At 33.9% G+C, this 142,326-nt stretch overlaps 14 protein-coding genes and 1 non-coding gene across 23 annotated transcripts in view; 12 read left to right on the top strand and 3 right to left on the bottom strand.

Moving 5' to 3' along the window:
* Nucleotides 1-3,326, top strand: part of LOC18034327 — a 9,638-nt gene extending 6,312 nt beyond the window's left edge. Inside the window, exons 8-14 of the mRNA XM_024179903.1 lie at nt 1-1,068; nt 1,167-1,331; nt 1,448-1,620; nt 1,952-2,162; nt 2,249-2,486; nt 2,675-2,825; nt 2,921-3,326. The exon at nt 1-1,068 is cut by the window's left edge and continues 94 nt beyond it. Coding sequence (XP_024035671.1) covers nt 1-1,068; nt 1,167-1,331; nt 1,448-1,620; nt 1,952-2,162; nt 2,249-2,486; nt 2,675-2,825; nt 2,921-3,232 — 2,318 coding nt within the window. The 3' untranslated portion in view covers nt 3,233-3,326. The remainder of the gene's footprint in view (nt 1,069-1,166; nt 1,332-1,447; nt 1,621-1,951; nt 2,163-2,248; nt 2,487-2,674; nt 2,826-2,920) is intronic.
* Nucleotides 3,327-27,993: 24,667 nt separating this feature from the next.
* Nucleotides 27,994-31,627, top strand: LOC18034105 (UDP-D-apiose/UDP-D-xylose synthase 2). The gene is made up of 9 exons (XM_006424301.2): nt 27,994-28,449; nt 28,562-28,654; nt 28,800-28,907; nt 29,935-30,049; nt 30,140-30,273; nt 30,368-30,469; nt 30,556-30,648; nt 30,758-30,893; nt 30,986-31,627. The coding sequence occupies exons 1-9, from the start codon at nt 28,174-28,176 to the stop codon at nt 31,099-31,101; spliced, it is 1,173 nt and encodes a 390-aa protein (XP_006424364.1). The 5' UTR covers nt 27,994-28,173; the 3' UTR covers nt 31,102-31,627.
* A 2,859-nt stretch (nt 31,628-34,486) lies between these two features.
* Nucleotides 34,487-38,715, top strand: LOC18034654 (BTB/POZ domain-containing protein At3g44820). The gene is made up of 4 exons (XM_006424300.2): nt 34,487-35,332; nt 35,600-35,669; nt 36,475-37,683; nt 37,773-38,715. The coding sequence occupies exons 1-4, from the start codon at nt 35,283-35,285 to the stop codon at nt 38,340-38,342; spliced, it is 1,899 nt and encodes a 632-aa protein (XP_006424363.1). The 5' UTR covers nt 34,487-35,282; the 3' UTR covers nt 38,343-38,715.
* A 121-nt stretch (nt 38,716-38,836) lies between these two features.
* TRNAS-GCU lies at nt 38,837-38,918 on the top strand. Its single transcript has one exon. It is a non-coding gene; the product is annotated as a tRNA-Ser (tRNA).
* Nucleotides 38,847-43,050, top strand: LOC18034071 (protein RETICULATA-RELATED 1, chloroplastic). The gene is made up of 7 exons (XM_006424297.2): nt 38,847-39,636; nt 40,078-40,176; nt 40,469-40,689; nt 41,329-41,398; nt 41,663-41,742; nt 42,033-42,097; nt 42,624-43,050. Exons 1-7 carry the CDS (start codon nt 39,157-39,159, stop codon nt 42,815-42,817), a joined length of 1,209 nt encoding a protein of 402 aa, XP_006424360.1. The 5' UTR covers nt 38,847-39,156; the 3' UTR covers nt 42,818-43,050.
* A 1,894-nt stretch (nt 43,051-44,944) lies between these two features.
* Nucleotides 44,945-60,266, top strand: LOC18034316 (AP-2 complex subunit alpha-1). Of its 2 annotated transcripts, XM_006424293.2 has the most exons (27): nt 44,945-45,307; nt 47,636-47,767; nt 48,190-48,315; nt 48,736-48,798; nt 48,876-48,973; nt 49,069-49,276; nt 50,110-50,181; nt 50,263-50,355; nt 51,859-51,960; nt 52,134-52,231; nt 53,657-53,738; nt 53,877-53,965; nt 55,054-55,159; nt 55,258-55,323; nt 55,988-56,094; nt 56,171-56,275; nt 56,370-56,490; nt 56,631-56,816; nt 56,934-57,182; nt 57,695-57,775; nt 57,935-58,099; nt 58,223-58,309; nt 58,405-58,530; nt 58,897-58,977; nt 59,057-59,128; nt 59,601-59,680; nt 59,768-60,266. In XM_006424293.2, the coding sequence occupies exons 1-27, from the start codon at nt 45,176-45,178 to the stop codon at nt 59,883-59,885; spliced, it is 3,045 nt and encodes a 1,014-aa protein (XP_006424356.1). In that variant the 5' UTR covers nt 44,945-45,175; the 3' UTR covers nt 59,886-60,266. The 2 variants fall into 2 exon arrangements, with proteins under 2 accessions (XP_006424356.1, XP_024034346.1); XM_024178578.1 differs by lacking the exon at nt 48,190-48,315.
* Nucleotides 60,267-60,476: 210 nt separating this feature from the next.
* On the bottom strand, nt 60,477-70,211 carry LOC18035681 (DDT domain-containing protein PTM). 6 transcript variants are annotated; one of them, XM_024179646.1, is made up of 11 exons: nt 69,960-70,128; nt 69,008-69,762; nt 68,776-68,851; nt 67,712-68,410; nt 66,213-67,461; nt 65,014-65,302; nt 64,798-64,916; nt 64,196-64,662; nt 64,073-64,101; nt 62,140-62,616; nt 60,477-62,037 (listed from the first exon to the last, which is right to left on the bottom strand). In XM_024179646.1, the coding sequence occupies exons 2-11, from the start codon at nt 69,600-69,602 to the stop codon at nt 61,040-61,042; spliced, it is 4,998 nt and encodes a 1,665-aa protein (XP_024035414.1). In that variant the 5' UTR covers nt 69,603-69,762; nt 69,960-70,128; the 3' UTR covers nt 60,477-61,039. The 6 variants fall into 6 exon arrangements, with proteins under 6 accessions (XP_024035414.1, XP_024035412.1, XP_024035410.1 ...); XM_024179644.1 differs by lacking the exon at nt 69,960-70,128 and adding an exon at nt 70,146-70,211 and having other exon boundaries at nt 68,776-69,762; XM_024179642.1 differs by having other exon boundaries at nt 68,776-69,762.
* A 7,808-nt stretch (nt 70,212-78,019) lies between these two features.
* On the bottom strand, nt 78,020-78,688 carry LOC112096459 (zinc finger BED domain-containing protein DAYSLEEPER-like). Its single transcript, XM_024179902.1, has one exon. The coding sequence runs from the start codon at nt 78,686-78,688 to the stop codon at nt 78,020-78,022; it is 669 nt and encodes a 222-aa protein (XP_024035670.1).
* A 1,964-nt stretch (nt 78,689-80,652) lies between these two features.
* Nucleotides 80,653-89,723, top strand: LOC18034140 (DNA repair protein RAD5A). Its single transcript, XM_006424291.2, has 20 exons — nt 80,653-81,422; nt 81,662-81,795; nt 81,991-82,132; nt 82,340-82,393; nt 82,470-82,616; nt 82,705-82,856; nt 82,940-83,024; nt 83,121-83,393; nt 83,542-83,688; nt 83,787-83,942; nt 85,066-85,133; nt 85,855-85,977; nt 86,061-86,160; nt 86,260-86,372; nt 86,683-86,961; nt 87,110-87,310; nt 88,020-88,113; nt 88,200-88,271; nt 88,912-89,010; nt 89,264-89,723. The coding sequence occupies exons 1-20, from the start codon at nt 80,931-80,933 to the stop codon at nt 89,384-89,386; spliced, it is 3,054 nt and encodes a 1,017-aa protein (XP_006424354.1). The 5' UTR covers nt 80,653-80,930; the 3' UTR covers nt 89,387-89,723.
* A 487-nt stretch (nt 89,724-90,210) lies between these two features.
* On the top strand, nt 90,211-92,414 carry LOC18033898. Its single transcript, XM_006424290.2, has 3 exons — nt 90,211-90,415; nt 90,523-90,641; nt 92,087-92,414. The coding sequence occupies exons 1-3, from the start codon at nt 90,322-90,324 to the stop codon at nt 92,198-92,200; spliced, it is 327 nt and encodes a 108-aa protein (XP_006424353.1). The 5' UTR covers nt 90,211-90,321; the 3' UTR covers nt 92,201-92,414.
* A 4,111-nt stretch (nt 92,415-96,525) lies between these two features.
* On the top strand, nt 96,526-100,023 carry LOC112096458 (AT-hook motif nuclear-localized protein 11-like). Its single transcript, XM_024179901.1, has 5 exons — nt 96,526-96,772; nt 98,142-98,209; nt 98,300-98,431; nt 99,171-99,332; nt 99,697-100,023. Exons 1-5 carry the CDS (start codon nt 96,526-96,528, stop codon nt 100,021-100,023), a joined length of 936 nt encoding a protein of 311 aa, XP_024035669.1.
* A 195-nt stretch (nt 100,024-100,218) lies between these two features.
* LOC18035651 (GABA transporter 1) lies at nt 100,219-104,407 on the bottom strand. The gene is made up of 7 exons (XM_006424289.2): nt 104,231-104,407; nt 102,753-102,983; nt 101,730-101,827; nt 101,387-101,573; nt 101,162-101,292; nt 100,854-101,087; nt 100,219-100,773 (listed from the first exon to the last, which is right to left on the bottom strand). Exons 1-7 carry the CDS (start codon nt 104,352-104,354, stop codon nt 100,387-100,389), a joined length of 1,392 nt encoding a protein of 463 aa, XP_006424352.1. The 5' UTR covers nt 104,355-104,407; the 3' UTR covers nt 100,219-100,386.
* A 4,664-nt stretch (nt 104,408-109,071) lies between these two features.
* Nucleotides 109,072-111,310, top strand: LOC18035065 (GDSL esterase/lipase At5g63170). The gene is given in 6 exon segments (XM_024179900.1): nt 109,072-109,298; nt 110,024-110,106; nt 110,109-110,146; nt 110,275-110,508; nt 110,690-110,945; nt 111,117-111,310. Coding segments are annotated over 6 exon segments (1,032 nt in total).
* Nucleotides 111,311-121,205: 9,895 nt separating this feature from the next.
* LOC18035341 lies at nt 121,206-125,825 on the top strand. 3 transcript variants are annotated; one of them, XR_002903955.1, is made up of 3 exons: nt 121,206-121,292; nt 122,949-124,981; nt 125,642-125,825. XR_002903955.1 is itself a non-coding variant. In XM_006424287.2 (2 exons), exon 2 carries the CDS (start codon nt 122,959-122,961, stop codon nt 124,867-124,869), a length of 1,911 nt encoding a protein of 636 aa, XP_006424350.1. In that variant the 5' UTR covers nt 121,206-121,292; nt 122,949-122,958; the 3' UTR covers nt 124,870-125,056. The 3 variants fall into 3 exon arrangements, 1 of the variants encoding a protein (XP_006424350.1); XR_002903956.1 differs by having other exon boundaries at nt 122,942-124,981; XM_006424287.2 differs by lacking the exon at nt 125,642-125,825 and having other exon boundaries at nt 122,949-125,056.
* A 9,479-nt stretch (nt 125,826-135,304) lies between these two features.
* On the top strand, nt 135,305-140,538 carry LOC18035389 (glucomannan 4-beta-mannosyltransferase 2). The gene is made up of 9 exons (XM_006424285.2): nt 135,305-136,005; nt 136,121-136,219; nt 136,331-136,583; nt 137,991-138,101; nt 138,394-138,530; nt 138,651-138,764; nt 138,867-139,066; nt 139,168-139,383; nt 139,835-140,538. The coding sequence occupies exons 1-9, from the start codon at nt 135,676-135,678 to the stop codon at nt 139,986-139,988; spliced, it is 1,614 nt and encodes a 537-aa protein (XP_006424348.1). The 5' UTR covers nt 135,305-135,675; the 3' UTR covers nt 139,989-140,538.
* The last annotated feature ends 1,788 nt before the right edge of the window (nt 140,539-142,326 follow it).

Genomic DNA, 142,326 nt, shown 5'->3' with positions numbered 1-142,326 from the left:
TCTATTCAGAACTTCATCCCGCGAAAGCAAAACCGTGGATTAGGGTCGGTTACTTGAATCTAAGCGAAGTGTCCACCATTTCGGGCATAAATTATGATCTCTTCACTCACCTTATTTGCTCTTCTGCTGATATCAATTCCACCACTTACCAGCTATCTTTATCATTACCGTCCGATGAAAATCAAATCGCCAAATTCGCAGACACTGTGAAAAAAAAGAACCCATCAATCACTATACTTCTCTCCATTGGACAAGGAATGGATACAAACTATTCTATTTATTCTTCAATGGTGAGAAATTCTTCTCACAGAGAATCTTTCATCGACTCTTCAATAAGAATGGCTAGGCTTTATGGCTTTCAGGGCCTAGACTTTGCTTGGACAGCTCCTAACACAAGCACCGATATGTTCAATATTGGTTTACTTTTTGACGAGTGGCGAATTGCTGCTACAAAATTAGAGGCAAAAAACTCTAGTCGCCAGCAATCCCCGCTGATTTTGACCGCAAGATTTCGTTATTCACCACCAGCGAATTCATATCTTTTGAATTCGATGCAACGAAACTTGAATTGGGTTCATGCAGTTACTGCTAACTACTACAAGCCTTTGTCAACAAACTTCACTGCGCCACCTGCGGCTCTCCATGGCTCAAGTAGCGGCGGCTTTGCTAAAAGTACCGATCAGGTTTTAAAGGCATGGATACAGAGAGGGTTATCGGCAGATAAGTTGGTTATGTCTTTGCCTTTCTATGGCTATGCATGGACGCTTGTGAAACCAGAGGACAATGGTATTGGTGCAGCAGCAACAGGACCAGCTTTGCATGATAACGGCGTTGTGACTTATAAGGAAATCAAGAATCGCATCAAGACCTATGGTCCTAATGTTCAAGTTATGTACAATTCAACTTATGTGGTGAATTACTGCTCGATTGGGAAGATTTGGTTTGGCTTTGATGATGTGGAGGCTGTTAGAGCTAAGATTGCCTATACCAAAGAGAAGAGATTGCTTGGTTACTATGTGTGGCGAGTTGATTATGATGATCATAATTGGGTGCTTTCTCAGGCTGCAGGTATTTATCTATGCAATAATTGTTCTCTCTGATTAATAATGATTGTTATGGTATCTCTAGCTAGTTATTATTAATTGGTGAACTATACATATTTCCAGCACAAAAAGACAGGATTACTTCTGCTTCAGCTGAAAAAGATGAACATAGTAATAAGCGGCGTCTATCCTCGGCGCTCATTTTGACCGCAGCGGCAGCTTTGACACTCCTTCTAGGCTTTTGTGCATATAAATACAACAGGATGAAAAGGCTCAAGTTAATTGAAGGTGACAAGTTTCAGCTATCAATTATAATTAAGAATGTATTTCATTCATATACATGTAACTAAGACTGACATTTAATTAATTATCTAATATTTACTCTTGGTTGATGTTAGGAACAGAGGACTCTCCTAAAGCATCAAACACGAGAGCAAATGACGAAGCAGAAGCTGGAGACTTTAACAGAAATGTTCCTAACCTCAGAGTATATAGTTTGGCTGATATTGAGGCGGCCACCGAGAGATTTTCAGTTAGAAATAAGCTTGGGGAGGGTGGATATGGTCCTGTTTACAAGGTAATATATATGTGTGTGTGTGTACATACATAGTAATTTGTTACAATCCACAATGCTACAATTTGGATCCTATCGGAAGTTTGAATTTATACACTCGTAGTAAAATTCAGAGGCCCAAAACATAAAATTTAAAAATCTACGCCTATTAGGAAGATATCTCTACCCATATCCATATTCCGTAAGAGGAGCTTAACATTTTGCGTCCATGGGGACTTAAAGAACTTAAAATGGTGCCCTCAACTTTGGAGGGTAACATATTGTTTGACTAACATTTCCCAGCTTATCTAATTAGTGAAAGCTTTATATGAACGTGATTTTTTTTGCGTTGCAGGGTGTGTTACCCTGTGGAGAGGTGATAGCAGTGAAGAAACTCTCAAAAACATCGACACAGGGATTTGAGGAGTTCAAGAATGAGGTTATGCTTACTGCAAAACTCCAACATGTAAATCTTATCAGAGTTTTAGGTTTTTGCATTGACAATGAAGAACGGATGCTGATCTACGAGTACATGCCAAACAAAAGCTTGGATTGCTACCTTTTTGGTTTGTTCTGGAATCAAGTTAATAGTAATCGTGTATATAATTTATTTGCATATCATTTATTGTCCAAAACTATATATTTGTTGTAGATCCCATCAGAAGGTTTATTTTGGATTGGAAAAAACGTGCTCACATCATTGAAGGGATAACTCAAGGACTTTTATACCTCCAAGAATACTCAAGACTGACTATTATCCATCGAGACTTGAAAGCCAGTAATGTTTTGTTAAGTGAAGATATGAAACCTAAAATTTCAGATTTTGGTATGGCTAGGATTTTTGCAAAAGAGAGTCTTGAAGCGAATACAGAACAAGTTGTGGGAACAATGTAAGTATATTACTTCTAAATGATGTCCGTTACTCAAGCTTCTGTTTGTTATACACATATTGGGTTTCGAATAAGGAATTCAGCTCTTTAATAAAATGCATAATGGACTTTTACCACAGTTTAAAATTTACAAATTTATTAAATTGCAAAATCCCTTACTCATATATACTTGGTTATTTTGAATGCAGAGGCTATATTCCTCCTGAGTACGCCACTAAAGGTGTATACTCTACCAAATCAGACGTTTTTAGTTTCGGAGTTTTACTTCTACAAATCATAAGTGGAAAGAGGCTTTCAATGTTATGTGGCATCAATGAAAATTTAAGCATTCTAGAGCATGTAAGTTTCTTCGGCTATAGTAACCTTGAGTACACATATGCGCACTTAATTAAGAAGTATAAATTATGTAACAAGATGGTCCTTGATAATTTCAGGCATATGAGTTGTGGAAAGGTGGCAAAGGCGTGGAGTTTGTGGATTCATTCCTAGATGATAGAAATTCCCCGTGTAAATTAATGAGATGTCTGGAGATAGCTTTGTTGTGTGTCCAGGAGAATCCAAACGATAGACCTTCAATGCTGGAAGTTTCCTCAATGCTCAAGAATGAAACCACAAATATAAATACTCCCAAGAAGCCTGCTTTCTCAAAACAAGTCGATGAAATTGGGATTGAACTATTATCCACAACAAATTTGGAAAAATGCTCGGCTTATGATGTATCATTTTCGGAGGTGGTAGCTAGATGAATGTTAATGTACACTAATTATGGAGCCACTTTTACAACCCTGCACGTAGTTTTTATTTCATCATAAAAATGCACCCTCGTTTGGTGTAATTAAATGCACCCTTTGTTTTTAAAGCCTTGTGCATGCAATCCTAAAAAGCTTGTGGCAACTCGAAATCAATCTCTCTTAATCCTATATATTATGTGCTATCAATATTAATACTAAACTGTTAAACATGCAAGCGTGACAAAAAATTATAAAAAGTTCAGTACAATTCCGTTATAAAACTTATACATAATAAATTCACTTTAATTAATTAAATAAAATAAAGAATGATTGTAAATTAATAGAATTAAACAAATTCTAGCTAGGAATGATAGCACATTCTATAATTCAATAATCAGTGAAACTTTGACTTCGTAAAATTATGGTTTTTACGATATTTGTTCGAATGATTTTCAAGTGGCATTATTTAACTAACCATTAATTTGAATTTGAATTTTGGAGGAGTCAAAGGGCTAAAAAATCAATTTGTACTTTACCCACTCCATACATTTTAAGAAAGTATATAGAAAAAAGAAAATTATTTGTTCAAACATTATTTGATTTTCTCATTAAAGTACAATATAGGCTACAAATTTGGTAAAGCCGAATCCCACCAAGTATACGAGAGTGGTACTAGAACGGCAAATCATCTGCGCACGACTTGTTTCTATGTAAACATTGAGTAAAACGTACATTCGTATAGGCGTTTATACTAAAATGGGAGGGTGGTCTTGACTGAAAATTAAATTACATAAGAAAAAAGACAAAAGGGTCTTAATTTTTTATTAAAATTACTATACTACTGAATCTTATCATCAGGAAGTAACTAAAAAAAAATTACTTGAATTTTTTATTAAAATTAAAATTATACTGTTATATATCAGTATTATTTCTTTTTTTTTTCCCTCTCACCATCCCCTTGTCAGGATGTTTTCCTAACGACATACTTTCCCTTTCTTACCAAAAAAAAAACAACTGCTCATAGACCATGACATTGCTTAAGAAACACGTCCAAGACTCCGAGGTCATTTAAATACCAACAAAGTCAATGCAAAAGGATGAGTCTTCAGCTTCAGAAGTCAATCTAAGTGGAGGTAAAACGTCATAGCTTAATTTAAGAACGTCAATCTTATCACTTAACATCATGGCAAGAAGACAAACTTTTCGATGTATTCCTCTATGGTTCCATCCATGCAATTTGAAGGGAAAATCTTGTGAAAATATTTTCTAACTTGATTCAGTCCATGATCAACGTGTACGAAACGCCGAATCTTGAGAAAATCAAATTTGTCCTCACTCATGACTGCGATTTGCAGCTTAAACTCCTCCTCACTCATGACGTAATATATAAAATATCGAGTTGACTTAACTTTATTAATTTACAATTTGTTATTGAGTTGAGGGACCTGTCTATGGTACAGATTCTGTAACAAACATCTCCCGTCATCCCACCATCCGATTTTCTATTGTTTAGTTTCTCACTCCACATCCAACCACATCCAACGGCTGATGCTGCAGTCTGTACCTTACAGATTCTGTAAGCTAGTCGAGTCCTTGAGTTGAGTGTTGTTTTGAGCTTATATTATTAACTTAGTAATTAATCTTAGCCAATGTGATATACTTTTTCTATTACCCTTACACGTGCAGGCTGATATTTTAATATGCTCCTTCTTACGTTGAAAGGTAGTATAGGGTCACTCGTCAGTAACTTGACTTTGATATCGTATAAAAATTTATGGGCTAGGCTCATGAGTTGAAAGTTACCTCAAGTTTGTATTATTAGTCTAATAACTAATCTCAATCCGTATAGGATATATTCTCCATTACATTGTGTGTGCGCACATATATATGTAAACACATACTAGCTATGCCTCAAGCAGCTAGGTTCCCACAATGGCATCCAAAATTATCATTCTTATCCTCCACATTTTTATATTTTCAAAATCGCTTCTTGCAAGAGCACAAACTTTAATCAGAGCTGGTTACTGGGATTCAGGCAACGGGTTCCCCGTTTCAGATGTAAATTCTGCTCTTTTCACTCACCTTATGTGTGGTTTTGTCGATGTCAACTCAACGTCCTACGAACTCGCATTATCATCTTCCGATTAATAGAAATGAAGAATCTGTTTGGTTGAAGAGAAAATGAAAGAGAAAATTTATTGTAAATCTAGAAAGATCTTGTTTATTAATGAATGATTGAAGTTATATTCAACTGAGCTTACATTGCTCTTTTTATACTAATTACAAAAGCTAATAGTACATGCATTTCATTTCATAATTAACAAATTATTATTCAAAGCCAATCACAATGTGCCATCTGTTAACTCTTTAACAGCTCTAGAATCTTCACATAACAACTTGGACACATCAGCATGGAATCTGCTAACCATACAGCTCAGCAACACACGCCTGCACATACTCATAATGAGCCACCTTAGCAACTCAGCCCAACTGCACACACACATGCTTAACATACTCTGTAACTCAGCTCAACTGCTCTGCTTAGCTACACACACACATACACTCAGCATACACATATACTCTAACACCGATGAAGAATAATTCTCCAACTTTACACACATTGTCAAAATAAAGAACCCATCAATCGCTACACTTATTTTCATCGGAGGAGGAAATAATCCAAACTATTCAACTTATTCTTCCATGGCGAGCAATCCTCATTCCAGGAAATCCTTCATTGACTCCTCAATAAAAATAGCAAGGCTCTATGGCTTTCAAGGCTTAGATCTGTCTTGGTCTCGGGAAAACACAAGCTGGGATAAGTACAATATTCGCATTGTCTTTAAAGAGTGGCAAGCTGCTGTGGCTTTAAAAGCAAGAAATATCTCAAGCCCATCACCGTTGATTTTGACAGCTAGGGTCGCATATTCACCACTCTCAACAGCAGGAGCTTATCCAGTCGACTCGATAAGACAATACTTGAATTGGGTTCATGTTATCACTGCTCAATACTCAAGGCCTACAAGGACAAATTTTACTAGTGCTCATGCGGCTCTATATTATCCAAAGAAGTGTCTCTAATACTGAATATGGAATCACGGAATGGATTGAGGAAAGGTTATCGGCTGATAAATTGGTTTTGTGTTTGCCTTTCTATCGCTATGCATGGACGCTTGTGAAACCTAAGGACAATGGTATTGGTGCAGCAGCAACAGGACCAACTTTGTCTGATAACGGCTTCGTGCCTTTCAAGGAAATCAAGAATCACATCAAGAACTATGGTGCTAAGGTTCAAGTTATGTACAATTTCACTTATATGCATGGTGAATTACTGCTCGATTGGGAAGATTTGGTTTGGTTTTGATGATGTCGAGGCCATTAGAGTGAAGGTTGCATAGGCCAAGGAGAAGAAGCTATGCGGTTACTATGTGTGGGAAGTTTCCTTTAATCATTATTGGATGCTTTTTCAAGTTGCAAGTAAGCAAATGGAGTTCCGGACTCACTGCAATCCATTTGATCACTTCTTTGCATAATGACTTTAATTAAGTTCTTTATTTAAGCATCAATGGTTAACTAACACAAAGTGATTTGACTTTTCTGCTGAAGAGGATAATAAGAATCGGCAAAATAAGTAGCTATTATGGGCAATTTTTTTGCCTATAACTACAGGTTGTATTCTTCTAATAGGTTTTTTGTTGTATTACTACTACTGGATGAAAAACCTCAAATTAAAAGGTAACTTCTTCTACACGGGATTAGGAATATTTTTACTTTTATTCCATTTAACACATATGAAGAAGTGGGCAATTTACTTAAATTAGCCTTTTAGGTAGCTCATTCACTTAGACTGATGGGCATACTTGGCAATGTCTGGATAGGGTGGTCTGCAACTCGTAGTGGTCTAGTCTTTTTATAGTCTTCAGGGTTACTCATCTGAATTGTACTGCATCAGACCACTCTCTTCTTCCTCTATCTCTTGATCGACAGTGGGCTAAGGGACCGTCGAGATTTAAGTTCCTTCATTCTTGGATCAAATATTCGAGCTTTTTTGACATGGTAAGACAGTCCTGGTCCACTCCAGTGACAAGTAGAGGGATGCGGGTCTTTCAGCAAAAGCTGGTTCAATTGAAGCTTTGTTTAAAGTCTTGGAACAAAGACGTTTTCGGAAATGTCTTTCAGAGAGTTAGAGTGGCTGAAGAGGAAGTGGCTTATCGGGAGCTCTTTTTTTATATGTCTCAGTCGGCAGAAGATAGATTTGCTTTTTCTAAGGCTAGAGCCAGATTACCACATGCTTTATCCAGTGAGGAGACTTTTCTTAGACAACAATCCGGTATTTGATGGGTTTGAGAGAGGGATTCGAATACCCATTTCTTCCATACTATGATCAGAAAGAAGTGTCAGCAGTGTTTTATTCACATGATTTAGGATGCTGATTCTTGGCTAACTGAAAATACGGATATTACTGCTTCGGCCGTTAATTTCTATTAGGATTTTCTTTCTAGATGTACCAGCCAAATTCAATGTTGAATCTGGTTCGTTAGCTTTGCTTTGATGAAGAACCAGATCCTCCCAAGATTCTCAGCCAAGATTAATCAAGATGCAATATCAGCTTAGATCAGCTTCAGAGAATCAACTAAACCCAATAAGACTCGTAACAAAAAGGATTAATAACTGACTCAGAAACCAAAACCAGCAAGAAAACCAATCACACAAAACAGAGCACAAGCTTTAACGTGGTTCAGCCATTAATGGCTTACATCCACGAGTGAATTCCTCAGACAGCTTTATTGAATGATTCAAGAAGTTTGTTACAGAGATTCTAAGAATAAGAACAAGTAAGACACTTCCTCTCTGAGTTCCCTCAATCTCTATTTCACACGATGACCTCCAAAACCAGAAGGCTGCAGCTTATATACCAGTCTTGTAACAGCTCTAACAACCCAGATTGCACAGCTCCTTGACACGTGTGCTATGAGTCTGTTATTTAACAAACTCAGCTTCAGCTAACCATCACGTGATGAACCCGTGACTTCACTTAAGTTGAGCATACCCAAAACGAACTCATATGTTGCCGTTTCGGAATAAGGATTGGTTGTGCTTTTCACGTGAGCACTTAAAGCTTCTAAACACTACTGGAAACGTTGTCGTTTGCTGGTAAAGGTGTTTGAATTCACCTTTCAGCCAACAATACTGCACCTTGAATCAAACACCCTGCAACTGATACATTCACCAACTGATTCATATCAAGTTTTGCAGATACCAACTAAGTCCAAACATTTTTTGAACTTAGTTGCAGGAACCACCTTCGTGAGCATGTCAGAGGGGTTGTCATCAGTATGTATTTTAACCATCTTGATAACTCCCTTGGAGACTTCATTTCTTATGAAGTGAAGTTTAATATCAATATGTTTGGTCTTCTCATGGTGAGCTGGATTCTTACACAAATGCAGTGCACTGGAGCTGTCACAGAAAATTGGTACAGACTCTTGTTTTAAACCGAGCTCAGTGATTAAGCCCTTAAGCCAAATGGCCTCTTTTGCAGCTTCAATGGCAGCTGTAAATTCTACTTCTGTTGTGGAGAGTGCCACTACATGCTGTAAGTTTGCCTTCCAATTTATCAGGCAGCCATTCAACATAAACAAGTATCTTGTGAGTGATCTTCTTCTGTCCAGATCTCCTGCATAGTCAGAATCTACATAGCCCCACAACCCTTCTTCTGTTCCAGAGTTCTTTCCATATACCAGACCAACATTCAAAGTACCCTTTAGATACCTTAGTATCCATTTCACCCATTTCCAGTGTTCTTTGCCTGGAGATGCCATGTATCTGCTGACAACACTCACAGCATGTGAGATGTCAGGCCTAGTCAGCACCATGGCATACATAAGGCATCCTACTGCCTTTGCATATGGAATATTGGCCATCTCAAGTCTTTCTTCTTCAGACTTTGGACAATATAGGTTGCAAAGTTTGAAGTGTGCTACTAAGGGGCCTTGTACAGGTTTAGAATCCTCCATATCAAAGGTTTCAAGTATTTTCTTCAAGTATTTCTCTTGAGACAAAAATACCAGCCCTTCACTTCTGTTCCTTCTTATATCAACTCCTAATATCCTTTTAGCACTTCCTAAATCCTTCATGTCAAATGCAGTGCCAAGCAATGTCTTCAAAGCATCTATTTCAGACCTTTCTTCACAAGCAATCAACATATCATCTACATATAGCAGTAGATAGATATGTTTCTCATGACTTAGCTGTTTAAGGTAGACACAGCAATCATAATTGCACCTCTGAAATCCATGAGTGGTTATAAACTCATCAAATTTGAGGTACCATTGCCTGGGAGATTGCTTCAGGCCATATAGGGATTTCTTTAGCAAACATACATAATCTCTTCTGTTAGGAGCTTCATATCCTTCTGGTTGACTCATGAAAATTTCTTCCTGAAGATTTCTATGCAAAAAAGCAGTCTTAACATCAAGCTGTTCCAGCTCTAGATTCTGTGTTACTGTTATAGCCATCAATACTCTTATGGAAGCATGCCTTACTACAGGGGAGAAAACTTCCTTAAAATCAACACCCTCCATCTGAGTGTACCCCTTTGCAACTAACCTAGCCTTAAACCTCCTTGGTTCAGCTGCAGTCATACCCTCTTTGATTCTGTATATCCACTTGCAACCAACAATCCTCCTATTCTGAGGTCTTTTAACCAGTTCCCAGGTACAATTCTTGTACAGTGAGGTCATTTCTTCATCCATAGATTTCTTCCATTCTTTTGCATACTGACAGTTAATGGCTTCTTTGAAATTCTGTGGTTCTTCAGCATTTATCTCATGAGCAGAATGTAATGCAAAAGCAATCAGATCAGCATAGCCATACCTCTTAGGTGCTTTGTTTTGTCTCTTCTGTCTATCTCTTGTCAACTGATAATCCATTACTTGTGATTGAGTTGATCCAGCTTCTTGAAGTGACTCATGTCTTCCAATATCATCAGCACTTTCAGCTGATTCTGTATCATCATTCTGATTCAGGTTGCCAGGTGACTCCACCTCAAAATGTTCCTCATAAACTTGATCAGCTCTCACACTGTTTCTTTGAATACTATCCACTGCTGCTTCTTCATTGAACTTAACATCTCTGCTTACTATGCACCTGGGTGGAGAGAGATCAGTACACCAAAGCTTATATCCTTTGGTTCCCTCTGGATACCCAATGAACACACATTTCAGTGCTCTGGGTGCTAGTTTTCCCTGGCTTATATGGGCATAACTCAGACAACCAAACACCTTAAGGTCTTTATAACTGGCTTGTTTACCATACCAAAGCTCAAAAGGTGTCTTGAATTCAATGGCAGTGGAGGGGCTCAAATTCACCAGGTAGTAAGCTGTGTTGAGAATCTCAGCCCACAAATTCTTAGGTAGCTTGGCTTGAATCATCATGCACCTCACCTTATCCATGAGAGTCCTATTCATCCTCTCAGCTAAGCCATTCTGCTGAGGTGTCATTCTTACAGTTTTATGCCTTGCAATACCTTCCTTTGCACAAAATTCATCAAACGTCTGGTTGTAAAACTCCAATCCATTATCAGTCCTCAACTTTTTCACTGTTTTTCCAGTCTGTTTTTCAACCAAGACCTTCCAGTTCTTGAATTTTTCAAACACCTGTTTTTTACTCTTAAGCACATAAATCCAGACTCTTCTTAAGAAATCATCAATTATAGACAAAAAATATCTTGCACCTCCCAGTGATACTACTTGTGCAGGTCCCCACAAGTCTGAGTGTATGTAATCCAGAATGCTTCTAGTAGTGTGAACTGATGACTTGAAACTGGTTCTTGTAGATTTCCCTAGGACACAATCTTCACAAAACACCATCTCACCAATTGTATCACTTCCTAACAGCCCCTGTTTTGACAACTCTTTAAGGCCTCTCAGACTCATATGTCCAAGCCTTAGGTGCCATAGCCTAGTTTTGTCAACACTAGAGCTAGATGACACTGACATCATCCCTGTCACAATTGTCCCTTCTAACACATAGAGACCATTCTTTCTTATTCCTCTCAACAGAACCAATGACCCATTTACAACACTCATTATACCCTACTGGACCTTAACAACACAACCTATCTGATCCAACATCCCCAGTGAGATCAAATTCCTTTTTAAATCAGGTACATGCCTCACTTGTTTGAGTTCAAGAATTGAGTTATCATGCAATTTCAGTTTAATAACCCCAATCCCTATAACTCTACAGATTGCATTATTCCCCATCATCACCCTACCACCATCATATTCTTGATACTCAGAGAAATGATGTTTAAAAGGGCACATATGAAAAGAACACCCTGAGTCAAGCACCCACTTACCTTCTTGATCAACATCAGAGGCAATTAGGACTCCAGCTGACTCATAACCTTCTTCTTCAACTACTGCTGCATCACCATTTTCACTTCTTTGCTCTTTGTGCTGTTTGTTCTTCCTTTCTGGACAATCTCTCTTAAAGTGACCTTCCTTATGGCACTGGAAGCACTTAAGAGTCTTGTTCTTGTCTTTGGTCTTCCCTTGCTTCTTTTTCTGGTTCTTGTAATGCTGACCCTTTGCAGTTAACCCTTCCCCAGTTTCTTGATCAAGATTATGTCTCTTTTCTTGCAGCTCCCTTGTGTTTAGAGCTGACTTAACTTCATCCAATGAAAGAGTTTGTCTCCCATACATGAGTGCATCAACAAAGTTCTTGTAAGACCCTGGAAGAGAGCTAACCAGTAGCAAAGCTTTTCCCTCATCATCTAAAGCTTCATCAATTGTGGCAAGTGTGTCACACACTTGATTGAATTCACCAATGTGCTTATCCAGTGATGAGCCTTCTGTCATCTTTAAAGTGAACATCTTTTTTTTGATATACAGCCTGTTGGCCAAGGATTTCTTCATGTACAGGCTTTCCAATTTCTCCATCAAACCAGCAACAGATGTCTCCTTGGCAACTTCTCTAATTACAGAATCAGCAAGGCTAAGAATTATGGTACCTTTTGCCTTCTTGTCAATTTCAGCCATCTGCTCTGGAGTCTTTGAAGATGATGCTCCCTTCCCTTCTATCTTGGTTGAAGCTTCAAGTGCATCACCAAGACCTTGAGTAACCAAGAGAGCCTCGATTTTAACCTTCCACATGTTGAAGTCGTTTCTGCCATTAAACTTCTCCAAATCTACCTTCTGAGTAGCCATACCTGAATCTTGGTTAAGAACCAAGCTCTGATACCAATTGTTGAATCTGGTTCGTTAGCTTTGCTTTGATGAAGAACCAGATCCTCCCAAGATTCTCAGCCAAGATTAATCAAGATGCAATATCAGCTTAGATCAGCTTCAGAGAATCAACTAAACCCAATAAGACTCGTAACAAAAAGGATTAATAACTGACTCAGAAACCAAAACCAGCAAGAAAACTAATCACACAAAACAGAGCACAAGCTTTAACGTGGTTCAGCCATTAATGGCTTACATCCACGAGTGAATTCCTCAGACAGCTTTATTGAATGATTCAAGAAATTTGTTACAGAGATTCTAAGAATAAGAACAAGTAAGACATTTCCTCTCTGAGTTTTCTCAATCTCTATTTCACACGATGACCTCCAAAACCAGAAGGCTGCAGCTTATATACCAGTCTTGTAACAGCTCTAACAACCCAGATTGCACAGCTCCTTGACACGTGTGCTATGAGTCTGTTATTTAACAAACTCAGCTTCAGCTAACCATCACGTGATGAACCCGTGACTTCACTTAAGTTGAGCATACCCAAAACGAACTCATATGTTGCCGTTTTGGAATAAGGATTGGTTGTGCTTCTCACGTGAGCACTTAAAGCTTCTAAACACTACTGGAAACGCTGTCGTTTGCTGGTAAAGGTGTTTGAATTCACCTTTCAGCCAACATTCAACTATCAAACTTTGACGATATTTCATCTTTAGTTTCAGATGAGAAGAATGTAGAGCTATGTAGAGTTCCTAACATAGAGGAGGTTCGCCAAGTTGTATTCCCTATAGATCCTTTGAGTGTGCTCGGGCCTGATGGTTTCTGTAGCAGATTTTACTAGGTTTGCTGGGAAATTATTCGTTGTGATTTGATGGCTGCTGTGATGGATTTTTTCTCAGGTTCGGCTATGCTACGGGGCTTTCAGAGTACACTTCTGGTCCTTCTACTGAAGAACACTTCTCCATCAACTTGGGCAGACTTCATATCTATTAGCCTATATAACGTCAACAGCAAAATCCTTACGAAGTTACTAGTTACACGACTCTCGCCCATTCTGCCTCGGATTATCTCTTCTTCACATAGTGGATTTTTTCCGGGTAGGGTAATCCATGATAATATTTTGTTGGTGCAGGAGCTTGTTCATGATTTAAATAAGAGGACCCGTGGGAATAATATTGTTCTTAAAATGGATATAGCTAAGACTTATGATAGGATGTCCTGGTCGTTCATTCTTTAGATGCTTCAGAGCTTTGGTTTTTTAGAGCGATGGATTTCCCTCATTTATTGGGCCATCTTTGGTCTGTGGTACTCTATTATGGTCAATGGTTCTTGCCATTGTTTCTTTCAGTCTCATGGAGGCCTGTGTCAGGGCGATCCTCTATCCCCGCGTCTTTTCATTATTGTAGCTGAGTTTCTCTCTCGAGATATAGATTCCCTTTATTCTTGGTATCATTCCATGGCATATAGAACCTCGGCCCCTATAACAGTCTCTCATCTGAGCTTCGCAGAAGATATTGTTATCTTTGTTAATGGGAGTAAGTCCAGTTTACGGCGTCTTTCAGTTTTCCTCCATCATTATGAGACTATTTCTGGACAATGTATCAATAAGGACAATAGTAGTTTTTACATTGGGTATTCAGCTACTGCTTTGTCCATTCAGTTACTGGTTTTTAAATTCACAAATTTTCGTTTATTTATCTTGGTTGCCCTGCCTTTAAGGGTTGTTGTAAGATTTCTCTATTTGATTATATGGTTTAGAAGGTTAAGAATAGGATTTTAGGATGGGCCAACCGACTGCTCTCTTTTGGAGGGAAACTGGTGCTCATCTGTCATGTCTTATCTTCTATAATAATGCATTTGTTTCACGCTCTTAGCCCTTCATCTGCTATGATTAATCTCTTAAAGAGAATTTTTACACGATTCTTATGGGGAGATTCTAATACAAAGCGTCAGATTCACTAGTGTAGATGGCCAGTTGTTTGTTACCCAGTAGACGAGAGCAGCCTAGGTATTCCGTCTTTTGTTGATATGGCTAAGGCTTTAGAACTTAAACTTTGGTGGCGCTTTCGAGAACAGAGTTCTCTATGGGTTTCGTATATAAAGTCTAAGTATTGTATAGCCACACATCCAAGCCTAGTTCAGTTTCGTTATCTTACTTCTCTTATCTAGAGATGCCTATGCTCGATTCGGTGTATTGTAGGGCCCCATGTGCGTTGGTTGATAGGACGGGGGGAATGCAGCTTATGGTGTGACTGTTGGCTAGAGTCTTCTCCTTTGGCACTCTATAACCCTGCAACGGCTTCTATGGTTTGAGTTTTCTTTTACTAGCAGGGTACAGTGTGAGATCGAGGTAAACTCCAGGATGTGTTACCCTATTCGATCGTGGTACATATTCTTTTATTCCTTATTTCTATGGAGGATCCAGACTTGATTAGATGGGATCTCACTACTGATGGCACTTTCCAGTTACGATCAGTGTGGGAGCTTGTGCGTTGTACTAAACCAAGAATTGAGGTATTTTCTCTTATTTGGTAGCGGCTCATCTCTTCTTGGATTTCTTTCTTTCTCTGGTGGATGTTACATGGATTTTTGGCTACTGATGATACCTTATGTTTGAGGGGTTTTTACATGGTTTCTCGATGCATTTATGGTCAGGCTGCTGAGACTGCTCATCACTTATTTCTTGCTTGCCCGCGGATTAGGTTAGTTTGGGATCATTTTTGGCGAATTCTAAGTATACGTACAGTTGTGTTTCTGACCCCTCATGCTCTGCTTCTTCATTGGCGACGGTGCACCCCCTCTCGGAGACATCTTCGAGTCTTCATACCTTGTTTTATCTTGTGGCAGATTTGGAAGGCTCGTAACGTTTTCAAATTTGATTCACAATCTTTCCCAGTCATTGTAATTATCCACCGGGCGGGATTGGACCTTGGGCTTACTAGTTCTGCTTTTGGTTTTAAAACTTCCCAGCTTTGAGGAGTGTTGGATTCTAGGATTGTAGAGGGTTTGCGAATAATCGCACCACCCAAGAGGCCAATTCGCTTGGTCTCTTGGATTCAGCAGCCTTTAGGGGCTGTGAAACTTACCGTGGATGGTTGCTCTAGGGGCAATCCTGGGATGGCTGCCTTTGGTGGTATTCTCTGTGATCATCGGGGAAAGGTTTTGGCTGCATTTGGATCTTTTCTTGGTCACTAACCAATACTTTATGCTGAGCTTATGGATTTCTATGAGGGATTAGATCTCGCAATTCAGCTTGGACACTCTGTGTTAAAAGTAGAGTCAGACTCCACCACTGTGGTTTCTTGGATTCATTCTCAGGGTCCTGTTCGTTGGGACTATGCTTACTCGTTGCGTCGAGTGTGTGATTTGACATCTTTGTTCCCTATTGTGGTAAGACATGTACTCAGGGAGGCTACTTTTGCCGCTGACTTTCTGGCTAATTGGGCTTGCACTCATCGGGTTAGCCGACGTTTTTTGTCTTCTCGAGATCTTCCGGTTGGCTGATCTGCCATTCTTTATTTAGATGCTAAGGAGATTCCTCACATCAAGCGATAGGATTTCTTGTTCTATTTTTTCAATTGTTGCTTCATACTTTTGCCTTCATTCTTATGTATTTGCATTTACTTGGGGAGGTTTTGGCTTATATCCCCCTCCTTTTGTATTTCTTCACCACTAATTTATATCACAGGTAAAGGTCATGCCTAACCCCCTATCACTTGGTGGTTTAAAATTAAAAAGAAACTAATTATGGAACCATTTATACAACTAGTTTTTATTTCATCATAAAAATGCACCCTCGTTTAGTGTAATTAAATTCACACTTTGTTTTTAAACCCTTGTGCATACAATCATAAAAATCTTGTAGCACTCAAAATCAATCTCTCTTAATCCTATATACTATGTGCTATCAATATTTATACTAAACTATTAAAAATTCTGGTGTGACAAAAAATTATAAAAAATTTAATAGAATTCAATTCAGCACTGGATTTAAAAATTTTACATATATAGAATTTATACATAATAATTCACTTTAATTAATTAATTAAATAAAATAAAAATGATTGTAAATTAATCGAATTAAATAAATTTCTAGCTAGGAAATGATAGCACACTCTACAATTCAATAATTAGTGAAACTTTAACTTGGTGAAATTATAGTTTTTACAATATTTGGCTGAATGATTTTAAGTAGCAATATCTTTTTTTTTTATAAAGAGAGTAAGCCTTTCATTAATTCACATTAATGAAAACTGAAAACATTTTATCTTTGCCGGTAGAGTCTAGCCATACAATAAGACTATTGTGTCCTAAAGCTAATTTAGCTAAGGAGTGGGCATAAGCAATACAGAATTCAAAGATGCACTAATATTTTACATGTTAAAAATCCTTGTTGTTACTTTGGATTTCTGAAATTATCCATAAAATTTCTGATTTGCTACCCTGCTTGTTGTTAACTAAGCTTGCAACATTCTGGTGGTCAGTTTCTACAACTATACATTGAAACTCTGTATTTATGGCCGCCTGAAAACCCCGTTTTATAGCTTCAACTGCCAAATATTTAACATCTCCACCAACTTGAATTTGTTGAATTGCTGCAACTATGATCTTGTTATCTGAGTCCCTGACTACAGCTCCCAAATCTGCTATATTCTCACTGCATCTAATGGCTACATCTACCTGAACCTTGACAACATGAGCAAGGAGGGGACTCCACTTTTGATGCATCTTAGATAGTTTATTCTCTACAAAGTAGAAACTTCCCACAAAGTATAAACTTTTCTTGTCAAAAATTTGCATCATCAAATACAAAATCAAGCAAAATAAAATGAACAACCCCATATTTGTAAATTTGGGTAGAGAAACAATAACAAACCACCACAGATCTCTAGATCTGAGTGGAAGAACATACCACCATAGATTTAAAAATCTGAGTGGAATAACAAAACCACCACAGATCTGAGGATATGAGTGGAGAAAATAAGCAAAGAAAATAAAAAGAAATGAAAAAAAAAAAAATTTCGCCGGAAATCCAACTCATAGAGCTGATTTTCTAGTGAAAGAAGAAGTTGAAATGCTTCTGGAGGTTCAGAGAGAAGAAGAGAGAGAAAGTCCCATGGAATGGGTTCATAATTAAGTAGCAATATCTAATTGACCATTAATTTGAGTTTAAGTTTTGGAAGAGTCAAAGGACTAAAAAATCAATTTATACTTTACTCGCTCCATACATTTTAAGAAAGTATATAGAAAAAAAATAATTATTTGTTCAAACATTATTTGATTTTCTCATCAAAGTAAAATATTGGCTACAAATATGGAGGAGCCAAATCCCACCCAGAATACAAGAGTGGTACTAAATCAGCAACTCATTTGTTTCTACGTAAACATTGAGTAAAACGTACATTTGTATAGATTTTTATACTAAAATGGAGAGGGTCGTCTTGACTTGAAACTAAATCACAAAAGGAAATATGCATATGGGACTTTTTTCCCCCATTTAAAATCACAATACTACTTAATCTTACCATCAGGACGCTTTCTATTCTGACACTGTTACTGCCTCTGCTTTAAACAGGAAAATGTTCTTATATTATACAGAAAATTACAGGAACTTGAAATCACTTCTGAGGGAGTGAGTTCTATAGGCCAGTGGCATAGGGGTCGATAACTAAGTGTTTGTGAGTTTGTTTTTTTCCTTTTCTTTTCTTTTTTTCTTCACTATTCTCTTGTCATGATGTTTTCCTAACAAGTAACGACAGACTTCCTCTTCCCCGCCCCGCGCCCCCCCCCCCCCCCCCACCCCAAAAAAAAATTCTACTCGTAGACAATGACATGGCTTCAGCCTTCAGAAGTCAAGCTAAGAGGAGGTAAACGTCGTAGCTTAATTTAAGAACTTGAAGCCGATCGTCATTGAACGAAGACAACCTTTTCGATGTATGACTCCCAAGTCCCATCCATGCAACTTGAAGGCAAGAAGATTCAACTTCCTCGACTTTTGTTTCCTATGTTGATTCGGTCCATGATCAACGTAATATGAGTGGAAGATTGCCTTAATCTAACTCGTCCCCACTCATGAGCGACCTCGAGTTGTATCTCGTATATCTTTATAAAATATCGAATTGACCTAGTTTTATGAAATTGTGATTCATACTCTTGCTTTATATGAGTTGAAGGTTGCCTTAATCTTATATTATTAACTTAGTAACTAATCTTAACTACTAAGGTGGGATATTTTTCCTATCATTCCATCAAATGCACGCTGATCTTTTAGTCTGGTAACATAAGCGCATTTGTCCATAACTTGACTCTGACTCTGATGCTGTTTATAAACTTCCGAACTTAACTCATGGGTTGAGGGTTGCTTAAAACATATATTATTTAGGCCCATAACTAATCTCGGTCAATATAGGATAATTTCCCTGCTACATTATGTGTGTATAAAAACACATACAGACTAGGCATGTTTCAAGCAGCTGACTTTCCAAAATGGCATCCAAATTTGTCATTCTTGTCCTCCAGATTTTTATATTTTCAGAATCGCTTCCTACAAAAGCACAAACTTTAATCACAGCTAGTTATTGGGAACCAGGCCTGGCTTCCCCATTTTAGATATAAATTATGTGCTCTCTTCACTCACCTTATTTGTGGTTTTGCTTATGTCGATCCAACGTCCTACAAGCTTTCTTTGTCACCTTCTGATGAAGAACAATTCTCCAACTTCATGCACACTGTGAAAACAAAGAACCCAACAATCACTACCCTTCTTTCCATCGGAGGAGGAAATGCAGATTATTCAACTTATTCTTCCAGCGAGCAATTCTTCATCTACGAAATCCTTTATTTGCTTTCTCATCTCCAAAATGCTAATGCTACAGACCGTCAAACTATACTTATATTTTATGTAGATCCCATCCGAAAGTTTATTTTGGATTGGAAAAAACGTATTCATATCATTCAAGGAATTACTTAAGGGTTTCACTATCTTCAAGAATATTCTAGATTAATAGTTATTCATCAAGAATTGAAAGCTAGTAACATTTTGTTGGATGAAGATTTGAAACCTAAAATATCATATTTTGGCTTGGCTAGAATTTTTGTGAAAGATGATCTTGAAGGAAATACAAATTGAATTGCTGGAACACAGTAAGTATATATATGTTTATTTTCTTCAACTTGTCTTTAATATTATTGTTAAACCTTTACCAATCAACTTAATCTTTTAGGTCACACAGTACTCGGTACCACAACGGCTGCATCCCTCTTGGGTATGTAGAAGAGGCATCTACTCTACTAAATCTGATGTCTACAGTTTTGGGATTTCACTTTTGCAAATTATAAATGGAAGGAGATTTTTTATTTAATATGGTCATAATGAAAATTTAAGCCTTGTAGAGTATGTAAGTTTCTGCATAACCCCCTTTATAATGCACAATTGATCAAAACTTTATAGTGCTATTTAATTGAATGTAACTCAATAACATATTTGATGTTTTCAGTCCTACAAGTTGTGCAAGGATGGGAAAGGCATGAAGTTAATGGATCCATCAGTAGATGATACGCATTCCTTATGGAAATTATTGACAGGTCTGCAAATAGCTTTGTTATGTGTTCACGAGAACCCAAACGAGAGACCTTCTATGCTGGAAGTTTATTCGATGCTCGAAAACGAGAACACAACCGATATAATGACTCCAAAGAATCGAAGCTTGAAACTTCCTCAAAGAAAGCTTATGAAGATGAACAATTGATCTATGCTATCTCTTGGCAAGCTGCTAGTGACTGCTGCAGTTGCTTAATTTGCCTACTGAAAAATAAATGGCTCTCTTGAGGCTGTACTAGTAAGCAGTTTGTATTGGATTTGCATCAATTAATGCTCTATAAACTCTTAAGAGTTTGTAATTTCATTGATATCATTTTCGTAACTCTTAGAGATCATTTATTAATTTCGAATGTAGCTATGAGATCTTTAGATCACATTGAAAGCTTGGATACGTCTTTTATGTGTTTTGAAATACGATACCAGTCTTCCTGTTTCAAAAGAATTAGCTTTCAAGATCACCAACAAAATATTATTGTATATTGCCATCATTTTTTGCAAACAGTTAAACGAATTGATGATAATAAGAGGGAAAAAGTTGCTATCGATAACTAAAAATATAAATAACGTGTGCTTTTAGTCTAATGCTTTGGTTTTACTTCTATACAATGCGAATTGGACTATGTGTTGCTCTTTTTTTTTTTCCGAGTAGTCCTGAAGAGCTTTCTTCCTGCACCAATAAAAAACACCGCACCCCCCCCCCCCCCCCCCCCCCCTCTTTCCAACCACAAACAAAACACTAATGCACATGGTGTATAATGTATTTGATTTCTTCATTTGGACTAGAGACCATGAACCGCGTCTATAAGTCCAATATTGTATCTAAGGTAAGTTTAACATGCCTTCTATGTGAAATTAGAAATTCGGAAATAGGCCACAAAATTGAAATATAAATTAAAGGTAGAGTTTGCACATGGGATAAATAGAACATGAGTTTAAAACTTACATTTAGTGGCGCCATCAAGAATTTAATGTCACAAGGACAAAGCTCAAATAGTAATGTAATTTAAAAGAAAAAGTTCAATAAATAATAAGTACCAAAATCTAAATTCATTAGAATATTTCATTCAACGAATTAATAGTTGTTTCGAAGTACTTTCATATGTTGAAAATTTAAGGATAATCTCATTATCAAAACTATAACATGGGAGTTAAAAATTTCTTAGAACATAACCTTAATTCTTTCATCTAAGAGAAATCCCCTAAAAAAATTAAAGAAGTGATAATCAATCAAGAATACTTATATAAATAATTAGATCAGAAAATTGGTAATAAGCTTCTAGAGATAGTTTAATTTTTTTAGAGATAAAAGATCAGTGAAGTTTGAAGAATCAAAGAAAAGAGGAGTGAAAGTTCAGAGAAGAAAAAAGCAAAAGTGTACAATACGTGTGCTATCTGTTAGGCTAGAGACATAAAGCATTCTTTTAACACATAATTTTTTTTATATATTTTTAAAATTTAAGAGAGATATTTTTGGTGTTTCAAATCAACAACGAGGGAACGATTAAAATGCACATAAAATAATTTTAAAGAACCCCTATGGTGCACTACATAGCGCCACCCATATACAGTTATACTTATATCCATAAGAAGAGAGAAACTTATATGAGGATAACGCACCATGACACACCCAATCACATAAGACGTCTCATTTGGCGGATCACATGGGTTGGGACCCATAAAATAAATGCCAAATAATTAATTACTTGACAATTTTTTATAACTAAATTTCTTCTTACAAATTCCTATTTCTACTTTTATTTTACTCAAAGCATAAACTTAAACAAATGTGATCCGAGAGTCCTTACTCATGGAATCTGTGGATTTAGTTTGAAGGTCTTATTGAATCATCATAGTTCTAGTATGAATCTAAAGTTTCAATTGGTTCATAAAGTCTTATCAAGAAAATTTCTATCAGTTATAAAGAAAACCAAAGCAAACTAAATAAAAAATAAAAAATAGTAAAGCTATATTATATACAACTCAAAATAACAAGTTAATGAAATAGGTAAAACATTCAAAAGACCTGTAATAATCAACATAAAGATAAGTAAGTCGACTTGATTTTTTTAGTATTCTAAGCATAGCCACAAAGAAAAACATCAAATTAATTTTTTATCATTCTAATTATAACCATAAATAATAAAATTTTGATTAATTATTTAACAGTCATTTATAATTAAAAAATTGTAAGTGACGCTTCCAGGACGTATATAATCTGCCAAATGGCAGTTGAGATGGTACATCTGCCCCCACCCAAGTTTTTCTCCCGTGAGAAGGACTGCTGACGTGTTATGAATGAGATAGCGTCTTATGGTCCAAACGAAGCCATCCAAAATTCCAAATCCAACACTTGCCTATTAATAAAGCCAAAATTTTATATCACAGTCAAAATGACACCAAGAACTACGTGTAAGCCAAGCAGTCGCCAGAAGTACTCACTACTAACAGCGCTCACCATCACCACAATTCTTTACTCTCTTCAGTCAAGTCAATCAACTTACGCAAATCCAGCTATTTTCCTCCGCGCAGCATCGGGAATAGTATTACTGTCCGCTATAAATTATTGGTTGAATGTTCCCTTCACGCGCCTAATATTACGAGGGGGGATTAATCTCGCATGTTCAAATGTCTGTCGGTGCTATTTAGCATGCTTGATAAGTTGGAGAATTTAGACAATTAGACGCAGCGGCCAGTGGGTGTATCAATTATCAATGCATCTAGGGATGGCAAAATCCGGGTCCGGATCCGGGTTTGGCCTTCCGGTTCCGGACCCGGATGAGAATTTGTCTTACCGGACCCGGTTAAAAACCCGGATATTTTGAGTGCGGGTCCGGTACGGGTTAAACCCGGAAAAATCTGGGTTCTCGGATTCCGGGTTTTAAACCCGGATAATGTTTTATGGAACCTAATTTCTCTCATTTGGTTTGAAAAATCATTTATCAAACTTTTCTTACTGCAACCTGCAAGGAGTAAACGATGAAGTAATGAAAATTAAATAACTAAAGCCATATTATTATCAACAAGATCACTCAACCAAAGCTTCTCAAATTCACAATCTTAAAAGAGAAATATTTTTTTTCAAGATCCCATTTATAGCCTTTACTTGTTCTGCAATTACCTTGTTCATACTCCCATCAAATCACAATCAAATACCCTTCCAATAATCAGAACCTAAAATGAATGAAATCATGTTCTTGGGCCAACTTCTCGAAAATATCATTGATGAAATTGCTTGCCCGTGGCCTTGCTGGAGATTGCAATATCGAGATGGACCTGCTTCAGGATTGGTCTTCTTTGCCTGCTTCTTCTTTTTCTCGACTGTACTGCCTTCTTTCGTGATAACTATCGGCGATTTGCTTCGGGCTTTGGCGGTGAGGATGAGAAACAAAGCACGATTCACGGTGATTTGATGAGGAAATATTTGGTTGGCTTTGGCGGCGCGGCTGTGAAACTGAAACTAGGGCAAGGCTGCTATTTTTCTTTTCAATTGTTTCTATTTATATTTAAAAAATAATATAAAAATAAATACACCCGGGTCCGGGTTCCGGATTTGCGGGTTCACCCAAATCCGGATCCGGACCCGGAAACGTCCGGGTTTAGAAAATCACATCCGGATTCCGGATTTTATTTCGTCCAGTGCGGGTTAAACCCGGCCCGGATTATCCGGGTTCGTCCGGGTCCGGGCCGGGTCCGGGTTAAATTGCCATCCCTAAATGCATCTGCAGAAGAAAATTATTGTCATGTTTGCCCCCTCTCTCTTCAATGGGAAGGAAAATGTTTAACTACTTGATTTCATTTATCTGCATCAATTGCATCAATTTTTAATTTCTAATGGTTATTAATTAATTTTTTGCAGTCCGTGGTCTTTAATCTCTTATGGTCCACTTCGGTCTATGATCTCATGCTCCATATCTCTAGTCTTGGTCTGTGATTTATAATGTCATAGTTCATGCTCTCTTTATCTATCATGTCTGTGCTTGGAAGACTGGATTGGAATAGATTAAATTTTAAGATTAGATTAGATTATTTATAATATTGTATTTATTTGTACCGTATAGGATTATGTTAAATGTAATTTAATAAAGATAAATAACCATTTAAATAGTATAATTATTTTAAATAATATTACTAGTTGTTGAATTTTATATTTAATATTATTGTAAATAATTAATTAAATGATTCTTATTTTTAGTATTCAATACTATTTTAAATAAACTATTGAATAAAATTTGGGTATCGTATCTTATATTAAACACCAGTGAAAATAAATTTTGAATTAAATGTTTTATATTTAATGTAATATAAAATTATAGTTTAATTAAATTACGAAATTAGTTTATTATATTTAATTTAAATAAATAATAGTTTAAATAAAAAGGAAAAGAGTGGTAAAGATTAAAGAGGATTTATCTTACCTAAACCCAAATTTGAAATAAGGATTAATAGTTCCACAGCTTTTTGACTAATTAGTTAGTTCTTACAACTAAACACGCCTAAAATTGGATTAATTTGTTTTGTCCAAAAAAAAAAAAAAAACACTCACCATCCTCTCTTTTTTTATTTTTCATATTCCTTACTATAACATAGTGTATTGAAATATCGTTTTTAGCTAATTTGAAACTAAAGCTTCTCTCTTTGAGTAGCATTCAATTTTTAAATCACTTGTATTCACTTAAACAATTTTATCAATTGAACCCACTAATAAATACTCATATATCTGAATTACTTTATACTTAAAATTAAAAGATTTTGAACTAAATCATAAAATGACTAGTTCGATTTGGTTTAGATTTAAAAAAAAAAACAAAACACACTAGATCAATAATCAATCCCTAGCACCAAATAATTCAATTCAATTTAACTAGTTTAATTTAGTTCAATCACGAAAATTTTTTAGCCAAAATAAAGATGATGTAATATTATTAGAAATATTGGGAACTCAACTATTATCTTAGTAACACTTACCTATAACTACCACATCGGATTAGTATTTATTAATTCTTATGAATAATAATAATTTGCCCTAAATATTAATTGACAAGCAGCCGTTGGACTCAACAAATCTTTAGAATTACACAATGAGCTCTCTATTCTCTAGCATTACTCTCGCTGTTATTCTCTCCAAGAGAAAGAAAGGAATAAATGATGTACAAAATAAAATAAAATTACTTTTTTTTTTTAGAGAATAAAATTAAATTACTTTGATGACTGAAAAGCAAGGCACGTAAGATTCTTTTGGGGATCGGAGCGTCCAAAAGCGCGTGGGACTAAAAATGTTTGATAAAAGATTATGAACCACGTGAGCGTGGAAGATAGACTCATAGACAGCTCATGGCAACAAAGCCAGTAAAGCCACTCACATGACGCGGTTTCGTTTCGCTCAACGTCACCTCTTTTTTCCTCATTTTATTGTTTATTTATATTTATATTCTTTATTTGGGACCTGTCTATGGTATAGATTCTGTAACAAACATCTCCCGTCATCCCACCATCCGATTTTCTATTGTTTAGTTTCTCACTCCACATCGAACCACAGCCAACGGCTGATGCTGCAGTCTGTAGGTTACAGATTCTGTAAGCTAGTCAAGTCCTCTTTATTTGCTATCTATCTAAGGAAACTTCTTTCCTAGAAGTTATAACAAGATTACGAGGGTATTTTGGTAATATCAAATGCTCCGATATTATTTATTTATTGGTAGTTGATACCCCAGTAAAATTGATGTATCGAATATTATCATATGCTCGTTAATATTTCTCGACGTATTATTTTACTATTAAATTTTGATGACAATAATATCTTCTCACTTAAATGATTTAATTTTTATTATTTTATCATCAAATATTAACTCCATCTAAAATATACTGACGTTACATGGACATTTAAAATATTTTAAATTTATAAATTTAAATAACAGTGGTAATTGTATATAAAACAAAAAAGTCATGTGGTAAATTGATAAATTTTCAATAAAAATAAAGTACTTATTATTATTCAATTAAATATCATAATTAGTATGTATTTATTAAATTGATATGAATACAAATGTTAAAAGAATAAGCATTTAAGATAGAATTGTTTTCTTAAAATAACTATTTGTTTTCATTAAATTTATTGATCTAGTTGATATGTATTTATTAAAAATGATACAAATATGAATATTAAAATTAAAATTAAGATAACATTAAAAAATGATTTTTGAAATATTTGTTTTGGATTTTTTTTTACTTTAGAGGAAAAAATCATTATTCTTTACACATAAACAATTTAAGGTATAAACTAGTCTTTTAACATAAATTATGTTAAATACTTTGTTATTTTTAATGATTTGATGGTAAATTGATAAAACTTGAAATATTACGTGAAAAAATATAATTGTTAGAAATCTTTGGTGATAATAATATATGCTAGAAACATTAGGTAGGCATTTTTGGTAATTTCCCTTGACATTTTTCCCCCTTTTTTCTTTCCTTTTTTGGTATATTGGTTATTGCTTTTTTTATAAATATATATATATAAAGATGTGAGAGTTTTGAATTTCAAATGGTTAATATTTAATTGAAGCGAGTTAAATTGTTTTTATTTTTGGAGTTGAACATTATAATGCTTTACCTTAACTTTACAAGTTTTTCAATAAGAACAGAGTTTACTTTTATCCTATAAAATTTGAGCTGGTTTATTCCTTTTTTTATGGTTTTCAAAGTTGTTATTTCCCTTTTATAAAAATTAGTTCATTTTATTTGGTCTTGAAACGTACTAATTATTTTGTGTTTCAATTTTTTTTAATTTCTTAAAATACAAAAGGCTTTCCACAACTTTTTATTTGTAAAAATATAAATGCAATAATGTATTCTCTCATTACGATTATTTCAAATTACGTATCTAGAAGACATTATAAACGTGATTTTTTTAAAAAATAAATGTATATTTCAAAAATCCATTTATCCAAATATTTTCTTATTTTTTGAATATTTTAAAATTATTTTCAGTAATCAAAACTCAAACTATTTCCATTTAAAATGTTAGTATTATCCTCGCCTTTTACTTTCATTTTATTTGCAACTTCCATTTGTATATGTGATGGATAATTTTGGGAACTCATATTGTTTTAGTAACCAAATGAAGACATTGACTAAAGCACCCCCAAAAATTGACCTTAAGATGGATACAATACCAAAATAGAGATGAAAAAATGAAGTACTTCATCCACTATAGCATGGGTAGTAAAGTTTAGCAACAGATGAAAAATTGAATACTACAACTACGCATTTATAATCAATCATGGAATTATATGATGGACCCAATTGTAATAATTTTTTTCCAAAATTACTATATTCTATAGTCGATACACTATTAGATAATTAGAAAATTAACAAAATTTAATCATTCAACGATGTTCAAGTCTTATAATAAAATAATCCATAAATATCGTGTATCCAGTCTTATATAAAATAAAATCTCATAATATTATGTTATAATTATCGTCATTAAATAACAATGCTGTTATACCGTCAAAATACGCACACAACATTTACATAAAATTTGTTAATATCATCACTTTGTAACAAATATTTTATGTAAATTAATCACATCACATTGCGTGTGCATTCATTTTATTTTATATTTTAATTATTTCCTCCAATGACTAATCATCACGTTCGTCACCGTCTTGCACATATTACCCATCCGATCCAATCTATAAATCCCGTTTCTCCTTTTCTTTTTCCTTAATATATGCACACACTCAGCGATTTACACGTGTCGCTTAAATACAGCGAGTGCATGAGACAGATGTAACCCAGAGAGTGGAGTCTATTCCACTTTCAATTAATATAACCCGTGGCTGTAACATCAAATAATTTCATATTTCTCATAAATCCTTTTTATTTTTATATTTTTATTTAATTATTTTCCCTCGCTCTCTAAATATATACCTCTCCCATCTCTTTATCACCAATCCAAACACTCGTCTCTCTCTGTTCTCTCTGTCTGTCTCTCTCTCTCTCTACCCTACATACCCGGTGCACGTTAGTATCCACCTCACCAAAGACAACGCATTTTCAATTCGCGTGGAACGACACAAAGCAAAATCTCAAGTTCAGTTTTACTTCTGGAAACGGAAATGGCAGGCGCAAGCGTGAGATTGGATCTGGACGGGAGGCCGATTAAGCCGGTGACGATATGCATGATCGGCGCCGGCGGCTTCATCGGCTCTCATCTCTGCGAAAAGATTCTCCTTGAGACCCCTCACAAAATTCTAGCACTCGACGTCTACAATGACAAGATCAAGCACTTGCTCGAACCGGAGTCACAGACTGGGGCCGACCGGATCCAGTTCCACCGACTCAACATCAAGCACGATTCTCGCCTCGAAGGCCTCATCAAGATGGCAGATCTGGTAATTTCCACCATTTCTTACGCTCTTTTATCTTCTCGCATTTCCTTTTACTTATGCTTCTCAATGCAGTGGCATTTTGTAAATATTAGTGAATTTCTTGGATAATTTTTAGACGATAAATCTGGCGGCGATCTGTACGCCGGCGGATTACAACACGCGGCCGTTGGACACGATCTACAGCAACTTTATTGACGCGCTTCCGGTGGTACGTCACGTGTGCATGTGCTTATGTTAATTTTGTTATTTAAAAGGAAAAAAAAAGAGACGTAGTCGTTTTTTCTTGTTATGGTTGGTGAGATTTGTTGACGTTAATTTGGTGTTGATGTGGATTTTGTTTTTGATTGAGAAAGGTCAAGTACTGTTCGGAGAACAACAAGCGTTTGATTCACTTCTCTACTTGTGAAGTATATGGAAAGACCATTGGAAGCTTTCTTCCTAAAGATAGTCCTCTTCGGCAGGTAGCACTTCATTTTCAATTTATTTCAATTAAGAACCAAATTATGATTCAAGATCTGTTTGTTGGTTGGGCATTTACTTTATAATGATTAATTAATGTACTGTGGTTTGACCGGCTTCTTTGTTGTTATTATTATAATGATAAATCAACATTGGAATTCATATTCAGATTTGACTCTTTTTTTTTGGTTTGCTTTTTTTTTTTGGGGGGGGGGTGGTTGGGGGGTGGGGCGAGTTCTGGGGTTATTTAATTAATTAATTAGTATTATTTTTACAGATGCAAGTACTTGGGTTGGAATCATGGAAATTATTAGTTTAGCTATTAATTTTGTACTGGGTAACTATGTGATCCTTGGAACCTACAAAGGGATTGAGAAGTTGGGTTGGAGTTTAATTGGTGCCAAATAGATGGTAAATGCGGATTATGCATTGATGTAAACTCTGTTTTAAGGAATTATGCCTGTTTAGGTGAATGCCTGTTCACCATTTGAGATTAAGGCTTTAATTTTTGTTAGCTTGAGTATTTATAGGCCAACCTGTAGAATTTCTGAGAACCAGAAGAGGCAGCTAAGATAATATGTTTTTTTATGATATAATATTTATGATGTGTAACAGTTGTAGGATTTAGTAGTATTCTACATCTAATATTTATGGTGAGATTTGAAGTTTGCCATTTAAAAAACCTTAGTTCAAATCAATACTGATCTACAGCTGGTTATTTGCAGCAGCATAGAACTCTTTTTTTTTTTTTTTTCTTTTCTCAATTTATTTCTTTACCTCTACAAGATTATGTCAGTAAACTTTAGATTAAAAATTCCTTTGTTGCTTGGTTTGTGAAACTTTTTATTTGTTTAAAATGCCAAAAATGTCAACCCGCCCACTCCAACAACAACACCCTCTCTCTTTCTTTTTTTGAAAATGATGTCTGTGTTGCATGCATGCTGGATATTGTTGCAGATAAGTTAGTTATCTTTTAGGTTGGGACCACATATTACTTTAGAACTTAAAATGCCATGCAATTGATGACAGGATCCTGCTTACTATGTTCTTAAAGAAGATGCCTCCCCCTGCATTTTTGGCTCTATTGAGAAGCAGAGGTGGTCGTATGCATGTGCAAAGCAATTGATTGAAAGGCTGATTTATGGTGAGAATTCTGTCAATTCATCCTTTTTTCTTCTTTTTGGTTTTGGCAATACATGGACATAGTTCTGAGTTTTTTCCCTATCGATTGCAGCTGAGGGTGCAGAGAATGGTCTTGAGTTCACCATTGTGAGGCCCTTTAACTGGATTGGTCCGAGGATGGACTTCATTCCCGGCATTGATGGTCCAAGTGAGGGTGTTCCAAGGGTTCTGGCATGCTTTAGTAACGTATGTTCAAGCCTTGAAGTTGACATCTATATTGCCACAATAGTTTTTGTGGTTTTAGCTGTAATAATGTTCTTCCTTCTATTGCCTACCTCAGAATCTCCTTCGCCGGCAACCACTCAAGCTTGTCGACGGTGGCCAATCTCAGAGGACTTTTATTTACATAAAGGATGCTATTGAAGCTGTTCTATTAATGATTGTATGTTGTAACTATCTAATCCATTGTCCAGTTTTTCATGAATGACAGGTGAAACAAGTAGCTAACTATTTTGATGTAAAATGCAGGAAAATCCAGCAAGGGCCAATGGTCATATTTTCAATGTGGGCAACCCCCACAATGAAGTTACAGTTCGACAGCTTGCTGAGATGATGACTGAGGTGAAAGATTTTTCCTTTTTTCATAATTCTTACTTTCTTTTTTATAATTCTTGAAGTCGTTTGTCACATTTTTATTGGATTCAGTAGTTAATTTTTTTTCTTGCAACAGGTGTATGCAAAGGTGAGTGGAGAGGCTGCTTTGGAGGAGCCAACAGTTGATGTCAGCTCCAAAGAATTTTATGGTGAAGGATATGATGATAGTGACAAGAGAATTCCAGACATGACCATTATAAATCAACAGCTTGGTATTAACTTGTTCCTTGCGTGTTTTGTTTACCTTTATTTCTTCTGCCCTTGATAATTATGATTCTTACCAGAAGGATTTTGTGTGCGCCAGGTTGGAACCCGAAGACATCACTTTGGGACTTGCTTGAATCAACCCTTACCTATCAGCACAGGACATATGCGGAGGCCATAAAGCAGGCCGTGGCAAAACCAGTTGCATCCAGCTGAGGAGATATAGTGTTCGGATGCTTGTGGCAAACATTTAAATTCTTTTTCGAGTTAGTCTTGAATATATCTGAACGGTTGTTTCGAATATACTCTACATTTTTTTTTTCTCTCCTCCAGTGTTGGTAGTCAATATATAGCTCGCTGTAGCTCAGGAAGCTCTCTTCAGTGTTTTGGATATCTACTTTGAGAAGCGTTAGATTCTACTAGGGAACTATAAAATCAGTTACCATCATGTTACTGTAATTTGTTGCCAGAGCTTGGGCTACCCGCATGCTGGGGTGGGGGCAGTATACAAGGAAAAGGTGTTTTTGATTCGCTTGGCGGTTGGCCTGGCTTTTCTCTAAATCTTTGGTCTCTCTCCTGGGGTGTGTTGTATTAATTTGTTTGATCCTCTCAGGCTCATGTTTTATTTTTGATTATTTATTAATTCTATGCATGTAAGATTTGTTGTTTATTCTGAAATTATCAACTCTTAAGAGCATATAAAATTCTTCAACCGGTAAATGATGAAAGAGTTTTACGATTAGCAGTTGTTTTTTGGTTGCTGCCGATATTTTTTAGTTGTAGCGCTAGAATGGTTTTGTCGGGTGGATTTTGTTTTTGCTTTGAAAGTGTAATGGAGCTTCTTGACGGCATCTAAAATAACAACTATCGTGATTCGTTGGACATGGTTATCATAGTGGGATTAGAATTACTATTAAAAGATCTTATGGCCACATGGTATATGCCTTTATGAAGGGAAGTGTTTAGCTCGACCATGTTACATTTCACCACGTTTTGAAAGTTCATTGTTCAATAATATATAATGATAAGCTCTCTCTTATCTTATTTATGTCGCTGTCCTATTTGGTGAAGGTGTCGGGCCGTGTTAACATTTGTCTTTAAGATTTGGTAAAAGAAGAAATGATATTGACTCTTTCAAATCATTTCACCAGTTCTATTTGTTAATTTTTCTTGTTATTTTTTAAAATTGTCTTTGTCAAAATAAAAAATCATTATTTTATTTTTTATATCTGTTTTAGTTTTGTTGTTATTAACGATATTAATTTTGAATGTGTGATAATCTGTCATTTTATTAATTTAGGATATAATTAAATGTTAATATTTGATTTAAATTGTGAATCAATTAAAAAATGTGAGAGATAGCGACGATAAGAAGTTTATCTCTTGAAAGATAGGGAAAAATAAATTTATTTTTTAATAAAACAATTTGTGAAATAAATTGAGAGGCTGAAACATCATTATTCATTTGTAGATCAAATTTGTGCCTTTGCGGTAGAAGGAAGTATTACGACTATAAATGTGAAATGGGTTTCAAAGGATATCAATATGGGTGTAAAAAGCATTACTCTTTTTCTGTTTAAATTTTAATAAGTTGCTGCTGTTGACCCTCCTGAGAGTAATTGGCATGAAAAAGATTAATGATTCACACACATCACTTCTTTTCCGGTATCGTTGAATCTTTGTCTCCACAACCCTCTTTCGTAACCATAACCCACATTATAATTATAATTATAATTATAATTATTAGATGCTGCTTAAATCACATGAAAAAGCCAATCAATTACAAAATTCGTGAGAACTTTCTAGAATTGCGGCTTTTTTTAAAAGTTAAAATCCCTTTGTAATCTTCTTTTTATATCCGTCCCGAAAGGATTCTTCGTCTTCTTTAATTTGGACGACTAAACGCAGCCTAGCAATTAGTATTATTCAAATCACAAACACCAAAAAATTAACTCAAAACAATTTGTGGCTCGCGACTAGTTTCTCAACTTACTTCAGAAATAAAAAGCAAAAGTGTTTGTTATAACAGTGTCGTGATTCACATTGCATTCCACTTTTATATAAAAAAGCGTTTTTCTTTTTCTTTTTGTCTATTTACTTTTAACGACTATGAAATAGACCACGTGGACAACGCTTTCGGGTTTTGAATATAAATATTGTCCACGCTAAAGCATTTCCATAAACAACTTTAGTAATTACAAGTTGTAGATCGATTCTCACATGCTCTCATCACTACATTAGCTTGAATTCGATGCACATGTGTGTGTGTCTATATATATATATATATAGGTTATGACTATATTGAAGTAGATGTACGATAAAATATGAATCTCAATCACACACGTAAAATGATAAATAATAAAAAAATTTATTATAATTTTGATCGTGTGGTTATAAAAAAGTGTTTTATCTTAGAACAACTCTAACATAACCACAAACTCATATATATAAGCTGTATCAGGTAGAGGCATTTTGTGAGGTTGTTATGTTAATGTTCGGAGTCTGTTTTATCTCATCGTCTAGCAATAAAATTCTACATGCATTTATTTTTGCATAACAATTTTTATGGTAAGAAATTAACGGACGATAATTGAATATACCCATGAAATTTCAATGCTTTATGTAGTTACAGGACAAGACTTCTTTCTTTTTTTTTTCCCTCCTGAAAACAGTAAAATCAAATTTGACTGGCATATCTTAGTCAAAATATGTCTACAAATTCATAATAAATTTAAGCTGTGAATATCCTCAGCCGATAAAGTGCGACAAACTCTCTCATAGCTGCGAAGCACTCTTTAAGATTTTCTTCAAGTTATTGTATTCACTTCTAAATCTTTTTTAAATTAAAAAATAAAATAATTTATTCTTTAAAAAAATAAACACCAATTTAGGCACCAAATTTGACTAAGAGGTTGTTTGTTAAATGTCTGAAATTTGAAATTTTATTAATTTCGAACTTTGTCTAAATATATTTGTTTGTTTTTTAGAACTTATGTATGATTTTCAGACATTTATACCTGAATATAAAAAAAAAAATTTTGTGACTTTTATCTAAATGCAAAAGGTCTGAATGAGAAGTAAATATTATATTCTAAAATTATCTCTATAAAATAATTTATTTTCTAAACTATAAAATTTAATCCATTTTTTTGTTTTAATTTACAATAACATAAATGTCAAATAACCAAATTTAAAATATTTTTTTATTGTGAAAACAAACTAGATGCCACTTATATTCCTATATTTAAAAAAAGATAAACAAACATGTCATTTATATTTTCGTAATCAGACCTATTCAGACTTTAAAAAAATTCAGACCATTTAAATTTCAGACAAAAAAACGAACACTGCCTAAATTGATTAGAAATTTAGAATAATCAAAATCTTGACGAGGAATTTTAAAATATGTTAGAAATAATACAACTAATTAATATATATATGACAAATATAATTAAATTTAATATAATTACTATTTATATAATAATTTTTTAAAATAAATAAATAAAAATATATATTATAATATTATTCACTTATCGTATGATTTATATAATATCTCGTGTATTTTAAAGTTTTTAAAATCTTGATTGACTGACCAGTTAAAGTGGGTAGTAGAATTCTCAACACCAACCATCAGCCCAGGACCAGAACCTCTCTCTTCTCTCTTCTCTCTTCTCTCTTCTCTCTTTCAATGCAATATATATATATATTTTTTAATTAAAAAAGAAAAAACACGCGGTTTCCAGTAATCATGAAACCAAAATTCACTTACAAGCAAAAAATTCCAAACAGAAACACCGATTTTTATTTTTATTTTTAAAAATTGTCCTCCTTTTTTAAAATATTAATCATTCCCCTTGTCTCTTTGCCGGCCATAGCTTAAACTAATCTAAACTATTGCGCTTTGTTTCCTTTTACAAACTTTCTTTTCACGACCACGTCGTGATCTGTGCATAGTTTTAATAGACAAAACAAACGGTTGATGCTTGTTGTAAATAATAAACTGGGCATATGTATTGTATGTATGTAGTTAGGCTTTTGTTGAACCAACTTACACGCACGCTTGCTTCAACAAAAACACTACAAAGCTTGGAGCCTTGGCTGAGCTGTAAAGCAAGAAAGAAAGAAAGAAAGAGCCATATTGTTGCTTGGTTGCTTGCTGCCCAGTGCCCACATGTTCGCAATTCACTCAGTGGAACCATAAAGTTTCAATCTTGATGCTCAAGTTATAATTTTTCGTTTAGTGGGGGCGTGGTGTTGGTGGTGGTAGTGGTGGGAGTTATTTTACTATTTTGAAATTTGGAAAAAAAAGGGAAAAAAAAGGTTTTTTAAATGGCACCCGATTGAAATTGGGCTGTCTAGAAGAAAAGGGTTTGTTTCTTTTTTGGTTCTTTTGAATCATGGCCCCTGCAGGGAAGGTTTCTGGGTTCCATAGAGAAGGCAACGACTGGTGAGCTTCCTCTCTCCAAAACCCATCTCTCTCTATTCTTTGTAATGTTGGTTTTTTATTGTTTTTTTTTTTCATTTTTGCACAATTTTGATAGTGTTGATTCTATTTTATGCAATTTGATGGTTTCTTTGTTTCTAAGGCTTTATAGAATGTAGAGTTTATAACTGTTATGTATCTGGTGATTGTAATGTGGAATTGAATTGAGTGGGGGAATTTATTACTTACGTCGGACGTGTATGTAATATAATTTTTCATTTGTGTTTGCAGGTACTGCAGTGCCGGGTTGCCAAGTGATATAACTGTTATTGTGGAGGGAATAAATTTCCATCTTCATAAGGTAAAATATGTTACCAGGTTTAAGAATCTGAGAAATTTGTCAGTCTTTGGCATTAATATTGTCTATTTCACTCTTGTTTGCTAAATGTATTGACCTGAATATTGTGCAAGCTATTTTGAACCTATAAATTGTTAAGAGTTTGAGGCAGCTTTTGGATTCTATTAGCGTCAGAGAATCTAGTCAGTTGTTGTGAAAGCATTTTTCGTTGTGAAATCTTGATATCAATTGGAGTGTCGGGCTTTTCAAGTTGGTTTCAGCGTGACATAAATTTTGCTCAGGGGAGACACAATTCCATTTATTTCCACCTTGAAATAACCATCTTTACTCCCTTCCCTTCTTTGAGACAATTTCTGCTGAATTCCCTTTGCTGTTAGCTCTGCTCGAGAATTTGTTTGATGAAGTCTTGAAAACCTTTGTTTTTTAAATTTGGCATGCACAAATTTTTGCTAAAGTTTAAAGGCAATCAATATATCATGTCATTTTAATATTTACTATCCTATTGCTAGATCAAAGTGCCATTCTACTGATTTAGAAATACGTTTTATGGTTACTCTCATTTTTTTAAAAAGAAATTGATGAGGTATTTTTCGTGTAAATGAAATTAGTTCGTTTTTACTTGTAGTATTATAGGCTGATTACATTGTCTGCCACCAGAATAAACCCTGTATCACTGCAGGTGCTGCAATTAGTCTTAAGTTTAGTGCTCTCTTTAGACTCTGAAGAATAGTGCCCATATGAGGGAAAAAATTGTACATAGTTGTTGCATTGTAATTTAAAGAAGATTTACATGTATTTATGACTGCAGTTTCCATTAGTGTCGAAATGTGCGAAGATTGCTCGAATTTATGAGGAATCTCAAAGTACCCATATAAAGACTTTCACCACTGAGCTTGAAGATTTCCCTGGTGGCCCTGGCACTTTCTTGATTGCTGCTAAGTTCTGCTATGGTCATCGGGTGGAATTTACACCTAGAAACATTGTAACGGTGTACGCTGCAGCTGACTATCTGGAAATGACAGATGAAGACGATGAAGATAACCTAGTTTCTCAGTCAGAGAGTTTCTTTCATAAGAACGTGCTTCGAACCTGGAAAGATTGTATATTGGCTCTTCAAAGCTCAGAATCTGTGCTGCCAAGGGCTGACAGGCTCCAAATTTTGAGCAAATGTTTGAATGCTCTGTCTATGATGGCTTGTACAGATCCTAGTTTGTTTGGGTGGCCCATGATGATGTACGGTAGCTTACAGAGCCCTGGTGGAAGCATCCTGTGGAATGGAATAAACACCGGCGCAAGAATCCGAAGTTCAGAATCTGATTGGTGGTTTGAAGACCTCTCATATCTCAGTGTGGGTTTGTTTGAAAGACTCATAAAGACAATGGAAGCAAGGGGTATGAGACCTGAAAATCTAGCTGGTGCTATAATGTACTATGCCAGAAAGTACCTGCCAGGTCTTGGCAGATGGCAGGGTGGACAAAGTAGCAACACTAGAAGAGTTACAAGTTATAGCCTGACACCTGCTGCTGTTGATCAGAAGGTTCTATTAGAAACCATTGAGAATCTTCTCCCAGAAAAGAAGGGGAAATCCTTTTGCCGTTTTTTAGTTGGACTTCTTCGCGTTGCCTTGATACTGGGTGTCAATGAAAAATGCAAGGAGTCCTTGGAGAGAAGAATCGGGATGCAACTGGAACTGGCAACCCTAGATTGTCTTCTGATTCCTAATTATTCAGACTCTGATACTTTGTACAACACTGACTGTGTTGAACGAATCATCCATCATTTTATGACCTCTGAAACAATAATAACATCATTTTCTCCAGCTTCAGCAGATGTGGAAACATCATCATCGTCAGGATCTCTAAGAAAAGTTTCAAAATTGATAGATAGTTATATCGCAGAGGTTGCTTCTGATGTTAATTTGAAACCTGGAAAGATACGTTCTCTTGCAGTGGCCCTTCCAGATTCTTCAAGACCTTTTCATGACGGCCTATACAGGGCGCTAGATATATATTTCCAGGTTTGAATTCATTCGACCAACTTTTGAAATTAACACTAGCTATTTTTTTATTTTTTTTGGAGGTTTTTAACACTACCATCTTTGTGCAGGCACACCCTTGGCTCTCGGAGAGAGATAAGGAAGAACTTTGCAACATCATAGATTACCAGAGACTCTCCATTGATGCTTGTACCCATGCTTCCCATAATGAGAGGTTGCCACTTAGAGTTATTCTTCAAGTCCTGTTCTTCGAGCAATTGCAGCTGAGAACTGCTCTAGCGAGTTGTCTTAATGCCTTGGACACAGAAAGTGCCCCTGCTGGTCCCTTGACTGGCCCAAGCGACATGGCTGGAGAGATTGTGCAGAGGGATGGGTGGGTGACAGTTGCGCGTGAGAACCATGGCCTGAAGGTAGATATGGATAAAATGAGGTCACGAGTTGGGGAACTTGAAGAAGAATTCGGCAAAATAAAGCAAGAGATGAAAAGGGTGACTAAATCACATAGTTCTCTTAGTTCTCCCCGATTGGTTGCCAAGAAAATTGGGTGTAGACTTCTTCCACGGTCCTCAGATGCTCAAGCAGATAAAGTTGAAGGCACTGCATCTACTCCCAGAGCATCAGTTGAACAACCACAATCTTCCCGTCATTCCAGACACCGGAAAAGTTTCTCTTTGTTTTGAGAACTGAGCAAGTAAACCAGAGTCTCTCCTTGACATAAAACGTTCATTCCAGTTCAACGACATTTCAAAAGAAACCATTGTAAAAGATTGCTGTTCCTTCATTTAAAGTTTACCGGCAAAGTCAGAAGGGGGAACACAGAGCCAATCTAAGACTTCTTGTTACAGGTGCGTGCTCGTCGTGAAGGCTGCCATGCCAGTACATAAATCATTTTTCAGTTACAGGAAATGTAAATTATCTTAATTTTTCATATTTCGATTTTTTTTCCCCCTTAATATATGAAAAGTGTATACGTGTACAGCTCTGTGCATCATGTTGTATGTTCTTAAAACATTGGAAAAGCATAAGAAAATTTCATTCTCCAGTATGTCCGAACTCCCGTCTTGTCCACCTTGAGCTATTGTTTGATTTAGCAACATTTCGAGTGCCTTAAAAGAAAGGTTTTCGCTAATGTAGCATGTTAGTTAATGCTATGCAAGGGAACTGCAACATCATCGTCGCTTTGGCCGAGTGGTTAAGGCGTGTGCCTGCTAAGTACATGGGGTTTCCCCGCGAGAGTTCGAATCTCTCAGGCGACGTGTAAAAAACTCCTTTTTCCCCTTAAAAAATTGTTAAATCATCTCGTGACACCTGCATTACCTCTGGGACACACATCAAATCCCTTCCCCACCTTCCCGGGGGAAAAACAGAACTTGACTTGCACTACGAAACAGTACACAACGCCTGCACTTCTGAAGTTCTGATTTCGTTGGATTCTCTTCATTTTTTGAAAACGCCAAAAACGAAAACAAGAAACCGGAAAAAACAGAAAACAATATGTCTGCGTGTTCATCGACCTTCAGGTTACCGAATCTCCCAAACATCTCACCGCAAAACCACAATATCGTAATGCCCACTACTGTATTTCTGTCTTTGCGCCATTCGACGGCAACAAACCCCGCGTTATGCAAACTCCTATGCGTGGGCAATAACTTCGATTCCACGCCAAAAACGATCGAGATTCCTGGTAAGATAACGGAGGAATCTCCCGATTGTGAACCGAGAATTCACAGCAGCGGAGGTGATGGAGGCGCTGGTGATTCGTCTGGCGGCGGCGGCGGCGGCGACAGTGGTGGAGGAGGCGGTGATGGAGAAGGAAATGACGGAGAAGAGAAAGAGTTTGGGCCGATATTGAAGTTTGAGGAAGTGATGAAGGAAATTGAACTGAAGGGAGTAGGTCTGCCTGATGACATGATGGAGGCGGCTAAAACTGTTGGGATTCGTAAAATGTTTTTGCTTCGATACTTGGATTTGCAGGTTCGTTTATTATTATTATTTTAATCAAATTATTTGTTGTTTTTGTGAATGTGCGATTTGCTTGATCGGAATCACTTTTTTTTGTCAAGTGCTTTGTGCAAGTGCTCTTTTGTGAAAAGCAGTTCGAAGGCTTTTTGAATGTAAAAAGGGCTTCTTTATGAAGAATTGACAAGTGATGAAATGTGATTATAAAACCTCACTTTTCTGAAAAGCATTTAAGAGCGTTTTCTTATGTAAGAAATGCTTTTTCTAGAAATATTTCATCTAAAAAAAGTGGTTTTTAAGTGCTGAGTTTGGCTTGGTGGTGGTGAATGATTCCTGCTTTAAAGTAAGAAAAACAACTAGTGATAGTTGGCTTAAGTTGTTTATTCATTTATTAATGTTGTTATTTGTTGATCAAATATTGATTGATTCTCATTTTGACAATGGATGGAACTGCAGGGGTCAGTTTGGCCACTGGGATTTTTGATGAGATACTGCTTTATGCTTCGTGACCGAATGCTGGCTGATCCTTCTTTCCTTTTCAAAGTTGGAACAGAGGTTTGTTGAGGGTAATTTTTGTTTCAAATTCATAAGGTCAAATGGTTTGTCGCTGAGTGTTGCTCACTGGAAGTTGTAGCCCTAACCTACATTGCTCTGTACATGAAATGAACATTATCATGAGCTATGTTTTTGTTGCTCACATTGGGATAGGACTAAAGGCTATACAGGTTCTTTTGTAGAGTAAAGCAATACCCATCAAATGATGTATCTAAATCACTAGTTATTGCATATATAGTTTGTGTTGAATTGGTGTTAGCTTTTAAGTCTTATGATTGATTTGGCATTCCAGATTGTCATAGATTCTTGTTGTGCAACATTTGCGGAATTTCAGAAAAGGGGAAAGGATTTCTGGTCAGAGTTTGAGTTGTACCTTGCTGATCTTTTGGTTGGTCTTGTTGTTGACATTGCTTTGGTTGGCATGTTAGCACCCTATGCTCGTATTGGGCAGCCATCTGCCTCAAGCGGTTTATTTGGACGTATACAAAATGCATGTGGGTCACTTCCCAGCAGGTTGGCAAAGCACACAAACATTTTAGATTTTTCATCTTTTGTATCCAGATAAAATTGTGTTTCCTCAGTTTCGGCATAGATTTTATATGATGTTATTCATCTTCTTGGTTTCAGCTATATGCTCTTGCTGCTTGTGATAGACAGGTTCCATAATGAATTACAAGATGCTTAGATGTAGAGAGACCTTGTAATCATTTAGTTTGGTTTTGGTTGGATGGACTTGGCCACATGATGACTAATTTGGATGTTTAGTGTTAGACAACTTCTGAAAATAAAGAAGGGTGAGGCAGTGGTTGGAATATAGTTAGCTCAAGACCTAACTTTGAAGAGGTTGATTGATGTCATAGGATCTGGTCATGGGATTCGTACCTATGGTCTGTCCCAAACCAGAGGCTACTCCTTAAGATTCTGGTGGTCTACCCATATTCATTTACATTTGTTATTTCCTGATTCTCTTTACTTTTAAGATAGCAGGGCATGGGGTTAAACTGAGATGAAGTTCTATTCATATTCCACTTATTTTTCTCTCTCTAAATATATCCCAAGCACCCAGGAAGCTTCCACTGTTCTCATTCCCTGCAGCTTTAGATGATCATGAGAGCATAGATTACACTCACTGGAATCGTTCCTCTTTCGTAGTGTTTTTGAAGCTGAAAGGCCAGGATGTAGATTCTCGGTAAAGCAGCGAATTGCCACCTACTTTTACAAGGTATTACAGGTTTACTAGGCCCATTTGGTTGCTGGTTACGAGTTCAATGCCTTCTGGACTAGAGATCTCAAAGACAAATGGCGGCAGCCTTTCAACTCCATTATTTGGTTCATGTTCTGATATCGTATCCTGTGCTTTACTTTTCTAAGAATTGGTTTTAATGTTATTTTGTTTAGCCTACCGTAGTCCTTTGGTTACTGTATTAGTACTTTGTTGTGTCTTTTGCTGCTATTTAACTGATTGATTCACAATATTTGGATTCAGGGTGTGTTATATGGTTCAGTTGGGTTTGTATGTGGTATAATTGGCCAAGGCATAGCAAATTTGATCATGACTGCTAAAAGGTACAGTTCTTTTTGGCCAATCCCTTAATTAGTATTTACAATAATTTTTTTTCATTTTCTGTTTTGGGGACCTTGTTCTGTTTAAGAGTTCTTCCGATTGGAGAAGTGATAATGTAAATATTGATACACTGAAAAGTTGAGCTATGGCAATCAAAATTTTTCTTTGTTGCTCGATAAGTATCTCTCAAATTTTCTAACTATATTCAATATGAATGGTGCATGACTCACATTTTCTCTGTTCTCAAAGGCAGGCAATCTCTCACTCTGTTAATCTTTCTATATATGTTCAGGAACATAAAAAAATCTGAAGATGATATTCCTGTGCCACCTCTTGTGAAAAGTGCTGCTCTTTGGGGTATACCTAACTCTGTTCTTTATTATTTGTTGGGTTCTTCAGTACTACTTCTCTGGCTCTGTTGTGTGGATTTTCAAAATGACTTGCTCTTTCTGTTGAAGCACTGTTTCACAATAACTTTTCCTTAAATTCTTTCTGACCCTTTTCATATTCAATTTAGAGCTACATAGATATTTCAGTCTTTCCTATTTCAGCCTATCCAATGTTTTTAATGGCCACATGACTTGATATTTTGCCTCCTGGCCAGATTTAACAACTTGTTTGATGGAAAATGACACAAATTGCTTTCCCATTTAATTGATTCTACATGTTTCACGTCATATGCCAACCTTTGCCATCCCAAGTGAGGTGGTGATTTATTCATTGGATGATGGGATAGGGAAATTAATAATTTTACAAGTTATGAAATTGTTCATCCAATGAACGAGTGCCATCTCAGCACTCAGGATGACAATATTGCTTGGAGAAGTATTATTATTATTATTCCATTTTCTAATGTTGCATCCTGTTTTGACTCCATAAACAGGTGTTTTCCTAGCTGTGTCTTCCAACATTCGTTACCAAATTGTCAATGGACTTGAAAGAATTGTTGAATCATCTCCTTTGGCGAAGCAGCTTCCACCTGTTGCAATGGCTTTCACAGTTGGTGTGCGATTTGCGAATAATATTTATGGCGGCATGCAGTTTGTTGACTGGGCAAAGTGGAGTGGAGTGCAGTAGATTTCTTGTTTGTTTTAGAAAAGAAAGTATGAGGTAGGTTTGGTTTCTCCAGAGATTTCTATGAAGAAGCCTCCCTTTTCAGTTTGGCTTCTTACATTACAAGCCAATGGCATTGATACTTTGATGGGACTTTTCGAGATTCCAATTTCTTTTTTTGGAATGTTCTTTCTTTCTTTTCAAAGTGTGTTTACACGTTGCTTTTCTAAGAAATATGTGATCTCTTTTTAAAAAAAGAAAGGGAAAATTCCTCTTCCAGTGGAAATGGCAAAGGGCTTTCCGGAAGAGTACTCCTTTATTTTATTGCCATTGTAAAACATTATCGATCATCTTTATAATTACAAGTAAAATTTTTATAAATTAATACTCATTAAATTAATAATTTTTACCGTATAATAAATTTTCACGATCCCGATTAAGGTCATTGCACTAACGATAAATTAATAAGATAATACTTTTTTAAAAATTTTTATATAATTTGGTGGTTCCGCTCAAATCATAAATTAATAATTTGTTGAAATTACAAACGTAATTAACTATGATATTTTAATTACCTAAATTATGGCTCTACTGTTATTTATTTACATAAAATATGACCATATTGTTATTTATTTTTTCTTAAAATTTAAATTTAGTTAAATCTCATTTATATGGTCCTTAATCTTATTAATTTATAGAGGTTACCGTATGAAACGATAACCATATGTAATTTGCAAAATTATGGGAATCAATAATGGAGTTAGTGGTTGCGGGGAGGTTGAGCGAAGGGAAGATTTCAAAATGACTGAAGAAAATTGACTACAGCTGTCTTTCGTATGATTGATTCATCGCAATGGTTGTTGATGACCCCGGTTGATAATATCTGCCCTCAAGTCAACACAGAAAACAAAAACAAAAAAATTCACCCCCCCACCACAAAATAAAAGGAAAAAAATATTCATAAAACTTTCGTAAGAGAAAATAAGAATGCGACTTAGATATTATTATTTTTCAATTAATATGTCTCGAGTTTAAGCGGGGGGGAAAGAAAAAACTTCTGAAAGAGTATTCAATTGGGCCAACCATTCTTGGGCACAGTACTGTATTTGTCATAAAACCTTCCTTGCCTTATCGTTGATATTTTGAGAGTTCATGATGTATGCTGTGAGAGTAACTTTTGTCCTTCTTTCATAGCAAGAGTTTCCTAATTAAGCTTTAATTATGTAATTTATATTGAACTGCAATCATAGCAAGTCTCGATTAGTATTGGACTAGACTTCAAAATTTGGATGTAATTTATATTGTACCTATGATTTTTTTTTTAAGTTGTGCTTCAATTATAATACATTCGGATATTAGATCGGACTTTAAATTCCGACAAGACTTTTAATGTAATAATTTTATAAACTTGTATTATACTATATAGAGTAGTAATAGCAAATGATAAATCACTTTCCTTATTATAAAAAGGGAATTCGAGTTTTTAAATTGGTATTCTCTTATGATTTAAGCTTCTAATGGACAAAGAACGAGTGTGTAATTATTAATTATCATCTAAAAATGTAAAGAAATTAAAACTCAATCATACTCTACTATATAATACATATGTATAACATAAACTCAAAATAACTCAAATTTCAGGAAGGATACCTCATCAAATTTAAGCTTCTTCTTATTATTATATATTATTAGTAATGGTATATTAAAAAGATACAATATATATAAAAAAAAATAGAAATTAAGTATATTTTCATATATTGTTTTTTTATTAAAAAAACTTGGACCCAACACAGAAAATAAAAACAAAGAAACAAATGTGAAACTCGGGTTAATTTCTCTAGTCTCAACATCCATTAATGAAAAAACAGTAATTCCCACCACCACCAAACAAAATCTAACCGATCTGATCCCATACTCTCTCACAAAGTGGCAGTGGTTCATTTCATCGTATACTAACAAATAACCATTAATACGAAACGAAAAAAAAAAAGAATTATATTATAATTAAAAAAATTAAATTAATTACGAAAGAAATAGAGTTGCTAAAATTCTTTAAAATAAAAAAAAGTCGTCTCTCTCTCTCTCTCTTCCCCGCTGCGGCTCTTCTTCTCTTCTCGACGGCTTTTCCAAAATTTTTCCCATTACTTTCTCTCTCTACTTTTATTTTTTCTCATTTCAAAATTCTACTCGATCCTCTCTCTCTCTAAAAAGCAAATTTAAAGTAATCGAGGATCTTTTTGCAGTGGCAGCATTTGTATGTTAGATCCGGCTGAGAGGATCTGAGATTTCGTGAGCTGAAGCACGAGAGACAGGAGATAGAGAAAGAGAGACACAGGAATTGCTTCTCTTTCTCTGTCTAGGTTTTGGATCTGATCGATATAAATGGCGTTGTCTGGCATGCGAGGTCTCTCTGTTTTCATCAGCGACATTCGAAATTGTCCCAACAAAGAGCAGGAGAGGCTCCGCGTCGATAAAGAGCTCGGCAACATTCGTACTCGTTTTAAAAACGAAAAGGTTAGGGTTTTCTGAGGCTGTAAATTTGAGTTTAATTTAGTTACCAGTGGAATTTTGTTTAGTATTTAATTTCGAGTTGGATTTTGGATTTTTCTTTTCTTTTTTGATCGGGAAAATGATGAAATAGTTTGATTTTACTAGAATTTTGGACTTAATACGAGCTGTATGTACGGTAGAATGCTAAGTTAGTAGATGTGCTGAGGTGATCAGTAGGCCTGTGTAAATTGTTTATGAGATTGTTCGTTGAAGTTACTGAAGTAATTCTGCTTTTTGATGGAAAATTGAAGAGAAATATGTTATCTTTCTCAGACTTTTCATTAGCTGACCATGTTGCAAGGTTTAAAGCAATGTGGCTGGATGGTTCGAAAGTTTGATAGTCCTGGATAGAGGTTTATGGCAAGAATTTGTGAATGGGGCTTTCTTTGCATACAGTCTTTGGTATTCCTTAATGTTTTAACATAACCACTAAGTGATGATTTTGATTGATATAGAGTTATGGGTTATCAGTAAGGACATCCTCATTTCTTTACTAATCAAAGTATAAAACACATAGATTTTCTATTAGAAGAGACTTGTTTATAGCTGAAAGAGAGTTTGATGCCTTGCATAATGTACTAGGCCTCTGTTTGAACCGACCGATCTCATTGGGATTCTGCCTATACACTCCTTCAGGTTTCTGTCAAAATTAGTCTTGGTGATTGTCAGCAAGGAAGCCTTTTTTCTCAATTTAGACAATATTGGTTGGGGGACTGATAAAGATATAAATTCATATTTGTTCTCCTTTTTGTTTTCCTCTCTTGTTTTATTTATTCTATTAATTTCCAGAATAACAGTTAACCTCCTTACCAAGGTTGTGTTCCAAAATTATTGCTACTGAAAAGTAAAGTATAAGTCTGATATAATGTTAGAAACTGCTATGGGGATTGTGCGAAAGATGTCAGGAGTAGCAAGAGGAAATTATTCTGATATGCAGTGCAATTGGTAAATTTGCACTTTTATGAGTTAGTAACATCATATGGGATGCGCTTGAAAATTAAATCATTAACTTAATGCAATTTTAATAAATGAGTCCATGACAAAATATTTCAAAGTGTAATTTCTTTGAAATAAAAACCATTGGATTAAGTTTGTCCTATGAAAATTTCTTTGGCTGAAAGAAATAACTCTTTTGCACAGTATGATTCACAAAGGGTTATTTATGTTCGTGCTTGAGATATATAAGGCGTGAAGTATTATCACCATATTTAAAAAATCCAGGGGAGCAAGATATTCCTTGGATCAATTAGTCAAACTATCGTGACTGACTATTAAATACTGGTCTGGCTTGCTAATTTAATGGATACCAGAGGTCACAAGCCTCTTACTTGTCAAACATTTATTTATTTTATTTTTTAGCAAATTTTGTCCCACATTGCATATGCTCACAAAGTTAAATGATTAGTGTTTATTTGCATCATTGAACCTTAAACTCTGCTTGCTTCTTAGGCATTTAGCCTTTGAGGGATTAGATTGGCCATATATCATATTTTTGTGTCTCTTATGAGTTTTATTTGCTGGGACTAATGCTGAAATTTTTTTGAATGTATGATTGATTCTTTGTTTCTTAGTTTTATTTTTATAGTTATTTATTTTTATAAATTTATTACAATGATAACATAATGATGATATTATGGTTCAGTGTTTATTGGCATCATTGAATCTTAAGCTTTCTTTGCTTCTTAGGCATTTAGCATGTGAAGGATTAGTTTGGCTGTATATTTTACTTTTAGGTCACTCATAAGGTTTATTTGCTGGGACTAAGCGTGTGCCGCGCAGCTGCCCCAAACGCACCCTAATGCTGAAAATTTGATGAATGTATGATTGATGCTTTGTTTCTTAGTTTTTATTTTATAATTATTTATTGTTATAAATTTATTACAATTATAAAAATAACGATGATAAGCTCATGGGGTGATTGGTAGACTACTCATAGCCAAAGTTTTCGAAGAGGTGAACAAGCTTTATTTTGAACGATTTAATAGGAATCGATCAATATAAGACAAGCTAATGCCACCTGTGTAATGGGATAATTTCTACTCTTTATATGCATTAGTTGTTCTTAAGGAATGATTTCATGTGCAAAGAGCAACCAAACTCGATATTGTGTTAATTTATACAGTTTATTTTTACCCTCCACAGAAACTATACAGGGCACCAAATATGCCGTAAAAATTATTGCTCTTCTTTATAAGTCTGTTTTATTTTTATTCTTTTTATCCTTGCATGCTAACATTGGCCACACACTGACAAGTGATCTACTGGTATTGAAACTTTTCACTTTTTCAACAGGGGTTGTCACCTTATGAAAAGAAAAAATATGTTTGGAAAATGCTTTACATTTACATGCTGGGTTACGATGTAGATTTTGGTCACATGGAAGCTGTTTCTTTAATATCTGCACCGAAGTATCCAGAGAAGCAGGTAAAATCCTTTGCATTTCAGTTTTTCCCATAATTTGTACTTGTTTGTTTATTTCTTTCTCCACTTATGTGTTCAAACAGTATGGTGATCATGTGATTTGTCTGTATAGGTTGAATTATTGATACCAACAGTCAAAAGTGATGCATACGAATTTTGAAAGTGCATATTTAAATTGATTTAAACAATGATATAATTTTTGAAGACTAGGTTATTTGGATCTCTCTGAATAATGCTATTTGTTACTTCCAGGGGCTGGAAAGCTCATTTGCAGATCATATATTCTTGTGTTTGAAAGCTATGTTTCTTGCAATATGACTATTTAATTCTGGAATGTCAAATGTTTTCGCACATTTTCTATTTTTAGAAATATCCCCAGGAATTTCTGTTTAATTAACTTTTTATCATGCTCTAAATGGCTGCAGGTTGGGTACATTGTGACATCGTGTTTGCTCAATGAGAACCATGATTTTCTGAGATTAGCGATAAACACTGTACGCAATGATATTATTGGTCGAAATGAAACTTTCCAGTGCCTAGCATTGACTATGGTATGTTGGCAAGAAATCTATAGAAGCCTCTTTTTCCCCTAATCTATTTATCCTTTTCATCAACTCATACATTATCCTGGAGCGATTTTCAATTTATTTCATAAGAAAGAAATGGTTTTATATCTTTAAGTTGCTCTCAATAATTTCAGCATATTATAATCTTTTGGTCGTGGATGGTAGCATCTGTATCTTCTACGATTGACTTTGTTTCTTATTAGGAGCAAATGTTATATGCATAGTTCTGTTCATGATATAAGTTTCTGATTATGGTCCTGTCTTTTGTTTTTTTTGGTCTCTTTCTTCTTGCAGTCATCTTCTTTTTGGTTTAAATAAAGACTTGCATTCACATTTTGTACCATTTTAAGAGCTTTGGGTACTCAGCAAGTTATGTACTTCTGCTGTTTTTATTAAATATTGCAGGTCGGAAACATTGGTGGAAGAGAGTTTGCTGAATCACTAGCACCTGATGTTCAAAAATTAATTGTAAGAATAACTCTATTTTGCAGTTTTAATTGGCATTTTTGGATATTAGCTGACCTTAACCAGTTATTTCATTTTAGATTTCTAGTAGCTGCAGACCGCTTGTGAGAAAAAAAGCTGCATTATGTTTGTTGCGCTTGTACAGGAAAAATCCTGATGTTGTCAATGTAGATGGCTGGTATGTTTGATATTTCATTTCTTTATAACAGGCTGCTTTGTAGTAATTGATTAATTTTATTAATTTGCATTTGTCTTGTTTTCCATACACTGTAGGGCGGATCGGATGGCACAGCTGCTAGATGAACGAGACCTGGGCGTTTTGACATCATCTATGAGCCTTCTTGTTGCTTTGGTATCAAATAATCATGAAGCATACTGGAGTTGTCTTCCGAAATGCGTCAAAATATTGGAACGGCTTGCTAGAAACCAGGATGTTCCACAAGAATACACTTACTATGGTATTCCATCTCCCTGGCTTCAGGTCTGTATTCAGCTTTTCGCCTACAACTTATCTGCACATCATGGATGCTAATTTTGAAATGCACTTCAACTGGCCTGTCTAATAAGTTTGAATGGACTTCGGAATGTTTACTAAATGGGTTGATCCGAATATCGAAATCCTTAGGACTTGATCTAGTCAAATTGATAGTCCTGTGACCGATCTGGAAGTGAAGAGTGAGATGTACTTTGAAAATATAGTCTAGTAATAGTGACACTGTAATTGCCCTTTTTGAAATTGGATATCTGTGCTAATCCAATGATAATTTTTTATCACTACTCACCAGCCCACTGTCATTAGCGGGGACAACATTGTGAGGGAATCTTTAATTGTCCTATGGAATCAAAATTATCCTATTGATGTTTTATGTACAATTTTCTCTTAGTTAACAGTCATCATGAATGGCCTTTCTGTAAGCTGTCAGATTTTGTCAGCATTGATGATTGAACCTGTTGTGTACATTAATTGTAAGCCATTATTTGCTGGTATGTTCACTGATTGATTTATACCTCCAAGTGTGATGTATTGAAAAATGAGTTGTTTTAATCTTATAGTGACTACCGAATGCTACCTCATTGAACAGTTTTAGTATTAGTGGAGAATGTAGTTACTGCAGTCCCTGAAGGAATTGCTTATTACAGCTGAATTTTGGATTTGCTTTGGAATTATGTTACTTCTGAATTTTGAATTTACTCTTTCTTTTTTGAATTTTTATCAGTATCTCTTTAATTGTGACTGATCTTATGAAATTTGTAATTTTTCAATGTACATTAATCCTGTTGATGTTGATGCTATTTAGTATTTTGCTGGCATAGGTCAAGACAATGAGAGCACTTCAGTATTTTCCAACTGTTGAAGATCCAAACACCAGAAGATCGTTGTTTGAGGTTCAACTTATCCACAAGAAGTATACTGCTTTTTGTGTCTCTGATTAAATTATTCTAATTGGATTTTAACTGGTGAACTAGGTTTTACAACGGATATTGATGGGAACTGATGTTGTGAAAAATGTTAATAAGAACAATGCGTCTCATGCTGTTCTCTTTGAAGCCCTTGCTCTGGTAAGTTAGGAGCATAAACTTAAATTTAGTCTGTGAAATTTGTTAATTATATTGGGACATTTCGGCTTTTCATTTTATAGATGCGTGTTAACATATTTGGCTGAACTGAACCTTCAAATTTTTTTGTATCTGTAGTAGGATTCAAGTATGTTGAAAACAAATAATGTTATGTGTTTCATTTTATAGATGCATACTGATATATTTGGCTGAACTGAAACTTCAAAAGTTTTTGTATTTGTAGTAGGATTCGAGTATGCTTTCCCTGAAACAAACAATGTTATGTGTTTTCTTTTATAGATGCATATTGTTATATTTGGCTGAACTAAAACTTCAAAAGTTTTTGTATCTGGAGTAGGATTCAAGTATGTTTTCCTTGAAAACAAATATTGTTATGTGTTTCATGCAAAGAGAAACAAACTTATGTTTCAACAATATGATAAGCTGTGGATTCATGTATGTAGATATAGGGGTGGGCATATTTTAACCGAACCGATCCAAACCGACCATTTGGATCGGTTTGGATCGGTTTCATTAGTAAAAACACTGGTTTCGGTTTATTGGATTGCAAACCGACATCACTCGGTTTGGATTTTGGTTTGGAAGGATTCCAAATGGATTCAAACCGATCCAATCCAAAATTTAAAAAGCTTTAAGATATATGATGTGTCAATTTAGTATTGGATTATTAACAAAGGAAATGTACACTTTCGTACACAATAGCATACCTCTTACTATAAAAACAAAAACACAAACCTAATTTTCCAACACTCACGGCTGCCTCCGCCTCCACCTCCAGTGCTTCCTAATTCCTATCATTCTCAACTCTCTCAATCTCAATCGCTCATTCTCAAGTCTCCTGAGGTATTTTTTGATTTTATTTTTCTTGCTAAGATTTTATTTCATTTTAGTCAAAAGTTAAAATGGATTTTGCTAATAAACTCAAACCGAGATCGGTTCAGTTTATAAAAAATTTATGTCTATATCGGTTTGGAAATATTTCAAACCGATAAGTTTGGATCGGTTTGATAATATGTCTCAAACCGATCCAAACTGAATTTGCCCACCCCTATGTAGATATATACAATAGTGAAAGCGATCTTTTATGGGTGATTGTATTGTGGTTTATGTGTCTCTCCTGTACACATTAAAAGAAATATATAGCAGGATTTGTTGTCCTCAAGTCAGAACAGTTGATTTAAAGTCTCTGTATGTGTGATTGGAGGGTGTGATCAGGTTATGAAACTGTCATTTCTTCATTTTGAAGAAGCAATGTCTGTTGGGCTTGAAATACAATGCATTTATTTAGTGCCTGCTATATTTTTCGTTCAAAAGATGCTGTCTGATTAGAAGAAGAATTTATGTGCTATTTGGGGTGTTAAATGGTCTGATTGGGGCTGGGTTTCGCCTGAGATTGAATTCCTGCTAAAATGATTAACATTTTTCATTTATTTTAGAATTTGAGGTGCTCTTTATTAGGATTTTTGCTTGTCATCTCCCTCACAGGTCATGCATCTTGATGCTGAGAAAGAGATGATGTCTCAGTGTATTGCCCTTCTGGGAAAATTTATTGCAGTTCGTGAGCCAAACATTCGATATCTTGGGTTGGTAAGTCATGGAAACACTAGCTTTATTCACTATTTCTTTCAAGTAGATTTTCTTGATAAAATTTTATGACCAATATATGCCAAAATGGGCTTTAATGTCGAAACTCATAATAGTAAATCTCATTGCTACTCTATGAGGTTATGATTATACTTCTTTACATTGTTATGTTGCAGGAGAATATGACTCGCATGTTGATGGTAACAGATGTGCATGATATTATCAAAAGACATCAGGCCCAGATTATAACCTCATTGAAGGACCCTGACATAAGGTTCAATTCGAGTTTCCTTTGTTAATGTACTTCCAAGTCGAGAATGGCAGGCCTCTCAGATGTTGTTGCTCATAGTTTTGCATGATTTAACCATCAATTTTTAGGTGGTAGTGATTCTTCTATGGAGAGTATGTATTTTCTCATGAATTAAGTAACCATTAGGGCACATGGTTTTTCAGACTGATTTAAGAAAATAAATAAGTAAATAAAAAATTTGATAATAAATTACAAAGTGTATTATCTGAAGTAGTAGAAAGATTTGTCTCTGTATTATGGACCAGTTGTCCACTGGATCATCGAAAACCCAATGGAAAATTCAAAAACTGTACAAACGTTTTTCCAATGAGATTTACAGTGAATTCCTGACCAGCATATACAAAGCTAAACCAGCCAATACTTTATCCAAAACCCCTTCCAATTTAGACAGATGAAGAAAAAAGTGGTGTCTTGGAACTCTTTTCTCTTTCATTGTGAAATTTCTCATATCACAAAAGTTGAATGTTATTTGAGCTACTGAGATTTGTTTACTTTTATCAGTTTTGAAGCTTCTTGATGTAATGTGCATTTGTTGGGGCAAACTTTGTTGACTTTGTAAATTTCCTGTTTGTGGGACATGAGTTGGCATGCTGCAATTGCATTTCCAAAGTATTATTTTCTTTCTTTCTTTTTTTCTTAGAAAGGACTGAGTTAGAAAAATTGTTGAGCGCCAAAGTTGTTAAATCAAGATATTAGTCAATCTAGTTATAGTGGATTTTTTTTTTTTTCAAACGAAAGTATATTTTATTCCAACAATTATTTGTTAATTGTGTGCTGGTCACCATTTTATTTAGACCTGCATTCCATAAACACGTCTGATTTTAGTAAGATCACAAAAAATATTAATGGCTATATAATTAGATAAAGATATGCTTAGTGTTTGCTAATACCATGGTCTTCATCTGTCCATTGGAAATAGAGTCTAAAGTGATCTCTAGTCTTCATTTAGAGATTCTAACTTTTGGTTCTTGTTCCTGCTTGCTGAAGATCTAAGGAATCTGGTTAATTTGCCAATGACATTTTTTAATAACCCTTATTGATAAATGATAAATTTGAGTAGCGTAGCCAACCAATTTAGGTCATTTAATATGCATTTCAGTCCCAAGGAGTTGGACAGAATATTTCTGAGGATGTATGTAAAATTATGAGCATATTCGTTTAATGGAGGCACTTATTCTTGTCACCAGAGTTGCTCTTAAAATGGACTATTCAACATAAGAAAGATCAAAATGCAGATAAATGAGTTTGCGTTTCCTTTTCACATTCTTCTTGAATTTTTGTCGTCTTTCAGTGATTCAATTGTGCCACCACTAGTTTTTTGGTAAGTCTTTATCACTTATTGTTCTGTGAACTTACTTTTACTAACTCTTGTTCATCTTTACCCCTCAGTATTCGTAGGCGTGCTCTTGATCTCCTATATGGAATGTGTGATGTTTCAAATGCAAAGGATATAGTTGAAGAACTGTTGCAGGTATAAATTGCTGAATATAGACTAGTTCTACGTGATTCAGGGGACATTTTATTTATATTATTGACTATTCCTTGCAATCTGCTGAAAGAGTTTTCAAGCACAAAGTGAGCATGCTACTGATTTGCATCTGTTTTCCAGTATCTTAGCACAGCGGACTTTGCAATGCGTGAGGAACTTTCCCTTAAAGCTGCTATTCTTGCTGAGAAATTTGCTCCTGATTTGTCATGGTGAGAATGTTATACTTTAGAAATTTAGGGAAATATATGGAAATGTAGATGGCCTAAGCTGGAAGGATACCTGCAGTTGACAGACAATTGGAAATGTAAATTTCCTTGTCTGTCTTTAAGGTAATAAAAAAGGAGGTGAATAGCTACATATGAAGGTTGCTTCTAGAGATAATCCATGGGGGGATGTAGTGCAAAAGACTAATACATTTGACCTTAATTCCATAACTAGTTCAACCACTGGATCTTATGTTTGTATGGTAAATGACCAAAGATGATGTGATAAACTGACCCTTGAAATTACAGTAACATTTGTTATGCCACTCTGTGGGGGTACATGTGGGGCAGATGTGAGAGAATTATCTGTACTGAGACGTTGAGTGCAGCCCTGAGCTGGTCTTCATTATAACCAAATTGTAATTGAGCTACACCAACCCAATATGCTATTCAATTAAAAGGGGGGGTTGGAACAATGCCAAAACCTCCATCATATTTTAAATTGGGACCATAACATATCACTCTGGTAGGTTTTAGAGAAATTATCTCCTACTACATGCAAGAGTTTTGTATATCTGACATTGAATGGGCCACTAGTAAATTTGCATACCTTAGACTAATACCCAAAACTATACCATATGACATTCTTGGGCATTGCTTTTGTCCTCTGGATCTAGTAAAACAGTAAGTAGGTTAGTGGCCAAACTTGGCCGAATTTACTATCGGGTGATTTTCTTTTGTCCTTTTGGTATCTCTTGGATGGAAATTATGTGGTTAATAAGCACTTCCATTAGGGCCCTGCTATGTTACATTAACTGTAACATACAACCACCCAAAAATAGTTTCTTTGTACCTCTAGGTTGTTGCCGCTCAAATAATTTAGGGGTTGTGGGAAACTACTTTTAGGTCAGCTGGAAGGTACAGTTAATGTAACTTAGCACCTGCCTATTTATTATCATGGAGCTTTCTAGCATTTTCTTTTCCTAGCTGTTGCCTTCTTTCTTGCCTTTATGGTCACTTAAGTATTCTTTTTGTTGAAGAAACAAGATTGTATAAGCTGTGTATATGATATCATATCCTATGATTCTTCACAGGTATGTGGATGTCATTCTTCAGCTGATTGACAAAGCTGGAGATTTCGTCAGCGATGACATATGGTTCCGTGTTGTGCAATTTGTTACAAACAATGAGGACCTACAGGTGATCTACACGTTTGTTATTTAAACACAGTTAATCATTTATCTAGTGGACCTGCTCATTTAATATTGACTGAGACTTCATTATCCATATTTGATCAGCCTTATGCAGCTGCAAAAGCCAGAGAATATCTCGACAAGCCTGCCATACATGAGACAATGGTTAAGGTGATTAACTTCTGACCTTCATTCATTTTCCAAATTAGCTATATTTCCAAATTAGCCATACATGAGACAATGGTTAAGGTGATTATACTTCTGACCTTCATTCATTTTCCAAATTAGCTATATTTGCATTGGATAGGAATCTTCACACTTTATTTGGGTGGTCCAATGAAGTCAACTCATAGTTTTGTTGGTCGAGTTTTTACTTACCTCTATAATGTGATTCTTATTGACTTCATACTATTATTGGCTTTAACGATATGTTATGAGAATATACAGAGATCAATTTCCATCACAAAAATTAGGCAACTTTTCCAAAAAAAAAAAAAAAAAAGAGATTCAGACAAGCTATAATACTTGTTTCTCCCAGTTGGCTTCCAAATTTGTATCTTGCGGTCTGGTTCTATGCATATGGTAATAGATTTCATATGTTTGGAATACTTTATGAATCTTGTGGATTTGTAGAATTTCAATTTTGTACAATACCTCATAAAGCATGAACACTCTGACTAGTTTTCCATTTTTTAGAGTAACAATTTTACCATGCAAACATTAATTGAAAATGAAGCTTTAGAATATTCTGAATATTTTATTCAATTTAATATGTCATTACATCTTAAAAGTTTTTTATTTATGTCATATTTGACTTATTTTGCCATTGCCATAGGTTAGTGCTTATCTTCTTGGAGAGTACAGCCACCTTTTGGCCAGACGACCTGGCTGTAGTCCAAAGGAGATATTCAGCATCATTCACGAGAAGCTTCCAACTGTTTCGTAAGAGCACTTCATATTCTTCCTTCATATTTAAAAAGCTTTTGTTTCTTGGTTAAAATGCGTATTGCATTTGCAGGATGTCCACTGTTGCTATTCTTCTTTCAACATATGCCAAGATCTTAATGCACACACAACCCGCAGATCCAGAATTACAGAATCAGATCTGGACAATATTCAATAAGTGAGAGTTACCATTGGATTTTGGATTTTGCTAGTTTTCACATAATTGTCTACAAATGATGTGAATTTCCTAACACAGTCCTGTATTGTTTTAGATATGAGAGTTGCATCGAAGTTGAGATTCAACAACGAGCTGTTGAGTACTTTGCATTGAGTAGGAAAGGGGTAGCTTTGATGGATATCTTGGCTGAAATGCCTAAATTCCCTGAGCGCCAAGTATGTGTATTTAAATTTACAATGTGATCAGATCAGTCACCTCCTCTAGTAGTTATATGCAGAGGACCAGTTCATCAAAAAGTTTGATTGAGGTTTTCATTCAGAATCTTTGACACTAACTGTTACTCTTTACCATTTAGTCTTCATTGATCAAAAAAGCCGAAGATGTTGAAGTTGATACTGCAGAGCAAAGTGCCATCAAGTTGCGAGCGCAGCAGCAGCAGACATCAACTGCATTGGTTGTAGCTGACCAAAGCTCTGCTAATGGGACATCGCCAGTCAACCAGCTTGGTCTTGTAAAAGTTCCCAGCATGAGCAGTAGTGTGGTTAGTGTCTATCTCTTCATGAAATCGAGTTCATATCTCCCATATGAATTTTCCTTTGGATTGAATACATCAGATTTATAGCTGTAATTGGATACTGACATGCTTTTACCTTTACAGGATCATAATTCAACAGATCCAGGGATGGCCCAGCCAAATGGGACTTTGACCAAAGTAGATCCTCAACCTCAACCTCCATCTCCTTCTCCATCACCTGATCTTCTTGGTGATCTTTTGGGCCCACTTGCTATCGAAGGTCCTCCTGTTGCCGGTGAATCTGAGCAAAATGTGGTGTCTGGATTGGAAGGAGTTGCAGCTGTGGACGCAGCGGCCATAGTACCTGTTACAGTGCAGACAAATGCTGTTGAGGTTTGTATTTATTACCTGTTTGTTATTTTGGTGTATATATGCCATTGTAGACTTTGGTTTGCTCATTTGAATGTGAGCTGATTGTCAATATATCTGTAGAACCTGCCTTGCTGGATGGGTTCCCCTCGGTTCCTCCTAGATCGGGCTGGTTTTAGTGACTATATGCTCTGGCTATATATAGTACAGAGGCATCTGAATGTAGCATAAATAGACCCCAGAGAATAATACCCAACTACTCAGAGAGTTAGGTATTTATGGTTGTGTTGCGTGTGCAGTTCTATCATGTTATAGTACTTTGAAGAAAAATTTTCCTTGGTTTTTCTGCCTTCTACATTATAAGAGCTTTTATGAAGTCCTAATATAGATGTTTCTTTTCTATCATTTTTGTTATAATTTTCTTTTCCTGAAAGCTTTTCACTTTCCCTGCAGCATAGCACTCTTTTGCACATTCTCTTCATGTTGAAACCATGACATTCTGTCAACATCTAAACATCTGTCATCTATTTTTGCAGCCAATAGGAAATATTGCCGAAAGATTTCATGCTTTATGCTTAAAGGATAGCGGTGTACTCTATGAGGATCCTTATGTTCAGGTTTGACTTTTTCCTTCGAAATTTTTCCTCACTATCCTATTGGCCATCATCTATTTAAGTTTATGGTTATTTTGACTATTTCTCCCTCACATTCTTTGGGATGGCCTTACAGTTTCTTACCAAGGCATGACATGATTTATTTGTTAAATGTTGTCCCAGATTGGTATTAAAGCTGAGTGGCGAGGCCATCATGGACGTCTAGTGCTATTCTTAGGAAACAAGAATACCTCTCCACTTTTTTCTGTTCAAGCTCTAATTTTACCGCCTTCCCATTTAAAGATGGAGCTCTCATTAGTACCTGAAACTATTCCTCCTCGAGCACAGGTGAATACTGCTAGTTATGTTGTTTTTGTCATCTTCATGGATATACTTGTCACTCTCAGTCTGTTCTCCATCTTTTTTTGTTTTAATTTTTCTTTTTTGACATTTTCCTCTTTGCTTGTATAGGTGCAATGCCCACTTGAAGTCATGAATCTCCGACCAAGCAGGGATGTAGCTGTTCTTGACTTCTCCTACAAGTTTAATACCAATATGGTATGTGCTAAAAATAAATTCATGTTTTACATGTTTTTGTGCTCGGGCCTCAGTAATATGTGGTAGTGTTGATATCCAAATTTTCCCTTATATAGGTAAATGTCAAGCTTCGCCTTCCTGCAGTCCTGAATAAGTTTCTTCAGCCTATAACTGTATCTGCTGAAGAGTTTTTCCCACAATGGAGATCACTTTCAGGCCCACCTTTAAAGCTTCAAGAAGTGGTTTGTACATGCTGCCTTTCCTTTTTACACAATGTATTTGTTATTAATAAAAACATTACATTTTCTTTGTTTTCTGCTTTTTATTGCACTAAATGATGTTGATAATAACAAAAATAATTAGATTTGTTACTGAAGTGAATTTTATATTTTAGTAAATTACTTGTTAGAGCCTCTTGCAGTTATTAGTCTTGGATTAATTTTGTTGCAAATATTATGTTCTTTATTCGTGAGTATCAAAATGCAATTGAGGTGAAAAGAAATTGGCTTAATGGCCATAATCTGCCTTTAAGGCAATGTTACATCAAATGGCAAGCTCCATATATTTTTCTCATTCAAACAGCCATATTTTTTCTATTAATTGTGCAGGTCAGAGGTGTGCGACCAATGCCACTACTTGAAATGGCTAATTTATTTAACAGTTGCCATTTGATAGTCTGTCCAGGGCTTGTAAGTGCTTCATCCTTTCACTCTCACCTTTATCTTTCAATTATATAAATTTTGTTCATAGTTTGATTTTATGTTTTAGGACCCAAATCCTAATAATTTGGTTGCAAGCACAACATTTTACTCAGAAAGTACACGAGCCATGCTTTGCTTGGTAAGGAAGAAATATCTGCTTCTAGCTATTTATCTGGGCTAATTATATGATTTCAGGATGGGCATGTTATGAATAACACCTGGAAGCAACCTTTACTCCTTTGTTAAAGTTTACTCGTTCATTCCGTATTACGGTTCAAATGCCTGTAGTCCTTGTGCTCTACAAGTACCATTGTGTTTGTGAGTCAGTTTTTATTGTGTTCTCATTTTAATTTAGTATTGAGATCATGCTGTCTTGCTTCTTCAGTGGCAGTGTCTTCTAAAGATGAATCTAGCTTAAGTCCGTATGAGCATCACATGATTTTGTAACTTGCATGGGGAGGAAAATTTTAACCAAAACGATAATAATAATAATAATAATTGTTATGGTAATAATACCCTGAAGTATTGTTAAATTTTAGATGCAGATAATGCATTGTTATTAGTGAAAAGAAAGAACACTGTTTGACAGATATTTCTTCTGTGGCATTCAGACTAGAATTGAAACAGATCCAGCAGATAGAACGCAGCTGCGAATGACGGTTGCCTCAGGAGACCCTACACTAACATTTGAGTATGAAATTTAGCCTCATAGGCCTATTCTTGAGTTATATTTGAGTTTTAACAACTTGCCAGACTGCTTAGACCATTTGATTTGCAGGTTAAAGGAGTTCATCAAGGAACAATTAGTCAGCATTCCCACTGCTCCCCGTCCACCTGCCCCAGCGCCAGCAGCACCGTCAAACGATCCTGGAGCAATGCTGGCAGGTTTGCTGTGACAAATTAGCAGTGAGTACCCGTGAATATTTGTTCAATATACACTTGTAAACCTGATTTCTACAACCGACCTTCCTGTCTGTCCTTCCAATTAAGAGGTGGATAGGGAAAATCATGATGCGAGGGCTGGCGGAATTGAGGGTGACCTAATTTGTGATCGGCTTAGTGTTTGAGTGAGGGTTGGTCGGGATTTTGAGATTCTTTTCTGCACAATTTTACTGCGCCTGGGTGAGCTTTTTATGTCTTCTGGAATAGAGGTTTTTCCATTTCTTTCCATTCTTTTTTCCCTTTCTCTTCCCAGTTTCACTGGATTGTTTTCTGTAGTACAAATATGTATACAGTTTGTAAGATATTTGCATGAACTAGATTGAGTTGTGAATTAAGACAGTATTTGTTTGTCAATCAATCATTTTAATAGATGAAAATAATAGAGCATTTATGTGATTTACCCGAATGGGATCTCCTTGAAAACTAATAGAATTGTTTTGTGTGTGTGTGTGTGTGTGTGTATACATATACATACATACATATACTGGGTTAAGAAATGCAATTTATTCATACATATTTATTTTTTTATACGAAAGACGGAAAGATGAAAAAGAACAAAGGATTCCACTTTTAATCTTTTGCTATTCTCCAAGTAAAATATGCTGACAGAAATCTAATTTGTACAAGCAATGCAACCGGATAAGCACAACCAAAAAAAATTGCTTATCTTTCTAGATCGCTGTAAATAATCTAAACCAGCAAATCAATTCTACGGTTCAGTTTACACCATAACCGATTTCCTAACTTTCTCCAATTCTGCTGAATTCCTTGAATCAGATTGGTTAGCAACACCTTGACTGATTCCAGTTGCTCAAAAGGGAACTTCACAGGAGGCAACCATATAACCAAAATTGGCAACTGAGCAGCAGCAGCAATTTCTAATCAGCAGCAGGAACCACTCGGCCTTTACACTGTAGAATTTCTCCACCTTCACCGGCAACCGAAAAAAGAACGTTAAATTTGCAGACCCTGAACCTCACTCTCAGTTGCCATTCCATCCACAAAGTTTGTCAAAAATGACCCTAAATAAAATCCCCATTCAACAATACACCCCCTCAAATTAAAACGGCACAGTCTTTTAACCTTTACTCCTTTAGGCATTGCAAGTTTACCGCCAGTCTCGGCAATTGCCACATTTCCAACTTCCTTCCATGTATGAAGACTCCACCCAAGGCCAAGGTGAACATTGACTATGTATTACAAGGCCACAAATTTGGCATGAGAGATTAGGAGCTGGCTCAATATCAGGGCAAATTCGACACTGCATTTTATTAACCGTCGAAACCGTACAATTGCTTGGATCCTTAGATGTACCCAACCCACATTGTTGAGGGGCTCCATCTTGTTGAATTGAACAAGAAAGATCTTCCCGGTTTCCAAACACAACCCCAGAAGCATCAACCCCATCCGACTGCCCACCATCATCAGAAGCCAGCAACTCTGAAAAAGAAAAGTAGGTTTGGGGTTCGAACTCCATATCCTCGTAGTTAAGACCGTCATAGTCAAACAGCATCTCACCTTCAAGGCCATTGCCAGAAGCATCCCATTCCACACAAGGAACTGAAAGCTCCTCTTTAGGGTTCATGACATTATTTGCATCAAAACTCATGGATAAGTCGACATTAGGAACATTATTCCCAACAGACCCACTACCTACATCCCCTTCACACTTCGTTTGCCTTCTGACTGGAAGTTTTTGTGGCCCTGGTGCAGAATTATTCCAGCCACAATCCACCTCTGAATTGGGCTCCGTGATAAGCTCAACCGTCGAAAGAGAGAAAAGAAGAGGATCGTCTTCTGGCACAAACATTTCCTCCATCGGATACATTGGAGTAGTGAGTTTAAACTCCTTTGATTCAGAAATGGTACCATCATCAGAATCTACCCTCATAGATCCCTGCCCCTGTTTAGGAGCATTCAACTGTTGCTTCTTGCGCTTTTGATCCTTCTTGCGCTTTTGATCCTTCTTGCGCTTTTGCTCCTTCAGTTCCGGGTCCATGTAGGGACACTCAGGTCCTCCTATCCTACGACATCTGCAACACTTGAAACCTACTACATCAGAAAGTTTTGACTCCTCAAGTTCAACAGCATCAGCATGAAACCACCCTGCAAATGACCAGAGATCCAAAGTGTCATTAAGATACGTATAATAAAAAATTGATATCTTCAGGTAAAATGTAATAGCAAAAACTATCCAAAGTGGCTTACTTTGGCAAGTTTCACAGTGAATGTACATTAGATTAGAATTATATGGCTGTTTACACAGATCACAAACAGGCTCCAAATGGGTAACTGACTTGCCCCTTGGGAGTACATTTGCACGCCTGAAATCAGCACCTGCATCTTCAATGTTCTTTTTCCTCCATATGATTCCCCAAGACAATGTTCTATTTCGAGTTTTCGTCACTGTACTAGAATCAGAAACTGTTTGTTTGCTCTCAGAACTCTCCTGAGTTCTGATAGATGCCAATGCTTGATTAAAACCTTTAGGTCGTGTTCCTTTACTGACTTTTACCGCAGTATGATATTCTTGCCGATGCAAGGGCAGTGGACTGGTTGGAGATTCGCTACGAATTTCACTTGTAGCTAAAGCTCTTGGAAGGTAACATCGATTGCAGACAATCATGGGCTCAACTCCACTGTTCATATGCATTGAACTTGATGTACAACCCTCATGACAATAACCTTGCCAAAGTACAGAGCAAAACTTCAACATTATTCAATTCTGCAACAACAAATATAGCAGCAAGCATCCTATCTCTGATGACATAACAGACTCTCCTCATTTTAAAGTCATCTAACTTGAAATTACAATTATAGCCAATTGTAATAATCTTATTTGTGGGCTAAACATTTAACTAAGAACTACTTATATATCTTCAGAACACCTAAACACAATTATTACTTATTTGCAGTACTATTCTATTTGTATGTGCGTAGACTAACAATTGTTTCAATCATTCCAAGAGAAAATAAGTAAATTTTCCATGCTAACAACATATTATTTACAAGGTGAGTTACCTGGAAAATAGTGAACCTCAATTACACTAATTGAAAGTTCCAGAATGTTTAATTATAGTCCCCGAAACATTCCCAAATTTCAAGGGATACCATGGCACCTTTACTTAGAGGAACAGATTTCTTTTTCTTTTCCTTTTTTAAATTATGAAAAAAAAAATTAAAACAGAGAGAGAGAGAGAGAGAAAGAGAGAGACAGGATCACTATATATTTAACTGACTTCAATATTTTCACAATTGCCAAGCAATCAAAAACTTTTGACTCTGACAATTGCTGAGGGCCAAATTGCTCAAAGGACCCTTATCTTATATGAGCAGTAAGAGAACATTGGAAAATATTCCTGGAAAACAAGTTCCAAAATTAATTCTGCTTCACTTTTTCTTCCTCTCATTCTTCTTCAGGTTCAAATTTTGGCTGGAAATTCATCAAATCTAATTTATTATTGGATTGGTAAAGTTTTGTTTTGATCCATGCATTTTTTATGTCCCACCAATTTTGGCAACCAGCTGAATTCTAACCAGGTTGATCACTTTTTTAAGTTTTTACAAAGAGCAATAGTCACTTTCAATGGAAAAAAAAGAGCAAGCGTGTAAGAAATATATGGCATTTTGTTTAGCAAGTACGACAAGTTGTCCACCAGGTTTCTTTTTTCCTCTATATTTCTTTTAGAGGTCCAAAATACAGCATCTAAAACATACACGAACATCTACAATGCATTTGACAGCTTTTCCTTCTGCAAAAAAAATTTCTCAATCTCAATTTTTAATGGTTCGCAAGTTTTACTTTTTGTAGACAAGCTGTTGAACGAAAGCGAGGTAAACTTAAGACACTCAATTAAAAAAGGGGGTATAAAATCAATTATAGGATGTAGGCATACGTCATCTGCAAGTGTCTTGAAAGAGCCAAAAGAAGGAAACTTAGGCTGCCAATAAAGCAGCTATAAAAGAAAGGGGTAGTAATTATCAGATAACATGAGGAATGGGAGGCCAAAGTCCAGGATACGCAAAAATATTATATCTGTGAAATTTTTGACATAGATATTGACATAAAAGCGGAGGTAAACAACTGGGAATCCTAAGACATCTCTAAAACAAAAAACTGATAGGTTGGTGATTAGCATACCTTGGCAGGTACCACATTTGACCGCATTCCTGAAGATCACATCATGAGAAAAGACAGATGAGCTGAGGCAAGTAGGTGCAAAAACCCAAAACTAAAATAATGTAAAATATAAAAAGTAATTACCCAAGCAAAACATCAAGTTGACACGATGCACATGCACACTTCTCAATCTTATCCCTTCTACACACAAGATATGAAAATAAATCCTTTCGGGAAGCTTTCAACTGCTTTTTCTGAAACTCAGACAACTCATTTGAGGGCTTTTTAGATGATGGCGCAATCACCATGTCCACTCTTTCTTCATACTCTTTAATCAAAAATAAAGGAAGGCACGTTTCAGGAAACCAGTACTTCTCCTTGCCATCTTGACTGAGCTCTATATCAATGATATTCTTCATAACACGGGAAGGAAGATGCCTATGAATTCCAAAAGCAACTCCATATCTAATCTTGTTTTCTACAATTTTCTTATCGCAAATAATTGCATTTCTAAAAGCAAAAGCTTCTGTCTCTGGACCCTTTCCATCCTGGAGATTCTGCTCGGGACGAACAAGCTCACTCCATCTCACATGAAGGTCTATATATCTAACCTGATGCAAAATTTTCAAAATACTTTGAGAAATCATAAAACCAGAAACCCATTATATTATCAGAACAAAAAGAAAATATGCTAAAAGTGTAAGAAAGAAGTAATATAATAACTCAAATGGTATATTTAGACAAACCTGAAGTGCAAGCTGTGACACAGTCTTACTCCTTTCAACCGCAGCTCTCCAAACCAACTGCCTGCTTCTTTTAGGCATCTCTGCAGTGTAATTAACACCAGAGATCTTTCTCAAACCACCTGATGAGCCATAAAATCATGAATATTTTTTCTCCCTTTCAACTAATTTAACTTAAAATTAAAAATTATAACAGTAAGTATACACCATAGATGATACCTCGGCGAGCTGCATTTCTAATGATTGTGTGCGGCAAAATTGCTTTCTTAGATATTAGCTTTGTTGACTTCCCTCCTTGCCACCAGCTGAAACTTTGGTCATTGCAATCATCAGCTGTAACTTCAGAAATAACAGAATGCTTCCTACCCCGCTTCCCACTTAATCCACGTTTCTGGGTAGTTACGAAATTGCATGAAGCACTTTGTATCACAGAAGAGTCACCCAGCCAATCATCCATCAACTTCACCCAGTCCCCAGAAAGAGCAATATGGCAGATGTTTTCCTCAAGCTGAAAATGAAGACTACAAGGTCACAAGACTCGCAACGCAACAACATAACATAAGCATATGGATAAACTCTGTAATAATTAAGTCATACATTCACAAACAGAACATAAAAGACTGTACGCATCCTAAGGAAATGGTCATAATTACATATATAGAGCATAAAAACACTATGGCCACAGCTGAATGCCTGAACAATCTCCAAGGTCTTTAATAGCTCATGAAATCTTATACAATTTAGCTAAAATAATTAAGCGGACACAAGCGTGCCCCCACTGCAGCAAGTTCCTGATACTTTCTGGAGGAAGGAAACAAAATCTAAGGTTTATCAAAAGTTCGGTCTGAAATGGTGGGAAGTAGTGTGAACACAGGAAGATTGAATGATCCATTTAATTAAAACTCAACCCAAGAAGGAATGAAACGAAGAACTCAGAAATGACCAGAAAAATGTCTTATGGTCTCATGACCACTTAACAAGCTTAATCATGAGTGAAGCACTAAAATCAAAAGGTATCATTCCCTCAGCATATTATAAAACAAATAGCCAATGAATTTGATATGACAAGACATTAAAGTACATTCGAGAGTATGGAAAAGCGGCAGTCACAGATAGTACATGCGCAAGACCATATATATATTCAGTGCAAAGCATTCCTATTTCATTTTAAATGCATCTAGAAGATAGAATCAGCTACTAAGATACAAGAAATTCAAGGTATATCTACAACAATCAACAATCAAACATATGCTACACATGTGAAAAAGAAATGTCCTACCAATCTTAATAATCAAAACCTACTTATATAAAATCCAGGAACTTCAAATCACAATAAAATAAATAAACAAATTGAAACAAATATATGCATGATAATAAACATGCCAACAAATTTTATTGTTTTTGGGGGGGGAACTCACTTCTAGCAAGAGGGCTTTCATCGAATTCAAAGTACAAGCCTCCGCAACTTGTTTACGCCATTTTTTTCTATAACTTACGCTCCTAAAGGGGCCACTTATAAGACCACATAAACTCTCTTCCATGTACATAATGTATGTCACAATAGTAGGGAGATTCCCCTCCCCAGTCTTTGGAGCAAGAAGGCCATTGAGAATTTTCATAGCACTTTTAGTGGCAACTGTCATAGCTGAATTCAACATGCATCCTCTCCTATTTGAAGGTGGGGATTTACATGAATAACACCAGCTACACCTCTCCCTTGGAACCTCCCAAAGCTTCCTTTCAGAACAGGGCCAGAAAAACAGCGAGGCTGTTGATGAAAATGCTTTTGCTTGCAGTGAAATGCTACCAGACATAGCTTTTCTGGTATTGCCTGATTTATGCATCTCTGAAGCCTGGCTTTCCTCAGATGAAAGAACGGCCAATTTTGCAGCCGCAGCCGCAGCAAATTCTCCATGCATATATTGATTTATATATGAGTGAGGTTTGAAAACAGAGCCCATGAATGCACACTTATTGGCATAGTTTGTTCCAACTCCTAAAAGACCTCCATGATTTCGTTCCTTGCTCAGAAATGAGATATTTGGTGATAAACAGGAACTTGCATGCCCGCTATTACCATCATTGCTGATTTGTGAGGTGCAAGTCATAAAGTCTATTGCACTTGATCTGTCAACCAAGCTTTGGTAGGTTACATCAGATGGATCAGGTTGCTGGGTAACCGAACCAGTAGACATGGCAGACTCCATTTTGACATGTCCAGGTAGCTTCCCATTCAATACGAGACAATCCTGTAATTTTTCTGTTACTGTTATATCATTGCTCTGAACAATAGGAACACCAGTTTGGGACATTGTATTCATAAAGGTGTGTAGACTTGAAACAGCCACATTATCCACATTACTTCCGTTGTTACTACTTGCATTCCCAGCCTCAACCATATCTGTAATTCTTTGGCTTTCCTTGATCGGAGGATGATGCGATTGACTACAAAACTTTTCATCTGCCTTTGCATTTATTGTATTAGTTTCCATTCCCATAAAGGGGACAACACTTTCTGGAATGTCCCAACGGTGTAGAATTGCCTTGCAAATCCCCAAGTACAATGATACGTGTTGCACAGATGATAAAAGTGCTTGTAAGACCTTGGGAATGTCAATCGGATTGTAGTATCTGATATACTGTTCCGTGTTACTGGAAGCATTGAGTCTGAAATAATCAATTTCAAAAAATCAGTCAAAACACTTAGGCATCATCCCGAAAATAAAGCCAAGAGACTATAATAAAGCATGAAAACAAAGTTTTAGATAATTTTTCCAGTCAAAAGGCAAACAGTAACAAACTACAAATTCAGTACCACAAGTTTTACAGAGCGAATACCAGAAGTGGATAGCCAAAAGTTAAAATAAAAATTGTAGTTAATGAGAAAAGTAAGATGTAGAAAGCTCTGGAAACATACACCAGTAAGTGATTGCATGTACCCAGGAACACTCGCTCATATAAATCAATCCCAAATAATTCTGCTCCTCTAAGTGAGGTTCCAATTGTGACAATCGGGCCCACTTTATTAATTGCACATTCCGGACAATACCATGACCCTTCTGGTACATACATTTTGGAGACACCTATACATCTTGTGTGATATGCCGATGGGCACCCATCACAGCAAAGCAAGGTCCCATCCATTCCACAAATGCGGCATTCATCACCATTCCCATCCACATCAACACCCGGAGCATCCATCTCAGTACCTTTAAAACCCAAAGGTTTTGCTTTACAAGAAGTCTTCATTCGATCGTTTTCAGCATTAAATTCCACAGCCTCCCTATTCTTGCAATCCGGAGTTTTGGAAAATCTAGGATGGACCCTTCTACGCGCAATTTCAGAACCATTGCTTGCTGCATCAGGATCTAATCCAACTTCTGATTCTTCACGTGCGTCAATTTCAGCTCTCAGCTCTTCAGAATCTAACACATCATCACACAGAATTTGCAAAATCATCAGCTTCCTTCCTGCAGATAAGGAATAATACTCTCTCACTGAAACCTCATCATAAAATCCTGTCCACTGGGTTCCCTTTATGTATCCCATTGACATTAGATACTGGACCACATAAATGGGCCAAGTTAGTGTATCAAGCAGGCTCCAATCAATGCACCTGTGTACAAGAAAATAACATGATTCTGCAATGTCAGTGAAATAAAAAGTAAATGCATCTTCATACCTGCATACGTCATAGATATGAATAGGGAGGATATAGTTCATGCCAAAAAATTACTTACACACTTAAAATGAAAAACACAACAAAATCCAATTAGTCAAATAGTCATATTAAACTGCATCGAGTAAGATTTACAGTCTTGTTTCCTAAGACAAAATGGTTCAAAATCTAACCATTTTCATGTTTCTTGCAGCAACCACCAGTAGAATATGATGAACTATAGATACAAATGAAAAACATCATTTCTAGTATTGCACTCATTCTACACCATAATGCACTAACAAAGACAATAAAAATTTTACCTCAGGCAATTTGATGCAAGCTCTGAGCCATCCGAAGAGAGTGTTTCAAGATGACGCCTCAAGACACGCATCAACGCTACATGAATGGCATCCAGCAATGTGTTCGGAACACAACAATTCAGTGACCCAACAAAATCATCCAATCCAATCGGGCTTAAAAACAGGTGTATGCCGAATGACCTCAAGAACCCATAGACAGAAAAAAGATGTGAAACATATTCCTCTGGCATACCTATAGTCCCCGAAGATGGAGGCAATTGTGGAGGTGGAAGAAGTGGGGTTTCAGCCTCCAATCCTGCATCTGTCTCCCGCACATGCTCACATGAATCACTAGATGAGTCCATATCACCTTCAACTTGTTCACCAACATCCTCAACTGTCAGGCCACAACTCACCTCGCTCAATGTGGATGCTTCTATCCGATCCACCTCACTCTTTGCATCCCCATCTTTCTTCTCTAAATTACCCTTCTCGTTCTTGAGACTCCTTTTCACCAGCCAATCATCCAGCTTCTTCCTCCTCCGAGTTAAATCAGCATCAAAATCATTCTCATTTAAAAGGAACTGACGAAGCTCACTACTGTCCAAATCCTCACAATCACCATCCTCATAATCCACCCTATACAATCCGCTTTCATAATACACAATTTTTCCTAAAAATATCCCACTCTCAAATTCTTTCAACACATATCTACCGACTAACGCAATTGGTTTCGCCTCAACAACAACAACCCGCTTCTTACCCCCAGCACCATCGGTAACATCCTCATCCTCCGGTCTCTTTCTTTTCCTCGGCCTACCCCTTGGCCTTTTCACCTTAGCCTCCATCTATTAGATCGATAACGAACCAATCAGACCAAATCAAATCAAAAACCAAGATTCACCTATTCATAAATAACTCTAGGGTTCCACAAAATCGTATAATTTGCTGAAGTTTTAACATATGCTTCCTTTCAAGTAACTAAGAGATCCAGAGTTCGTACAGATCCTATACAAACGAATCACGCGACACAAAATCAATAACGAATCGTACTAACTGTTAATTAGACAAAAGAAAATTTGAAAAAACATGGTATTTTTTAAAAATGGAGAGATAAAGTAATAGATTGAATGATTTTTATAAGTAGATAGAATTGAAGTTTTGATTTATTATTTATTTTTAAAAGTTTGAGGAAAAAATAGTACCTAGTTAGGGTTTATAAATTGTCATCGAATTTTTTTTTTTTTTTCCTCTTCTGATTTTTCTGGTGTTGTGTGTTTCGTGGGGAGAGAAGGATTAGAAGCCCTAAAAAAGAAAGCCTCCCTTTCTCTCTCTCCATAACTTCATATGTAACGAGTTAAATATGTATTAGTTGTTCGTCTTTCACTCACGGAGTTGGAAACTCGGAATCTTCGAGTTAGGATTTCGACCCGTTCGAGTCGAATCAGAAATTTTTATTTTTATTTTTTTAATTACATGACATGGATTCGTTTGCCTATATATTATTAAAATGAAAAAGGTTATCATCCGGTGGAAGTATTCTCATAATATACGGATTAGTGAATATACATTTTAAAAAGAATAAATAATAGGTTATGTGACTTTTTTTAGTTTATTATTCTCTTTCCTCCATTCTTCTCCTTTAATTTAATGTTTGTTGCCTACAAAAAATTTAATTTTTATCAAATAATACAAAAGAATAAACATAATCACACTTATTTACAAATATATTTGTAACTTACAGATAAGTTAAATGAGATATTTATTATCAAAAACTACTTTTATCTAAATGATGCTTCCTATTTTTTTTTAACGTGATATACATTATAATTGGGATTTATCAAAATATATATATATTTATAATAATCTAAAAGATTTACCAAGGTTAGCTAAAAGATTAATATATCTAGTGTATTTATGGATAAATTTATTATTATTTCATATTTTTGTGAAAAGATAAAATTTTCTCATGAGGATTCAAACTTATGCATTTCATAACACTAATCTACAATTGGACTTGTCCAAACTGACTATAGATAGTAATAATTTTAAAATATTGTATCTAAATGGCAAAAAAGGAACCATTATTTTTCTAAATTATGTACATAATTGGTTTAAAAAAAAATCAAAAATCAAAATATTTATTAACTTAAACCTATTTGTCTTCATGATATTTTATTTGTATTGTGTCAAGTGATAAGTTTATTGATAATTGTATCAGAATTTATTGAATCCTATTTTAATAGAATTTAATAAAAAATTAATTTGAAAATATATTATTTTGCATGAGATCTACTATGACAATTAGACTATAAATGAGACTATTATTGAGATTAGTTTACATATATTCTTATAAAACACTATCTACATTTTTACTTTCACTAATATTAGAAAGACGTATACTCCTCTCACATTTATAAAGGAGAATGTTGACCTCCAATCAATTAAATAATATAATTAAGGAAATACTTAAGCTCTCACAATACTTTTGTGGGGGTTTAAACTGTGAGGGCAGCAGCCCAGCCACTCAGCTAAAGGTCGAGTGGCGCATAAGAGATCTACTTTAAAAATGAAGTATGGGGTAACTTGGCACAATTTTTTTTTTCCTTTAATTAACCATAAACCATAAATCCAATCAAACTTGATAAATAAAATATATTGACGTCCGATTAGATTGTAGGGCCCACACCATTTGGTCAAAACTGATTTCACAAAAGTCCACTTGTACACGATTTACCCTCTCCGACAGAGGAGTCAACGACGTATTTGAGAAACGACTAATAAAACATTACTAAAAAGAAAATTAAATAATATCCGGAGCGGAACACGAACTCGATGTGTAGCGAGTCAACTCAGAGTTCGTTACCGATCCGGGTGACGCTCTAAGCTGCTCTTTCGCTGAAACTTACGTAAAGCAAATTTGGATATATTTATTCATTCACATAAGCTAAATGGAACAGATTATATAAACAAAATGGCGGGAAAATTATTCATTTTTGTTAGGAGGTACCCGCCAATTTCTTCAAAATATAGGAAATAAATTTTGGTAATATATTTCGCTACTTGTGCTACGCAATTTGAAATGGTACATGACCGACCATGAAATTAATTAATAACCTAAAATTATTTTCTCCGGGTAAAACTTTTTGACAATTAGCCGTATATGTTGAGAGTTTATTTTAATTTCTCTTCATTTTATTTTATTTTTCCATTTTTGCAATGAATAAATGGACCCACTTTCTATTTTATTTGTAACATGTTATGGTTTATAGATCGGTACATTTTCTCGGGGGTAGATCTGGGAATCTGTTGGTTTGCTATTTTTGGTGTGGTTAAATTAGATTGATTCGAAATTAGGTTAGATTAAATCATTGTTTTAAAACAAATCTGCATGTGTGAAGTCATTCCACAATTTTTTTAGGCAATAATTTAACTTTTTTTATTTTAATGGAATTATAATGTGATAAATTATTGATTTATTAAGGGCCAATTTGGTAATATTGTAACGTTTAAAATAATTATTTTTAGCTAGACTGTATAAATAATCAACTAAAAAGAGAATTTGTAAAACATTTGATAAAATTTATTTTTAAAAGTACAGTGAATTTTAAAAGCAGTCATATGTATTTGTTAAATTTTATTGTTAAACTGCTTTAAAAATACAAATGATTGAGTTAAATATAATGTTGAATAAAATTTATTTACACATTTATAAACATATATATAACGTACTTTTTATTGTCTATATATAATAATTGATAACTAAAATAAATATTTTTACTTTTAAATTATTTTTTAGTTTATTATCTCAATATAATTGATAAAAATAATCTCTTTAGAATTAATGATTTTATTTTCTAAATAATAAGAATAATTTTGATTTTTAATAATATATACAAGGATATTAATGGAATTATATTAAATATAAAAATGATTTTAAAAATTAGATTTTAAAAAGTCACGCCTTTCTTACTTTTCAAAATGTACCGTAGAATGAAGTGATTTTGAAAAAAATGATTTTGAAAAATATTTACTAAATACTAAAATTATCTTTTAACTTTTCAAAATCACTTTTAACGTTCCAAAAAACAATCATAAATGGGCCATTGGGCCCCAAGTATAGAGTATTTTCATAATTAAATTTTGCATATCTTTTAGTTGTGAAAAACGGAAACATGCCTCGTTCTAAATTTTGGACAAACTATAATTTACAAACTTATAGTATATCAAGAATAGTAATATATATTTGTCTATTTTTATTCACATTTTTGGGAGAATATATTAAACATTCGGTCTAGTGGGATTTAAACTAATACCTTCAACATTGTTGAAGGCACCTATGACCTATCCATCGGTATACAAGAGACTAGTGTTTTGGGTTTAATTAAAGAAAAATAGACAATCAATCTCTGGCTTAAATTGTCACATTCTTACCACATTAGTTTCTGTATGTGTTACAAGAGTAAATTTTTCCTTCTTTTTTTTATTTTGATATTAGATCTCCTTTGAAATGTGTGAATGATCTTTCTATGCAAATATCACTTGAGTATACATTTTTTTTTCAACTTGAGTTCTTGAAATCTACCGGACGTAGGTTATTGGTACTCTTTCAAATGTTTAGCTGCTTATTAGTCATTTAATAGTTTCAATCTCAAATTATTCATTTTATTTTCTGTATTATTCCGTTTAAAAACAAACACGAAGACCCTCAAATTATTCTTTTGAGGCTTTGTACTGTTAACGGTCTAGAGAGCGCCTTGCAAATACAGGCCCATTTCTGCTCGAGCTAGGCTTCTCGACTCGTCGTCAATTTGGAATCCAGCAGTCACCTGTTTTCATAAAATAAAGTAATAAACCAACAAATTCTAAAACACAACCTTTTGACGTCTCTTTAGCTATTCACTGCAGTAACAAATCCGAACCCCATCATTTTGCGGATCTGACCTTTGACGGCAAGAAAAACACCCGCTATCAAAGCATAACAATATAAAAATGGGTTATTTCCACCTAACCCCTAAATCTTTCAACATTTTCCACCGTGCACCCAAACTTTTCAACATTTTCCACCACGCACCCAATTCCGTTAATTTGACCGTTATTTTTAACGGAGCTATTTGAAAGTTAATAAAATGTCTGAAATACCCCTTATCTTGAATTAGAAAAGAATTAAATGAGATAAAATGTTAATCCAATAATCAATATTTACATTAAAAATTCTTAATTAAAAGTAATTAATAATAATCCCATCAATTAATTTATCAAATAAATTTAATTTATCATTATCAAATAATATTTAGGGCATGAACTTCCAAATTTACCCTTTAACTATTAGAATAAATGGTCAAATTAACAGATTTGGGTGTGGATTGAGCATTGTTGAAACATTTGGGTGTGCAGTAGAATATGTTGAAACATTTGGGGGCAGGACGGAATTAACCCTATAAAAATTTCGAACCACCAAAGATTCGGGTGAATTAACCCTACAATAAATATAGATTTATGAAGACAAAAACAGTCACTACATGTTAGGGTGGTAAAAAGCTCTAATTAATAATAATATGTGGAGAAAAATGAGAGAAGACAAAATGAAAAATAAGAAAAAGATGAAAATTCTCACCCCTCGTCGACAAATTTAAAGAAAATGAAAAAATTTGATAGGAAACATTAAAGTGAAAAAAAAACATGAATGGTTCTATAATTAATAAAAATCAATAAAATTTCATTAATAATATCTTTATGTATTCGGCACCCAGCATTACACTAGATTATAATCATGTATTGTATCAAATTAATATAATATTATGTTTGACCAAAATTAACTCTATATTAGATCACATAAAATTACTGTTGTAATACACCAAATGCCGCAAAAAAAAAAAAACTCCTAAGGTGTCGTAATTACGCCTCACTGCATTAGAAGGAGAAAAAAAGGAAAAAAAAAAAGAAAATTGAAGAAGACGGAGGATAAATGTCCACAACAAGAACTAGATGTCCACAACCACCATCTCCGACGACGAAAAAAGCATAGGAAAAGAAAAAGACAGAAAAAAGGAAACAAATGCAAAGAAAAAGAACGAAAAAGAAAACAGAGGAAAAAGAAAGGAAAAGCAAAAGAAAGAAAAAGTAATAAAACAAAAAAGAGGCTTTTAAAAGAGAAAGATAGGAAAAAGGGTACTTGCAAATGTTGTTTTATTGGACGAAGGAGTATTACTTGGATTAGTTAGCGCAAACTATTTTGTTGGTCACTATGTTACAATTATTTGATCACTTATTATTTTGTAATTATCTTATGTCCTGTATAATTTTTATTTTATTATTTTTAATTAATTTTATATATTTTATATATTTATTTATGTTGTAATATTTTTTAGAAATTATTTTATTAACTTATTTATTTTGATTTTTATTTGACAAGTTATATATTTAAAAAATATTAAAAAAATAAATATTATTTGACAGACCATGAACTTCAATTTAGTGAAGAATTATGATGTTTTTAATATTTAAACTAAAAAAATTATATTAAATTTTTAAAATTTAAGATTTCTATATTTAAGATTTTTTTAAATATTAATAAATATTATCTTTTAAATATATAATTTAAATTGACCACCAACAAATAACACAATATAATATAATGTCAAATATAATATAACTAAAAAGCAATACAATATAATCCAATTATTATATAATATTATTATAATATAATATATTTATATTAAAATAATATTATACAATACCATATACCACTCGCATGTAAAAACTATAATCGCAGCGCGTCACTCACTTTTTGACGGGTCCAGCTATGTTGTAATAATAGTACGGTACCACTGTTGCTTTTAGAGATGGCAAAAGTCCGGGTCGGGTCCGGGTTTGGGGCTGCCCGGGACCGACCCGGATATAAAATGTAGCTACCCGGACCCGCACCGTGCTCGGAATTTTTCTATGCGGGCCAAGCACATGCCCGGCACTATCCGGGCACGGGTTTTTTCCGGGTTTTCTCTACCCGGATTTGAGTGGTGAATGGTGATGAATTTGAGTGGTCATAATATATGGGACAAAATCAGAAACGCACATATTACATATAGCTTCGAAATTCACTACAAACCCAACTTGCAAAAACCATCATTTCTCACAACACACAAAAATTAAAAGGCAAATCACACGCCAAAAAAGAATAAATAAAAGGTGTCAAAACAATTGTTTACTTCTAAATTCTAACAAACCATAACAGTCCAAAATCAAAACATCTTAACTATAAGCAAACATCTAACGGAATTATCAAAATTAAAAAAGGAAAAAATTCTATAATAAATTATTACAACATCTTAACTATTTCAATTTCAATCTACTTTATAAATTTAAGTAAATAACAAATAAAAAGCATTTCAATCTATTATCCACTACCTAAATTTATTCAATTTCTAAACTAAATTCATTCAATCCCTATCAAAAATTTAAATTGAACATCACAATAATCACCAAATAAATCTAAATAAATATAGCATACTAACACCCAACATATTACATAATACATATCATAATAACTCCAATATCAATAACCAACATAACATATAAAAATCCCAAAATATCAAACACACATAATTCATAAAAGAGTTTAAAATAACAGATTATGTCAAACAGCTCAACGATTGTGCCCCATCATCATCATCATCATCTGAAATTAACTCCTCCCCAGCAAAAATCTCATTTTCCGGAACTCCACCTAATAACAAAAATAGCAGATTAAGATTTAAAAACATTTTGAGCAAACAAATAATATGATAACATAATTCAAATAACTTTATACCTCGAGAAGAAGCCCAAATCCAATTTTGAGCACACATTAAGGATTCCAAAGTGTTAGGATGAAGTCTACTACGATGCAGACTCAAAAATCTGCCCCCGGTACTAAAAGCGGACTCAGAGGCAACAGTGGATACAGGAATGGCTAAGATATCCTTGGCCAACTCGCCCAAAATAGGATATTGGCCTGTGTGCATCTTCCAAAAAGCTAAAATATCAAAGTCCGGAATAGTATCCAATAATTCATCATCTAAATACCTATCCAACTCCGACTTAGTCACCTTAACACGCTTATTTCGACTTCGAAATGTTTCAAACTCATCGACATCCCAATACTTATTCGAATTCGAAGAAGATTCCAAAGGAACATCATCCAACCCAACATCCTGCCTATCACTCAAAACCATAGCTTTCATTTCATATTCTTTTCACTAAATCATGACAAAGCTTATGTGCACGCTCAATATGCTCATCCGCTGTATCACCATAGATCTTTGGGAAATAAAAATCAATCAACAACATCTTATATCTCGGATCAAGAACTACAGCCACAACTAACATCGGATGAATTTCATTCCAATATTTTTCAAATTTATCAACCATTTTATCAGCCATAATTCTAATAGCAAGATTATCGGAAGTGCGCCACCCATTAATCGACATTTTCATTTTACATATTAACGGAAAGAATAAATTAGCAGTAGGGTATTTTGTACCCGAAAACATCTCCGTTAACATATAAAATGATTTCAAATGCTCCACCATTGTGGCTGCCAAATCCCACTCACTATCACTAGGCAAACTCTTATATTGAGACTCACGCTGTTGTAGCCGAGAAAAAACACTTTTATACATTAGTGCTACATCAAGCATGGCATAAGTAGAATTCCAACGAGTTGGACAATCTAACTTCAAACTTTTTTTACAATTAATTTTCAGTTGCCTAGCAGCTAGCTCAAAAGATTCAAATTGTTTTGGTGTTTATGTCCAGTAACTAACACTCTCCCTAATCTTTCCAACCCCGTTTTCTATAACTTTCAACCCATCCCAGACAACCAAATTCAGTATATGAGCAGTACATCTAATATGAAAAAATTTACCATTGGAAATTAAGGTACCGAGATCAAACCTTAATAACAATTTCTCCACCATCGCCTCATTAGTGCTACAATTATCCAATGTCATTGAAGACAACTTTCTATCCACGTTCCAATCCAACAAACATTGCACCAACTCATTAGAAAGGGCCTCAGCAGTATGAGGGCTCGGAACATAAATAAACCTAACAAATATTCAAGTGATAATATTAAATACACAAACTTAAAATATTATAACAATTTAAACTTTAAAAGAAATCAAATATAAGTAATAAAAAATTGAAAGAAAAATTAAGCAAATAAAAAGTTATAGACAAATTAGAAATTACCTTAAAATTCGGCTATGCAATTTCCAAGAGTTGTCAATAAAATGTGCTGTGACAACCATGTATCCTTTTTTTCTGGTTACTTGCTGTCCATAAATCCGTAGTAATAGCCACTCTAGCTTGATTTTTCTCCAACATATGCAAAGTCTTAATCTTCTCAATATGATAAAGTTTCGAAATCTCACTCTTTAATGTATTTCTACTCATTGGCTTAACCACGGGGTTGGTATGTGCCATCATTTCTCTAAAGCCTTTATATTCCACAAATTTAAGTGGAAGCTCATGCATCACCACCATCATTGCGATCAAACTCCGCAAAACTTTTGGATCAAAACTATCAAAGCCAATGTCACAACTCCCATCCTCTCTTTTGAGCACTTTGAGACTTCCTTGAAGTGCTTCTTGTATTTTTGGTTGACTCCTCGAAAAACAAGATTTCACATGCCTATTCAAGATCGTGGTCCCTGATGTGTATTTGGCTTCTAAAATTGCATTACAGTGCATGCACTTTGCCTTTTTTTCTCCATTAATAGTTACTTTTGTAAAGTGATCCCAAGCTGTAGAGACTTTCTTTCGATTTTTATCTTTAAAAGTTGACAGTGAAATCTCCTCAACCTCATTATCATTGCTATCTTCAACATTCCGAGATAAATTTGGAGCATTTGACGAATTAATTTCTATATTGTCTGACTGTAACTGTGACATCGCACTGCTGTTTATTATAAAAAAAATAATGAATAATTATAAATAGTCATGCAAATTACATAGTTATAATATTATATAACAAAATTAACTTACAAGCAACCTAAATTAACTTACAAGCAACCTAATAAAGCAAAGAAGAAAGACCAGACAGATAAATAAATAAACAACTGAGAAATTTCTGGAGCAATTGCATGAACAAGACCACAATACAAATAAAATAAACAGGTTTAATTAATTAATAGACTGAAGCAAGTATTTTGTCACTGTCTGATTATAATTAGAAAATATTGTATAGTTTTAAATTTGTGTTTTAAAACATATATACATGCCTGCATAGATATCAAACTTATCTCATTCTCAGCTAAGCAAACTTGTTAGTTTGGTAACAATCATGCTTATTTCGCCACTAGGCCGTAGTTGAGTGGTGAATCCATGTCTTTATACTAGTGAAGGTATATAAGGTAAGGATTAAAAAAGAAAAAAGAAAAAAAAAACAATAAACACCATTTGAATATTCCCCTGGTCACAAGTCTTTTGGCTGCGATTACATTGTACTTTAGTCCCAGTAGCTGACATTTCCCACTATACAGAAATTCTTAATGTGAGCCAATTCTTTTTTAGTTTTTAGATGGCCCCTGGTGCATAATCACAAATATGCAGAAGAGATACTTGCCAGTACTACTCACTTTGCAAGCTTACGAAATGTACATATATAATTTATGTTATCACAATATTAAAGTAATTATCACTACAGCTCACGATCACCACATCCAAATTACTTATCATTTCTTAAAAGTGCTGCTCACACAGGAAATAGTGTTCCATTTGAGGTTCATAGCCTCTTTAGTTCAAGTCTAGCTAGCTGCAACTTAAACAGGAATTAATGCCAGAAATTGTTCAATTGATCAGCTGTAAATTGTGAACTATGAGCTATATCAAAACGATTGCAGTTTGCAGATAAATGAGATCAAACGTATTCCAAACGAAACACCCATATGAAATAGAAAAACTACTACAACAACATAATGAGGGTGTTTAACATTAGCTCTTTCTTATTATGTTATGTGCAGCCATTAACAACGTAAACACTTCCAGCATCCAAGAAAATAATTAAGCACATATTGAAAGCAATTTCATCATTTTTTTTTTGAAAAAACAGCCAAAAAAAAAATTACCTCGTGGGTCGTGGCTGTGGGTTGCAGGCTTGCAGCTGATATGGTGACAAAACAATGGAGTGAGAGTGTGAGACCAGCTATGGTGGCGGACGCCGTCGCTCGGAGGCTGCCCCTGAGAAGCTAACCAAACAGTGAAGAGCTCTTTGACGGACTGACGAGTGACGACTGTGCTTTGTGGTTCGTGGAGGGAGAGGCGCGGTCACTGTCAATACTGCATCGCCATCGGTGAAGGATAGGTGGTGGCTGCTGGTAATGGTGGAGAGACGAAGGGAGGAGGTGCCGATTCTGATTTCTGAGACTTGTCTCGAATTCGCGATTTAAGGTTGGTTGGCCGGTTGGGTTGGGGGGAAATTGGGTAAAGGAAAAATGCAATTTTCGTTTTATATTTTCCTTTTTTTTTTTTACTTAATAAAAAAGCCGGCATGGGTCCGGGTTCCGGGTACTTGGTGCTGTGACCGGACCCGTGCCCGAAAACTGCCGGGCATTGAAAATCAATGCCCGAATCCGCTTTTTTCATGCATGCGGGCCGGGTTTTACCCGGACCGCATGTGCCGGGTCCGGTCCGGATCCAGTCCGGGCGGACTTTTCTGCCATCTCTAGTTGCTTTCAACCATTAAATCTTGTTAATGTAATTGTACAACTATAAATTTAATGACTATTACAACTGTGGTACCATACCACTGTTACAACCCCTTTTTGATATTTTTTTCACATTTCACGTATAATTTTTTTGGCCCCTTTCGAAAAATAAAAAGAAAAATAAAAAAATGGCGGGAATTAGACGCGCCACGGTAACAATCACTCACTCCCTCCCCCTTGATATTATTTAATTATTTCCACACCGCCTTGCCATTTTCAAAGTCCGGTCGCTCGTTCTCAAAGAAACCACCGCGCGCTAACATGCACCGCTGCGCTCCGTAGCACCGGGCCCACACTTCCGTCGGAACTCTTTCTCTCTCATCACGCATTTACAAATTACAGTTTCCGCATACCCTAAACGCGCCGTTTCAATTGAATGCGCACACTGAATTTCAAATTAGGGTTAGGGTTTTGTTATTGTTAATCAAATGGGAACCAAAGTTACCGACGAAGTGTTGTCCACTGTCCGATCGGTCGTGGGCCCGGACTTCTCCAATATGGACATAATCAGGGCCCTACACATGGCCAATCACGACCCCACTGCCGCCATCAACATCATCTTCGACACTCCCAATTTCAAAACCCCTGAGATTAAGCCATCGGCTGCAAGACGGAAGCTGATAATCAGTAAGGAAAACGAGATCCGTGCTTCTAGCGAAAATGGTACATTAGCTGAGCCCATTGCTGAAGGTTACAGTGAAGGGAGCGAGTGGTGGTTCGTGGGGTGGGGTGACGTGCCGGCAATGTCCACGAGTAAAGGGAGAAAATTGAGGCGTGGGGATGAAGTAACGTTCACATTCCCGTTGAAGAGTTTTAATAGTTTGAGTTCTAAGTTGCCAAGTAAGAGCTTTGGGAGGGCGAGGCAAGCAGAGGTGCCCTGTTCGGAGATTGTGAGATTTTCGACCAAGGATGCTGGAGAAGTAAGTGAATAGAATGTGAACCAAGATAAGAATTGGCCTTGAAGTTGGACTGTGTATGACATTTTCATGCTATTTGAAAAAAATGCTTGGCTAACTTTTTGTATTTCGATGTGAAAATAAAGTAGTTTTTTAAAATGTTTGGTTGCCAAATGGGCTGTCTGCAGAGTTTGATGTAATTTGGAACAAAATATGTTTTGTTTGATTATTTATTGGGTAATGATTTTTTGGGGTTGTGACAGATTGGTCGAATACCTCATGAGTGGTCTCGGTGTTTATTACCATTGGTGAGGGACAAGAAGGTTAAAATTCTTGGGTGTTGCAAGTCTGCTCCTGAAGTTCTGGGCATTATGGATACCATTGTTTTGTCCATAAGGTATTGATTTTGAAGAGTTTATGCAAATGATAATTTATTTTCTGTTATTAGCATTTGTCACAGACTAAATCAAGTGGCTGTGCATTCACTTGAGCGTTTGATATATTTTTGCACTGTTTACTGATATAAGGGTTTTTTTCCCCTCTTTTGGAGTTGTGTTACATAGTTGATGAATTTGAATTTTTTTTCTCTCAGAGTGTATATCAATAGTTCTATGTTCCGTAAGCACCATGCAACCTCACTTAAGGCAGGTAGCAATTCAGCTGAGGATTCAGTTAGTCTTTGTCATCCTCTTCCAAATTTGTTCCGGTTGCTTGGCATAACTCCTTTCAAGAAGGTGATGATTTGCAATTTTGATTTCTGAGCCTTCTTATTGGGATTCTGTTCCTTTGATTGGATTATGCAGTTGCCTACGGCTAAATATGAATTATTGATTTGTAATGCTGTTGTGTTCTTTCTGGTGAAATAAAGATTTACATAGTCGCTTTCTTATCTGAAAAATTCTAGCAAACTCTTTTATTCAGCATTGCTTGTTTGTCTTTAGGCAGAATTTACTCCTAGTGACCTGTACACAAGGAAACGACCTTTGGATTCAAAGGTATATACGAAACCCTCTTCCCCTTCAATTATGTTTTTTTAAAAATGGAGATTGGATCCTGATTTCACATCAACAGGATGGTTGTGGTCTTCATGCCTCGTTGTTGCATGCCAACAAGTCTAAGGTTCAGTCTGCAAAAGTAAATGATGTTGACGATGTGGAGCCCATTTCAGATTCTGACGTTGACAATATTGTTGGTGTTGGATACAGCTCAGAGATAGAGGTATTATGATGTCTGAAAATGATGTTATAGTGTGGAATTGGAAATGCTTATGGCAGGTTTAATTACTTGTGAAATTTCTATGTTTTAGGAAATGGAGCCTCCGAGTACTCTTAAGTGTGAACTTCGTCCCTACCAAAAGCAGGCCCTTCATTGGATGGTCCAGTTGGAGAAGGGGCGATGCCTGGATGAGGCGGCAACAACTCTTCACCCATGTTGGGAGGCATACCGCCTATTAGACGAGTATGGTGAATTATCATTTTATTTAATTTGATATTATTTATTTATTATGTGATTAGATTTTTATTGGGTGTTCATGATTCTAGGAGGGAGCTTGTAGTTTATTTAAATGCATTTTCTGGTGAGGCTACGATAGAATTCCCAAGCACTCTTCAAATGGCCAGAGGAGGAGTAAGCCTTTAAATGCTCCAATTTTAACTGAAAATCAAATACCAACCTGTTATTGACATGTTCTTACTATGTACTGACTTGACCATGCATTTGAAGATTCTGGCAGATGCAATGGGGCTCGGAAAGACTGTCATGACCATAGCACTCCTACTCACTCATTCACAAAGAGGTGGACTTTCAGGTATTCAGTCAGCAAGTCAGCCTTCTGATGGGGGCATTGAAGGCTACGATATTTCAGACCAATCGCCAAATCTCATGAAGAAAGAACCAAAATCTTTGAGCATTGATAAATTGATAAAGCAAACTAATACACTTATAAATGGTGGCACTTTGATCATATGTCCTATGACTCTTCTGGGCCAGTGGAAGGTATTTGCCTTGCCATTTAGGTTACACACATTCTCTTGCACTGCTTGAAAGTGGGTAATTTAATGAGCTTAAAAAAATTTCTTCCTGTCCTTCATAGAGAGTTTCTATATTTCTTATATTCAGTCTGGAAATTTCTGTTTGTTATCAGGCTGAGATTGAAACTCATGCACAAGCTGGGTCTCTCTCTGTTCATGTTCATTATGGACAAACTAGACAAAGGGATGTGAATGTTTTAGCTCAGAGTGATGTTGTAATTACTACGTATGGAATACTATCCTCAGATTTCTCATCAGAGGTAGTTTGAAAAACTCTTGATTTACATCGCTGGAACTTTCTGACATCATTTTGGTGTTTGATCAAGGAATTGCTTATCATTACTTGTTCACTTTATAGAATTCTGAAGACTATGGCGGGCTTTACTCGGTTCGGTGGTTGAGAGTTGTTCTTGATGAGGCGCACACCATAAAATCATCTAAAAGCCAAGTTTCCATTGCTGCTGCTGCTCTTGTTGCTGATTACCGCTGGTGTCTCACAGGCACTCCTATTCAGGTATACAGACTCACTTTTGACTTGAAATTTTTATTCAACCTTTTTTTTCACTTAAAAATTATTTTATTCTCTTATTTGGGCTTCTTTCCTCTTGTTAAAACCTAAATCAGATTGTTAACAAACGAATAGCAATTTGCTGCAGTGTCAAGTCTTTTCTGAAAAGAGGAAACCGTTCTCTAACAATTTTTAGTTTTTTCTGCACATGGGGAGTAATTTGTTTACTATTGCATGAGAGTTCTTGTCCCTTTCCTCATCACTCTTCTAAAGCAGGAGTTTTCAGACCATCACCCTGTCAAGCTGGTGATTGAATTCTCTGCCAGGCCCCCCTGTTTAAGGGAGGTGGCTTGGGCCATTTGACCAGTATTTTTTAATCTGACAGGAGATGCTATTCCTGAAGGAAATTTTCATCTTATTTTGCTTAAACACAAAGCCGGTTTACTTGATTAGTCCATGGGCCTCTTCCATATTTTAGATTATATCACTGAGTTTAATTGTTTGATGATTTCCTGATCTCTAAATGTTTTATATGTACAGTTTTTTATGTTTGAAGCATACTGTTATTTTCACTTAAAGTTCATTTACCTTATTTTGTTGTGCCCCATAATGCATTTGAGATTGGTTGCATAATCAGACTCTTTTATTCTAGCTCGGGTTTTTTTTTTTTTTTTAAAGAATTGAGTTTGGTCTTATAAAATATTGAACAATCTTGAGGGACAGTTGTTTTCTGCTTCAAGGGCTGGCCTCATGAAACTTGGTTTCTTATAGATGGACATTCCCGTGCATCTAGTGATAGCATTATGATGTTTCTATGTTTGCTTTTCCTTCATTTTTATTCTTTTATTCTTTTATATGTGGTGCTGATAATTGACATGCCTGTGTACTTGTGGTTTCTGTATACAAGTTCACCTTTTAACTTGAGTCTTTGGAGTTTGGACTATATAGTTTGTCAGAAAGTCCGTGCCTTGTTTTTGATAATAAGTTGATTCTTTTCTCTTCTGCAAGTCATCTTTATGTTGACCGAGTGTTTTCATATTGAGGAAACCTATGTAAATTTTCATGTGGTATTAGATCTTTGACTTCATGGTCTTGTATATTTACTGATATGTAATATATCTTTTGGCAGAACAACTTGGAGGACATTTACAGTCTTCTTCGGTTCTTAAGGGTGGAACCCTGGGGAAACTGGGCATGGTCAGTTTTGCTTCTCTTTTTGTGGAACACGTACAATACAAGCATTAGATTTAGAATATTGGCTTGCATAAACTTCATAGTTGCTTTTGCTCATTTTTTAAAAAATATTTACGCTTATGTATGGACTGTAATCAATTATTGCTCTTGGTGCTGTCTTTCAAATCATTTGAGGTTGTGGAGCTAATTCTTTTCTGTAGGCTGAGAGCTAAAACTATCCTACCGAGAGGAAAGGAAACTGGTATCAAAAGACTAAGTTTTGAGGGGGTTTTAGATGAAGTATTTCTAGGTCACTTTCTTGTTGATGCCGGATTTTTGGGGAATCTCAAATCACCTGAGCACAGTTGATAACTAGCATTTCTGGACTATACTTAAGAAATCTTGCCCCTTCTTCTGTCCCACTCATAGTTGTGGTGTGTGTACGTGTCTTCGTATATACGTATTTCCTAAAAGCAGATCAAGTGATTGGTGTTGTGAACCATATTGCATGCAACATCTACTCATCCTCCACTGAACTACTGATCACACAAGTGGAAACCTTTTTTTTTTTAATCATTATTTGTTTATATTTTAAAATTTTAAACAGGTCTTCTGAGTATTGGATAACTTTTTATTCCACTTATAGGTCCTGTAGTTTTGCAGATTTTACTTTTACATTCCTATTTCTGTTTGATTTGACGTACCATGATTAAGATATGTTCACTTTATGGTTCATTATGAATAGGTGGAATAAACTTATTCAAAAACCATATGAGGAAGGTGATGAGAGAGGTTTAAAGTTAGTTCAGTCTATTTTGAAGCCAATCATGTTAAGGAGAACAAAATCTAGCACTGATAGAGAAGGCAGGTGAGAGTGGAAGCTAAGTACACCATTAGCAATCCTATCTCAGCTTTTTGCATATTGTGAGCCTAACATTTTATTTGTCACAGGCCAATTCTAGTCCTCCCTCCGGCTGACATTCAGGTGATTTACTGTGAGCTCACAGAAGCTGAGAAAGACTTCTATGAGGCCCTCTTTAAAAGATCCAAGGTATTTTCTGTTTCAGGATTGAAGTTTATCTGTTTCTTTAAATTTCAATTTATCTTCTCAAATTATTTTATGCGTAACATTTTGATGGGATCTTTTCAGGTGAAATTTGACCAATTTGTTGAACAAGGACGGATTCTTCATAATTATGCCTCTATATTGGAGTTACTTTTGCGTCTTCGCCAATGCTGTGATCATCCATTCCTTGTAATGAGGTATGGACCTTGGCTTTTCTCCTTTGTTTGTATGACATTTTTTTTTCAAGTAAATTAAATCAGCCCCTTGTTTCTTTATGATGGCGAACAATGTGATGTTTGTATGCAAAAGTGGATAGTTGCTTCAGCTGCTTATTTGAGAGTTGTTTTATCGATTAGGTATTGAAAATGATTTTTTTTTTACTTTTTCTTTTCCCGATCGTCAAATTTCAGAGACTAGGGCACTATAATGTAGTTCTTTACATATGTATCTTTATTAAAAGAGACCAACTATAAACTGATTAATGATGAATGGCTTTAATGCATCCAGTCGAGGTGATACTCAAGATTACTCAGATCTAAATAAGCTAGCCAAACGTTTCCTGAAAGGCAGCTCTAATGCCTTGGAAGGGGAAGACAAAGATGTGCCCTCACGGGCTTATGTACAAGAGGTTGTGGAGGAATTACAAAAAGGAGAACAGGGAGAGTGTCCGATATGCCTTGAAGCATTTGAGGATGCAGTGTTGACACCGTGTGCTCACCGATTATGCCGAGAATGCCTGTTGGGAAGTTGGAAAACTCCTACTTCTGGTTTATGCCCCGTTTGCAGGTATTTGTCAAGGATTTTAGTGTTCTAATTTTCTCCTATTTTCCTCATTTTCATATTAAAACTTACATTTAGTTATTTGTGGGATTTTTTTACAATGAAACTTAATGGTCATACAAAACTCAGGTATTATTTTTTCACTTTGTTTCAGGAAGACCATCAGTAGGCAAGATCTTATTACGGCCCCGACTGGTAGTCGGTTCCAAGTTGATATTGAGAAGAACTGGGTGGAATCTACTAAAATTGCTGTTCTCTTGAAAGAACTAGAAAATTTATGCCTATCAGGTTCCAAGAGCATTTTATTTAGCCAGTGGACCGCCTTTTTGGACCTCTTACAAATCCCTCTTTCTCGGTAAATATATTTAGTGACTTAATTTTGGAGGAGAATATTTGTGAGCATACTATGATAATTCTTCTGTGCAAAAGACTTAAAAATTTGTATATGCTTTTTGCAAAACCTTAAAATCTGTGGGTACCTTATGGAAATATTGTCCCAACTTGTAGTACATCTGGGTTCCTGCTTTTCCAGTTTCATCATTTAGAGGCTAATCTAGCTATGTAGGATCTAAAGAATCAGCAGAATTTAATATTTAACACACTTAATTTGTTAGTCATACTAAAGATGCTTGTGCATCGCATTTTCTTCTTCATTTCCCCTTAATGGGAAGCTTTGGTCTTTTCGCAATGGAATGCTTTTACTTTCTTTTGTATACTTGTGGATTGAGGCGGAGCTAGAACTCAGCAACTCCAGGGTGCCATGCTGTATAAAGCAACTCTTAAAGGGCCAAAACAATAAAAACAACATTTTGATGGCTAAATTTGAAGCCCCCCTGACCACCCTGTTGCTCTGCTTCTGCTTATCACTCTCATTGTAACATGATTCTTTGATTTTAGTGAATGTGTGCACTTCAGCGTGGGATAGTACTTTTAGCACATGTTCTATCTTTTGTAGTTGTACGTATTTGTTTTCATTTTGCCCTAGACGAATATAAAAATTTTAATGTTCTTATTTTGTTACTAATATTCGTTTATTATCAATGTAATTATCATTTTCTGTTCAGGAATAACATTCCATTTCTTCGCCTGGATGGAACTCTAAATCAGCAACAACGAGAAAAAGTACTAAAACAATTTTCAGAAGATAACAACATCATGGTTAGTGACTCTTCTTTTTTGAAGGATTTTTTCAGTTTGGTTGATGGATTGAATTAATCATTTGATCTTGGAGCTTGGAACTTTAGGTATTGCTTATGTCATTAAAGGCTGGTGGTGTGGGAATTAACCTAACAGCAGCTTCCAATGCTTTTGTCTTGGTGAGTGCTACATTACAATTACCACTTTCTAATCTGGACTATTTTTGCCTGACAATATCGACAAAAAAATTTGTCTAAGCCACTTCCTTTCTTTTTGTCCAAGTTTCTTAGATTTGTCTAAGCCACTTCCTTTCTTTTTGTCCAAGTTTCTTTTCTTTTTGTCTAACTCACTTCACAGTGGGTAGAATTTTGGCTTGATGACAGATCTCCAGTTTTTGATTAGGCATTCAGTTCTCAAGCAATATATACTTAGATTTTCTGTTGTGTTCTATGATAATGTATCTGTAATTTTTTTGAAATGTAATGTATCTGTATTTGAAATCATTGAAGGAGTGAGTTTTGCTTTGACAAGTTTGAGGTTTTTTTGTTGGGGTGGGGGGGATTTAGAAATAACACTCATTTCATTTCAAGAAATTTAGTTGAGAACTTGTTTGGAATATTATCTTCTCATGTACTAAAATTATATATTGCTTGAGGAATGAGTGCCTGTATGTTCTTAGTGGTATGTTTATGGAGGGGCCAAGGAACACACCTGTGTCTTTTTTTTACTTTTTGCCATTCTATTTCCATGCTCAACATGTTTCGATTTAACAACCTGGGTATATAATTTTGACGTACCAATATTTTGCATCTGTTGTAGGATCCATGGTGGAATCCGGCTGTGGAGGAGCAAGCCGTTATGCGCATTCACCGTATTGGACAAACTAATAGGGTGACAATTAAACGGTTCATTGTCAAGGTACATTTTCTTTTTGACTATGCAAAAAAGTTGAATGATACTATATTGCTAACAAGTTCTAAAATTTTTTTAGTAGAAATGTAGCTGCTTCCCTTTACCCCAAAAAAAAAAAGAAAGGATAATCATTTTCTTATGGGTACGGCAAACTAAGATTAAATTCTTGGCTGCATAATAACCATTAGTGCATTTGGCTGATCCTTAGAAAAGTTTGATGATGTAATTTTTCTGCTTGCGTAAATGTTCTGGACAATAGGGAACGGTTGAAGAAAGAATGGAAGCAGTGCAAGCACGCAAGCACAGATTGATAGCTGGTGCATTGACTGATCAAGAAGTTAGATCTGCACGAATTGAGGAACTAAAGATGCTTTTTACTTGAGAAAAGGGGGATTAATTTTTTTCCCGGTTGTTTGTCATGGGTAATCATTTTATTGGCTGCCTAACTTATTTTGATGAAAGATATCTCGGGGTCAGGGGATTTTGAATGTGGCATTGGAGCTTGAGAAAAAAGATCAAACTCACCACCACAAATTTTAGTTCTCATGGAGGACATATTTGAAGCTGCGACTGCGAGTGATATTATATTATTATGTAAGAGAGGCTGTTGAAAGGGAGGCGATTTTTGGGTGATTGGAAGGGGAAGTGTGGTAAATTTTGTAAATAACTATTGTATATGTTCAAATGTGGGGTTAAGAGGAAGAGTAATTTTATTGTTATTCCTTCTTGTACTGATAATTTATGTCAAATCATTTGGTCTGTTCCCTAGACCAAAAACCTAGTGTGCATTTATCAATTCAAGCATAAAATTCATTTATGCATGTTATACAGTGTAAACCCAACAATTTTGAATATTCTCAGACCCAGAAAAGGGGAAAAAGAAAAAGGCTAAAAGGATTATTGTTTTTGTACAATTGATTCTTAAAAAAAAAAAAAAAAAAAAAAAGGAGAAATTGATGCTAGGTCACTTGATGGTAATTTGGAGAAATATAATAATTTTAAAAAATAGCTGTATTTAATATGCGATTGAATATTTGTGTAAGATTTATCAGGAAACACAAGAGCAGCTGAAGGAATTGGTCAGCCTGAACCAAAATAACTAAATAATATGGTTTATTTAATTTTATTTTCTTTATAGTAATAAAAATGTGGTTTATTATAATATTAAAGAAAAATATTGTGATTTATTTATTTATTCTTCTAAATTTAGTTAAATCACTCCGATTAAGCTCCAAAAGCCGCCGGTATTTATAAGAAAAGAGAAAGAGCTCTCTCTCCTTTAATTCTTTCTGGTTTCATCAAGATTTTGATTTTCCAATGACTTCATTAGATACGTCAGTGAAAGAATCGTCTGCTCCGCGGCGACGCTTGTCCTGCTCTACTTGTTTTGACGCCCTCTGGTTCTGCTATTGTCTGTTTCAGCTTTCCCTTTTTCTCTTTCTTGTTAATTTCATATAATTACTAAAAATGGGTTTTAATTAATTAGTTAATTAGTGTTGTTTAACTATGGGTGTGCAGCTCCGGTGCATCAGATGCAGCAGTATTATCGGCTTGGAGTTCTTGATAACTGTACTGCTAAATGGAGCGCTCTTGTTGACTGCTTAACGCTCAAGACCAAACCCTCCTCCCAAGTTGAGGTCCGTCTTCTAATTTTATTTGGATATAACACTACCTGTTCAATCTTTTGATTTAATGCTTTCATTGGAACTGTTAGATTGTTTGCTTGGTTGTAATTTTGTTGTTGAATTGAGAATTTTTTTAGTCTTGTGTCAAGGTAATTGGGGATACTAGAACAAACTAGCATAGCACATTATAACCATTTACGGCATGATAAATAATGCTATCATGGGTGGCTGCTAATTCAGGTGACTATCCAAGTGAGAGACACTTTTATGCTTGTCCGTGTTATGAGTTAGGCATTGATGTCAAAACCGACATATTTCTGCCATTCGCTTCAACAAAGTGGTGTTTTCTTGCTATTTGTAGTCATAGGTCCGTGGTCATATGAGCTTGTTTGTCCATCTGGCATCTGAATGAGTTGTTTAGTGTATGAAGTTTTGATAGCGACCAAAAGTTTCATTCACTGTGTGCTCTTACAGCTCTTATAGTTAATTGATCCTACATGTTGCATTTAGAGTCTATAGGTCTCCCCTTCCCAACTCTCATATGTGATACTTCAATTCATTTTCTTTCTGCAAGCATTAAGGAGGTGTTCCCCCCCCCCCCAACTTCTCTGACTCACTCTCCAGGGATTTGATCGTTACATCTGATTCATTCATTTGGTATGGGAGTTGTTCAAGGAGCAGCTTCTTAAAAATATCCTGATCCAATCATAATGCACACCAATATGCTTGTGCTTCTAATGAAATGTTTGGATTCTTCTAGAGATTGATGATATTTTGACTGTCAAAATGAAGAGAAAATCTCATTTGCTTGAGGCTCGCTTATTCTTGGAACTTTTCCTTTTTAAGACTTGATTGGTAGTTTCAACTTTCAATCACTTGTCTTCCATTGGTGTTGATCCTAACCATTAGTGTTGATCGTAACCATTGTTATTGATACTATCTTTGAAGATTTAAAATGCACAATCTTTTTGTTTATTGCTGGTGAAAATTTCTGTTGGACTACAATTGATGTTGTTCTTTTTATACTGACAGGTTTTCGCAGCCCCCAGAAAAAAATAGTACTGTTTATATATAAAAACATTATTTTGTTGTTGGGCAGTTTCTGCTTGATATTGATTCTTGACTACTCCTTCATTATTGTGTTGTTTGGTTCATTGATAAGCAAGATCTATTTAATGCATGAAAAGTGGGAGAAGGTTGTTATTATTATGCGTGTTTGTGGTCTCTTTTTCCAGCACGTCCTCATTTTAGAATGGTAAGATGGGAACATGCAAATCCTGATTGAACATACACAATGACATTTTAACTGCCATTACATAAATCTCTCTTCAGAAGAGCTCATTTCTTTCAATTCTTTTACTACTAACAGCATTATCTTTTTTCCCTCAAATTATGACTTTAAATTACATTTTTGGCTAGTTCCTTTCCTACTGTCCTCTGAAAGTAATGAATTGCAGGAAATTCTGGAAACTCGCGAGAAGGCAAAACCCCACATTTGGACTTTTCGGACACCGGAGGAAGCCAATTCTCACTGGAAAAATCTATTTGGACATTTGGATGAAATGGAATGATGAATTTACAACTTCTACAACTTCATTAATGTGACTCCTGTTCTTCAGATTTTATCCTATTGGATCCGGAAAATCGGAATCTTACAATTAATTGATTGATGCTTAAAGAGAGTGCACTAGTTCTAGTTGTTGAAAGAGTGATTCGTGATCCACTGCATAAGTATAACCAAATCAAATGTAATAACAATTTTTTTTATAAAAAAATTGTTCTGTTTATCATGAATAAAAAAAATTGTTCTGTTTATCATGATTATTTTTGAAGTCTGATCTGTGTATATGCTAAAAGCTCACTAGCTTTGTCACAAAGATGGTCACACATCTTAACTATTCTCCAAATTCCATATCAAATTCTAAACATAGGCATTTATTTTTAGATTTTATGCCAATTAGTTTGTCATATCCAGTTACTAGTATATAATGCATGTATTAGAAAAGATTGAACCATATCGAATATGGACTAATGAAATCCCCGTCTCTTTGAAGATCCTAAACGGGAACTAAGTGGGAACGGGATGGGGATTCCTCCAATTGTTAACTGGTATACTCATTTCTGACACACCGTTTATTTTTCGTTCATATATTTTTATTAAAATAAATTTTAAATTTCTTGAATTAAAACTCTAGATGATTAAACGATGATTTAAAGAAGTTGTTGGCTAGCATATTCGTTTGCGGATTAAAACAAATGTTTTCGTTGCCGGTACTTCAATTATCTAAATATTATTTGCTACAACTTACAAGGGCCTTTACCAGTTTGATTTTAAAGTTCATTAATTCTGTTTTCAGGATGGCTTTCGATCTCTTTGTTGAAAACGATACAACATTTTGTAAAGTGAATATGACTGTTTTTTTAATTTTTATTTTTTAAAATATAAGAAATAATAAAGCGGGGAAGCGGGGATGGAGCGGGTGGAAAGCCCGTTTGTCCCGCCCCGGCTCGAAGAATTGTCGCAAAGGGCAGACCCATGTAGTGGCTAACGAGACTCTAGTCTGTAGGTCGAAAAGAATATTTCAAGAGAGACAAAGGTCTTTATTAAATTTAACCTTTTTTTCAAAAATTTATATTTTTGCCACATTATTATATAATTTTTCAATCTAGCCTCTTTGGGTTCGTAATTTTTCATTCTGGTCCATATTGAATCAAATCATATTATCATAATTTTAAAATTGGGTATGATAAGTGATACCCAATGAGCAGATCCCTCGTGGTTCCTTTTTCCTGTGACTATTTTTCATTGTTAGATATTGCCATTTTAAAGCTTATCTTTTTTTTTTTTATGTAATGGTGAGATGCTTATTGTTAAACGATTTTTTTCATAATTAGCCGGTGATAAAATGATATTAATTATGAAAAATTAAGTCTAATTTTTTAAATTATTTTGGGTTCCTAAAGTGTACAATTTATTCATTTTTGCCCGTATTGAATCAAAATTTTGATTACGTACTGCAGCATTTCTTATCATAAAAAAATAGGTACCATCCCCGTCATGCACGGATCAAATTAGGATTAGGATTCTCTCATGATATAATCTCCTTTTGAGCAAAAATATATGTGGGTGATTAGTAGTTAATAAATAAATAAAATGAATAAATTAAATCCTACCCATGTGTTATTACTTAAAGACACATGACACAATATTTTTAAAAGTTCATGAGAGTTCAGATCAAAAGAGAATCTTTATCCGTCAAACTATTGTGGGTTCCTATCCTTGCGAGAATCTTTTTAATTCTTGGGAACTACCATTGTAAACTTTTTTGTAATGTTGTAATATACTCTTGAGTTGATTACAATTAATAAAGTTCTCGTAATTAACTGGTGACAGACGATATTACTCATGAAAATTCATATTGCATACATGTTGCATTAATTATTTTCAACAAAGATTATTTTTATTTTTACTAAAATTGTCACATTTTTACTTTTACTAAAATTGTCACCGAGTTTTGTTAAATCTTGTACAAAATCAAAGTCAATAATAACCATCAAGAGCATGGGCGTTAATTATATAAATTCAATATTAAGGTCTACAAATGAAAATTTTAAAACTCTTAAAATTTTCCACAAAAATAGTCTTATGGTTACTTGGGTAGTAAAGAAAATTAATTTATTACCAAATAAAATCAAGATTATTTTGTAGTCTGACACAATAAAATATTTATACTCAATTATAATTATTAAGTCAGTAGTAATAGATGGCAATATGTATGAAAAGAACGATAAAAGAGAATCTCTCCATTGCATGAGCAGCAACCAAATGATCTTTTCTCGTGGAAGAGGAAATTTTATATTTAGGTCTACAAACAACTCCTGTTTTGCATTCTTTCTCTTCAACTCTCGTGGAAGAGAGAATCAACACACTCAGAAGTTAAAAGGTAATTTTACCCAATAGTTGTTTGATAAATTACGAGCAATGCCAGGATCCTAACTTTAGAACCCAACTGATTTAGTATTTATCTATTTGATGATAGAATAATAATTTTACAAGTTAAAAGATCATCATTTAAATGGACAAGTGATATATAGTTGTTGGTTTCTTATGATTAATTTATCAGCTTATTTTTGCAACCTTCAAGCCAAATGTAATCTCCGATTTCTTTAAAAGAAAGCGTTCTCCAGAAACTGCACCCTTAGAATAAGCCAATACGGAAGTAGAGCCTGTCATTTTTGCAATAGAGAAAACTCGAATCCCTGGTGCTGATCAAATATTAGTCCTGCTGCTTCTCCATAAACTGTTTATGATATGACTTGTAGGTTTGGCAAATCCATATAAAACCAAAGCTTATTGTCCGAATTGACTCGGGCATCCTTGTTACTAAGCTCTCTCTCCAAAACTCTCTCACTCTCATATTGTGAGATAAAGTATTGTCTACTTTTTTTTTTTAAGGAGAGGTACATGCAAACTGACTTAGGAATTAGATGGTCAAATAAACTCATTAAAGCTTGCTCGAATTATGATCAATTACATCTATTAGATTAGACCATTTTTCACATTCAGTTCAGTATACATATCAACTTTCTATTCACCATGATAAACCACTCCTTATAGATTTTTTTTTTAAGTTACAATTAATGTAGCATAATAAAATTCGTATTTCATTATAATGGATGTGAACGATTTTTAATTGTAAAGAACTTTTGATTTGTATATGTATTAGCATATTAGTATCTCATGATCAATACATAAATCACATACTTTAAAATTAAGTCATAAGAATGTAATAAAACATTTTTACTAAATTCAAAAAATGTTATAACATAAGTTTTTCTTAATTTTTTAAAAACTATCCTAGATCGAAAAAAAAGAAGGGAGTATTTACTTGGTCTCTGACTTGTTATATATAGAAAATAAGGATTAAATGGGGTCGAATCCCCCACTCTTCTCATACTAAGGAAAAGTCCTCTCAATAATCTAACGCGCGCCCATACCGGATATAGACCGCACGAACAGAGCCCTTGTGGGCCCCTTTGCTAGCGAGAATCTTTTTCATTTCTATATTTTACCATTTTAAGTTTTATCTTTATTATTTTTATGCAACACTGAGTTGCTCACAGTTAAATGACTTTCTGTAATTAACCTGTGACAGATAAGATTAATTATGAAATATCAAATTGTACAATTGTCATAATAATTATTTACAATAAAGATTATTATTATTTTTCATATCTCCCACTTAATTTGTATTATTATTGTTTTTCATATTTCCCATTTAATTATTATTATTATTATTATTATTTTAATATTTCCAATTTAACTTTGTTAAATCTTGTATAAAAAAAAATCTATGTGAAGAGCATGAACATTCATTATAAGAATTTCATATTTAGTTCAACAATTATATATTTTAACACTCTTAAAATTTTCCATTAAAAAGTTTATCACTCTATTAATAAAAAATTAATACCAAATAAAATCAAGATTACTTAAATTCTAAAAAAATAAGAACAATGATATATGTATCGAAAATAGTATAAAATCTAGCACAAAAGACCAAAAAAAGAAAATCATCTTTTAGTGAAATTTTTTATCCTGAAATTAATTTTAATTTTATTTCTAGTAATATTGGTGTGCTATCTTTTGTGCGGCTTTTTGTGCACTTATCATTATTGTTTTGCAAAAATAAAAAATTATATATTATTCAAATTAGTGATAGATATGGCAGTATGTATGAAAAGAACAAAAAAAGAGAGTTGCATGAGCACCAACCAAGTTGTCCTTTCTGTCACCTTTTGCATATAACAGTCCTCGGAGTTCAATACTTCTTCTTTGCAACTTTATCAAGAAACAAACAACTCCTCTCTTTCTCTATTCTCTTCATCGCGTCACATGGAAGAGAAAATCAGCACAGCTTCTCAAAAGTCTCCGGTAAGCCGAGAGGTTTCTGATGAGGTGACAGTTTCAGAGAATGTCGGAGGATCATCTGCTACTGATAGTGAACCTATAATGACGAAAAGAAAGAGAGGCAGACCCAAAAAACAAGAAACTAATGATCATGCAGGCCATAATTCTTCAATGAAACGTCCTAGAGGACGACCAAAAGGTTCCGGGAAACTCCAGTCTTTGGCTACCATTGGTAAGCTTTAGCTTTGTATATATGGTGTAGTTAGCACAATATTCGCTTGTTTGCATATATATTTCTTATTGGAGTAAAATTTGATGATTGTAATGCGTTAGTGTTGTAATATTTTGGTGTTGTTTTGCTAGTTTATATTATTGTTTATATTAGATGAATGCCATTTTTTATTTATTATTAGAAAAACAAAAACTACCGCAGCTGACTACCTCTTATTGTAATTAGTCATTGGTTTTTGTCGTCTCTACGAGTCAAATTTGGTACCATTAGAATTTTTGTCATTGGGTCTACATCACCATACAAAGATCACAGATGAAGGGGAGCTCGTTTCCCTTTTGTCATAAAATTGGTTGGGGATTGTCTGCTTTCGTAACTTGTCACTGTTAAACACCAATCCGCCATCAACTTTTGAAATATCTGAGCGGTTGTGTAGTTCAAACCGTTGCTATTTAATCCAATGAGTTTTGAAGGCGGCCGGTTTTGGTCTATTTCCTCTAAATAAGATCTCATTTGTAGGTGAAATTTGTATGGTTACATATATACCCCAACAAAGATTCTAACGATACCAAATTCAAACACAAGTTATCGACAGCCGGAAAAGATGGTAAATTGAGTGCTGAGGTGGTGGGGCTCAACCTCGACAGAATCTGCCAAATGGCAGAGGAGATAGGTCCTATAATTTTTTCCGATGTAGTGGGTCCCACCATGAAAATTGAAACCCACTTACGCATATACCGTAAAAGTTTTTCGTTGGAATAATACTTTTATTATTTATTAAATAAAAATTTTATTTTAATAAATTTTATTCCAACTTACCTGACGTGGTATTTAACACGTCATTTAATGAATATTATTGTAAGATCAAACCATTACTAATGATTAATGACTATATAGTTAAGTTACTAGAACCTAGCATTTGACAATTACATAATTTTAAGTGACACATTAGTAATAATACAAATTATTATTATTTTCAATTATGTAATAAATAGTAGTATTATTGAATTTGATAATGTTATCTAGTATGTATGTATCTCTGTGTGTGTGTATGTATATATTTTTGAGTAGATGCCACGGCATATTGTCAAAATTCGAAACAACATAGATCATAAGATTCAGTTACATTATATTCACTACGTACTCACTAATTATACTGTAATAATTTGACTTGTATACATTATTCATACATGCATGGGTTTCTACTTTTGATCTAATCTGCTATATTCTTCGACCATGTTTGATTATTTATTAATTTCTTTTGCTTTGTGCTGGTACTTAATGCTAAAAATTAACTAAAATGTAATATTTGTATTTCTTTGTTTTCTCATATGCAAGATTGCAAGTCTAAAACATTGATCATTTTGTGCAGGTGGAATCTTTGCGGCAACAGCTGGAGGAGACTTTTGCCCTTATGCTTTGTTCATAAACCCAGGGGAGGTATTAATTGCTTGTAATATTGAGATAGAGTTTTCCTTGGTCTATTTCATCGATTTGTACTCATTTTGCATGATTTTGTTCTAATTTCAGGATTTGGCTCGTACGATAATGTCATTTGCCACAATTCCTCGGAGAGCTGTCTGCATTCTTGCTGCTACTGGCACAGTTTCTAAAGCTCTCATGTGCCTATTTGGTTCTTCCACTGCTAAATGGGTTGATGAGGTACCATTTTTTACCCATCAATTCTACTTCTGCTATGCCATTGATTACTTAAGTTACTCATAATTATGCAAGAAGACATGAAAAAGCTAAGAATTTGATAAATTTATTGATTATACCCCTGTTTGGTATTAAGAGTTATAGCTGTTATGAAAAAAAAAAAAAATTGTAACTATAAAATAAAAGTAAATAATATGTAAGTAAATATAATTTTTAAATAATAATTTTGACAAAATTAATAAAAAAATATAATAAAATCTCATCACACAAGTATAAATTAAATCAACTTATCTTTCAAGTTATAGCAGCTAATGTTTACCACACACTTTAATGCTGTACCTTTTAAGATATAGTTGTCCAACCTCAATCCCAACCAAGACATATATCTATATGTAAATTTTATGCTTTGACCCTTCATTTTTGTTGTTTCATCATTATGGTCCCCATTGTCATACTAAAATCCTGATTCCGCCACTGTTTACTAGCGACCCTACAAGTTTGTTTAGAGGCATTAACTGAAATTCTAACTTAAAAGAGGATATCTTTCTCCACCACCAGGCCACACATAATAATAATAAGTCCATACCCATTTTCTAAATAAATGTAGCTTAAGATGTATCAAGCCCAATAAATTTATTAATTTGATCATATTCTAAAAATGTTGTAAATTAACCAGTCAATCAAAATTGATTCTGTTGTTAAGCATGCATTCAGTTCCTTGGCTTGTCTTTCTTTGAAACAGGGAGGCTATCAAATTGTAACTCTATCTGGATTATATAGATATGATAAAGTGGACAAAAAACTAAAAGTGATAGGCCAGTCAAGCATTATGTTGGCTTCCGCTGATGGGAAAGTTTTTGGTGGTTCTGTTGCGGGTTCTATAATTGCAGAGTCCCGTATCCAGGTATGGCCTTTCTTCTCTTTTTGTTCCTGTAACTCTTAGAACTATTAAAATACTAAACCCTTTATGCTTGTGTTCTTTTACAAATAATATTCCTTGACTTTAGGCTTCGCTGTAGCTTAAAGTTGTGGTCACTTTTATTTCACGACAGTAGTGCCTTTTAAACTATAGCACCTTAATATCAAATGGAGCCTTAACATTGATAAAAAATGTCAATATAAACTTCAAGGGAAGTATAGAAGATGATAGGTGTTATGTTTGTGAATGGAAGATATCCTGTTTTGAGTGTTTTGTATGAAATAAAGCTCCTGTTCGTGATTGGAAGCTTTTATTTTTTATTTTTTAATGGTTTCCAATTATTTGTCAGCTTATTATCGCTACTTTCAAGCTAAATGTAATCTCGGATTTCCTTAAAAGAAAGCGCTCATCATCAGCAGCTGCCAGATTTCCAGTGAAAAATAAGTCTAAAGTCGCAGCTGGTCACAATGAGAACTTCACTGCTCCAGGAACTGCACCCTTCGAACAACAATCTCCTATAGCAGCAGTGCCTCTCAGTTTCGTTGCTGTAAATGAAAACCCTAGCACTCCTGCTTCTCCACAAAGTTTTGATGAGAATTATGCCTTGCAGGTTTGGCAACCCAGTTATGATCAAAACACATCTTCTGGTACTGCTGCTGCTCAAAGTGAAAATTAGAGTCCTGCTTCTCCATGAAGTGTTTAATTGTGGATCTTTGAGACTTTGACAGTGGATTTTACCCTTTGCTGTTGCTGCTAATAAAAAGGATGTTCATCTTGTTTTTGCGACATTTGCTTGATGTAAAAGCATATTATGTTTTTTGTTATTTCATTTTAAATAATTCAGACTGCAATAAGCTGATGCATTGTTTTGATTGAGATGATATCGAATTGCTGCTGCCCTTTTTTACTTGATGGATTTGCTGTTGCTATATATTGAGGAATCTCACTATCTCAGAACTGTTGTTTAGGTACACATGTATATATGTAGAATGGTTGGCTCATAATGTATTAATGAGAGCCAATGGCCAGCTCGGCCTGATCAATGATCAACATTAGCAAACAACTGATAATTTTTGGCATCGAGGCCCATTTGTCTCACTGCTGCAATAGCTGCTATGACTCCAATTGCTGAGAAAACAACTGCAATGCTGAGATTCAACCAAAATATGGGGCTCGATTTCGATGGTTTGAATGTCAAGTTGAAGAAAACCACGGGCAAGATGAAGTCCAGTGGAATGAAACCAAAAGCACCAAGGACTGAATTTATGTCTCCAAAGAATGGAAGCATTGCTGCTACAAATGTGGCAATGATTACGGATAGTGACCGAGAAATGATCCTGGGGATCACATTTCGGAGAGAAAATTCTTTACTCAGTGGATCCGCAAAGGTTTTTTCAAGCACTTCATTTGTTGGCTGCAAGTAAACCTGTAAGAAACAAAACAGGTGGGTTTTGATCATTTTCCCTTCAAAGATGTTTACGCAAATGTTCATTGACTAATTCTTACCGCAGCAATAGCTGATTGTTGTAAAATGACCAAGAAATTGGTCGTGAAAATAAACCATTTTGGTACCAAAGGCTTTCCACCATCCAAAAAGTTGCCAAGAATGAGGCCTCCAGATTGGTTGCCAAATGCCCAATACCCAGAAATTGCAACACTGAAGAAAGTTACACCAAGCACTGCGTAGCAAAAACATAGTCCCTTGAACATCTTCCCCTTTACTGGTGGTGCAATTGTTGCCTGCAACAAGGATAATTTTACGCATAAGTTACATTGCCTCCGCAAATATGGGGCTCCATTTCGATGGCTCATACCTGAATTTCAGGAATGATACCATTTCCAAATGTTGTGGCAATGATACCAATGGCATTGAACATCCCGAAAACACGACTTTCGTTGTCACCACGAATGGAATAATCTTTGTTTGGCCCCTTTGAAGAATTTCCTGAGAAAAAAAAAATACATCAGTTGTAAGTTTACAATTTAAATTTGAATTATCTACATGATGCAATGTGTTTGTAATTTAGCAAAGTTCTTACCAACATAAATGGAGCCGGCAGTGGCACAGGCACTGTATGTGAGGCAAAGAGCCAAAGCTATCATGTTGATGTGCCTCAGTGAGTGAAATGATGGGATTTGAGCTAAGATCAAAATTAGACATCCGAATATGATCACAAATTCATACAACTTCATGGTACCGTCTGGGTGTGAGAGTAAGTAAATAGCCTGCCAAAAAACAAAGATTTTAATTAAAATCTCGATTTAAATAAACCTGAAACATTATACCTATAACTTGTTTGCCGAAAAATGGTTTGTAGTAAGTTATTTTGTTTTCTGTAACATAACAAAATTCTATGTGAAATTTGTATAATTTTACTGAACCTTCATGCATTGTCCTCCCAGAAGAACGCCTCCAACAACAGCACCATAGCAAACCATGAACTGGATTGGACCCACATAATATCGGCCCCAATTTGGCCCTGCAAATCCATTTTTATTAAATTAATCGGCATTTTGGATTCTTTAAGTACTACGACAAAGGTTCACACATACATAATCAGTGGCGGAACCAAAATTTTGATTCAACAGGACAAAATGAAGAAATTAAAGGAGGCCAAAATAAAAAAATAAAAAAAAAAGAGTAGGTAAACTATGCCACTGAAACGTAAATTTTTCAAAGAATTGCGCTAAATTTCAATTAAAAGTTAAGACCTTTATTTTATTTCTTTTTTTTTCCCCCTCAAAATCTAAGGGTCCCCGGGCCCTTCAGACAACAACATTGATCCACTTGGCCACCACCATGATAAATATTACCCAAAATATTGACTGGTCTACTCCTGCCTTTTATTTTCAAACCGGCAATCAATAACGAGTTTGGCAATGGCTCATACAATTGCCAGCGCACACAATAACGTATGGTGTATGCAAACGATGCATAGCTAATCATTTAATTTCGTGACAAGCATTTAGTATCGGCAAGACCGTATCTGTGCATCCACTTGAATTTGTTAGGACAGTTGCCTACTTGCTACATTTACTGTGAAAATGACAAGGCTTGCAAAATTTGAATTGTGCAATAAAGAATAGGACATCTAGTTAATTTGATTTTCACTCGCTATTTAATCAACTTAATAAATATTGTCCCCACGGACAATTTTAAGTGTTTTCTGGTGCACAACTTTGATATTCAGTGCATGTTAGGACAGTTTGATCATATATATCACACATATTATGAAGCATAATTGAACGTGATGTGATTATGCAACATTTTGGAGATGAAGATGAAACTACGAATCAATTAAACAGTACTACTATGTAGTTGATCAACCATAATGGTAGTTATGTTCTCCACTACATCATTACCCTTAAATGAATTGAAATTGGCAATTATAGTATAGAACTTACCCAAGATGTCATGAGCCATGTCTCTAAAGCGAAGATGGCGATGACCCGACTGAGCATGGTGTTCGAGAACAAGAGAGATTGAATTGTAAGAATAGAAAGTTACCAGAGCTGCAATGGCGAGACACAAAATTCCGGTTTCCCAACCGAGAAAAGTGAAAGCATACGGGAGACTAAGGAGAGGTGGACACACTATTGAATTTGTCAAGTGATACCCACAGTGTAGCCATGATCCTACATTAAGTTTTAGCAATATATTTATAGTTAACAAGTAAATATAAGATATATTGAGGGGGAAGTTAGTAATCACTCAAATAAGAAGGGGGATGTGGGAGATTTTTCTATATTCTATTCCAAGTGAAATGGTATCTCTCCTTACGTGCAAATTATGAAATTTATGATCATTCAATAAATAGATAATACCTCGGTGCTTGAAATATAATGAATATTGAGATGTTATTTAAAGCCATACACTCTCTACTTTATTTTATATTGGTCAATGGAATCAAAAGATTACGCAACTGTGAATTATTTATCTACTCGTATTTTATTTTATTTTATGTTTCTTTTGCCCTTTATGTTATCTTATGTTTTGAATTTCTACAGTTTAATCAGCAAAAGAATCAACTTAATTAGTGTATTCAACACACGGAAATGTCAACGTTTACGCACGAAAAACAATTAATAAAATTGCTTAAATGGTTAGATTAGTTGGGAGCCGGCTGCACTCGCAGCATATATATATATATAGAGAGAGAGAGAGAGAGAGAGAGAGTAGTGTTAGGTGTGATGTTTGCAAAAAAAAATTATATGCGGAATAAAGTTAAAAGATTAAAAAGTACCAACTCTAATATACTAAAAAAAAAAAAGGAAGTGCATTGAAATTCATATTTTTCTTGTATTTTAAATCTGTTCGTTTTAATTTTATGGTATATATATAAAGTAATTATACAAATTCTTTTGGTATAATATATATTTGTTCATTTGAAATGCGGATTTGAACTAGGCAGGTTTCTGGTTAAAATATCTAATTTAAATTCACGGTGGAGAACGACTATATGACAAAACAGTTGAAATAAAGATTAATTGAAATAATTGATGAGGACGGATATTTTTGGTTGTGTATCATTGTACGTATTAATCATTTTCAAACTTTAACGAATTTTGCGCTACCTAGAAATTAGGAAAAATTGGGTTTAAAAAACAGGGAACATCACTGTTGAAACATAAGATACATGTGGATCAAAACAAAAGAAAGATTTTGACGGTGATGATGATAATCATGTCAAAAGTTTTTTCGTTGTATATTATTGCTTAATAAGGAGGAAAAAGAGAAGATGATGAAATATGCATAAACAGAACACAAACAGAAACACACACGAGATCATTTTGATAGTGTATAAATGAAGAAAAAAGATCTATAGAATAAATTAAAGAGTATTAATTTTACATATGTAGGGTTCATATGCTAATGTTATTACCTTTCGATTTAAGAACAAAGAGGGCACCAGCATCAAGTTCTTTTTGAGCTTCATCTTGATGATGAATCTTTGCAATATCTTTTCCCCCATCAACTGCTACTGAACTTGGACTCACTGTGCTCATCTCTCTACCTCTATTTTATTTCTTCTCCCTTCGTCTCTCTCTCTCTCTCTCTCTCTCTCTCTCTCTCTCTCTCTAAATAGAAACATCAAACAAGAAAAATAAAAGATGGATTTGAATTGCTATTTAATAACTAGTTGTCCAATTTAGTGCCCATTCTTTTGATGACGGTGATGTCCATTCTTTTGACTCTTTTCAAAGAAATCATTATTAGGGAAAGTAGTCCATAATGCCCCTAACCATTTTTCATTGGTTTCTGGTCTTTTCATTAATTCTTACACATCGACGACATGCATCTTTAAGCTCAAATAATAGAACAAAATTGTCTCTTCCAACAGCTGTTACAAGCAGCTAAAGATTTTATGATCATACGTATTAATAATCGTATACAAGTAAAATTTAATTATTTTTATTCAATAACTATTATTTACTATTATTGTAAGGAAAAATGTAAACATGCGAGCACTTATAAGACCATGAAAGTATATTATCTCAGTAAGAAGCTTAATAAGTCAATTAAGTACAGCTAAATAAGAGCATAAAAGCACGTCTATTAGACCATGAAAGCATGTGAGTATAAGAGCATGAAACCATAAAAGCATGCTCGCTTAGTAGGAAACTAAAAAAGTCAACTAAGCATAACTACATAAAAGTATGAGAGAATATAAACATGAGACTATGAGAGCATGCTAGCTAAACTTAAAAAGTCAACAAAGCACAATTACATAAGAGCATGTGCATGAGATTATGAGAGCACGTGGAAATGAGAGCATGTGAGCTTGAAAACACAAGAGCATGGAGTCAAATAAGCAGGACTACTGGATAACATGATTACAAAAAAAACATAGCTAAGCATGATAGAACTTAATTAGTGAAAATAAATATAAATACAAGAGAGTGCAATTGTAAAAGAGCACAATTGTGGCAGATTGGTTTAATTAAAAAAAAAAAGCCCAGATACTAAATCCAATAGGTAGGGTCCAGTAATTGGACGTGTTATCTAAGCCTTGAAGAAGAATTTAGAAGCTCATAAAGCAAAAGCATGTTTAAGAAAAAATATTCAATAGTGAAAATCAATCTTTCTGTACTTATGGATGCAGGCCCAGTGTCAAATCATATAAATTTTCTGCGTCTCATTTTTTATATCATCTCATTATTTAATTTTTTAGTTGACCAAAAATCAATATCAACATCTATCTTATAATATACTAAAAAAAAATTCAAATGATGAGAAGATTGTATTCACATTTTCAAATAATCACTAACAATTATACTATTTTAATGAAATTATCCCACAAAATTATAAGATGATACTGAGCAACAATATGATATTTTTATAATATCAAATCAACTTTTTTTTCTAATAGAAAAGTAAACCTTTTCAACACTTTAAGGTAGCATTTACTTTTTGGATTGGAGTGAGAATTCAGAGGAGAGAAAATACTAGAATTGAGAGCGTATAGTGGGAGTGAGAGAAATAAATATTTATTCATTAAATATATTTTTTATTAACTTTGTAATTAAAAATTATAATTCTTTAAATAAGGATAAAATTGTAATTTGAAACTATTTATTCCCAATCCAAGATAAAGTAAACACATAAATTGGATTCTGATTTCCATTCCATGCTTCCATTCTAGTGTAAGTAAACAATCTACTCTCACTCCCACTCTACGCTCTCAATTCTAGTATTTTCTCTCCTCTGAATTCTCACTCCAATCCAAAAAGTAAACGCTACCTCAAAGTGTTGAAAAGGTTTACTTTTCTATTAGATATAAAATAAAATATTTACTTTTCTACACTAAAATGGAAGCATGGAATGGAAATCAGAATACAATTTATGTGTTTACTTTATCTTGGATTGGGAATAAATAGTTTCAAATTATAATTTTATCCTTATTTAAATAATTATAATTTTTAATTACAAAGTTAATAAAAAATATATTTAATGAATAAATATTTTATTTTATTATATTTGTAAATTTATAATAATTATTAATATTCTTAATTATGAACATCACAATTTTTTATTAATTTTAATTTTAATATAAAATGAAACATTATTTTATTTTATTTAATATAATTATATTAAATTTATTATTATATAAAATAATAATATAATATTATTTAGTACAAAATTAATATTTTCTTAGAATAAACTATTATTATTATTAATTATTAATATTAAATAAATATAGTACTATTATTTTTAAAATAAATATAATAATATTATATTTATTAATTCTCTATTAATATAATAATATTATTTTTAAATAATTTTAACTTAGAATCAATGCAAATTATTATTTAGTTAAATATAATAATATTATTCAAATAAATATAATATTATTTTATTTTATTTTATTAATTATAAAACATTAAATTGAATTAAATTAAAAAAAAAAAAAGGTAGAAGAGGGAGAGGTGGGAGTGGATTCCCACTCCCACTCCCCACTCCAAAAATGGGTGGGGCCCACGGAGTGGGATTCCCAATCCCTCCCTAATTTAGTGAAATAAACACTGGAGTGGGAGGAATCCGCACTCCTCACTCCCACTCCAGAAAATAAACACAGCATAAATGCAGCCAGAACTACTATTGGAATTTAATCAAGCTAAATAGTAAAAATATTTCTTCTTAAAGCAAATTTAGCAAACGAATGGACATGAGCATTATAAGATCTAGGAGTGTATCGAACTTTAATTTTGAAAGTCTTTTTTTCTTTTGACCTTGGGTTTACGAAACAAGTAAAAACTTGTTTAGTCCTATATTATGAGATTAGTGCTCGTTTAGTCCTTATATTTTTAAAATACCTTAAAACATCATGCCGTTAAACTTTTGATACCCATGTCGTTACTTTTTGTTTCTTTTGACTTGCATTTACAATATTATCCCTTGACAATAATGTTTCCTTTTTTATTGGACATTATAAAAGGAAAAAATTAAATTACTAATTTAATCCTAAAATAAAATATAAACAAAAATAATGTATATTAATTCTTGTGGAAGCCACATATGTCCAAAAAATTAATATTATAAAAAATTAACATTTTTTTGGACATTTAATAAAAAAATAATATATTAACTTATCAACAGAGTGTTCCACAAAAATTAATTATTTTTTGGGGTTAAATTGATAATTTAATTTTTCTTTTTATTAATGTAAAAAAAAAAGAAACATAATTGTAAGAGGGTAATATTATAAAAGCATGCCAAAAAGAACAAAAAATAATGGAAGGGGTGTCAATAATTTAACAGTAGAGATGTTTTAAAGAAGTTTTAAATATAGGGATTAACTGGAAACTAATCTCAAAATACAAAGACTAAACAAACTTTTATCTTTTATGAAATTATCCAAAAAATTTATCTTCTATTTTTCTTTGCGTTGTTTACTAAATCAGCCACTTCTTGGCAATCTGTCTCAATGATCGAAGAAGATATTAGTGCCTCTTTTGCCACCTGTAATCCCCACTCTATGTCTTTTTCTTCTACATAACTGACATTTCTCCTTACTTGAGTCTTCCCGATACCAATTACCACCTTATCATTTGAATCTTTTATAGTAGCTTCCAAACCTGTCATTTGATCTTCAATACTGATAGCTACATCAACATTGATTTTGAATTTTTGGGAGGAGGGATCCACTTTTGTTGCTTCTCATTTCTAGCATTGACAATGTCACTTATAAAATTACATTAAAAGATCTAGGATTAAAATATTTTACAAGAATAATGTCATTCTTTATGTACCTGCAGATACTATTACTAACATACAAGCATCCAGAAATCTTCTACAATAATATATGATATTCTATTCTGATGCACGTAGATGTTGTTGGACACTTAAAAATAAGGAAATTGTCAATTTCTTTCTTACTGAAATCAATATATACAACTAATCTCCTGACGATTTTTATAGTATCCAATAACTCTTTTGACATAAAAAAATCTCTAATATAAAGGAAATGAGTGGTAAATTATTCATTTGCTTGATATTTGATCGTAGGAATATAAAATATAAATTTATTATAAAAAATTTAAAAAATAAACAAAAAGATAAGAAAAATATATTTTTTATTAATATAAAATAAATATTTTTCTTATTTTTAGTATTTAAATTTTTTATTTAAATTTCAGTTTATATGATCGGTTTAATTAAAACCTGAATATCATCTTAATTCTTAAACATTCGTATAAAAATTACCACCATTAACTAATCTGTACAAATAGTGGATTAAAACTTTGTAACTATCATATGATAGTCACGATCACAATCTGATGTGTAACGGCTATGCAATAAAGAAAAAGTAACTTATCAAAAGGGAAAAAAAATCAAAAGACCAGTAAAAGAAATTTAAAAGAAACTACGTGTGTGTGTGTGTGTGTATAATTATATAATTATCATTCAGTTCTGATGGAGATTGAGTTTGCTTTACCTAATTGGAATAAAAATAAATTTCCGAAGAATTAAGTATGGAGTTTGAAACATTAAAACGAATTAAAGTATTTAGAACCCATCGAGGACCCTCGATTGGCAATCAAGAACAAGAAAAAGCCAAAATTAAATACAAGTTTGAACAACCGTTTAGCCGAGAAACGGATTTTTAGAGGCCATGCAACATCATGTATATATGTGCATGTGTGTGTGTGTGTGTGTGTGTTTATATATAAATTTAAAAACATGTCTTCGGCTACTTATAAAATTTTGTTGCCAATTTCTATAATGGTTTTGTGGATGTGTTGCATAAAGGCATCTAGAGAGCTACAGGAAAATGAAGAAATTCCAGCACTTATGGCGTTTGGAGATTCAATCCTTGATACAGGCAACAACAACGATCTGATTTCAGTACTAAAGTGTAATTTCCCTCCATACGGAATGGATTTCATTGGTGGAAAACCTACAGGAAGATTTTGCGATGGCAAAGTTCTTACTGATTTAATAGGTATGTGATCAAAAGCTCGCCTATTTATACATGATGCTGGTATTTTCCAATTGATTGTATATACATTATCCTTATTACACTGTGACATTCATTATTTATTCATATGACATCAGTTTGTAAGAGTAGAATTATTTAATCAAATTTCAAGGTAACTTATTGAATTTTTTTTACATGGGTGAGTATAGAAGATAAGGAAAGTTAATTAATACCTAAAATTTGAATTAGAATCCTCATATAATTTGAGGTTCATGAACTTTTAAAGATTCTGAACAACATGTCTTTTAATTTTGTTCTAAAAAGATAATAAAATCACGAGGGATCATAATCCAAAAAATTTAGAGCTCTAGTTTTCTCTGAAATTTTTCATAAAACTCTCTCTAAAGAAACTATTTTCATCAAATCAAGAAGACATTTGAGTAACCGACATAAAAGTATATTTCCTAGAAACTCAAAAGCAAGCAGGGATAGGGACAGAACCATGTCGAGGCCTGGGAGGCAAAAGTAACACTAAGATATCTTTGGGGTTTTAGTGAAATTTAACCCGTTTAATGTGAATGTTATGTTTGCCCCCTCAAATTTCTAATTTTATGTTTTGGCCTTCATAATTTTATTGTTTTCATCACAGCCCTCGCCGAACCAAATTAAATCCTGGCACCAGCACTGGTGCATAAGAACGCCTCAAATAGTATTTTATCATAGTTTTTAATCTCTCTGTCTTCTCTACAGCTGAACGCTTAGAATTAAAGAGACAGTGCCGGCGTATCTAGACCCAAATCTGCAAAGTAAAGATCTCCCAACCGGCGTATGTTTTGCTTCAGTGGCTCACGATTGGACACCTTAACATCCAGTTTAACGGTGCATATAAACTTTAATCCCAGTTTATTTGTATCTTTCTTTACAATTTAATATCTCAATTGTTATGTGTCTCATTTTTGCTAAATTTTAATTTTTTTCATCGAATGTTACCAAAAAATGATGATCAGTCAGTAATATCGATGTCTGATCAATTGAAAAACTTCAAAGAGTACATAGGAAAGCTTAAAGGGGTTGTGGGAGAAGAGGGCGCAAACAAAACCATATCCAACAGCTTGTTTCTATTGTCAGCAGGGAATAACGACATTGCAATAATCTATTTAGACACTCCTTCAAGAGCTTTCCAATACGACGTTCCTACTTACACTTCTCTGTTAGTTAGCTGGACTTCCACTTTCATTAAGGTAAGAATCATGCTGTTATATATCCTTTTGTTTGCATCGACATATTGGATTCAGCATTTTACCCTCTACTCAACGTTGAAAAGACAATACCTACCTCGGTTTTCGTTGCATTGTAACTGTAGTGCGTTTAGGGTTAAGAAGTTGATATTTTCAGTACTATATTATACAAATTTCTTTGAAGGATTTATATGGACTCGGAGTACGAAAAATTGGTGTTTTGAGTACATTGCCACTGGGTTGTTTACCGATAATAAGAACTCTACATGGGGGGCCAATGAGGTTTTGTGGAGATAACGCTAACAGAGCAGCACAGTTATTCAACTCCAAGCTGTTGGCTGAGGTAAACAGTCTCAACAGCTCCCTTCCCCAAGCTAAGATTGTCTACGTTGATGTCTACAACCCTTTGCTTGATCTCATCAAGAATCCAGTGAAATCAGGTAAATCATTGTACATGTAGAGTTTGTATTTCAAGTGATAATGTGATAATCTTATAAAACCTATTAATACTTGATATGTCAGATGTCACGTCATTTACAAAATAAATAAGGTGTCATTTACATGTTGCGGCACTTCGGCGAACGCAAGTTTAACTAGCATTTATTTTGCAGGCTTCAGAGTTCCAGAGAGATCATGTTGCGGCACTGGATTATTTGAGGCAGTGATACTTTGTAACCAGCTAACTCCCTTCACATGTGATAATGTTTCAGAATTTGTATTTTGGGACTCTGCCCATCCCTCAGAAAGAGCATACAGGACCATGACCCCTCCAATTCTTCAAGATTTGAAGAAATCCTTTTCGTAAATCCTAGTTTCCAATTGCTGGCCAGTCCCAAGTTTGAGTTCTAGTAATAATTTATTTATTAGAGATTAATTATATAATTATTTAAGATTTCCTCTTGTTATTGATGATTATAAGATTTCCTCTTGTTATTGATGATTATTATAGGTACATGTATCACTTTTTAAGAAAGTAAAATTTCTCATTTAGAAATAAAAAGTAACAGAATACCAAAAATATAATCATGGCTATATCAATCTTCTCAACAAACATAGGGCTTGTTTGTTCAATGTCTAAGTTCAAATTTTATTTATTTTAGATTCTTTTTTAACATTTGTATTAATTTTGGATTCTTTTTTAACATTTGTATTTTTTTTTTTAACTTATATATGATTTTTAGTTATTCACATATGAATAGAAAAAGTAATTTTTTGTAATTTTTACCGAACCAAAAAAAAAAAAGATTTGAATGGGAAGTAAATATTATATATCCCGAAAATATCTCTATTAGATATAAAACTATAATATAAAACAAACTATAATATAAAATATCTTTATAGTATTTCCTAAACTATAAAACTTAATCTTCTTTTTTGACTTACTAAGATATATATGTCAAATAACCACATTCAAGATATTTTTTATTAATAAAAACAAATGTTGTTTATATTCAAATATTAAAAAAAGAAAAACAAATACATCTTGTTCAAACTCATTTAAACTTCCGATAAATTTATACTTAGTCAGATTTCAAACAAAAAATAAATACTACCACAATCTTGTAGCAAAATAATTAATGAAAGAAAATAAAAGTAGAGAGTAACTTATCAATAAAGAGTGCTCAGATTATTTTAATAGAGATTGATTTATTATAAAAAAAAAAAGATCGATTAATAAACATGCTAGAAAAAAAGAAGAAAATTCCAGTCTTATATAAAAAATAAAGCCCTCTTGGAAGTTCTCCCTAGCCCAATAATTTTTTTAATTATTTAATTTAATTGTAACTCAATCCCGTCTCCACTCTTTTGAGTGTTAATTCGAACTCACATACATTTTTATGAGTGAAATAAATTCTAACAGTACTTGTTTGCAAAATTATACCACCCAAACAATAATTGTTTGTAAAATTATATCACTCAAACCCAGTATAATATTGGTACGGCAAAAGCCACAACCAAACAATCCGGTAATAAAAAAGGATTTCTCTATTATGCTGAATGATTTTTTACAATATTAATATGGGATTGTTATGAACTTTTAAATTTAACTGTTTTCATCTCTACCATTCATTTAGTATAATTGATAAAATTAGTTAGTTAAAGAATAACAAGTAACCTTTAGGTAGCAAGTTAATATAGATTTTTTATTTTAATTAATTGATAAAAGAAAATTTGTATTATGTTAGGATAAAAATCCCATAATTAATAATGGGATCATTGGATATAAATATTACAATCTTGACCATTAATTTAATTTTAATGGATAAGTAATTATGTAACTAGTAATTTGTAAGTTGTGGTATTTCTTCATACTTTAAATTATTTTTGATCCAATCAATTCATAAATATTTTTTAAGTCATCAACAAAATGAAAAAAATAAATAATTTTTAAAAATTATTATGTACTATCTATAATTTTACAATTTCACATTTTTTTATTTTTACATTTAGTATTAGAAAAATATATACATCAAAATAAATGTAATTAACAGGTAATGTTATTTCAATAATACTTTATATAACGTTATTCTTTGAGGCCTTGTAATAATTTGTATTGTATGAATTCAATTATAAAATCATTAATACTTAAACAATAATGATAATAGAAGGCATAGTAATAAATTATTTGATCAATGTTTTATTAATGATACTATTGAAATACTAACTAGGCAACCCAAGAGGGGGGTGAATTGGGATTTTAAAAATTATCCTAGGCAAACCACACAACAATTTAATTTAATGCCTTAATAAATTCGAAAACAATAAATTCAATAAAAGCATAATAATAAATGAGTAGGGGAAGAGAAAGCAAACTCAAGGATTTTTACGTGGTTCGGCAATCCCCGCCTACGTCCACGCCTCCAAGCACACCGGGCTTGAGGATTCCACTAAGCAAGCCTCCAAGGCTTCAAACGCTTACAATTGACTTCCAAGGTGTCAATGAACCTTTACAACAAGAGATTATCCCCAATCTCTTAACCCAAGTGTATCCCAACACTTACAATCTTTTAACTTGATTTTACAAAAAAGATTACAAATGAATCTCTCTCACACAATGTGTTTGATCACAAGTGAAAGCTCAATGTGTGAATGAATGAGATGAATACAAAAATTTAAAGCTCAATGAAAGTTGTATTCTCTATACTTTGCTCAATGATGATCGTTGAAAAACTTCTTGTTTGAATTGGATTGAGCTTATTTATAGTTGGAGCTGAAAATCTAGCCGTTACAAACTGTCGGACAGAAAACAGTTCGCCGTTAACCATAAACGGTTAGCCGTTTCGGTTGGTCAAAGTTACCGTTGGGCCAATTTTCAAATAAACGGTTAGCCGTTTAGGCTTACCCTTTCGCCGATAATTTCCAGAGACCTACAAAACAAATTTGGTTTAACTGTTCTTACTAAACGGTTCAAGGTTAGCAAAACTGGAAATAATCGGTTAACCGTTTTCAGTAAATGGTTCACCGTTAGTTTCCAGAATCATCATTTTAACAATACTTTGCAGAACATGCTTTCTAGAAATTATCGGTTAGCCTTTTTTAAATAAACGGTTAGCCGTTTTTAAATAAACGGTTAGCCGTTTGCTACAGTGATTGCTACAGTAACCTGCACAGTGCACTATTTTCTGAAATTACAATTTGACCTCAAAATTTTACAAAACTGTACTATAACCCAAAACGTTATGAAACTTTACAAATAGGTCCAATTTTAAAAATTCAAAGTAATGCTTTGTTAATCCCAAAACTTTCTGAAATTATGTTATAGCCCAAAATGCTATGACACTTTTCAAATAAGTCCTTCACCAAAATTTCAAGCAATACTTGTTTATTTCAAAGTTTTCAAAATGTTTCAATTAAACCATAAACTTTGAAAAACAACCAATTTCATAAAATCATTTTTTCATTAAATATGAAACATTTATAATGTGAAAATAATGATTTATTTAAAAATAATAAAAACAATCAATTTCATAAAATCATTTTTCCATTAAATACAAAACATTTATAATGTGAAAATAATGATTTATTTAAAAAGAATATTAAATAATTTGAGCTTAAAAGATTAATCATTCTTAATCTTGTTTGTTATCATCAAAATCAATATTATGGAAACATATATGTTAACAATCTCCCCCTTTTTGATGATGACAAACATTTCATGTATTTAAAGAATGATTCCACAAATTGCTCCCTCTAAATATAATCTTCTTTTACAATTTGCCAATTAGCTAAATTAACATATTTAAATACATGGATTTTTCTCCCCCTCATCATCAAAAAGAAAAATTTAATTGGCAAAAAAAAAAAAAGCAAATTTTTATAAATTTGAAAACATGTATTCTTCTCCCCCTTCATAATAAAAAAAAAAACGTAAAGGAAAAGAATAAAAGTAGCAAATTTGTTACCCATGTTGTTTGAGTAGAAATTTCGACAAAATCTTCCCCTAACAACAAGCATCACCTCAAATACAAGATTGGTAATATTACTCACAAATTATTATAGATCATGATAAAAGCCAACTTCATACACAAATCATCACACCAAAATATCATGAACCATTATTCCATTAACCACCAAATCAACAACTCATAACATGAAATTTATTATATAAAACACCCATGTAATCAAATCACCATTATATCTCAAAATCATCAAAATCATCATCATAATCAAATATCAATTATCAAAACAATTACTCAAAATGCATATTATTCAAAATCATATTGTATGCTCCCCCTAAATATATGGCCAATTAAAAAATTTAACCGAAATGATTTTATCCAAAAACATATTATATTTGTCTCCCCCTTAAAAATGAACAAATTCTCAAATACACAACATGGTTAAAAAACACTTCCATATAAACTTAAACAATAATAACCAACCAACAACTCCTTCAATTCATCAAGCAACGCACATATAATCATCAAGTACCAAAATCATCAAGAAATCAAATCATTCCAAGTTTATGCCGAATTTTTGAAAATTCTTCTTCGCAAAGAGGTTTTGATTTCTTTACAAAATTGGCATGCATATTATCAAATATTCAATCTCCATAATTATCAATCACATTTTATAAATAAAGACAACTAAACTCATCAAATATCTAATGTGACATTCAATATAACAAAAAAAATCTCATATACTTAAAATTCTCGAAGTATATGTATTTCTCCCTTTTTCGATATCATTTAAAATAAGTAAGACATATTCAACAATAGATCGATAAAGTACAAAAAATGCATTCATTCACTAATCATAGATTGCATAAGATCAAAGCTTCATCAAATACAATGTAATCATCAATGCACAAACTTTATCATCAAAACTTAAGCAAAGCATAAGTACATAATGACAATGTATAAATCATCAAAATCAACATATGCCAATATATGGATCATCAAAATTAACATAACTATTAAGAAAAGCCATAATTATGAGTTAAATAACAAGTGATCAAATCCATACTTACATATATTTCTAAATGATGATCTAGTAATTACATCTTGTGATAGATATCCTAAAATTAAGTCCTTAGGGTGAGAAGAAACATACCTCCACTCTTTAGGAATGTATGAGAAAATACCTTCATTTTACTCCGCATTTATTTCTTCGTGTTGCTCCTCTTGATTTTCAAGTGGCGTGTTCTTTTGGCTATCATTTGATAATCTTCTTGTAGCTTTTCATCTACATTATTATCAACAACAACTTTCTCCGTAGAGGAAGAATTAGACTCATCAAATATAACATGTATAAATTCTTCCACAATCAAAGTTCTTTTGTTATACACTCCATAAGTTTTGCTTGTGTTTGAATAGCCAAGAAAAATACCAACATCAAATTTTGGATCAAATTTGCCAAGATTATCTTTTGTGTTCAAAATATAACATTTGCATCCAAAAACTTTGCAATAACTAATGTTGGGTTTTCTATATTTCCAAAGCACATAGAGAGTATTATTGAGATGGTGTCTAATCAATGTGGTCTTAACCATTTTTTGAATAGACCTATCCTTTCTCTCTACAACTCCATTTTGATGTGGAGTTATAGGTGATGAAAATTTATACTCAATGGCAAAATCATTACAAAAAAATCTCAAATGCATGATTTTCTAATTATCCACCATGATCACTTCTAATGCAAGAAATAACATATAACTCATCTATCATGCATATACATCACACAATCATGAAATATGTAAATATTCAAAGATTTAGAATTAAAGCATATCACTTATTTATCATGCTTAGGCATTACATAATCATTAAAAATCATGATAAGTTGACAAGCTATCATCATAAATATATAATCATGCATCATGATAAAGCACTAAATGTTAAACACAATGATAATTCCATCATGTAAACATACAAGCATACTTTCGTAAATTCATTTGTCATGATTCACTCAATATAGTAAATAGGCAAGATAAACTTATCCACTTCATGTTAATGCACTCAATGTTATGATACCAAATGAAATGTTAAATATTTACTAAGATTAAAAGACCATAACTTATAATCAATAAGGCAATAATAGTTACCAAAACAATTAAATCATTTTGCCTCATTATTTTTGCTTAGACCATGATCAAGTGATTATCCTCATAAGCTTCATCAAGGAACTCTCCACCATTCCTTGATTGTGGTACCTACAAAGAAAACATTCACGTTGTGCCCTTTGGTACCCAAATACTCTTGGGTCCTTGAGTGTTAGATTTAGTTCCTTTCGGAACCCAAATACATTTAACTCCATAATACACATTTCTTTTAATTTGACATCTATTCTTCATATGACCATTTTGATTGCAATAATGACATACAATTTGATCATTTGTGGAGGTAGCCTTAACAAAATAATTCTTATAATATTTTTGTTTCAAGTAAGGCTTATACCCAAGTCCTCCTTTATCAAACACACATTTTTGTGAATTAAGCATGTTATCCAACATCTTTTGCCCATTTGTGAATTTCAAAACAATCTCATTCAACTCATTGCTCCTTTTCTTAAGCGTTTCATTTTCATTTATTAATTCATCAACATGTGATTTCTCATGCTCATACAAAGTACTTTGTTTACATGTGAATGATGCAATTCTATCATGTAACATTTCATTATCTAATTCCAATTCTTTGATCTTTTCATTTAATGAAACATTGAATTTTTGCAAGGCATCTTTTTCATTTTTCAAGTCATTTACATGTGATTCTAGATGCTTGTGTGAAATGTTAGGTTTCTCATTTGATAATGCAACTCTATCATACAATGTTTTATTCTCTAATTCTAGGCATGTAATCTTTGCACATAGAGATTCATTTTCATTTTTGAGCTCTACCATTTTCTTTTTAAGACATGCATTCTTTTTACCAATTTTCATCCACTCATCATACAATTCTTTAAACGCATCATGTAATTCATCATAAGTAAGAAGATCATTTACCTCATCAAGTCCATCATCCGAGTCATCTCCAATTGCCATAAGTGCCAAATTCGACACTTCATGAAATTCCTCCTCGTTTGTAGTCTCCTCATACACAATTTCAAGTTTTCTCCAAATTTCATAAGCATTAGAACAATTTGAAACTTTATGAAATTCCTTTTTATCTAAGGCACAAAATAAAGCATTCATAGCCTTGGAATTTAATGACATCTTTTTCTTATCCAATTCACTTAAAACATTCTTCCTAGGAATGAATGAATCATCACAAACTATTTCCCATAGTTCATAATCTAAGGCTTGTAAAAACACTCTCATCCTAGTTTTCCAATAAGGATAGTCATTACCATCAAAGAACGGTGGTCTAATTGTGGATTGTCCTTCCCTAAAAATTGAGCCATTATGGGTTGCCATGGATCTTTAACTCTAGACGGTTAAGTCTACACAAGAGCACCTCACTCTGATACCAAATGAAATACTAACTAGGCAACCCAAGAGGGGGGTGAATTGGGATTTTAAAAATTATCCTAAGCAAATCACACAACAATTTAATCTAATGCTTTAATAAATTCGAAAACAATAAATTCAATAAAAGCACAATAATAAATGAGTAGGGGAAGAGAAAGCAAACTCAAAGATTTTTACGTGGTTCGGCAATCCCCGCCTACGTCCACGCCTCCAAGCACACCGGGCTTGAGGATTCCACTAAGCAAGCCTCCAAGGCTTCAAACGCTTACAATTGACTTCCAAGGTGTCAATGGACCTTTACAACAAGAGATTATCCCCAATCTCTTAACCCAAGTGTATCCCAACACTTACAATCTTTTAACTTGATTTTACAAAAAAGATTACAAATGAATCTCTCTCACACAATGTGTTTGATCACAAGTGAAAGCTCAATGTGTGAATGAATGAGATGAATACAAAGATTTAAAGCTCAATAAAAGTTGTATTCTCTATATTTTGCTCAATGATGATCGTTGAAAAACTTCTTGTTTGAATTGGATTGAGCTTATTTGTAGTTGGAGCTGAAAATCTAGCTGTTACAAACTGTCGGACAGAAAAAGGTTCGCCGTTAACCATAAACGGTTAGCCGTTTCGGTTGGTCAAAGTTACCGTTGGGCCAATTTTCAAATAAACGGTTAGCCATTTAGGCTTACCCTTTCGCCGTTAATTTCCAGAGACCTGCAAAACAAATTTGGTTTAACCGTTCTTACTAAACGGTTCAAGGTTAGCAAAACTGGAAATAATCGGTTAACCGTTTTCAGTAAACGGTTCACCGTTAGTTTCCAGAATCATCATTTTAACAATACTTTGCAGAACATGCTTTCTAGAAATTATCGGTTAGCCTTTTTTAAATAAACAGTTAGCCGTTTTTAAATAAACGGTTAGCCGTTTGCTACAGTGATTGCTACAGTAACCTGCACAGTGCACTATTTTTTGAAATTACAGTTTGACCCCAAAACTTTACAAAACTGTACTATAACCCAAAACGTTATGAAACTTTACAAATAGGTCCAATTTCAGAATTTCTAAGTAATACTTTGTTAATCCCAAAACTTTCTGAAATTATGTTATAGCCCAAAATGCTATGACACTTTTCAAATAAGTCCTTCACCAAAATTTCAAGCAATACTTGTTTATTTCAAAGTTTTCAAAATGTTTCAATTAAACCATAAACTTTGAAAAACAACCAATTTCATAAAATCATTTTTCCATTAAATATGAAACATTTATAATGTGAAAATAATGATTTATTTAAAAAGAATAAAAACAATCAATTTCATAAAATCATTTTTCCATTAAATACAAAACATTTATAATGTGAAAATAATGATTTATTTAAAAAGAATATTAAATAATTTGAGCTTAAAAGATTAATCATTCTTAATCTTGTTTGTTATCATCAAAATCAATATTATGGAAACATATATGTTAACAACTATGAGCAACAACAAAGTAGAAATATTTTATTTAACAACTATAATTGAAAAAATATATATGTGTATATAACCACATGATGGCTTTGGTATATACTTTTAGAGTTAAGTTTTTTTAACTTAAATTTTTAACATAAAATGTAAATTATTAACTTCATGCAGTTCAATGATGGATGATATACTATCATAAAAAGTTTTTTTGACTTTCGCTATTAACCATTAGATTGTGAGAGATTAATAGCTCAAATTTTGTATCAAAATTTAAGTTAAAAATCCCAAACCGTGTTTTATAATGAAAATGTAAAATATTTAAAGAAATTTTTTCTTATTCTTTTCCATGTAAATATTAATAGAGGTAATATTTTATTTATTACCACCATTAATTATCATAATAAGAAGAGCAATGACTCTTAGTAACATAAAATTTTACAATTACAATAAAAGAATATCAATAAAAAAAATTCTGTCATGATTCATAAACTAAAGCTAATTATGAATATGTTATATTTAACTTTTATGAAATTAATAAAGGGATATTTGAACATAAAATGAAAATATAAATGATCGTGAAACTTAGATTTTATAAAGTTTGGATAATTTTCTACTATGTAAAAATATTAATTGTAACATAAATCATAATTTCATGGAATAAGTATGTTAAATGGGTGTTAAAAACAATACATACCTTATGATCCACTATACAATGGTCCTTGATAGTATACTAAATAATGGGTATTTTATGCGATATTAAATTTACTAAAGTATGAGTGATCAATTATTTTTTAGGTTACAAACAATCTTACCCATGAGTTTATTGATGTAATTTATGATATTTACTTAAATATATGATCTTATGTTGTTTATTGGTGTTACACCGTATATAAATTTTATAATTACAACTTATTTATTTGATTTGTGTTAGATAATCTATTAGATATTATATCTTATACTTAGTAGTAATAGATTTTTAAACATTTATGTTAAAAAAAATTATCACATTACAAATGGCAAAGAGGAATGAAAAGTGATTTTTAAATAAAACATACCATTCGAGTGAAATTGTTTCAAACTCCAAGGTGGTAAGAGCTATTTTACAAAAATTCTCCATTTTTTCACTCCTTAACAAAGCGATTACAATTATTTGTAAATTATTTAAATACAAATACATGTACCATTGATTAAATCTAATATTACATGATTGAAATATTATTAATGCTGCAAAATAAATTACAGCATTATAGAGGGACCCTAATAAAAAAGACCGAAAGTCGGAAACTAAAAAAAAAAAAAAAAAAAAACGAATCGGGACAGTCTGTACGCTGAAGTTTCAAGTTTCTTTTAACATAACAAGCGAAAGAAACGCGGGTTTCGACGAGCACAATCTCAAAGCCTTGGCAAAATCCCGCCACAAGGTAAATAATTTCAATCACTTAATGTTATTTAGCTCCTCAACTTTTTCAAACAATCCCATGTCAATATTTATCCATTCGCCAATCTTGTTATTTCTGGAAATATTAATTAAAATTATGTAAAAATTAGTAAGGGGTTCTTAGAAGTGATTAAAAAATTGGAGAATTTTCTGGAATTTATACTGTGTTTTTGAATTTTGGAGAGTGAATTAGAATCTGGGTACTGATGATCGAACACAAAAATAATGTTAAAAGTAACATGGGATAAATTAATCAGGATTTTGCTTAACCTGTGGGTAGTCATGGAAATTAATTTTAATATTTGAAATAACTTTTAATCAATTTAATTTTTTTCCCCTTCTTGTTATCTTAGCAACATGTCACCTTTAGAACAAGAAAGAAGTGTCAAGGGCATAGAGAATCGTAAGAAAAGAAGTGTTATGTGTATAAAGGATCATACGAGCAAAGATAGATTGTAGATTTTATGTTTTAACTGATGTGTTGACTGGAGTAAAAGATGATGGGGTGTTTTATGTGATGATCTAGTCGTATGCTACGAAAACATTTGTTCAATGCAAATGCAAAAGAGAAGAGATTGATTCAACTTTCCGGATACTTAGAAGGATAAGACAGGGTGAAGTGAGAATCAAACTAGTTGGTTTTGAGTTGTGACAAACTGACAAGTATGAGAATTTGAAGAGAAACATGAGCATTGGAAAAGAGAAGGTGACACCTAGCATTAACGGATGGATGATGGTACATGCAATTTTGTGTTTGCTTCTGTTCTTCGGAGAGAGAAGAATTTTCTGTTCTTGTATATTTTAAGAAGAGTAAAACAGAAAACCCTTTAAAACTGTTCTCGGACAGAGATAAATGCTCAATTACAAAGTCAGATCATATTTGACTCAACACATGCTATGGCTCATATAACTTAAGAAGTGTCAGGGTTCTAGTATGTGCTCTGTGACGTGTCTGTTGAGATTCCCTCTACTATGGAGCTGTAATTTGATGACAGGTTGCTATATTTGCCGTAGTAATCATGTGTTCTTGAGAAATTAAGCATATGGAAATTACTTGTCATTACACTTGTGATACTAGGAAGCTAATTGTGATACCCTATGAGAAGTTGGAAGATCAGTTAGGATACAAATCACCAAACTTCTAGTTCATGCTCCTTTTACTGCTTTATGCTTCAAGCTGGGTACAAGGTCTTGCTTGAGAAAGAGTTACAGAGTTCTTTACTTTTTATGGTATATGTTTTTTTAATCTAGATATAAGCTTATTGGGTCAGAAAGGCCTGGACTACATTGATTGCATTATGCGTAACTAACTGTTCTTTCTCTAATTCTCCCCATGTTTTCCTCTCTTTACGATTTCCTCCTTCTGTATATTATTGGTTTATTATTTTATCTGTCAACTCTATTCATTACTTCTATTTGTATCCAAATCAATGGAAACATTTTGGGGAAATTGTTGTTTGGCATAGTAGCTTTATGTTGCAGAAAAAGTGATTTCATTTCCAAGGGGTATCATCCCTTTTAACAGAGCTCTAAATGCTTCTGCTATAGTCCATATCTTGATTGCTGTATCATTCTTTGGTAGGAAGGATATTAACAGATGTCTCTTGCCCTTTTTTTTTTCAATTCAAATCATAATCAGGCTCTGGATCATGCCATCAGAATCTGATAAATGGGGATGGGAACACGTTAGTGTGTTTGGTGGGTTTGAGCGAGGAAGTGGTACTAAGAGGTGGAAATGCAACCACTGCAATCTACGATATAATGGATCTTATTCTCGTGTTAGAGCTCACCTTCTGGGTTTCTCAGGTGTTGGGGTCAAAAGCTGTCCTGCAATAGACAGGTCTATGAGAGAAACATTCCAGATCCTTGAAGAGGAACGCATTGCTCGGAAAAAGAAAAGGACTTCTGGGATTGCAAAGCACGGTAAACGCATTAGGGCATGCCAGTCAAGCATTGTATCAAAAGCCATATCTAAAGAAGATGTTGATGAGATGGTAGCTAGATTTTTCTATGCTGCTGGACTGAATGTCAATGTTGTCAACTCTCCTTACTTTCTGGAAATGGTGAGATCAATTGCTGCTTTTGGCCATGGATATGATCTCCCATCGCTAGAAAATCTGTCCGACTCATTTTTAAGTAAAGAGAAAGGAAAGATTGAGAAATTCATCGCTTCAGTTAGGGAATCTTGGCCTCACACAGGATGTACAATATTGTGTGTCAGTAGCTTAGATGGTCAACTTGGCTGCTTCCCCACTGGTATATTTGTCTCAAGTCCAAGGGGACTTGTCTTCTTGAAAGCATTAGATTTAGATGATACTGATGAGGCAGAGAATTTGTTCATTACTGTTCTCAGTGATGCAATTCTGGATGTTGGGCCCAAAAATGTACTTCAAATAATCTCACATTTAGGTCACGCTTGTAAATCTTATGAATCCCTTGTCTTGTCCAAGTTCCCTCATATATTTTTGTCTCCTTGTACTTTACAATCTATCCACATGTTCATGGAAGAAATAGCTAGCCTCGAGTGGATAAAATCTACCGTATTGTGTGCTAAGAGGATTGAGCAGCACATATTGTATTACCAGCATGCCTATCCATGTCTTTTTCCTCATAATCTAAAAGAGAGCTCTGACCAAGTTTCCACAAAAATTGCACCTTCATACTGCTTTGTCCAGAGGATTATTGAGCTAAAGCAAGTACTTCAGGAGGCAGTTGTTAGTGAAGAGTTTAAGCAATGGAAGCTTAGTATGCCAGGGGACCATGGAATTGTTGAATCTGCTATTTTAGGTGATGATTTTTGGGGCAAGGCTCATTTGTTCTTGCAGTTATGTGAGCCTTTTGTGAGATTACTGGCTACATTTGATATTGATAAATCTGTCATGGGTGCTGTATATGATTGGCGGTTTCAGGCACTCGAGGCTGTTAGAATGAAAGGAATTGATGCCACTGCATTGAATCAGTTGGAAGTTCTGACAGAAAACAGATGGGATGCATTATTTTCTCCTCTTCATGCTGCTGGTTATATACTAAACCCTAGATATTTCGGAAGAGGTCAAAACAAGGATAAAACTGTAATGCGGGGTTGGAAATCTACTCTAGAAAGATACGAGTCTGACAGTGCAACCAGGCGGATTCTTAGAGAGCAGCTCAGCTCTTACTGGCGACTAGAGGGATCCCTGGGAGAGGAAGATGCTGTTGATTTTAGAGACAAAATGGAACCAGTTGCATGGTGGGAAAACTTTGGTTTTGAAATTTCGCATTTGCAGACACTGGCCATAAAGGTTCTGAGTCAGGTTTCAAGTGTTGCAGTGTGTCAAGAAATCTGGCAAGATAATGATTTCCCATGTCGAGAAGCAGCCAACAGGTCTGGTGTGGAAAGGCCTGAAGATCTTATTTTTGTTCGAAACAATCTCAGACTGCATAACCAGAGAAATGTGAATTTAAGTTCCCCATCTAGCCAAAGAAATATGTATTTTGGCTATCCGTCAGGAGTAAAGACATGGGATAATATGCATCTTGATCAAACAATGGAGATTGTAAATATCCATGACAAATTGTGATGAAGCATGTGCCACTTGTATACTTATTTTATAGTTGCTAGTCTTAGATATTCTATTTAGCGCCCAATGTATCATGTTCATCAGGGATGGTTTTCTGCAGAAAGATTTCCAGGTTGGTCTTGTTTTTTATGATACGTTGCATACATTATTATGATATGTGTTACTGTGCCTGTGATGTTTATGCCTTCAAGATGCTAGGAAATCACATAGAGTTCATTGTAAGTATGATTATAACTATCCATTCTTCTTGTTCTTCACACATTGAGTTGTTCTATATTTTATCACTTTCATACAAGTGCTGAAACATGTTTCTTTCATTCGAAGCATCATGATAACATTATTTGCATATGAATTAGTCATTATAGAAGAAAAAGGTAAGAAGTAAAACATTGAGAAAAGTAATAATAAAAAGACCTTGGTAACATCCTGAATCTTACAGTACAGGCAAAGGTTTATTTCTTTATTTTTGTTTAGTTGGGTTAGATGATGTAAAAGCTTTTGTAGGACCTGGGGAAGATATTATAATCCATGCATGGGGAAAAGCTTCATCAATTATTTACGGTATCATGGTTTTCACGGGCTTGCAATTATAGCAGTGGCTTTTAGATTACTTAGCTGAGACAGCAAGATTAAGTGTGTTGTGTACTTGTGTTGAGTCCATAAGCATAAATGAAAACTATCAACGTATTTGCAGCCGTTAATTGTGATTTGATAATGAATTATGTATGATGCATACATTTCCTTTTCCAACAGAGGGTTTATTTATTTTTAGGAGCCAACAGTGTCTTGATGGTGGAAAAGCCTTATTAGTGGGAGGCCGGCCCGGCTTCGCTTTCAAAGATCAATGTGGGGTATTTTCTTGGCTGATTTGATGATTTTGCTCCTCCAATTCTAAAATATATCTGACACGATGGCTTTGATGTGATTTTCGGGTTTCGCCACTTGTCTTTTTCATTAAATATCTTGATGAACTGTTTTATTAAAGAAATCTGTCGGTGCAAACGCAATTTGTGCAAATGCTGGTGAACTTCGTTGTTTGTTTATGAGATTCAAAATTTTGATTCTGTATGTTCAAAGGGTCCGACCGTGGCACCCACCCTCATAGCCAGTGCATGGTCGGAAAATCAATAATGGCACGTTTCGTTAGAAGAAATGAAAAGAAAATCAATAAATGGCATGTCTTGTTAGAAGAAACGAGAAGAAAGAAGAGAAGAGGAAATGAAAAAGGAAGAAAAAAATAGAAGGAAAGATGATTTCATGACGAAGTAAATAATGAAATTGAAATTGAAATTGAAATTTTCTTTACCCTTATTTTCTCTTGCCCTCTTTTATTGTCATTCCTCTTCTCTTTCTTTCTTTTTTCAACTAAACATGCATTAAAAGTATACAAAATCTGATTAATTATCCAACGATTCTAAAACTGTAGGAGTGATGATACAACCACAAACTCTTGTATAAATTTATTTTGTACAAACTGATGTAGTATTAATTTACTGGTTGAATGAAAATATAAAATAATAGAAATAAATCATGTAGACCAATAAATATTTAATTCAACAAATGAATTAATGTCACATTAGTTTGTACAAAATAAATTTATACAATAGTTTGTAACTATATCATTACTCAAACTATAGAGTACAATATCTCTGGAGTAATTATAATCATAGCTTTGTTTAAGAAAAAGTTCGGCTACAGTAGGCACCATATCTCATAACCTGTGCATCGTTAGATGATAATAAAAATCTGACTGCTCAAATCATGGATACGATTCCCTTAGGCACCGTAATCACGACCCTGTTTAAATCCATCAAATCTCAATTGAAAAGAATAATTTAATTAAACATATACTTTATTTAATTGGTGTATTAAAAACGTACTTCACCATGACGGTGCCCTTAGCATAAATCATGGAAGGGTCAAAATCGTACAAGCAAAATTTGCTGTTTATAATAGACAATTTAGTAGATTACAAGAGCAGAGGCATCTACTTTACTTGGTATTTAAGAAAAGTTAAATAAAACCTTGGAAACCGTAGATGGTCAAGCCTTATGAGCGGAAAATGAAATTGGGAAGATGAGAAAAGTGGTCGTACAAAGTAACAAAAGCAGCAAAGAGAATCAGAATTTAGGAACATAAATTCAGGATTCAAGGATTATGCACTATATCATGCTCTTTTAATGAATGTGAAGCATGCAATCAAAATATTATGCACTATATACTTTCAAAAGAAATTGAGCCATTATTATATAGTCAATCATGTAAATGAAATGGACCAGGAAAAGAAAAATGGAAACTGATAGGAACATACACTAATATATAGCAGACAAAGTGAACATGGACCGAAAAGAAAAAAAGAGAGAAAAAAAAGGCTTGAATTTTCAAAAGAGGATGAGTAGTTGGGTTTTTTTTAGCAATATTTTCAACTACTGTATTTAAAGATGTAGCATATCTTTCTTTTCACTCTATTTTTTTTCTCCCTCTTTTTTTTTTTTTAATGTTAATAAAGAATATCATTTCCAACCAAATAGAATCAAGATTAATTCTACTGTATATAAAAAAAAATTGTCATTACAAGTATCAACCATAGATATTCAGTCTGCCCTTTCGCATTTTATATTGCTGAAGGCCAAGAATTTCGTATTTTACTAAAGCTAACATTCACACTTGACAAAAATTTCACAAATATCAAAGCCATTCTTATTTTTCAATATGTATACTCACAAGTAGTTACACATATAATTAAAAGTCCTACTAGTTATCGAGTCCACTTCTACACCTCAAGTTTTTCAATTGAGTGTGTTAATGGACTTCTCTTAATTAAGTGTTAGTTGGTATATATTTATGTCTAACATTAGATCATAGAATAGAATATTAATTAAGAGGAGGGTGGCATTTCTATTTCGCTCATTTTCCTAATACCTAAAGAACAGATGTCTTATATAAAGGAACAAACAAGATTGAAAATATATTTTGTGATAAAACTGTCTCTCATAGATGATCCCAAGCTTTAAACCTACAATAATTAATCTATCAAATCAAATAAGAACAAGTGTGAGAGAATCTGCATCAGCAGCCCATGGCATCACCACCAACCATCACCAAAAACACACACACACACACACACACACCCACTAAGCAATATTAATTTGTTATTGATTTTGCTTTGTATACAATGATGTTTTAACAACACCCGTTATTCCTCTAATAAACAAGTAATGATATTAACAAAACCATAATGTTTTATCATTTCAACATAGCTCAATCAAAGATTCTTAGACCTTAATTTGCTCCTAGTAGAAGACAAACCATCTTTACAAAATTTCCCTTTTAATAAGCCTTGCGTCTAGGCTTCGCATGATTATTATGAATTCATGATATAGTAAAAAAGGCAAACCAAATAGGAAGTAAATAAATAAATAAAAAGCAATAAGGAATAAGCACAAAAAAGTCATCCAATTATTATTATTTTTATTCTACATAATCTTCATTTGAAATGTCAAACAAGCTACAAGTGAGGGATTATTGCGAAAAATGTGGAACAAGAACTGACTAGATCATTAACACTTTTGTAAAAATCTAGAAGTCAGAGAACAGATTTCCAACAATTGTTTTTTTTTTTTTAATTTATAGATTCTTCTGAAAAAGTAAGAAATAAAAAGAAAAATCCTCCGTCACTGCCTCGAATAATTGTTGTGTAAATTTATAAATTTATATTTTCAAATAATATAATTATCATTATTATAGACAGGGTTATTGATTTCAGCAGTGTAACAATCTCAACACTGAATGAAATTTATGGCATAAACCCATTTCTGATGATCGGGTCAACCAACTGCAAGACTTTGTTGGACCACAAACAAACTTTCAATTCATTAATCTTTATATATAGCTTAATAAATAAACAAAATCTATAATTAGTCTCAAATTCCCACATGGATGGGCAGTGGTCAAAATGTTGTGTATAATAAATGATTTTATTTTTTTAATACGTAACTTTTAAGCTAACATAGCTTCGGTCTATATTTGTGCTCACAATGAGTAGGCGTACTTTCAAACCCATTAATATATACAAAAAAATTCAAACTTTTTTTCACACGAATGAGAAAGAAAGTTGTGTCGATCATTCAGAAATTAGATGGATATATGTATGTGCAATAAATGGATTTCAAGATAATTTATCTCATGAAGAAACTGCATTAATTATTTGAAACATTTTTCCTATTATACAAAACACATCTTGAATCTTGAAGATAGAATATAATTTCTTGTTTTTTTTTTCTACAGAACAAATTGCTTGAAGACATTTCCACACACACACTTTGCTACCAAATGGCCCATACTCCAAGTAATAAGAAATGAATTGTTACGTGATATTTTTCTCTTTCTCGTTTTTTAATTTATTTTCCGTTTCTTACAAATTAAATTATTTAATTAATTAAATAAACGTCGGCAAAGTTTGTTCACCAAGCCCTCTCGAGCGCTCACTTTTCATGCATAATGACTCCATGATATGTGACAAAAATGTGTTAGTGTTTCTTTTTCGCAAGATTTTAATATGATTTTTAAAGAAAAAGTTGCTGCTTTTAGCCTTTTACTTTGACCACAAACACTTTTCCTTTTTCCATTAAAGTTTTTTTTTTTGTTAATTATATTAGGGTTAGTGAAATTAAGACGTCGCACAAGAAACAAAATCCAAAATCAAAAGAAGAATCCAACGGGTTGAATAATCGAAGTATCGAACCCTGAATAATAAAAAAATGCACAGTGTCGGTTGAGAAGCGTCTCCCTTGACTTGTTCAGACAAACAAAGTTAATGGTGGCATGTCAAGTAAATATCATATATGATAAAATAGCCATGAATAGAAGCTTCACCACACCAGTATCTAATTTCTGTATATATCTTTAACTTTTTAACTAGGGTTTTGTGTCAATTATTTATCTTTGTTTTATTCTGTGAAGGCTTAAAGCTCAACTACTGTTTGTTTTTCTTTTGATTTTTGGCTCAAAAAGTTTCTTTAAAATGAGCTTCATTAATTATCTCATATATATGTAGCATGAATTATTTACCAGGGGAAGAAAATTTTCTAATTATTGTGTTCTACAAAGTATATATGTGCATAAGAGGGAAAAAAAATGATAATAATAACAAAGAGGAAGAGACTGGAGAAGAAAAGAAGAGAATTATTATAAAAGACTCTAGGGCTCCACAACCCACAACTGAAAATGGTAGGTCACCATTGTTAACTTTTGTTATAGGCGGTAATAGAGTTAGTTCTTGAGTATATAGAAGCCAAGAATATAAGATAAGTGTTAGTCTGGTTAGGTTAGCTTTAATTATTAAACTAATTCAATATATCTGTACTTAATTAACCGAAACACTATTTCAAAATACCTGTTAATATTTTGCAATATGCTTCAATTTAGTTTTAAATAAGTTGAATGTATAAATCAAATTTGAACAGACGTTATCCAATTTGGATCATTGTATATAAAGTAAATTGTAGCAATATAATGTTGTTTTGAAGGTACTAATTTAAGCCTGCACTTGAAAGATGCAAATCCCTATCTAAATTGGATAATAATTACAAGTTTGAATTATTAACTTCAAGAATTATTATGGGATCGAAATATTTTAACAACGTATTATATACAAGTTTTGAATTCAATACATATAACATAATAGATATATGTTTACATTTTTCCACATAATTTATCATTCTTCCATGATTGGGTAATGATCTTTATACTTACTCTTTAAATCTCATATATAAAAAATCAATTTCAAGTGCGGCGGTTCTTATTTTTTTCTTAATGCAGACGCGCGTTAAAACTGTGCGATTTGATAACATATTTGTACTAATTCTATTAAATCGCACGGTTTAATAGTGTATTCTTATGAGAAAAAAAAATGAGGGTATCTGTATTAAAAAATGACTATATACATATATATATATATATATGTAATAAATTAAGTAAATTGAGCTAGTCTAGAATTAAGTGAACAATGACCCCAAAATTGGGCAAAATGACAGACATGAGCCATACATCAAGGAATGGGCATGCTTGTAGGTTAATAAAAAGGTAAAAAGAATAGCTTTCACATTAAAGACACATGCAGACATTACTGAACCAAACCCTTAAAATAAAAATTCATGTCATTAAAGCTCTACACATCACACAAGATTTAGTAACAATTCCAATGGGCTGTATGCCTGTATCCATTACTTTTACCAAATGAAATATTTCTTATTGCAATGCGTACTTGAATGGGTTATTATTATTACGCCATCATCAATTTGTCAAAGAATAATCAGAAAACATATAAAATTTAAATGCTTATCAAATTTTTTTTATTTTATTTAGTACTTACTCTACAAGTCATATTCTTAAAGTAATGCCGCTAGCATTGGTCATACGATTGCATTTTAGGAAAGAATTGAAATTGATAGCTATGCCTCAATCTCAAAAAGAGTAACAATAACAACAATAGTAAAAAATTTGCAAGAGATGACGAAGATGCCATAATGAACAAAATCTCGTCTATTTCTTAATCAACTCTTTTTTATTTACACTTTTTGGTTTGCTATATTAATATTAGATCTGAATCATTTCTTTATTTTTCTTCTCTCATCTATTCTTTATTTTTTAAAATCTTGTGACACATGACTTTAGTTAAATTGTGTGGCTCAAATATTTATTTAAAATAAATTATTATGCTGTATTTTTTTAGTATACTCCCTCAACACTTGAGTGATTCAAACCATCAACCTTAAGGATAAAATAAGTAGGTGTCCACCAACTCAACAAAATAATTGTTAGCCACTACATTCATATTATTTTTTTATTCCTTGAATTTGAAATATTGTTGTGAGTTTAATGTAATTTAAGTAATTAAATTAAAAGAAAATCTGACCGACGGATTTGACAAATATCACGTGTCATTAAATTGTTAGAAATCAAGGATATGTAGGAAAAAGAAAATAGGGGGAGTATCTAATTCTTTTTTGTGTGTAGTATAAAAACTAAAGTAATACCAAAGTTTTGATTGGATTAAATAAAAATGAATGTAAAAAAAAAAAAATTCAGGGCATGTGTTAATTATGCAATAGTGTCGCATCTGTTTTTATCCATATCTGTGATATTACTTAAAACAATAACCCACATAATAAACATCATAAAAAGTATGCACAGAATTGCATTAATGATAGGAATACAAATTTGTTTGTTTACTTCTCATTTTTTTTTAATAATGTTATACATGACTATTACTGATATTATAATTAATATTTACAAACAGATTATATAACTGGGACCTTCTTCGTGGCATATACTCCTCTGAAACGCTGTCCAGATTCTTTAAATCTTGTCAAATATTTAAGAATTATTCACTCCACTCACATTTCGTGAGGGATAGATGAGCTCCACTCAATTATTTAATAATTGAAGGAGGATTGAAATTAACCCCCCATAAACAAAAGTGAATATAAATTTTAAAAAAAATTAATTGGATAAACAAAAGTGAATGTAAATTAAAAAAAAAAATCCAGGGCACATATGCCAATTATGCAATAGTGTCGCATCTGTTTTTATCCATATCTGTGATATTACTTAAAACAATAACCCACATAATAAATATAAAAAAAGGTATGAACAGAATTGCATTAATGATAGGAATACAAACTTGTTTATTTATTTTTCGTTTTTATAAATAATAGAGCTACCTCCTCTTTGAAGATCTTTTTGTGATTTCCTTGTAGAAGAAAAAATTAATAAAATAGAATTTGGAGGAGACAAAGTGTGGCTCACACTGCTCTAGGCTTAAAAACACGCCACATAGTCCCCCCCCCCCCCCCCCCCCCCCCCCATAATTTCTCATTGTAATAGCGATTCTCATGGTTTATACATGCACTTCCTAATTAATTAATCAAACTTCACGTGTCATTGTTTTTCATTTCATAAATAATAAAAGTACTACAAAGTAGTCAAATTTTTGGACTCTAAAACCTCCATAATTAGAATTTGTAGTCGAGTTCATGACTATTAAACGCCTCGTGTAGTGGCATCGCCTGCGGAGTGATTGGATGTAATACAGACAAAAGGCTTGAGAGCTGTTTCATCCGTTGATTATGTTCAGCTTCAGCGTCGCTTCACGAGTATATAAGAAAATGAGAGAATATAGACTCACCACTTTGATCAGTATTTTATTTTTTACGGACTGATTGGGTATGAGCGGAGATTAGTCTGAGTTGTGGTATGAGTTTAAAAGTGTCTCTCACAGTTAGAGCCCACTCAGGACCACCTCGTGGTTCAAACAAAAAAAAAAAAATAAGAAAACATTTAAAATGATTTCTTTTTTTTTTAAAAAAAAAAAACCTTTAAAATGAGTCTTAAAAGGCTAAATTGATGGTTGTTGATAAGGGTTGATGATGTTGGACGGATTGTAAATTCAAAGGTCAATTTGCACAGAACAACTATAGACAGAATTTTAAGTGCCTCTCAAGTGCAGTATTATATTGTCCACCAATTTTGATCTCGCAGTAGACACTTCGTTATCTCATTTTTTTTTTTAATTTTTTTAATCCTGATTTCTCAATAAAAAAGAGTAAAATTTCTCTTAATTTTGAGAACTGAAAATGTATATATATATATATATATATATATATATATATATATATATATATATATATATATTTGAAACAAATTTTTAAACTGGACATCAAATGCAATAATTCATAAATTCGATATAGTGACACGTCTACTAATACGTTCAACTAGTCATTTTCGAGAGAAAAAAAATGAAAAAAAAATGATATAAAATATTCATAATTGCGTGTGTTAACACGATTTCATAATTTGCAGTTTCTCTTACCTTATTAATTAAGAATTAATGCAAAGTCTGTAAATTATAGATCTACCAAAATTGCATGCCCCTTATTTAGGGAAGAAATGTTTATTACGGAAACATCTTATCTCTGGCTTGATTCATTAATGCTTCTTCAATCTTTAATATGGGAAATAATTAATCATGCAAAAGATTTATTTGCCATTATTGGCTTCATTATATTTAAATCTGCTCTTATCCTTGTTTAGAAGAATAATTAATACAAAAATAAACTTTTCTTGTGAATTTAACCATCCAACTACCACTTCACACAACATGAACATTTTTTTTTGTGTCCTCTTCCTTTTCCACTGGTTTACTACCATTCCGTCCCACACCGTGAACCAATTCTTTCTTAATAAATTTAGTCAATTTAGAATCTTTCATTTTCATTTAGCAAATTTATATTAAAAAAAAATCAAAAAATAAAAATAAAATTTAGTTTGCTTTCACAACAAAGAATTATACAGTTATATACAGAGACACAAGTTCAAGTAATCTCGTGATATCCAATGCACATTTTATTTACAATCATATTTTGTATAAAGATTGTCAAGTCACCATTTAAATATGAGAATTTTACATAAGAATAGATGCAACGCAAATTGATTAAGACAAAAGTAATGCTAACAATTTTAAATATTTTTAAAACAATAAAAATGTGTGTATATTTATCCAAACTAGATTTTAAAAAAAAACTATTTTTAAGGTCACATACTACATCATAATATATAACTCAAAATAATATAAATGTAAGTTTTTATCTAGCACAAATGTACCCATCTTTTTAACATTAAGATAGAGTTAAAAGAACAAAAAATATTACGAATAAGAGAGCATGTTTTTTACTTAATTTTTAATTATATTTGTAATTTTTAAAGTCCAGTGTTTTTGTGTGTGTGTATAATTTTTTTTTTTTCAAAGAATAAAGAAGCAAGAAGAATGCTAACAAGGTTTTGCTTTATTGAAAGGTTTATGAGGGAAGTTATGTAACAATTTCTAGCATGATTCTTGCCTCACGTTGAAGGAGAACTCTTTATCTTTAGATCCTATTAACTCCTTCCACATGTGTACTTTTTCAGCTTTTAGGTACAAAGCAGTTAATGGAACAGCCCTGAAAGTGAAAGTCATGTTTTTGGCTTCTTTTACTCTTTTTTTAACATTTTTTTTTTTAATTACAGCACCCCAGATCATAAAATTTTACACATCACATTACTCAATCATAACTTCTCAACCCGCCACCTCATCATTTTTGCACAGAGTTAAAAAAAAAATAAAAATCATTTCAATGGAATCACTTGTCACTTCAGTAACTCTCCGCTGGCCATGTGAGCAGACAGCAGAGCCTTCAACAAACACTTAAGACAGTTGAAAACGGAAGCACAGTTAAATTTACGGGCTTCTGTATTTTTTATTTTTTTAATGGGCACCCAAAAAAAACAAAAAAGGGAATTATTAGTGTTTAAAAAAAGAGAGAGAGAGAGACCAAAGCTGACTATAAAATGACCTCTGTTTTCTCTCTCCATTGTTTATCATCAATTTCTCTTTCTTTCATAAAATCACAACTCTCTCTTCTTTCTTCTTTCTCTCTCTCCATTATGCCTCAATACTGCTCTGTCTCTGCTTCATTTTGGTAGAGAGAAAAAAAAAAAAAAACAGAGCAAGTATTGGCTAAAAGACCAGTAAGTAAAGATCTTTCTGTTCTTCCCTTAACTAGGGGGAAAAAAAATAGAGAAAGAGAGAAAGTCTTTTAATTTGCGTTTTAATTTTTGCCCATTGTGTTCAAGTTTCCATGTAAAAGCCAAGATTTGTTCCAATTCAATCACATTGTGAAAAATTTTCCTTCTTGTTTCTTGTTTTTAAACCAGCATTAGCCAAAAAAATCTCTTTATCGCCTCCCCTGTTTTGCTCTGCTAGAGAAAATGGCTCAAATTTCACCAAAATTTTTCATACCAGAGTCATTCCAAGTGTCAAGAGAGGACATTGCAGGCCAAATTGGTTTGATTTGGGAACTACTCAAAGCCCCATTGATAGTCCCTTTGCTTAAACTCGGCGTCTACATTTGCTTGGCCATGTCACTCATGCTCTTCATGGAAAGGGTTTACATGGGCATTGTTATAATCCTTGTTAAGCTGTTTTGGCCAAAACCTGAGAAGCGTTACAATTGGCAACCTATTGAAGACGATGTCGAATTGGGCAGCTCTAATTTCCCCGTTGTTCTTATTCAAATCCCAATGTTCAATGAAAAAGAGGTCTCAGTCTCACTATTATTCTCACTCTTGTTTAATATGCTCTGTTTTTGTTTTCTCGTGTCTTTCATTTCAGCATCTAATACAAGGTTCTTTGCTCTTTTTTTATTTGTAACAGGTTTACAAAATCTCCATTGGAGCAGCTTGCGGACTCTCTTGGCCGTCCGATCGTCTCGTGATCCAAGTCCTTGACGATTCAACTGACCCTGCCATCAAGGTAGTATACACTACCCCACCCTCCAATAATGTGTAGATATTTTAATTTAGCTCCAGAAAAATTCAACTTTTTCATCATTCCGGTCCAATTTTTATGTGTTCGTGCTTGTAGCAAATGGTGGAGCAAGAGTGCCAAAGATGGGCGGCCAAAGGCATTAACATAAGGTACCAAATCAGAGAGAATCGCACGGGATACAAAGCTGGTGCTCTCAAAGAAGGGCTCAAAAGAAGCTATGTTAAACATTGTGAATACGTGGCCATCTTCGACGCCGATTTCCGGCCGGAGCCCGATTATCTCCGACGTGCCATTCCTTACTTAGTCCAAAACTCTGACATTGCCCTTGTTCAAGCTCGCTGGAGATTCGGTAAGCTAAAATTTAATTTAATGTAAAATTGTGTATTATGTGTTATCACTTATTCCAAAAATACTCGTTAAGAAAGACTCTCTGAATAAAATCTTTTATATTATATTATCATTATTAAGCCCTTAATTACTAATTAGGCACGTTAAATGGCCTCATTATGTTGATCTCAATCTTTCAAAAATGAAGAAAGTGTCGGTGGCGTTTGCCTTGGTTTTCATTTTTGTATTAAAATTAGAAAATATATACACTTTTGTTACGGTTAGTACTGGTAAAATAGTAAATTAGTAATTATTGGTTCAGTTTTCGTCGGCGGATTCGGTTGCAAAACTGCTCGGAGTGAGAAGGGGTCCACTGGAAACCCACCAATCACGGCGTGGGTACCACTATCACCCTTTGTCTCATATTGGACCATCCTGATTGCGACACTTGTCTATCATCTCCGCCGTACGCACGCCACAGCTCACACCCGAACCCACTTCAATTATAAAAAAATAAAAGAGATTAGGAAAACAACTATCCTAGCAAAACCCCACGACAAAAAAATGTGATTAGGTGATGAATTATTATTAATTGATTAAACTTATGGATTTAGACATAATTTTTGATTTAATTGCCTACTAAATCCTATAGATAACTGCCTTAATTTCCCCTTTTTTTTTGCTAATAGAAAATCCGATAAATTTCAGACCTACAGATAAGAGTATAAATTGTTTTTTTAATTTTATTTGCTTTCCTATTTTAGGGTCAGTAGTACTATAATATACTATTTGAAATGACATCAATGACCTAACATTTGGCCCCGAAGTTGGTAATTATGTTCACCGGAGTATTAGATAGCATGGGGTAGTTTTGTCTTTCCACGCAAAAGAACAAGAATGGCTGTTTTGTTCTTGTTATAGGAAGCTATCGGGCACCCGGATTGTACGGATCTTAATTCTTCTGTCAACAGTTGGGTGCAATTACGCATGTGCTAACTTTATGGCGCATTGAAAAATGGAGGGTAAACCTGTCATTTAATACTATGACAATGTGGGACCCAATTGAAGAAAAAGTGTTAAAATGAGCGTAGGAGTTGCTAGTAGCATATGCTGAAACGTGGGGACCACGCTGTAGTTACCGACACTTATTAGATTTACATTTACTTGGATAAAATATAAAAGAAAATAAAAATTGAAAAAATAAAACCAAGTCCGTTACATTTGATAATGAAACTCCCTCGTGCTCCCTTTGACGTGGCAGATTTTTATTTGAGTCACGTGAGGACAAGGAAAGTAAATGGCTCTTTGTGTGTGTGTGTGTATTTTTTGTCACATTGTGGTACATATATTTGCTGTCCAATTTTGTATAACATTTTATATTAATTGGATTTAAATTTTATGTTAATTAAGATGATGTTGGTTTTTGCAGTAAATGCAAATGAATGCTTGTTGACAAGAATGCAAGAGATGTCATTGGATTACCATTTTAAAGTGGAGCAAGAAGTGGGATCAGCAACTCATGCTTTCTTTGGCTTCAATGGTAAGCAGCCAGCTTGCCATCATTATTAATCTCAATTGGGTCAATTTGAACCCCTTTAGTTATCCCGGTAATGCAATGTGTATTGCTCAACTACATCATGATTAATGGATAATCACAATCATGGTTTATGCCTTGTGTTACAATCAAAATAAGCTTGAAAATTTTCGCAATGAATGCTGCAGCACTTAAAGTTCAAACAACTTTACGGCCAACTTCTACTGTCGAAGAAGTTGCTAAATCAACTTTGTGGTCAACTTTATGTTGTAATTTTTGTACAATGAACCAAATGCAGGAACTGCTGGTGTATGGAGAATTGCTGCTATCAATGAGGCAGGTGGCTGGAAGGATCGAACTACAGTGGAGGACATGGACCTTGCTGTTCGAGCTAGTCTCAAGGGATGGAAATTTGTGTACCTCGGTGATCTCCAGGTATGCTTAAAGCTTCCAATATGTACACGTACATTACACATTATGTGTATATTTTGCCATTGCTTTATTTCATTTTTATCCACCTTAGTTACTTAATTTAACAATTATGCTTTTTAACAGGTGAAAAGTGAACTTCCTAGTACTTTCAAAGCTTTCCGATTCCAGCAGCACCGATGGTCTTGTGGTCCTGCCAATTTATTCAGGAAAATGGTGATGGAGATTATTAGAAATAAGGTTAGTCAGTTCAACATGTAAATATATGATTTTGCTATTTTTTTTAATAAAGTTTCAAATACTCTTAACATTGTTCTGTTCTGTTTTGATATTCTGCTGCAGAAAGTTAAATTCTGGAAGAAAGTTTATGTTATCTACAGTTTCTTCTTTGTCCGGAAGATAATTGCCCATATGGTCACATTTTCCTTCTATTGCGTCGTGCTTCCGCTAACCATTCTGGTTCCTGAAGTTCAAGTTCCAATCTGGGGAGCTGTTTATATTCCTTCCATAATCACCATTCTAAACTCAGTTGGAACTCCAAGGTCTGTTTTGCCAATCAATGGTTATTTCAATTTATTATCTTCTTCCAATTATACAATAATTGTGTATTAACAAATAATTTCTTATGTTATTACACCTTCAGGTCTATTCACCTATTGTTTTACTGGATTCTTTTTGAGAATGTGATGTCTTTGCATCGAACCAAGGCCACATTTATTGGTCTGCTCGAAGCTGGAAGGGCCAATGAATGGGTTGTCACCGAAAAACTTGGAGATGCTCTCAAGAATAAGGCAGCTGATGCGAAGAACAAAACAAATACCAAAGCTCCCAAAAAACCTAAAATCAAATTTGCTGAGAGGTAAGACTTCATTTTTATATTCACTATTCATATTATTTGCATAATGACAAAATAGCCACACATCCAATTTCTCATGTTATTGTATTATATTTGCTAGTTTAACCAAATCCCACAAGCCCTTTAAATAAATAATGAATTGGTGTAGTTATGCATCCTCTATCATAGTCGTTGAGATTCTTTGAAGCTTTATATTAAATATTAGAAGCAACAAAGGGCCAGATGTTATAACTGATTCAGATTTCTTTGTTCTTTCAGTTGCTTGTAGACAAGTTTCCTGCCCCTACCTAATCCATATAATTATTAAAGTTGCATAGTCAAGGATTTATATTGTGGATACCAAGATGATATTTTATTCTAATAGAAGACCACTTTTTTCCTTTTTAATGGCTTAAATGATTTTTCAACCTTCCTGCATCTAACTTTATCCATTCACATGCATTTTCATTGACAGAATGCATACTTTGGAGCTGGGATTTGGAGTGTTCCTCTTCTTCTGCGGATGCTATGATTTTGTCCATGGGAAGAACAATTACTTCATATACCTCTTCCTCCAAACAATTACCTTCTTGATCGCAGGATTTGGCTACATTGGCACCATTGTCTAATGCTAGCATCCCTAAGTTACATAGATATAACACCGGCACAAGCCTCTCTGAGTTTGTCATGCCATTTTCATTCAAATATATAAATAGATATAAGTCAGGTTCTGCGAGCAACATTAGACTGCAATTCTTACATTTCCAGCTGGTTCAAACAAAAATAGGTCATTCAACAAGCTTGGCACACAAGTCATCACTCAAGTGAAACCAAGAAGTAACCGAAGGAAAAAAAAAAAAAAACATAAAGCATTTGGTTTAGGCAAAAAGGAGGGATGATAATGTTATTTTATTTGAATAGATTGCTTGTAATTGTGAGAGTTTGTTCTTTTTTTTCACTTTGGCATTTTTCCCTTTTCCCCCCCTTGGGTTCCCCATTGTTTAGTTTCCTTAGTTTTGAGGACAATAAGTTATGGATTGAAGGGTGAACTTGTAATCAAGTTTAATTTATCAATTTCCAATTTTTATGTTCTTCTTTGTCCTAGATTCTGATATCTTCATGAGTATAAGCTGAATGAGATTGAAGGGATTTACTGACTGTTAAAAGAAAATTCATTGTAGACCCTTTTTACTGAAAATCTATCTTCATTATTCCAAGTTTAATGACAACTGCTTCATTATTCATGTGACATTCAACTACTCTAGACTTTTCATCAATAAAATAAGCTCATTACTTTTTGTCTTTAATTGGCTATATACTAAGCAAAACATAATCATAACCATTGTCCTTAAAAGGAAGATCATTGTATGCTTAACTCTCATCATTCTTGGTCTTTTCTATTACAATTTCATGTTAACTTTGGACATAAGGGAACATCTTCATGTTTCCTTTTCATGCTCTGTCCCTATCATTTTATAGACTGTGATATGAACTATGCTTTGGCATTTTGTCATTTCCATCCAATCTGGAGTCCTAGCTTACTGCTGTTTGTGTCATTTGTTCTTACTTTTTCGTCGTTACAAAGTAATTGCATGCTTCTATTTTAAAGATTTTTTTAACTTCCAGAAGGTTATATTTAATGATGGTTCCTTCAAGTAGAAGTGTCATTATCTGTCTAAAACTTTTTCTATTACCCTAAACAAATGAGAAACGGAAAGAGAGACATAGGCAACAATGTATTACAATCTCCAATGGGGGAAACAGTACATATTATATAGGGTGCAATTATTTTGCTTGATTGCTATGGGAAGGACAAGAAATTTTTTAACTTTATTTTAATGCAAATGTCCATAGATTATGGAAACTTTCCAATCAAGTTAGGCTAGTTACCAAAAAAAAAAAAAAAAAGAGCAGAAACAGTGGGCTCATATAAAAAACTATTGGCCACTCATCGTGGAGGGAATGAGTTTGAGTCCATTCGTTATTCATCTTTCTTTTTAAAATATTTATTTGAAAGCGTGGGATAGATCTTATTTGTATTGTGTATATATTTCTGAGGTATACTCAATAAACTCTTGATTAAAATTTCAGTAGATGGTATTACAAGTTAAAAGGAAAGTCGGTAGCTACTGTGCATACTGTGCCTTTTGTTTGTGCTCTCTTTCTTTTGGTTCTCAAAGGCACATGCCTGCAGTGACCTACTGAAAAATAGAAAACTGAAGGTATAAAATTGGGCAAAATGAAGATGGATGCACGTTAGCAAAACAAAAAAAGAAAAAGAAAAGAATGCATTGTACATCTTTGACAAGCTGGCCTTGTTTACCACAAAGCATGAACCATGATCAGTCTTTCCATGGCAATAATGTTCATGAGAACCCACCGACGGGTGGCGCTGGCCTGGCCCTCTCCATTTATGCACGTTTCAGTTTTTCAGAAGACTTGTAACCATAAACCAAGTTGCTGCTATCAAAAAAACAGAAAATGAAAAAGTTATGAATAAAAAACACGGAAACCAATCTTGCCAGGTTGTATAAATGCACCTTTCCAATAATGATAGGAAAAATTTTATGCTTGATTGAGACAAGCAGAGCAGAGCCTGCATTGTGCTGCACCCACTCCTCAAGCAACCCTAACAGGAACCCCAATTCTTAAGCAGATTTTTTCATATGTGCATGGAATGAAAAAAATTAGCTGGCCAAAGCACGGATAATCTAATTGGATGGGGTTAAAGTCACCCATGTGTATAAAATCCCTTTTTTTTTTAATACGTATTTGGAATTAAATTTAATATTACGCAACTTTATAGACAGTGTCATCACATAATTGACCTAAAAAAGTTCAATATGTTATTTATTGTAAATATGAGTAAATTTTTTAATAAATCTTGATTTATACGGACCAAATCTCCTTTCTAGTTCCATTTCATATTACTAGAAAACTTGACATTGGATTATTTTAAGCTGGGAT

The sequence above is a fragment of the Citrus clementina genome, unplaced genomic scaffold, assembly GCF_000493195.1.
Source record: "Citrus clementina cultivar Clemenules unplaced genomic scaffold, Citrus_clementina_v1.0 scaffold_8, whole genome shotgun sequence".
Taxonomy (NCBI): Eukaryota; Viridiplantae; Streptophyta; class Magnoliopsida; order Sapindales; family Rutaceae; genus Citrus; species Citrus x clementina.
Note: the sequence above shows the minus strand (reverse complement) of the source record. Positions and strands in the feature narration are given on the sequence as shown.

Excerpts from the sequence above, each read along its gene's own strand:
- LOC112096458 (XM_024179901.1), top strand. The coding sequence starts at position 96,526 with ATGGAAGAGAAAATCAGCACAGCTTCTCAAAAGTCTCCGGTAAGCCGA. Across the intron at positions 98,210-98,299 it reads TGTTCATAAACCCAGGGGAG|GATTTGGCTCGTACGATAAT; the intron begins GTATTAATTGCT and ends TTCTAATTTCAG. Across the intron at positions 99,333-99,696 it reads TTGCAGAGTCCCGTATCCAG|CTTATTATCGCTACTTTCAA; the intron begins GTATGGCCTTTC and ends ATTATTTGTCAG.
- LOC18034140 (XM_006424291.2), top strand. The coding sequence starts at position 80,931 with ATGGGAACCAAAGTTACCGACGAAGTGTTGTCCACTGTCCGATCGGTC. Across the intron at positions 81,796-81,990 it reads ACCATTGTTTTGTCCATAAG|AGTGTATATCAATAGTTCTA; the intron begins GTATTGATTTTG and ends TTTTTCTCTCAG. Across the intron at positions 86,161-86,259 it reads CCCTCTTTAAAAGATCCAAG|GTGAAATTTGACCAATTTGT; the intron begins GTATTTTCTGTT and ends GGATCTTTTCAG.
- LOC18035681 (XM_024179644.1), bottom strand. The coding sequence starts at position 69,602 with ATGGAGGCTAAGGTGAAAAGGCCAAGGGGTAGGCCGAGGAAAAGAAAG. Across the intron at positions 62,617-64,072 it reads CAAATGTGGTACCTGCCAAG|GTTATTGTCATGAGGGTTGT; the intron begins GTATGCTAATCA and ends TACTTTGGCAAG. Across the intron at positions 62,038-62,139 it reads TCACTGTGAAACTTGCCAAA|GGTGGTTTCATGCTGATGCT; the intron begins GTAAGCCACTTT and ends GGTCATTTGCAG.
- LOC18034071 (XM_006424297.2), top strand. The coding sequence starts at position 39,157 with ATGTCTGCGTGTTCATCGACCTTCAGGTTACCGAATCTCCCAAACATC. Across the intron at positions 39,637-40,077 it reads TTCGATACTTGGATTTGCAG|GGGTCAGTTTGGCCACTGGG; the intron begins GTTCGTTTATTA and ends ATGGAACTGCAG. Across the intron at positions 41,399-41,662 it reads TTGCCACCTACTTTTACAAG|GGTGTGTTATATGGTTCAGT; the intron begins GTATTACAGGTT and ends ATTTGGATTCAG.
- LOC112096459 (XM_024179902.1), bottom strand. The coding sequence starts at position 78,688 with ATGTCACAGTTACAGTCAGACAATATAGAAATTAATTCGTCAAATGCT.
- LOC18035389 (XM_006424285.2), top strand. The coding sequence starts at position 135,676 with ATGGCTCAAATTTCACCAAAATTTTTCATACCAGAGTCATTCCAAGTG. Across the intron at positions 138,765-138,866 it reads TGGAGATTATTAGAAATAAG|AAAGTTAAATTCTGGAAGAA; the intron begins GTTAGTCAGTTC and ends ATTCTGCTGCAG. Across the intron at positions 139,384-139,834 it reads AAAATCAAATTTGCTGAGAG|AATGCATACTTTGGAGCTGG; the intron begins GTAAGACTTCAT and ends TTTCATTGACAG.
- LOC18033898 (XM_006424290.2), top strand. The coding sequence starts at position 90,322 with ATGACTTCATTAGATACGTCAGTGAAAGAATCGTCTGCTCCGCGGCGA. Across the intron at positions 90,416-90,522 it reads CGCCCTCTGGTTCTGCTATT|CTCCGGTGCATCAGATGCAG; the intron begins GTCTGTTTCAGC and ends ATGGGTGTGCAG. Across the intron at positions 90,642-92,086 it reads AACCCTCCTCCCAAGTTGAG|GAAATTCTGGAAACTCGCGA; the intron begins GTCCGTCTTCTA and ends AATGAATTGCAG.
- LOC18034105 (XM_006424301.2), top strand. The coding sequence starts at position 28,174 with ATGGCAGGCGCAAGCGTGAGATTGGATCTGGACGGGAGGCCGATTAAG. Across the intron at positions 30,050-30,139 it reads GATTGAAAGGCTGATTTATG|CTGAGGGTGCAGAGAATGGT; the intron begins GTGAGAATTCTG and ends TATCGATTGCAG. Across the intron at positions 30,274-30,367 it reads TTCTGGCATGCTTTAGTAAC|AATCTCCTTCGCCGGCAACC; the intron begins GTATGTTCAAGC and ends TGCCTACCTCAG.
- LOC18034316 (XM_006424293.2), top strand. The coding sequence starts at position 45,176 with ATGGCGTTGTCTGGCATGCGAGGTCTCTCTGTTTTCATCAGCGACATT. Across the intron at positions 48,974-49,068 it reads GTTGTCAATGTAGATGGCTG|GGCGGATCGGATGGCACAGC; the intron begins GTATGTTTGATA and ends CATACACTGTAG. Across the intron at positions 57,776-57,934 it reads ATGAGGATCCTTATGTTCAG|ATTGGTATTAAAGCTGAGTG; the intron begins GTTTGACTTTTT and ends ATGTTGTCCCAG.
- LOC18035341 (XM_006424287.2), top strand. The coding sequence starts at position 122,959 with ATGCCATCAGAATCTGATAAATGGGGATGGGAACACGTTAGTGTGTTT.
- LOC18035651 (XM_006424289.2), bottom strand. The coding sequence starts at position 104,354 with ATGAGCACAGTGAGTCCAAGTTCAGTAGCAGTTGATGGGGGAAAAGAT. Across the intron at positions 102,984-104,230 it reads CTTTGTTCTTAAATCGAAAG|GATCATGGCTACACTGTGGG; the intron begins GTAATAACATTA and ends AACTTAATGTAG. Across the intron at positions 101,828-102,752 it reads CATGGCTCATGACATCTTGG|GGCCAAATTGGGGCCGATAT; the intron begins GTAAGTTCTATA and ends ATGGATTTGCAG.
- LOC18034654 (XM_006424300.2), top strand. The coding sequence starts at position 35,283 with ATGGCCCCTGCAGGGAAGGTTTCTGGGTTCCATAGAGAAGGCAACGAC. Across the intron at positions 35,333-35,599 it reads CATAGAGAAGGCAACGACTG|GTACTGCAGTGCCGGGTTGC; the intron begins GTGAGCTTCCTC and ends TTGTGTTTGCAG. Across the intron at positions 35,670-36,474 it reads TAAATTTCCATCTTCATAAG|TTTCCATTAGTGTCGAAATG; the intron begins GTAAAATATGTT and ends TTATGACTGCAG.